Here is a 144,179-nt window from a genome sequence, read left to right as displayed (position 1 = left end):
CTTTACTACCCCAGGGTTTCCCCCCCCCCAGTTTCCTTCTCTGGGGAGTGAGTGGGCCATTGATCTAAATAGAGTGGGAGGTTTGTAAAAAAAAAAGCCCAGTGGTAGGGCGACGATGCAGGAATTTTTAATGTGGTCATTACCCAATTGCTCATGGAGAAAACCAACAACAAATTTGCTTTTGAAGTTTAAGACCACACAGTCACCCGATAAGTCTTTCCTTGATGGGCCCACCCACGGTACTCTTCTCGTCATAATCATCTGGCTTGCAATGTTCCTGCCTGAAGCCCCCCCCGTTCCAGGTTTTGGGTTACCCAGTAGAGCGCTTTGGACATTAGTTGGGATGTTGATTCAATCTGCTCCTTCTGCAACAGTAGCACGTTAAGACTAGGGGCGAAGCTCCTGGGGGTAAATGTAGGGCCTGTGCGTCATTCGGCTGACTACTCAAACCGAGACTCTTTTCTTTATGACTGCCCATGCCCCAGTCTATCTGTATGCTCGTCCCCCCCCTCGTCCTACGTTGGCATACCCCCGATCCTGGGTTCTATTATCAGCTGTCTTAATCGGTTTATTAGGCACTAAAAACCTAGTGTTACTACAAGCCTTAGGGGTAATTGTACCTTGTGCCATGTTTGGAATTGGGATTGAGCCCTCCTGATTTTCTCTTAGGTGTAAGTCCCTATTTGTCTATTCGGGGTAGAATTTTTTTGACATTATACTGAAATGGGATCCGGTCCTCTCCTGGGTTATTAGGGGCTATCTGTCCATGGATTGTCCAACCCTTATTACTACAGCCTCCAGAGCGCGACTATTTTCTGTGGCCTGATGTTCTAATGCGGTTATTTTTTCCTCAATCGGGTATAGTTTTGATAAGATGGGGTTTAACATGGTACCAACAAGTGTCTCAAGTCTTTCCCACATTATTTCGGACATCCCAGGAAATTCGGCAGTGTCTGCTATTTCCACTATTTCTAAGCCATCTGTGTTTTGCCTAATTATTTCTGGGACTACCTCCCCCACATGTTTATTTGTCCTTGGGGCTTTCGCTGCTTTTGGTCTCTGCAGCCCCCCACCCCTTTTTCTTTTTTGGGCCGCATCCGTAAGGGTCTTCGTTGATTTTTTTGAAGCTGCCACCCTTAAGGACGCTCTTTGTTGGGGAAATGCTGCCGTGTCAGGTTGTATGATTCTTGGGGTTTCGATATCTTCTATACCCCTATCTAGAAGCGGGGGTTCACATGAAGTGATGTTTGGCCCAGACCCTCCCCTTGATAATCTATTGCAATTAGGGGGTTCCATCGATAGGCGTCGTTCTATTACATGTGTCAGGACTGTTGTTGCCCGGGTCAGGAAAGAGTCCAGAGTTCCTACTATGCTTTTATCCCCTCGTTTACTCATCTCTGTTCACTCCTGCAATCGGATAGATAAATACTCTCAATATCCAGTGCCCACAGTCAAATAGCAAGAGGAGCGGGGCAGTATAGCAGGAAACTGCTGGTATTATTTAATAGTAATGTCTGGTGAGAAATATTTCTTAGCTCAAACGTGCACTTTACCTTGAGTGTTTTTCTGGATGATCGAGGGGGGACCCAGCCCAGCCTCTTCCGGGCTCCGACGGGCGTGGACGGGCCTGCCCTTGGCCCAGGCTTTGCCCGGGAGCCTCCCCGCACGCGTCCCGTGGGTCAGCGTCTCGCTTTTCAGCGCGAACCGCTTTCCCCAAATCGACCGCTCCTCAGAGGCAGTGACCCTTCAACCCTTGAAAGTGGGGCAAAAGAAGTGGTTCTCGGTGCTTCTCGCTCTATAACCGCGCCTCGGGTCAGCGTCTCGCTTTTCAGCACAACCCACGCGCTAGTGCTGCTGGAATGTGTGGTTCCTGGCACGTTGGCGGTCTCAGTGACTGCTTTCCCCAAAACGACCGCTCCTCAGAGGCAGTGTTCCCTTGAGGTTGCACGTGCACAACATTGGTTAGTCAATTAAGAAAAAACTGAAAACTGTGGATTCTAAACAGGAACATTTTCTGCACTGTACCAATTTATGGACGGGCTTTCACAAGTTGTTGTTAACAGGCAGAAAAATCTCAACACATTAATCACACTTGTCTATTTACAAAAATAACAACAAAAAGTTCGACGCGTTTCAAACCCCGTGGGTTGTTAGCTGGGGGTTCTGTTCAGGACCAAACTCTATTTAGCTAAATCAGCCGATTTCGCATTAGGACTCAATCAGATGCTTGCTTAAAAGTTTCTTTATTGAGACCCTTTGGGACTTCATGGCAGCTTGGAAACAACAGGGTCAAATCTTATGTCAAGTTCTTTATAATACAGGGTCGGTGCTGCCTCGTGGCGGAACCAAAGTCCTTTGTTTGGGAACAGTATCTCCAAGTCTCTTTTCAAGCGTCCGGGCTAAGTCACGGTGGAGCTCAATAACTCAATAATCTTAATTCGATCATACCAAAGTAGATCATAAAACATAAACACGTTACAAGATACACAAGTTAAAAAAGACAATACATATACACGATATTTAAAACATGTTAAAAAAGAAAACACCTGGGGCGTGGCCAAGTAAGATGGCTGAGCGGACGTGAGCCGCTTCAGCTCCGGACCCTGTCGATTGCCCCATGAGGTTTACCACAGCCTAGAGAGCAATTTTAATACCTGCTGATCGCTCGCAGCACCCCAGGAACGATTGGGACCCTGGGGGATGAGAGAAGGACGAGCGGCGGCGGGTGTGTCTCTCCGGGGCTGATCCACTGGAATCCCGAGGCCCCACTCAAAATGGCGTAGCGGGACGAGTCGGGACTCCTACGGGCTCCCGCGGCCGCCAGCCGTGGACATTGTAGGTGCTTCCCCAAACCACAGAAGGCAGAGTGGTCTCTCGACAAGGCGGACTCATGGAGACATGTCAGCTGATACCGTCCGAGACCCTGATAGTATGGTGAATGCGGGCAGAACTTCACCGGCGCCATTTCCACAACACGGAGTGGCTACAGCGCTGTACTGGGTGAGGCGATGCGGCGGAGGGACAGCTAGGCGCGCCTACATAAAGCGGGTCGGATTCCCCCACTTCTCACCGTACCGCTGTTGCAAGGCTGGAGGGGCCGGGGAGAACGCCTCACGAGTTTAGCGCCTGACCCTAAGATGGTGGTGAGGCAGGAATGTGCGTCGGAGAGGGTCCTGCACCCTGGGCCTTGAGGGGGAGATGGCCAGCAGTACGCAGTGAGCCCTCAGTTGCAGCCTACCCATTCTCTTGTGGGGGGAGTCCACTTTGAAGCTGCCAGCCGGACCAGGCCTTCCCTTGCATGACTTCAACATTGCGATCGGTTTCCCCCACCCAGCAGAGGCCTGATTTCAACATCGTGGGGTGAGCACACATTTAGGCTCTGGCCCCCAGCACCCTCACAGCCGAAAGTCTCTGGTACCCTTGACAGCACACCGTGCTGGGCAGTAACTCTATGCCACCCAAGAAATCTACAAACAAAGTTTCCTGGTACTTTAAGGCACTTGAAAAAGATATCCCTCCAGAGGAGACCATTCAACCGCAAACAATGGCGCTCACACGAGAGGACTTGGTGGCCACCCTCCGCGACTTCAATGCAGAGCTCTGCTTAAAAATTAAACAGGACCTACGGTCCTCTGTGGACCAACTGAAAGCCGATCTCACTGAGAAACTGACAACTCTTCGTCAAGATGTGGATGCAGTGGGTACCAGAGTACTGAAGGTTGAGGAACAGGCACAAGACCTGACGACGACTACTGCCAAAATGCAAGACTCCCAGCAAGCACTTCAAGCCCAGCTCCAGCAAGTGATGCTGAAAGCAGAAGACTTGGAAAACAGAACTCGGCGAGAGAACATACGAATCTGAGATCTGGAGGAGGGGGCTGAGGGACCCGATCTAGAGGCGTTTGTGTCAAGCCTTTTCGCAGAGCTCCTAGCCCCACAACAATTGAAACTCAAGCTGGACCGGGTCCATCTCGTGGGTAATCTACAGGCTGGGGGCCGCAAACGTCCGAGAGATGCTCTGGTCAAATTACATTCCTTTAAAACAAAGGAAGCTATCTTGTCTGCAGCAAGAAAGAAGTGTCCTTTCAAAACCACAAATGTACCCTCTACCAAGATCTGGCCCCTGCAACCTTGGCCCGACGTCAGTCGCTGAGACCGATCACCACCAAACTACAAGAGGAAAACATTCGCTACCGCTGGACATTTTCCTTCAGCCTTGCTTTTGAGTATCGTAACAAACCACACCACGTGACAGAACTCTCTGACGGCATCCGCATCCTAGGCCTCCCCCCACCAGAAGAGAAATCCACAACAAGTGCTTCGGCGGCGACGGATTTGCCCAGGAGAGGCTCCGGTTTTTGGCACAAAGTCACGAAATACCAATGAAACGTATCGGTCCCACTTGGGGGGTTCACCTCTATCTCAATGCCGCAGTCCCTGAGACTTCGGTTCTGGCTACTTTTTCAGGAGTCGACGATGCAACACTTGGACGAGATCCTGGTGCCGGTGGGGGCCGGAGTGGGAGTGCCTGAAGCGTAGACCGATTACTATGGACATTGAGGTTTTTATTTTTCTGTTTATTACCGTAATGCTCACTAGACACTCTGGATTGGCAATCGGGGGGTGCGGGCCTCACGTGTGCTACCCACAATTCTTACTTTTTTTTCTTGGAAAAAGCACGAGCCGAGGACCCATTGGTCCTCCGGCCTTCAGTTTTTGGGGAGGTTGGGGGGGGGGCTTGGGAGGGGGAGAGGTCCTGTTGGTGCCTTTAGGTCTCATTGCACTAAGTAGCGAAGTTGGGGTAGCAGCTGGGTGTGTCGCAAACTGGGGCGGAGAAGTCCACATCTCAATGGGAGTGGCCACAACTATGCGGTTAAGGGGGCGGTGGTCCACCTGGGGAAGGGGGCAAGGTCATTCTACTTGATGCTTAATGTAGCTTCATGGAACGTTAAGGGATTGAGTTCCCCCCAGAAACATCAGAAAATATGGAAATTCCTCACGGACCACAAATTTGAGTTGCACTGCTCTTCCATAGCACAACTAAGTTTCAACACGAAACCGTTAAAACAGACCGGGAAGGGAGATTACTACTGGTTAAGGGGCGGCTGAAAGGCACACTCTGCACATTCATTTCATTATACGCCCCCAACTCCGGTCAGTCCACATTCCTTTCCAACGCTCTTGACTTGGTAGGTGGATTTGCAGAAATGCCCGTAATACTACTGGGTGACTTTAACTGAACTTGGCATGGGACAGTGGACAGCTCACGCGCTAACAGGGCTTCTACCAACACCTTCTCCACAGGGGTTAAACAGAAAATACTCGCACTCAGCCTGTGCGATGCCTGGCGTTCCCTGCACCCCACCACTAAAGACTATACACATTATTCGCACGTTAATAAGTCGTACTCCAGGATTGATTATATATTCATTAGCCAGTCCCTGCTGGGGCCACTCCAGGCAGCACAGATAATGCCGATGTCAGTTTCAGATCATAGCCTGATTACCATCGGCTTGGCCTGGAACAGTTCTAAAACTGGACCACCCAGATGGTACTTTCCATCAGCGCTCACACGGGATATGGTCCTCAGGGAGGAGCTAAGGGCTTCCATCATTGAATTCTTTACACAGAACAGCCCCCATGACACTTCCCGACAGAACAATTGGGACGCCTTCAAGGCGGTGCGGGCGAGGGAAATGCATCCAACTTAACTCAACCCTAAACAAGCAGAGGACGAGAGAACGTTTAGCTCTCGAGAGCGAGTTGGAGATAGCTGAGCAGGCACACAAAGCCACGCCGACACGCGCGCTGCAGGGACAACTCACCGCACTCCGGGGCAAACTACGTTCCATCTATACTAATCGAGCAGAATACACTCTTTTAAAGCTTCACCAGACATCCTTTGCACAGGGCGATATAAAGGGGGTTCGCATTGGGCGTGCCAACTCAGAGAGAAGAGGGAACCGGAATTTATTGGGGGTGTCTTGAATCCACATAGCCAACTCACACACATAGACACCACAAAAGCGAATAATTTGGGGGATTTTTATGGGCAGCTTTATCAAGGCACTACTCCAGATACGACCCTACAACAACAATACTTAGACTCTGTGCTGCTTCCCCAACTTCCCCACACGACAGCTGACTCGCTGGACTCCCCTATTACCAAAGAAGAGGTACGGGACGCAATCTCCAGGCTCAAACTACATAAAGCCCCCAGACACGATGGCCTTACGGCGTAATTTTTTAAATGTTTCGCCTCTGAGCTAGTCCCTCTCATCACAACCCTATTTCAGGCAATAGCAAAGGACGCACAAGTTTCTGGTTCTATGGCTGAAGCAGTGATAACGGTAATCCCCAAACCTGGAAAGGATCCTCAACTCTGTGGCTCGTACAGACCCATAGCTCTCCTTAACCTTGACGCAAAGCTCTACTCCGAGATCTTAGCAGCAAGGCTCGAAAACCTGATGCCAGACTCAATACACCCTGTTCAATCAGGTTTTATAAAAGCCAGGCAAACATATGACAATATCAGGCGCACCATTAATTTGATTGAGAAGGTATCCAAATTTAAGATTCCTGCTGGACTGGTGGGCCTAGATGCGGAGAAGGCCTTCGACAGGTTAGACTGGTCTTTCCTCTTTTTAACAATGCGGAAATTTGCTTTTGGGGATCTATTCCTCAATATGATTAAGGCCAACTACCACCTTCCAAAACTCACGGGTCATGGTCAACGGATGTCCTTCCCTTCCCTTTGCCCTGAGTAGAGGTACACGACAGGGGTTTCCGCTTTCCCCCCCTTTTATTTGCCCTTAGTATTGAAACCCTAGCGGCTAAGCTTCGGTCTACTGACGAAATACGAGGCATTCTGTTTAGTGGAATAGAACACAAGGCATTTTTTTTTTGCCGATGACATACTGCTTACACTTACGGACCCTGCTTCTTCGCTGCGGGCAGTGCAAGGAGAACTACAACAGATCGAACAGGTGGCGGGCTTTAAGGTGAATCTGTCCAAATCCTCAATACTTAACCTTACCCTCTCTGCTACCGAGGCAAACAGATTGAGACACCAGACAGCTTTACAATGGGCCAAACACTCTGTACTTTATTTGGGAGTTCAGATAACAGCCAAGATAGGCGACCTATACAAAGCCAACTACCCACCTTTAGTGACGCAGCTACAGCAAGATCTTAAGAGATGGTCTCCCCTCTCATGGCTTGGACGGATCAACGCGGTTAAAATGTCAGTTCTGCCCCCATTTTTATACATGTTCCAAGCCTTACCCATCGAACTTGATTGGAATCTATTGCCACAGCTTCGCTCTTTGATCACTAATTTCATATGGCAGGGAGGGAGGGAATGCTTACCTTACTATGTGCTAAGACGCCCAAGGAACAAGGGGGAACTGGCTCTGCCTGATTTCGCAATATACTATCAGGCCTCACTACTAATAGTGGTGACGGAGTGGTCGGTGAGGGAATCTGACAAGCATTGGCTCCACATGGACCGCTCGGTCGTAGAAAGATCCATTTGGGATGTCTTCTGGAAACCCAAGGGAGACTGGCCCGCAAATGCTTACCTTGGCACCCCCACACGCACCACCTTGATCATCTGGGACCAACTCACACGGAGAGAAGGTTGGACTTCATTCTCATCCCCCCATACACCCATCCACTTCATTCCGGTGTTCCCCCAGCGCTACGCAAGAGGCCCTTCGATTGATTGACGGAGGGAGGGTGAGTGCCGCAAGCTCTTAGATCTGTTCCATAACTATGAGGTTTTACCATTTGATAGTTGTAAGAGAGAATTTACAGTCCCCCACAGTGAGTACTACCACTATCTCCAGCTTAAACACTGGGCTACACTTCCACACATTAGAGAAGCAGCCACTAGAGACCTTACACCCATGGAGCGGATGGTGATCGACAAGGCAGGTACCATGAAAGGCACCATCTCCTCACTCTATGATATGCTACTGACCACGTTGCATACACCTCGTGCGCGATACATGACCTTCTAGGAACGAGTCCTGGGCCGGGACGTAACTGAAGAAGAAGGAAAACACATCTGGGGTGACATCACTAAACACAATAAGTCTATGGTTCTAAGGGAAGTTCACTATAAGACGCTACACGACTGGTATCTGTATCTTACCAAGCTACGATGAATCTTCCCTGATACCGCTGATCTTTGCTGGTGGGGATGTGGGCTGCAGGGGGATTTCCGACACATTTGGTGGGACTGCCCGAGAGTTCGCCCTTTTTGGGATGAAATTCTCTCCCACATCAAAGACATGCTGGGGTATCCCATTCCTACCACCATAGAGTTTCCTCTTCTGGGTATTAGGGACCCGACATTACAGCACCAAACAAAAGCCGACAAGGCGATCATGTGGACAAGCTTGGGGGTGGCGAAACTCACCCTAGCAGCTGCATGGAAAAAGACAGAAACACCAGCAATTTCTTGGCAGACATCTTTAGAGATAACTATAAGGTCTTTGAACTTAGTTGGGGCCCACTGGTTGCCTATTTATCCCAAGGTTTGCCCTCTGCAGTCTGTCCATCCTCCATACGGGCTTTGCACATTTTTCAAGTCTGAGTGGACCTCGGTCCACTTCGTAACAATATGACCCCCAATATGTTATTGGAGGGGGCCCCACGCTGCTCACACTAACCCACGGCAGCACTTTAATACCTCATGACTCTACAGCATATTTCCATCACCACTGGGACCTGGGGGGGCGGGGGGGTTCTTTTAGGGGGGAGGGTGAGGGCTGTTCGGAGGGTAGGTTCTAGTTTGGAGAACCTCCTCAGGGGTTTGTTATTTCAAAACTTAGCATCAATTGCCTTGCTAGGGGGTTTTGGTATGGCCTAGGGTTTTATGAGTCTGAGACCCACGATAGAGGGATGTCTTGCAGCCTCCGGGCCTGCGCGCCCTACTGTAGTTTTGCTGTCATTTTGCCTTTTTCCTGATGCTTAATAAAAAGAATTTTGACAAAAAAAGAAAACACCACAATATAATGCCTTTTTAAAATTTCACTTACATTGAGCAGTTTGTACAAGGAACGGTAAAAGCCAAGGCATAAAGTGCAATTTTAAATGATGTACCATTAGTTAAAAAAACAGTCTTCCTCTGACGTAGGATACTTTTCCAGAAACAATCAACAGAGTGACAAGTGTCATAGTCATTAAGTTGCTGAAGAATAAGCAAAGTAGCTTTACACTTAGCAAACGTATACCCACGCCACAGGGGCAATAGGAATCTCTTGGTATAAGGAAGGTAGTAGTTACAGAAGAAAACAAAGTGCAATAGAGTCTGAGTTGATAGTTCGTCACATGGGCAAATTCATATATCTACAGGTGAGTATAGCTCTAGTGAAGAACATAACAATCAATGTATTGTTCCTAATCTAAATCAAGTCAATAGGGTAGGTTCATAAACATTCTGTACAATAAGTAGGTAGGAGCGATCACAGCTGCCATTTGAATCAGACAATGATCTCTCACAGCTGACTTCACCAGCTCCAATTCTGGACCCAGATTATATATTTTTTAGTAATTATATCAGGGTTCTCCAACAAGTATGCACAGCCCAAGGCCAAGGTAGTGTCTCATATACTTTAGCCACAGGATGGTTAACCCATTATTACATGAGAGACAATCTCTAATAACAACCAGATTGAGCTCTGCTTCCTTGTTCATCCAGTTCGAGCATCAGAGTGCCAAAGGGGCCACATTAACAAGATCTTGAATGTACTATAGGCCTAATTCTTGGTGCAGAGAGAAATGAGGAGTCGGGGGGGGGGGGGGGGGGGGCAGCAGCCTTCGACGAAATCAGTTTTCTTCCGCTTGAATAGCCCCAACATCTCTACTGCCCCAAATCATACGTCATATTCGAGTGGGATTTCCTTTTCTACATTTCTAAAATAAGGGCGACCGGTTTTCTGCCAATACAGGCAGCAAGGGAAAAAGTGGTCCCAGCAGCACAAGAAAAACGAGTCAATCTGCTTCTAAGGCAAAGCGACCAGGTACAAGAATCATCAAAATCTAGTCCAAGATATGGAAAAAAGTTCACCCTGTCCAGTTTTCTCTCTCCTCTACATGGAGTACAAGTTTTAGTGTTTCTAGGGCCACATACCATTGTAAAGTTTTTTTAAATGTTGGTCTCTAAATTAAGCCCCATCATAAACACCACAAAACTGGAAATCAAATACTTTAGGCCATTAGCCGTCCTGGTGAGAAGCACAGCGTCGTCCGCATATAATAAAATGGGCACAGCCTTTTTATCAACACGCAGGGAATCCGCCCTGGCAGACACCGTGTCCTATCCAGGCCATTAACATGAAGTTAAAAAAAGAATGAGGGCAAGTACACAACGTTGGCGTACTCCACGATTAACTTCAAAAGATGGAGTACACTTGCCGGCATTCTCAAATTTTACTGAGACTAAAAGATCCTGATGGAGGAGTTTTAAGACGGAGAGCAGACCCACCTCAAGGCCCATGGACACAAGGGTAGTTCATAATGTAGACAATTGAATGCACTCGATAAATCCATGAATGCAAGATGGATAGGTGTGCTCTTTGCATATTTGTATTTGGCCACAGTAAGATGTTAATCAAGGCACTGTTCGATTGTCCCAAGGCCCTTCCTGAAACTATAATGCACCTGAGAGAGGATATGACTCTCATTTAGCCAGGGGAGAAGTTGTTCCAATATAAATATGCCAATTGTTTTGGTCATAGATTTAAGCTGGGATATCGGACAGTACCACCTGGGGGACGGGCGTTACCCTTTTTAAAGATGGGCAGAACAACTGACACATGCCTAGAGGGTGGAGGCCCTGATGCAGATTAGGGTGTACAAAATCTCCCTGCTTCCATGAATAGAGTAATTTCACAGTTACACGCACATACACTCATCATACACTAGGGCCCATTTCACTAACATACGCTCAAATACTCTACCAGTACTGAACCTGTGGAAAGAAAACTCCTATACACCCTACATCTACACTGAGGTCGATAAGACCTAGTTATTGTAATTGTCCTGAGTCATAATCTAAACAATCTATACAACAATAATCAAAATAGAGTACTCAATAATTGACAAGAAATAATCACCAACACCGTATTTAAAATTATGGTACTTTATCTAAAATTAGTCAAAGAAAATCAATCAGAGTAAATCATTATTTTCATAATTACCTATTCTAGCTAAATGTCAGAATGGGTCATCAGGACAGGTCTCTCGATAAAAGTCTCCCGAGTCGCCGTCCTCACAGCATAGATCCTCACCAACGCAGATTTGGGAAGAAGTGGCAAAGTGGCAAAGACCCTCTCTAAGCTAACATATTTATAGAGAAACTTACAATATTAAAGAAACATAAAATGTTCTAAAAGTCCGCTGAACCGCTGAGCAGAACGAGCAGGAAAGGATGTAGCATCGCTACATTTGGAAAATCTCCGCTCAGAAAAATCACAAAAATAAAAAGACAGAGCAGGAACTAAAAATTAAAAAGTATCTCTTGACATCCACATTTCCTCGGAACTAACATGATGATCTCAGAGTTCATTCATTATGGCTCCTTTGTCCTCCAAGGCTATTCGGATGTTTCTTGGAGACTTGCCCAGCACTGCTGCGGTCCTCACGGAAAATTTTAACCAGGCGAAGACTGTGGTCAGATGACTTCGACCATATTCAGCAAGGCCCTCTCATCACAAATCTCTCACTCGAGGCCAGGCTGCGAACGGCGGCCATTTTATTCTAGGCCAAAATAGACCATCTTAATTAACCCCTTCAGTGCCCGCCCCTTTCCCCGCCCTGTGCCGGCCGTTTCATTAGCGGGCGGGGTTTGTGACGAGCTGGTCTCGTCATGGGCACAGCGCAACCGTGGCCCATGACGAGACCAGCTCGTCACGGGCATTGAAGAGGTTAAAAGAGACAAAAACAACGTTACCACAGCATAGTGATTAAACAGTGTTAACCCCACTAATACCCTTATGTGTATGTAATTATCTAGCTTTTGCAACACAGAAAAGCATTAATTCAAAAGCGTTTCGTGCTTTAAAATAAACAGCACTCAGCAACGTTTATTTAATAAAACATGCACATTATCAATAAGCAAACGAAAGCATTCCCACGTGTCGGTTTTCTTCTCATTAGTACGTGTTGGTAAGTTTAAAACATCTACACAAAACAAATAATTAGTAATTAATAATTAATAATTTTAATCATGACAAATAGACAAACCAGAGCTTAAAAACCCAATAGATTTTCATCAGAAAACTCTGCTCCAGCAATCCCCCCTTTGGTGATATAATCACCAAATAAACAACCAAAAAAAAAAAATTTTGTGAAATTTAGTCCCATTTTAGGAAAATTGGAAATGTCTTTTTCTCCTTACACAACACTACACACCAGACACTCTTTCATCATCCCTCTTTGTTTCTAAGTAGACACTCTCCCTTAATTCTTCTAATTCAATTTCTTGTGGTTCTCTTTTCAACCTTTTATTTCTCTTTTCATCGTTTCTTTTAATTAATTTCTTTTTTCCTCCCCTGTTTTTACAACACAAACACACCAATCTTAGTATCAATAGAACAACAATTATACAAGTTAAAGGAAACAATATCTTACCTATAATAGTACTACCTATTTTTGCAATAAAACTCTTAACAGCTATCACCTTATTAGCTAATTTAGTCCAGATACTTTCAGCTTCAAGTGGTACTAATTCTTCATGCAAATCAGTAATATTTTTGATATAGACCTTCAGGTCTTTGCTTTCGTCTGGAATGTAAGTGCAACAATGTTGAACTTTCAGCATTCCACAAACTCCACCCTCCTTAGCTAATAGAATATCAAGGGCAAGTCTATTTTGCATAGACATGGCACGTACGGCAATTAGTTCCGTATTCACCAAAAGAAACCCTCCAGCGGTATTTGTCGATAAGCGATCCACCACTGTTGACAGTTTCCGAATCCCATAAGCATTCAAAGAAATTCCCACTGCTGGAATTAAAGCTCCAAAAATGTCACCCACTATTTCAGACCAAGTTTCTCTCTTGAAGCGCATTAGTAAATTAATATGTTCTACATCTTCTATTCTATCTATATGAAAGATCTTTGGAAAGACCAGGCCCACATAACACGTGTCATACCAATGGTCAGGCAACCTGTAATAAGCCTTGTTCCCACAAACATAGTACACTCCTGGAAAAATTGTATCTTCTCCACCTCTGAAACCCCATCCTGTTGCAATGAAGTATGTATCATGACATTCACTAATCCCAACAAAATATGTATCATATTGGGATTTCCCTCTTGTAATGCACAGCTTACCCTTCTGTGGTGCATCTAGAGCTAAAGTTGGACTAGCCCCATTTCTCAATTCTTTTCCCATCTCAATGTCCCAAATTGTCTCACTCACTTTATATTTCCCTGCCTTTTCATGCATACTCAATCTCCTCTCCTCCACCATGTTTAGGAAAGCTTTCTCCTCTTCTTTCAAACTGCAAGTTAAATTATTCTTAAAAATGTAATCTAATGTTAATTCTTCTTTCTCAATAAAAATCTCACCAAAAATGTTAGCTTCTTTAGCTGGATTCAGCTCTTTGTTCATAGGCAATTGCCCAAAAATACTATCTTTGTTAGACATCTCATAATCTATTTTCCCTAACAAATAAAAAACACTACTTAATACACTACAGGAAATTCCATACGTAGCTGGTAAATGGTGATAAGTAACACCCTCTGAAACGGATGCAGGTAATTGCATACAAACGTAGCAATCCCTAACTTCCATTGTTTTCACATATTCGTATAACAACTTTGAAAAAACATTACTAGAAAAATCATTAATTGACCTATCTTTATTATTATTATGAAATCTGTTTATTAGCATTTGTTACTTTAGACATAGCATACATCATAAATGCAATAGCCCACAGGCAATGAGTCTGGTACTCAGAGGAGTATCCGTCAATCATGAATGCGATGAGCCACGGGATCCATCGCCACTACTAGGCGTGGAGTAAAGCAAGCCGATAAGTGTCAGGGCCACCGCCCGCATTTGAACAGATTCATGGAACAACCAAAATGGAGTAAGAGAGAACAGGTGAAACAACAGAAGCCCAACAGAACAGCAGCAGCAGGTTCGATCTTAGACCATACGACCCTCAGAATACCCCCCCCCCAGTCCATCCCCCCCCCCAGACCCAGCCCCCCCATCCCCCGTGACATATCGTTTTATGGAGGGCAAGTGTCATTATCCACACATCCGCCCGATTCGGCTAGGACCTCCCCGCCAATCCCCAGAGTGGGTCTCCCCGGCCCACCTCCATTCCCCTCCCCTCCAGGAAGTGGCTCCGCAGTATGTGTCCCACAGAGTCCCAGGGCATCCCCATCCAGCTGTATCAGGGCCTGCAAGTGTACGTCCCATTGAGTCGCTATGGATGTGCGTCTGAGGCCTAACGTTTCTTCTCGTAAGAGGGCCGTACCCTCCGCCCCCGCCCACACTTGTAGGGAGCTCCGCCACGCCTGCACCCGAGGGGGCTCAGCCGCCTTCCAGCGCTTAGTAAGTAACCGCTTCGCCACGATCAGGCCCAGGTCGAGGAAACGACAGGCAACCTTCGTGGGGGGGGTTCTACGAAACAAGTGCAACAGACAGGCCGGCCAGTCCCGTCGCGCCAGCGGACCGACACAAGTACGTAACGCTCCATGCACCGTCCGCCAGTATGAGTCGAGCGCTGGACAGCTCCATAACATGTGCACCAATCCAGCATCCAAGGCCCTGCAGCGTGGGCATTCAGCGTCCGCCCGGTGGAAATAGCGATTAATGGAGTCGGGAGTAAGATATGCTCTGTGCAGTATGAAGTACTGGATTTGGCGAAACCGCAGGTTCCTGGGGACCCGTGTGGGCCCCCGCAGTGTATCTCTCCATTCCTTGTCGGTCATGGGGCGGTCCAGGTCCTCCTCCCATTTACCCCGTAATGGAGACAGGTCCGCCGCCACCAGTGTCCGAAAGGAGGCCGCGAACCAGCGAATCATGTGACTGCCCCGTCCCATGACGTGGAGGTACTGCATCATGAGGTGCTGTGGCGGCTCCTCCTGAAGAGCACCCCACCGGCTCGTCAGCGTCGCGATTAGCGAGCGGTGACGGAGGAACTGACCGGCCGTTAACCCCGTCTCCTCCGCCAGTTGGGCGAACGGTATAAGCGCACCATCGTGGTAGAGGTCCCCCAGCGTGCAGATATCCAACGCATGCCAGTCGGCAAGCTCTGCCGGGCGCAATATTCCTCGGCCGCTAGGTGAACCCTCGATCGGCATGGCGGGGGCATATGGGATATGCGACCTAGTCAAGTAGAGGGCACGCCGATAGCACTTAGAGGCCACCGCCACTAGAAGGGGCCCCGGCTTGACCACTCTGGCCGTCGGGTGGAACAATGCGATAATATCCGTCAGGGGGAGCGGTGGCTCCATGGATGCCGTGTCATCCCTCTCCCGGTCGGCCATCCACCTGGCCACCCATTGCAGCTGCGCTGCTAGGTAATAGTGCGCAAAGCAGGGCATCGCAAGTCCCCCCTGACCCGTGGGGAGGTACAACTTAGAAAGCGCCACTCTGTGGCGCGCGGTGCCCCACACAAAATCCAGAAGGGAGCGCTCCAAGGCGGCGAAAAAGGATGCCGGGATGTAGGTCGGCAGGTTAGCAAAATAGTAGAGGAGTCTGGGCAGGGCCACCATTTTGACCAGTGCAATGCGACCCGTTACCGCAAGTGGGAGGGTGCCCCAGAAACGCATCTGGGCCCTGATCGCCGTCACCGCCCTGCCCAAGTTACCCTCCACCAGGTCAGCGGGCCGCCGGTACACCTGAATACCCAGATAACGGAATGTGTCCGATTGTCACCGGACAGGCACACCCCCAAGCTGGAACCGGGGATCCAGGGTATCATCACGGAACGGGTAGAGACACGACTTGGCTGCGTTCACCCGTAATCCGGAAAGCGTTGCAAACTCCATGAGAACCCGTTCGAGGTCTCCTGAAATGTTCGCCACGTCCCGCACGAAAATCAAGAGGTCATCTGCGTACAAGGAGACCTGATTGGAATGCCGTCTGTCAACACCCTCCGCAGGGTGGCCGCCAAGGGCTCAATGGCAAGTGCAAACAGGAGGGGTGAGAGGGGGCACCCCTGCCTGGTACCTCGGCCAACCGAGATGGCCTCGGAGATATACGGGCCAGTTCTCACCCGGACCACAGGGTTCTTATAGAGGAGCGCCGCCATTTGTAGAAACCCAAGGCCTAATCCGTAATGCGATAGTGTTGCCACCAGGTAGCCCCACTCCAGACTATCGAAGGCTTATTAATTGACCTATCTTTAGGTATGTAAGTATTACTAATTCTAGTTGGAACTACTTTTTGCGAACTCTTCTCTGCATTTGTCACATTCTCTGTATGCATCTCAAATGTACCTATTGTAACTCTAAATGTAACTAATAAAGCTAAAACACCCCATAGTAGCATTAATAATCCAGTACAGCAGCAGCACATTCTACACCATCTTCTTAAGAAGGCACATCTACTTTGGTTAGTCTCTATGTTAGCCATTTTACTACTTTGACCTTGTCTTTTGACTTAGCCTCTACTACTCCACTACTGAAATTTCTTGAACTTTGGATTACTTCAGACAGCTGAATTTCAGACTTTCTCCTTTTCACTTTTCTCCAAGTGATTTCTTCAGTTCACTCAATTTGGATATTCATCATTTTTCACTCCTTCTTCTTCAGCAACATCAAATTGTATCAGATCATCAACAACATCCTGTGCATCCGACTCTTCTCCAATGTCAGTCAGGATAACTTTCAAGATTCCAACAGATTTTTCCTTTTCCTCAACCACTTTTCTCAATATCCCCTCCGGATTGTCTCGATTCACTGTTTCTTCTTCTCCTCCTCCTTCAGACAGTGCCACATAAGACCATTCCGGTGATCTGTACTTTTGGTTGGGTTTTCTAATTCTCTTTATCTCCTCGGGTTCTCTTGACTCCTTTTGCTCCTTCCTTTTTACTTCGTTTTGACTCGACACCTCATTCACTTGTTCAGCTTTCGATGTATTTGCTCTTATCAGTCTGTATCTCAGCCTCTTTACTCTGTTGTTAGGCCAAAAATCTCCTCTTACAACCTTTTTCGGTCTCGTTTCTGTATTATTTCTTTCTCCAATCCAAGTTCTCTTTCTCAGAACTCGACCTTCTGATTTTTCATTCTCACTTTCATCCGATTCTGTTTCAAATGCCTCTTGTTCTTCAGCAGTTTTCTTTCGCTCCACAGTCTTTTTCACCACTATTTGAGACTTCCCTACTTCTGTCCCTCCTCGGGTCTCCGACACGCAATCTTCTTGCTGTCTACTTGTCCCTTCACCTAGCTTGTCAAGAATGTTCCCTACACCTCCTCGGGGGTCTTCCGCAATCTGTCCCTCACTATCTTCTTCTGACCCTACTTCTTCAGGTATAATCTCAAGTGGTTCTTCAATCTCCTCCTCTTCTGATTCAGGAGTAGTCTCTGTGGAATTGCTCTTTTCTCTTCTTTTCCCTCCACTGCTTTTTGGAACTTCAGGCTTTTCTGCTTCTTTTCCCGAACTTTGATTTTTTCTCACTGGTTCTGGGTCTTCCTCATCACTGGAATCTGATTCTTCAAAATACTCCTTGCCAGTCCCATCCTTTGGGTTTGGAACCCTCAGAGTATGACTCGCATGTACCCAGTTTTTCACACCAGCACACTTTACTGCAGTTGTCGTGGTTAGAATGACTTGTCTTGGTCTTCCCCACCTTGGAACCAAGCAATTTCTTCTTCTGTGTACTTTAATCCTCACCCAGTCCCCTGGACTCAGATCATGAGCTTGCTTCTTCTCAAGTGTGGTAGCTTCTTCTCCAATCTGGTGAAACACAGAATGAACTGCGTCAGCCAGGCCTTTACAGTAATCCAAAATCATGTCATCAGTTATTGTCATCAACTTATTGACAGGCACATATGCATGTCGCATTGCACGTCCCATTATTATTTCGTGCGGACTTAAACCAGTAGTTCTATCTGGAGTAGATCTAATAGTCATTAGCACTAGAGGCAAGACATCGGGCCATTTCATACCAGTGGCTAAACACATCTTACCAATCCTGTTCTTGATTGTGCCGTTTATCTGCTCAACAACACCAGAAGCCTCTGGTCTGTATGCACAATGTAGCTTCTGGTGTATGCTTAATGCTTCACAAATCAAACTCATGAGTTCATTATAGATGTGTCCACCTCTATCAGACTCAATTGTTACAGGAAACCCGTACCTAGGAATCAACTCTCTTAACAGTAACTTTGCCACTGTTACTCCATCATTTCTCCTAGTCGGATAGGCCTCCACCCATCTTGAGAACAAACAGACTACCACTAGTACATACCTCAATCTGTTCACTTGGGGCATTTCAATGAAATCAATCTGCATTCTTGTAAAAGGACCTCCTTCTCTGCCTATTGTTCCCAGACTCACCACTGTCTTTTTCCCAGTGTTAAATTGCTGGCAAATCAAACATCTTTGACAGATGCTTTCTGCAATTGTCCTGAACTTTGCATTGTACCAGGTTTGCTTAAAAGACCTGATAATCGCATCTCTTCCCAGATGTCCCTGGCCATGATACATCCTTGCCATTGCAGACAGCATGGAATTCGGCATTACTGGTCTGCCATCTCTATAGACCCAAACATGGTCTGTCTCTCTTGGGGCACAACCTGCCTTGATCCAGTCTTTCTTTTCTTCCTCTCCTGCCTCATCCTGCAACTGTTTCACTTCATCCCACATCTCTAAGACATTAGTAAACATCACAGAACAAAAAGACATTTCACCCTTTCGTTCCCGATTAATTGACTGGTTATTTTTAGCGCAATATTGAGTAATGTCATTTGCGTATCGATTGCCAACTGTCACAAAATCATCTCCTTGTCCATGAGCAGCACATTTCACAACTGCTAATTCTTTAGGCAGCTGTATCGCCTCAAGTAATTTTCCAATCACTTCAGCATTCTTTATTGGAGTCCCACTCGACGTCAAGAAACCTCTTTGCAGCCAAAGTTGGGCAAAATCATGCACAACTCCAAATCCATACTGACTATCAGTCATCACAGTCGTTCTCAAATCTTTCCCAATTTCACAAGCTTTCGTCAATGCCACTAATTTAGCAACTTGCGCAGATTTCACTCCTTTCAATGGTGATGCTTCAATAACCTCTGAAACCTTGCACACTGCATATGCTGCACATAGCACACCCTCATCATTCCTCAGGCATGATCCATCCACAAACAACACATGATCACTCTCATGCAAGGGAAGATCCCTTATGTCTGGTCTCGGTTTTGTACAGTAATCAAGCACATCCAAACAATTGTGATCATCTTCTGTCTTCACACCCACATTTTCAATATCCGGCAACAATGTCGCTGGATTCACATTCACACATCTCTCCAAAGTCACATTTGATGCTCCCAGAATGACTTTCTCATATTTAGTCAGCCGACTATGTGACATGTATTGAGTTCTGCTTCTTGTCAAAAGAATTGCCACATTATGAGGTACGAATACCCTTACAGGATATCCCATTATGATTCCCTCACTCTGTTCCAGGCTTCTACATGTTGCAGCCACAGATTTCAGACAACCTGGTAAACCCACAGCTACAGGGTCAAGTGTCGATGAGAAGTACGCAATAGGCCTTCTCAATAATCCATGTTTCTGGATTAACACTGAAAGTGCACATCCATTTCTCTCACTGCAGTACAATTCAAACTCCTTTTCATAGTCTGGCATACCCAAAGCAGGGGCTTCACACATTCTGCTTTTCAGCTCTTCAAATGCTGCCATTTGTTCTCCATCTAGTTCCACTGGGTCTGTCATCTCACTTTTTGTCAGCTTAATCAGTGGCTTTGCTATCAAAGAAAAATTAATTATCCACTGACGACAATAACCCACCATACCCAGGAACATTCTCACTTCCCTCTGGGTCTTTGGGGCTTTCATTTCTCTGATGATTTTGATCCTGTCATCAGTCACTTTTCTCAGACCTTTTTCAATATTGTGTCCAAGATAATGCACCTCTTTTTTGCAGAATTGCAATTTGGCTGGAGATACTTTTAACCCTCCATCTGCCAGATGATTCAGTAAAGCTATAGTATCTACTTCACAAGCTTCACGTGTCTTTGATGCCACAAGTAGGTCATCAATATACTGCACTAGTACTGAGTTTTCGGGCATAATCAAGCTCTCCAATGACTTTTTCAATAACTGATTGAAAATCGAAGGACTCTCTGTATACCCCTGTGGGATACGACACCATGCTAAAATACGCTGGCCAAACCTAAATTCAAAAATCGGCTGGCTGTCATGATGCAATGGAATTGAAAAGAAAGCATGACACAAATCAGTCACTGTGTACCACTCAGCATCATGTGGAATCTGATACAAAATCACTGATGGATTTGGCACAATAGGACAACATGCCACCACAATTTGATTAACTTTTCTCAAATCTTGTACAATCCTGAACTTCCCATTAGGCTTCTTTAGCCCCATTATCGGTGAATTACACGGGCTAATCAGTAGTTCTCTCAGAACTCCCTGCTGAATCATTTTCTCAATTATAGGAGTTATTCCTTCAATTATTTCTGGTGTCATTTTGTACTGAGGAATGTTAGGATAAGTAATCCCCTCTTTCACTGAAATTTTCACAGGATCTACATTATTCATCAATCCCACATCCTCTCCAGTAAAATCCCAAACTGTCCTTTTCACTGTGTCTCTCAGCTCTTGAGGCAAATCCTCCGGATCAAACACAGCATATGCACCAATTAACTCACTCTCTCTATTTTCTAGAGTCATTCGGTACAAAACATCCTCATCTGGTGTTTCAAAAGCTATTCCATCCGGTGTACAAAAAATTGTACAATTCATCTTACAAAGTAGATCCCTACCTAACAAGTTCACTGGACTAGTGTCACAGACAATAAATCTGTGCATGTCTGAAAATTTCCCTATTTGTACTCTTACTGGTTCAGTAAGACGTGTCCTGATTTGTGTATTGGCTACACCAACTACTTGGATTGCTTCATCCGAGAGAGGAAGATTTCTAATATCTGTTGACCTGACAGTTGATCTTGTCGCACCTGTGTCTACTAAAAAAGTAACACTTTCTTCATTTATTTTCCCATCCACAAATGGTCCTGCCTGGTCTATTTCTAGAGTTGCACCAAGTATGCACTCTTCTTCCTCTCTTCGGCACCGTCAATAATCACCCTCAGACTCACTCCCTTCATTCTTTAACAAGTACTGTTGTACCTGGTTAGAACGCCTTGGTTTGTTTACCTGCTCATCATTGTAGAATCCCGAATCCGGATTATACTTTTGTGATCCTCTATTCTGCGGCAAGGGCGGTTTTGGCTCTTGACTCTGCTGTCTCACAACTTTCTGTTGTTGCTGCTGTTGATTATTTCCTTCGTTCTGCACCTGTTGATTTAAGGATTTTCCCTCATTATTCAATAATGGTGGATTGGTACACTCAGATCTCCAATGTCCCAGTTGGCCACAGTTGTGACATGGGAACTTTTTCTTGGCTTCCTCAAGATTCCCCTTTCCTTTCCCTGCATACCTAGGTCTATTCCCTGCATTATTTCCTGCATTATTCGCCTGTTCCACTAACTGTGCTTCCTGTCTTTCCGCAACTTTCACTTGTGCCCACATTGCTTTTTCTTTCAGCTTTCTCTGTTTTGCTTCAATTTCATCACTGAAGTATTTTGCATGTCTCAGAATCTCATCTATTTTCTTACTCTGCCAGTCCACTGTATGTTCACGAATTCTCTCACTAATCTCAGGTCTCAGGCCATATACAAATCTGTATACAAAATGACTCAAATCTTTGTCACCTAGGTGTTCATCTCCACTGAATTGTTTAAATGCCAGTATCAGCCTCTCGTAAAAAGCATGAACTGATTCTTTTGCTTCCTGTTGTGTTCGATCTATTTTAACCCAGTCTGTCTCTTTTGCAGGTACTTTACTTTTCAGGTATACCATCACCTGATCATACTTTCTCATTACCTCTGGATCTGGTGCTCCTGTTCTCTGATCTCTTGGATATTCCTCAGTAGGCCAACTCACAACTATTTTACACTCAGTCCACAAGTCTGCTGGAACAATTATATCAAACAGACTATTCAGGTCAACCCACAGCACTTTTGACTTTTTCACAAACCTATCTACCTGCCTATACCACTCGACGGGCTTTTCTCTCAATCGAGGGAAATCATTCGTAAATGATAAAATATCCTGTCTGGTCCATGGAACATGTACATATCCTCCTCCAGGTATTTCTCTCATAGGATAAGCAACAGTGGATGATTTCTCTTTTTCTCTCACAGGAAATGCTGAATAAGTTCTATCTCCTGATTCTTCTCTTTTCTTGTACCACCTATCCTTCCACTTCTCAACATCACCCCATCTTCGCAATAAAGCGATCATCTCTTTAATCTGTCCTGTTCTACCAGTACCATTCAAATTTTCAATATCTTTGTCTGTGAAATCCATCCTGTAAGACTTTTGCAGAGCTTTCACCTTATCAATGTCAACTCCCTGTTCATTCGCTATTGCTCTTAACCTGTCATGTGTATTTCTCGCTCTCCAGGTGATATTTTTACACATAAACAACAATTCACCATCATGATGATTTTTAAGAATTTCTGTAGGAACTGTCCCTGCAACAAGCTCTTCTAATTCTACACGTAACCTAGCCACATCAATTGCTTGTGAATCTTTATCCCTCTTTTGAAGAACTTTCATCCAATCATTCAAATCTTCAGCTGTTATTTCAGTAGTTTTTCTCACTGGAACCACTTTCTTCTGCGGTTCTAAAATCGGCATCCCTGAACAACTAGCTTCACTAGCATCCAGTCTTGAATTTGACTGTACCTCTAATCCTTCACTACATGTGTCATGTCTGGATTGCCTCAAATCACTATTTTCTGTCCTTCTTCCTGAATCTCCTGAGGGACCAGCTAAACTTGTTATCTTATTCCCAACATATGGAATCACCAAACCATTTTCACCTGTCCTCTGCTTGTCAAACACAGGCATGACCGGACCTATGGTTACGGGCACCGTAACAGCTTCCAGATTCTTTGTTAGCTCTCTAATCTTTTCAGTCAGCTCTGTTGTAGTCCTGGCTAATTCTCTTGTATTCTCGTCACCACATCGATTCTCTCTCTCCCTGAAAGGATTACCACTTCTTAGCTCAGGTGTCACATTTTCTGTCTCAATGATACGCACTGTATCTCTTATTGGAGAAACAACTGGTGTACTCTCGTCTGGTTCTGGTCTATATGGAGGTGGTCTTTTGTAAATCATGTCATTCAAGACCTCATCCTCATATTCATTAACTCCATATCTCCTCACTTCTGCCTCAGGAACCCTTTCTGTTCCCTCTTCAACTGTTCTCATAGGATATAATCCCTCTGACATGCTAGCATCTCGCCATCTTTTCATTCGATCATGATGAGTTTCACGATCATGTCTCCTCCCAAATATGTACCTATACTGTCCTCCAGACCTCTGCTTTTCTCGCTCATGCACTTCCTCTTCCCATTCCACTAAAGCCTCAAACTGTGTCGGCCTTGGTCTTGGGTCAAGACATAACATCTTTTCCCGCAAATTTTTCAACACGGCCAGATTAAATGAACCATGTTCTGGAAATGCTAAAACACCATCTTCCTTGGTATACCTAACCCAATTCTCCAACCATATACAGGTATGATACCCATATCTCGCAGCCATGAAGGATGCAGGTGTTTTCGCTGGAGGTAACAATTCACCCTCTCTTGTTTTAACATCTTTATCCTTATCGAACCAATTTTTAATCTTTCTGAACAAAGATTTTTTCTTTTTCTCTTCTTGGTAATACATTTTAACTTTTACCAAACTTTCTAATCCCTTCCGTAATACAACTGCACAATATGATTTTTCAACCAATAACAGCGCGACTCACACTAACGCACCAATCCTGGAGCGTCTACGTCACTAGAATAGCTCTTCCAATCCTTGCGCGGCTCACACCAACGCACCAATCCCAGCGCGAACACTATTCTGATCCAATATCCAATCAGAGCGCGGTCTGTTTGACGTCAGCAGTCGCTGCAGTCGCTTCTGTCTCCTGTCTCTTGTCACTCGTCTACCCCTCCTTTACAAAATTTCTCAGTAGACTTCGTGTCAAATTTCTACAAAATCTATTAGTTACAACATATAAACATCTCCATTGTCTGCTTCGCTAACCACAGAATAGTAAAGAAAATCTATTTCATAAGAATCCCGTTGACACAGTAGCACATCCCTCTACTCTGCCCTTCTAACATACATTCATTAACTGTTTCCTCTAGGACTTGTCCAAAGAGTCTTACAATCAACTAAATATATGAGCATTCACGCACATTCATACAAGAAAATATAGTACATACACACAGAATCCTGCTTTTCCCGAGAACAGCGAACAATCTGTCCCACTACAGAATTATATCACACATTAACCAAGCAGCTTACCTCTGCCCAGTTTCTCAAACAAGCTCAGAGAATACCTATTACTTCTCCCGCGATAAGCTTTAACGGTGAACCTTACGGATCCCTGGGACTTAAGACCAGAGTTTCACAGATAACCTTCACTACCATACGCACTCCTTATATACCAGAAATATTTCTAATAGTAACATACGACAATGTCACTGATTCCGAACCCAGACAATGTGACGAGCAACTTCAATTGTCACGCATTTTCCTACAATCCCGTCTTTCCCGAGAGCAGCATATACTTCCCTCTGCCCTACTACGGAACTGCTACTAGCTCCTAAGTTCCAGAAGCACTACATATAACTCAACATGACGACTCCAACATATAGTATTAGTACATATACCAACATCAATCAATAATCAATAATCAATAAGCTAATGTACAAGCAATCTAATCAGATCAAGACAATCATCAATAACCATCCTAACTCTGCTACCAGGAAATTGATGCAGATTAGGCTGTACAAAATCTCCCTGCTTCCATGAATAGAGTAATTTCACAGTTACACGCACATACACTCATCATACACTAGGGCCCATTTCACTAACATACGCTCAAATACTCTACCAGCACTGAACCTGTGGAAAGAAAACTCCTAAACACCCTACATCTACACTGAGGTCGATAAGACCTAGTTATTGTAATTGTCCTGAGTCATAATCTAAACAATCTATACAACAATAATCAAAATAGAGTACTCAATAATTGACAAGAAATAATCACCAACACCGTATTTAAAATTATGGTACTTTATCTAAAATTAGTCAAAGAAAATCAATCAGAGTAAATCATTATTTTCATAATTACCTATTCTAGCTAAATGTCAGAATGGGTCATCAGGACAGGTCTCTCGATAAAAGTCTCCCGAGTCGCCGTCCTCACAGCGTAGATCCTCACCAACGCAGGTTTGGGAAGAAGTGGCAAAGACCCTCTCTAAGCTAACATATTTATAGAGAAACTTACAATATTAAAGAAACATAAAATGTTCTAAACGTCCGCTGAACCGCTGAGCAGAGCGAGCAGGAAAGGATGTAGCATCGCTACATTTGGAAAATCTCCGCTCAGAAAAATCACAAAAATAAAAAGACAGAACAGGAACTAAAAATTAAAAAGTATCTCTTGACATCCACATTTCCTCGGAACTAACATGATGATCTCAGAGTTCATTCATTATGGCTCCTTTGTCCTCCAAGGCTGTTCGGATGTTTCTTGGAGACTTGCCCAGCACTGCTGCGGTCCTCACGGAAAATTTTAACCAGGCGAAGACTGTGGTCAGATGACTTCGACCATATTCAGCAAGGCCCTCTCATCACAAATCTCTCACTCGAGGCCAGGCTGCGAACGGCGGCCATTTTATTCTAGGCCAAAATAGACCATCTTAATTTAAAGAGACAAAAACAACGTTACCACAGCATAGTGATTAAACAGTGTTAACCCCACTAATACCCTTATGTGTATGTAATTATCTAGCTTTTGCAACACAGAAAAGCATTAATTCAAAAGCGTTTCGTGCTTTAAAATAAACAGCACTCAGCAACGTTTATTTAATAAAACATGCACATTATCAATAAGCAAACGAAAGCATTCCCACGTGTCGGTTTTCTTCTCATTAGTACGTGTTGGTAAGTTTAAAACATCTACACAAAACAAATAATTAGTAATTAATAATTAATAATTTTAATCATGACAAATAGACAAACCAGAGCTTAAAAACCCAATAGATTTTCATCAGAAAACTCTGCTCCAGCAATCCCCCCTTTGGTGATATAATCACCAAATAAACAACCAAAAAAAATAAATTTAGTGAAATTTAGTCCCATTTTAGGAAAATTGGAAATGTCTTTTTCTCCTTACACAACACTACACACCAGACACTCTTTCATCATCCCTCTTTGTTTCTAAGTAGACACTCTCCCTTAATTCTTCTAATTCAATTTCTTGTGGTTCTCTTTTCAACCTTTTATTTCTCTTTTCATCGTTTCTTTTAATTAATTTCTTTTTTCCTCCCCTGTTTTTACAACACAAACACACCTTAAAAACCCAATAGATTTTCATCAGAAAACTCTGCTCCAGCAGCCCCACCTGACAACTGAGTTAAAAACACTATTAAGCACAGGAGACAAATACCCAGGATCCTCTCTATATAAATACAGAGGGACCCCATCTGGTCCCAAAGCCTTCTTGCACGGACTATCATGAATGGCTTTAAGAACTTCTTCATTAAAAAAAAGACTGTTGCATTAAGAGCAGTCATTCTGTCCCTCTTCTGGGATCACAATATTGGAGGAATTAACAGAAGAAAATGTTCTATCAAAGCCTCGGAGGTAATGTGAACTGTAACTTTATTTGGGGATGACACAGGGGATAAAATTGCCCGAACCGCCTTCCAGAACGCCTGGTAATGTTTGTTCTGACAAGCAACCGCAATGGCCTCCCACTTCTCATCCTTTGTTTGCTAACTTCCTGTTTCTCAATGCTAAAATTATACTCTGATCTCTAGGGATTTGCTATAGGGACCTACACAGGCTACCATTTGCTGCTCTGCAATCTTTGTAGAACCATGATTTATCACCCCCCCATAATTAATGGACACAGGCTCTGAGAGGTAAAAACATAATCAATCGTGGTCCGTTTCCTCTCCCAGTGAAACTAGGTATTGCTGATGTGGTAGAGTTGAAAACCACATTTTCTATATCAAAGGTCACCATAAATGAATATAGATGGAGCCCCGTGTCATCCATAGCATTAAGATCTGCTTCCATTATAAGAGAATAGAAAATTGATGATGATAAGGAAGGCAAAATGCCCAACTTGGCATTAAAATCGCCAGCCAATAGGAGATTAAATGGTCTGCAAGCCTGTGACTCCTTCTAGGCTAGAGATCCGATCAGAGAAAACAGTCCCTGAAAAATCAAATTGCTCTTGGTTGAAAAAACTTTATTATAAAAATTCACCATATGAATCCTGAATTGACTTCCCCAAAGAAGGTCAGAAGCCTGTTCCACTTCCCTTTCTGTTACAATGGGAAGGATTTTACATCCAATATCAACCTTAAACCAGATTAGAACGACCCACAGGGGAAGACAAGACAGGGAGATTGAAGTACATAAACCCATCAAAAACAACCTCATTCACAGCCCATGTTTCCTACATAAGCACAATATCATAATCTGTGATAAAATTGCCAGCCTTCAAGTTGAACTTTTGAGGCAAAGCCAGTGATATTCCAGCTGAGGAAATTAATGTCAGGATTACTCTTGTTTGTAAGGACACCAGATACCTCCACCTTTGATACATTACAGGTCAACAAAGGACTGCATACAATGAACCTGAAGTTACTATCAATGGGAGAGTGGTCAATGCCAGAAGAGCTGTGGATCACATGAGTGTTATACCCGGGAACCACAACAGCAACACAAACACTCTCTCTACCATGATGTCAAGCATTATCTTCCAAGCCTGCGAGAGCCACAAATCTATTTTGAAGGGGGGAAGAAAGTGATATTGCAGCCTGTTAGACAAATGAATAGGGGCTTGATTTAACCATGCCAGTTCTAGGGGGTTGTGAACGTTAAAGATTATTGTGCCTCCAAGAAATTGCTTCTCCAAACTTCCAATGCTCCCCACCCGTTGCACAAAGAGAATCTCATTATGGAAATCCCATTGTCTGCTCATGTTATTGTTCAAACAATAAACTACTTTGTTCTTAAGGGCCATTGTTAATTCGGGTGGGTCGACCAACACACTGAGAATGTTGGCTAATACAATTACATAAGGGAATGAGGCTGGGGGAAGATTAATTGTGTTTTTTCTCAACCTGCTTGGCAGTAGAAACCAAAGGGGCCCTAGGGCCTTTCCTCTGTGATGGCAAATTATATGCTGTTCATGTGTTATAGCCAAAGATTGAGTGTTAACATCACCTCTGCCTCTTATATTCTCATTACAAGCTAGTTGTTGCACAGCTTGTGCTGCAAGGATTTGACTGGATGTTAATACAAGCAGCTGGTAATCTCTATGGCTTCTGGAGGCAAACAGGGCCTACCTCCCCAATTTTAGTCAGATTGCTCAAATTGGCTTCGATAGCAGCAAGCCAGTTGTAGACCAAATGCAGTTTCACATCCAACAATTCACTTAAACGCTGAAGACACGTTCACCAGATCATCCAACCTTCATGTCATCGATTTAACCTTAGACTTTGACAGCTTTGATTTTGGGCTTTTTTCCTGCGTTTTGCTGACTGCCCCGGGTCAGGGGAGCAAACATTTATCACAGTTTCAGCATTTACCTAGACCCCATCTACTGAACCACCACAGGTGAATCTAGCAAAGTAACTAGAAGGACCATAGAGGTAGAAGGCTCATCACTACAAGAGGAAAGAGAACGAGTGGCCATGGTCACAAGTAATAATTCGGGATCCTCGGTCCTAAGTGAAAGTCAACTCACTGCCTATTTAATTTAATTAGAGAAAAGATTAACCGCTCAAATCAAGAAATTGTCAATTGTAGTATGCATATGAGGTTGAAGGCCCATAGAGGATCAAGGAGCAACGTTTCTCTTACCCATATTAGCCTCAGGCATTCCTCAAAAAGAGGGAGAATCAAAGAAAAATAATTTTAATCACACACTACCTGAGCAAAGGACAGGCAGATGAATGTTCCAGGCAACAGAGGGCGTGAAATCAAACAGCCATGACAATGGGCCCAGCCCAGTCTCTATCGGGTAATGGGGGCTAAGACAGGCCAGTCTTGGCCTATTCTTTCCCCAGGCTCGCTCCAGGACTGGTCCCACGCCGCAGGAAGTAATGGGTGCTTTTTAGCTTGTCTTGAGTAGCCGTTCCCTCCTCTGCCATAAGGTTTGCTGGGGGTGGGGGGAAGGTGCACCCCAGCAGAGCCTCAGGGAAAGTCTGTTGCATTGCGAGCAAATACCGACAATCTACCGGTTTAGATTGACGTTCCGCGCCGCAGGAAGTAACAGGCGCTTTTCAGCTCGTCTTGATAAGCCAACCCCTCCTCTGCCACAAGGTGTGCTGGGCAGCAAAGTCCCACCCCAGCAGGGCCTCAGGGAAAGTCTCTGGTAGAGTGAGCAAATACAGGCAAGCTTCTGGTATAGATTGTCGAAATAATGAAGGATCATAATATCGTGATCAGACTATCGTGGGACAAAATATCAAAAAGGTAAGTGCACATTTATATATATATATATATACATACATACTGAAAATACTAAATGTTGAAGATTAGTTATAGTTAGAAACGCTTTATTATTTCTTTACAAAACCAACTTCAGCTACTTTAGGTTATTATTTCTGTCCCAGACAAACTTTCTATAACTAGCGTTCCTTCGCATAGACTATTGTGAACTTGCTATGCAGACTAAATTAACTGTATCTCGGCCCTCAACATGAACAGTGTTCTCATAAATGATGTCATTTGAAATGGGATAAGTGTTCTTATACATGCTGCAATTAAACATGCTAATATTGATGTAATATGAAAAGGTTTAATTAAGCAGTTCATGGGGAAGGCGCACGTTATAGTTCATTTAGTCTGCCTAGCAAGTTCACAATATTCTGTATGAAGGTGTGCGAGTTATAGAAAGTTTTTTTGTTGAAATATTTTTATTAAATTTGCAAACACAAAAGAAAATAAACACCACTCATCGATCTCCAGGCGTAGCAGGAGGTTACTCCAAACGGAATTCCACAGTGCAGTATAGTTACAAGTGAGACATAAAGACATTACATACGTAGCATATCGTCGTTCCCATCTCAAACCCCTGCATTCGAAAGGCGCACTACTCTTGGTCACTGAGTTCCTCATCTGATGCGGCTGGTGGGGGCTCACATATATTCCCTCTGTATACATTCCACCCATTCCACACCTGGGACCATTTCCGGGGGCACCCTCTATGTATATATACAGATTTTTCAACCACCATTACTTGATCCATGTCACATATCCACTGCGCCAGGGTAGGCGCCTGCCCCGAACCCCATCGCTGGGCTATATTGCGTTTTGCCAGCATGAGCCCTAACGTCACCCAGAGCTGCGTCATTCTATTATGATCAGTTTGTTCCCACATGTTAAGGAGACATCGCCGAGGCTCCGGTGGTGTCAGGATTCTAGTCACTTGGGAGAGCGTATGCATCACCTCCTTCCAGTAGATCGTGATGGCTGGGCATTCCCATATGGTGTGAAAGAAAGATCCCTCGTGGCCACAGTTCCTGAGACATTGCGGGGACTCCGCCCGCTGTAGTTTAAATAGGAGTGTACGGGTGTAGTATGTGCGGTGCAAAATTTTAAGTTGGACTAGTCTGAACTTGGACGATATGCCCACCTCCCTGGGGGACGACAGCGCGGACTGCCACTCCGTCTCATCTAAGTCCCCAAGTTCTGCCTCCCATTTACTCTTGAGGATCAGGAAAGGATCAAGGCGAGTATTTATTATTTTCCGGTATGTGAGGGACGTCGCTCTTTGAATAAGGTGTTCTGTCAGGAGCCGATCTTCCAGGGGCGATGACTCCGGGAGCCGCGTCCCCGGTGGAATCGCCGCCCGGAGAGCGTGGTGGATTTGTAAGTAGCGGAAGCATTCAGTATCGGCCAAGTCGTACTCCGCCTGCAATTTGGGGAAAGGGACCACCTCTCCCCGTTTCCAGAGGTCCCCGACCCTGGAGATACCGATTAGATCCCATTGGTGGAATCCCTTGGTGGTGCGGAGTACCCCGAGCCGCTTCGCGTCCCAGAGAGGCGTAGCCTGGATAATCCTTCCTGCCCAGCCCATTGCGCGCTGTGCCGCGAACCATATCCGGAGGGTGTGTGCTGCGGGCCCCGCCGGAGGGTGACCTTTTTTGGGGTTGTATAGGGCTCCCAACACCCCCTCCCCCCCCAGCAGCTGCCTATCCATGCGGTAAGCAGGGTCATCTCCAGGCGCATGGAGCCATTGGTTTATAATCATAAGTTGCGACGCCCAGTAATAGGTTTTGATATCTGGGAGGGCTATACCGCCGTCGTACCAGCCACTGGTGAGCTTGTGTAGAGCTATCCGTGGTGCCTTGTCCTCCCATAGGAGGCTGGTGACCTCTGCGTTGATAGCCGTGAAATAGGAGGGTGCAACCGGGAAGGGGGTATTTTGTAGCATGTATAGGAATCTAGGGAGGGCCAGCATTTTGAAGAGTGAAGCCCTTCCCAGCAATGTCAGGGGCAAGGAGCGCCAGTGTTTGACGTCTGCACGGAGCCTTTGCAGGGGCTTCATTAGATTTTCAGCCATAAATTTGTCGCGATCCGCCGTCACATAAATGCCAAGATATTTGAAGCCATCAGCGGCCACTCGGATATTACAACTCCTCGGAAGGCGAGGTGGGGAGCCCTGGAGCATGTAAAGGATGGATTTCTCCCAGTTGATCTCATAGCCTGACCTCCTCCCGTACGATGCACATATGTCAAGGAGACAGGTAATGGAGCGTGCCGGCGAGGCAAGGTACAGGAGGACATCGTCAGCATATAGGGAGATACGATCCTCCCACCCCAACGTCCATTTGAGGCCCCGTATCACAGGGTCCTGTCGAACCCATGCCGCCAAAGGCTCTAGAGCCAGCGCAAAAAGGAGCGGAGAAAGGGGGCATCCCTGTCTCGTCCCCCGTCCCAAAGGGAAGGCGTCCGAGACGTGGCCGTTCACTACTACCTGTGCAAGTGGCTGGGTGTAAAGAAGCTGAATCCAAGCGCAAATCTTGGGGCCCAGTCCCATGTGACGAAGAACGGCAAACAGGAAAGGCCATTCTACCCTATCGAACGCCATCCGCGCATCTAACGACAGGATGGCCGCGTCCTCCTCTATCGAGGAGCGGCACGCAACAATTCCATGTAGACGTCGTATGTTTAGGGCAGTGTTTCGGTGGGGCATAAATCCCGACTGGTCCGGGTGTATTAGGGTAGAGAGGTATGGCTGTAGTCGTGTCGCCAGTACCTTGGCTAGGATCTTCGCCTCCGCGTTCAGTAATGAGATCGGGCGGTAAGATGAACATTCGTGCGTCGGTTTGTTAGGTTTCGGGATCGCCACTATCGTGGCCATCCTCTGATCGTGGGGAGGATCCCGGTCGATAGACCGTCCCTATACATGGCTAACAGGTGCGGGACCACTAGTGAGGAGTTTTGTTTATAGTATTCAATCGGGATTCCATTAGGCCCCATCGCCTTCCCGGTGCGGAGGGCCAGAATCGCCAGTGTAAGCTCCTCAGCCGTCAGGTCCGCCTCCAGGGCCGCTACGCCCGAAGGGGGCAGTCGCGGCATTATGATGTCTCGAAGGAAGAGCTCGTTATCAGCAACGGTAGAGGAGGCCTCCGGAGTGTATATCGTTTTGTAGTGGGCCGCGAAAGCCCCCGCTATTTGCCTAGGCTCCGAGGTAAATTCCCCGGTTCCGAGCTGAATCCGAGCCACCCACCGCGCCGCGCGTTCCCCTCTTTCCAGCCATGCCAGGAGTTTGCCTGCTTTGTCCCCTAGTTCGTAGATCGTATGTTGAGTTGCCACCTGTTTAGCGCGTGCTGCCTCCCAAAGATGGGACCTGTATTCCTGCTGTGCCATGCGTACTTTATGTGCCGAGTCCTCGTCAGCCTGCGTGGCATGAAGCACTTCCGCCGCACTCACCCCTTGCTCGAGCTCCAGCACAGCGAGTCGCTGGGTTTTCTTGTGCGCCGTAATGACGGAGACGGCCTGCCCCCGTAAGACTGTTTTAAAGGCCTCCCAGAGGGTTGCTGGGCTCCCGACAGAGTCAGTGTTTTCAGTGAAATAGTGTTTGGTCGCCGTTTTAAGGGTCTTACTGATTTTAGGGATTTCGAGATACCCGGGGTGAATCGGGAATACAGTGCGGTTACAGAGGTCTACGGTCGCAAACGAAATGACCACTGGTGAGTGGTCCGAAATGCCCCTAGGGAGGTGTGATACTTCGGTCATCCCTTTGAACCCAGCGGGTGATGTGAAGATATAGTCTATGCGGGAAAGAGTGTTGTGTGCCCCGGACAAAAAGGTGTACTGTCTCTCCTCTTGCCTATATGCCCTCCATGTGTCTATGAGGCCCAGCGCCCCAGTAAATTCTCGAAGAATGGAGGTGTCCACGCCATGCGCCCTGCATGATGACCTATCAAGCAAAGGGTCCATAGTCGCGTTAAAGTCCCCGCCCATGATAAGCTCGCCTTGTGGCAGCGCCAACAGGAATTCACCCAATGCCCTGAAGGAGGTCTGGTGCAGTGTCGGGGGGATGTAGACGGTCACCAAGTTGTACACTTTCCCCTCCCATTGGCAGGTCAGTGCCGCAAAGCGACCATGCTCCTCTCGACGAGAGTCAAGAAGAATCAGGGGGGAGCGTTTGTTGATCAGTATGCCCACCCCTCTGGACCCGGTCGTGAACTCCGAATGTATCACCATCTTGAACCCCCATCTATCCAGGGCTTTGGTGGTAGTGCCCACTAAATGTGTTTCTTGCAAGAGTGCCACCGCAGGCCCTCTGCGCTTGAGATACTGCAGCACTAACCCCCGTTTGATCTTGTCCCCAACCCATTAACGTTCCAGGACAGAATACTGAAAGAAGGACAGCGCTGCTGTGTATGGACGTCTAGTATTTTAGCATTAGACGCTGGAGTCATAATGGGTGTCGCCGCAGTCATGAATGGATGTGGGAAATGCGTACGAGCGTGTGTCGCCCTTGTGTGCCTGCACATGCCTAGCAAGCCTAATAGACCAATGAGTAGTTGATGAACCTAAAAGAAAACAGAAACCAACATTCCAAGAAATCCCCATTCCCCCCACCCCCCTCCCTGCCTCGCTGCCCAGCGGATTTAGAACTACCCGCCACCCCAACTCAGCAGAGTGCTTAGTTCCCATTAACTTGTTACTTGCGTGTGGGGGGAAGCCTCTCATAGTTCCGAGCCGTCGCAGTTCTCCCCAACCTCAAAGACCGTCTTGCAACCATGATCACTGTGCATCGTCTCGATTGGTCCTGCCACCCTTATCAATCGGGCGCCGAATCTGTGAGGTAGGGACGCCATGTCCATGGCTTCGCCGCTTAGTCAGGACATACCTTGTACTAGGCTCCCCACCTTCCATCATTGTCGGTCTTAATGTAGCTTCTCGCCCTATTTCTCCCCAGCATGCGCACTTGCAGGATGTGACTCCTTCCGCTCTTTTCCGGATAACTTGGGGTCTTCCTCCTCATCCTGATCCTGTCGTTGCCGCCTCCGTTGTCGCTCGTTACCCTCCACTCGTCGCCAACCCTCAAGCCAGTCATAGGCCTCCTCCGGCGTTTCGAAAAACCACGTCTTCCCATCTGCCACCACCCTCAGTCTCGCTGGGAACAGCATTGAGTACGGAAACCCCTTGCCGCGAAGTTCCTTCTTCACCTCCATGAAGCTTCTTCGACGCTGGGCAACCGCCGCCGTGTAATCCGGAAAGAAGGAGATCTGGGAATTTTGGATGCGTACCGGCGGCGCCACCCTTGCTGTTTGTAGGATGGTGTCTCGATCCCGAAAGTTGAAGATGCGGGCAATTATGGGTCGAGGGGGGGCCCCAGGTTTGGGTTTGCCCCCCGGTACTCTATGCGCCCTTTCCACTGAGAAGTGGGCGGAGAGCCCCCGAGGCTGGAGCTTTGACTGTATGAGCTCCTCTACGTAGAGGTCCATGGCGGGACTCCCTTCGCTCTCAGGGACCCCCGTAATGCGGACGTTATTTCGCCTGGAGCGCCCCTCCTGATCCTCCAACTTTGCCGCCATAAGTCTATTTTCAGTTTCCAACCGGCCAACTCTTTGCAGCAACGAGGCGGTATCTTTAGTGAGGGTTTTCGCCACCTGCTCCACTTCTGTCACTCTGGCGGTCATTTTTGAAAAATCAGCCCGGAGTAGGGATACTTCGGTGGAGATCGAACCCACCGTGGATTGTACATTGTTAAGAGCTGCCATGATGTCCTCCAGCGTAACCTTGGCTGTTCCCCCGGAGTCTGGGGTCCCCTCCGACAGTTCCTTACGCTCCGACGGGCCATGCGAGTCTTTGGCAAATGCATATTTGTCAAGTTTTGCCTGTGCAGTCGTGCGCTGGCCCCTGCCCCCCATCTTCTCCAGATCCGTTCAGATCTGCCAGGTAATCCTCGTCGCCTGCCGCTGGAGCCGATGCCCAGCGCGGCCTCTCGGTTTTCCCTGTTCGCTGTGCAATAACTGGTTGGTGGGTTTTGAGGCCTTCGCTGCCGCTCACCCGCCGCTAGAAGCAGATCTTTTCTTTCTTGGAGTTCGAGTCTCCCCTTGCCGGAGATCCTGAGTGTCACAGCACCGTCGGAGTTTCACGCCTGCCGAAGCTCGTCGTCTCTGCTCTCCCGGATCCTTCCCACGTTGGTCAGGCTGGTGGAGGCCCTTCACCGAATGTCGCTTTAATCTCAGCCCTGCCTGAGCGCCGCCGTGAACCCCTATTTACGGTTCTTAGTAGGTCCTAGGGGCTTTCCGGAAGGCCCTGACCTCCCTCTTTACTTTCGCAGTCCGGGCCAAGCTGTTTATGCGCCCTCTCTCTACCTCCTGGCGCAGGGCCCCTGGCGTCCTGGCCGGCCCTTCGGTTTTTGCTCCGGGGCACACTGCTCGCCTATGCCAGGGCGATCGTTCCGGTATCTTCACCACTCCACCGCTGAAGCGCCCCCTTTAGGCGTCCCTTGCCTTCCCCCGCCAGGCCTCACCTGCAATAACCGGATCTTGAACCAAGGACAGACCCCGGCTGCAGGTACTGGGCAGGGCCGCACTGTCTCGTGCTCCCTCCGCTGCTCCCCCGGTCCCGGTGGGACTCAGATCATAGGGGCCACAGAGGGGACCGAGTCTCGATCTCCCCTCGCCCCCTCAGGGCTCAGTTCTGTGTGCGCTCCCTCCTTGGGACCTGGCATTCGGCCGCGCGTAACTCAGCCGGCTCCTTGTGGCCGGGCACCCATGCACCGGTGCCGCTGTGGGCGTTTCTGGTGTGGGCCCCACCGGGGTGCAGGCTGTGGACACCCCCGGCGTTTCCCTCCTCCGCCGCCGCTCTTCCACGTTTTTCACCGGGCCGGCCGCCTCACGTCCCCCGCCGGTCCTCACCGCGAGGGTCCGGGTCTCCAGCAAAGCCAGGCCCCGGCTTCAGGCGCTGAACAGGGCCGCGTCTTCCCGCACACCCCTCGTCGCTTTCCGGGTCGTATTTCGGACCTACGGGTGGACCGGACGATGCCTCACGCCTTCCGCTGCCGATAGCTGTCTTTGGGGCCGGATTTGTGTACGGATGAAGTGCCGGATATTCAGGGGAAACTCCGACGCTCTCGGAGCTCCTCTAGTTCGCGGCCATCACTGCTGGCTGCAGGCCACGCCCCCTCGTTATAGAAAGTTTTGGCAGGGGAAGAAATTATAACAAAGTTATAACTATAACTTTTTAAATTCTGAGGTTTGTGTTGAAGTTGGTTTGGTTTAGAAATAATAAATTAAGTGTTCCTAACTATAACTAATTTTCAACCTTTATTATTTTTTTTTTTTTTAAGTAACATTTGTTTCTAATCATAAAATGTTGTTTATTATGCTATGAATTATTTTTAATGTTTGCTTAGTTTTGATACCGCTGTACTTTGGAGGTAGTTCAAAATGTATTATGAACGTTGGTGTTTGCATGATCGTTTTCCTTTTTAATTGCGGTTCCTCGAAAGTTTTGTGCTACATCCATAACATTTTAAAATGAAATTGACACCAATGATTTATTTTTTATTAAAAATATGGATCAATGACTTGGCGACTAGTTTGTTTTTAATTGTATATCTGTGAGCATTGAAACTCTAGGTTCTGTTTGTGAACCATATAGGTACCGCAATACTATTGAGATATGACTGCAGTAGTTTATATTTTGTAAAACAACATTTTGTTGCCTTATAACTCTGCCGATTGTAGGAAACAGGAAGCGTATACCCCTTATTCCCATTTATAATTGATATCTTCAAAGGTGAAGGTTGTGTTCATTGTAAGAGGGAAACTCTTTTTTTCAGAAGCTCCTTTTGAGGTTTAGAAGAACTATAATGGTTGAAAAACATATTCATGTGTTGTTGTAAGTGGAGGAAGAAGCGGTGGCATGGAGAAAGAAATTGAAGTACCCCATAATGTACAAATCATTTTTTTTGCCACCTGGAGAGGAAAATGTTAATTCAAAAGTTGTTACATGCAACCTATGTATAAACATGTAATAAAGTTATTTCCCTTCATAATTCATTTTAAGTTCAAAATAGAGTGCTACTATGTGATTTTATGTACTAAACATAGCAAAAAGTCAATCCATCAGTTTTTTTATTTGTTTTCAGACATAGCTACTATTTCTGTTACACTACTATGTCATCATCTGAAACGTTTACAGTTCAACAGGATTATATGGTAATAGTCCTCATGAAACACTGGGAAAAACAAATTAATTGGATGGTGAAAAAGCCCATAGATGCTGTGCATGTCCAACTGTTCATATATGCCACTAAGCAAAGTGATATGTGTGAAAGCATAGAAGACAGCAATACTTGGAGCAGATATTTACAAATGTCATCACGCATGCCAAGTCACATGACACCTCTCCTAAGTTATTAAGGTACAATTCATAAGTACCATTTTAGCGTTATAACAATGGTAACATCCTTTATTGGAATTTTTTATGTAAAATATGAAAATGTAACTGTCTTGTACATTTTTAGTAAGCCTGCACTTAAAAGTAAGACTAGTATCATTATTATGTTCGGTCCAACCTGTGTTATTCTTTAAGTAGACTGTATAGTGTCCTGATGCTGCAGGCTCTCCATGATGGAAAATTATGGCATTAGTAGTATAAGCGCGTCCTGAAATAAACATTTACGAAGCAGTAAAGTTAGAAATAAAAGTATTTATTTTTCTATCATTGACAGTACATCTTGGAATCATCAAAATTACAAATACAGTTACCAGTGCTAAATTAACTGCCAGGACAAGTTTCGGATTAGGGTGGGCGGAAACCGTGGAGTTTTAGCCTGCGGAGTTACCCAAAAACTCAGCAAGATTCTGCGGAGTTCAGTGAGCGGCGCAATTCTGGTCCGTCTTGCTGCTCGCACTGCTTTTTAGCACTGAGAGCTTGTCCTGCGCTATGAAGGGGCAAACAGCACCACGAAGTGCACCAGAGGGCACTGCTTCTTTCTGCCACTCGAGTACATTTTCTACTCGAGCAGCAGCTTATGCAATGCAAACAGCTACATTTTTCAACGTGAGTGGTAGTGACTTGCAGCAACCACCCTCCTTGAGGAATCTCGTCAGAAGGCGGTCTAGCGCTTGTTTTTTCTCGCTCTCCAACTTAACATAGGCGAGCCACACGGGAGAAAATCTCCATTACATGGCGGTTGGTGGAGATTTTGCTGAACTCCGCACTCTGAGTGGACAAAACTCCACATGCGGTGTGGAGTTTAACTCCCACCCCTAGTTCTGATTTACAGTTAGGACATAGGTTATTTTGCACAGTTTTGGATATTAAATTCTTAAATGGAATTGATTTGCCATCAGGTTTTGGTAGATATACAAATCTTTCAATGTTTGTAGGATTGGAGGTTCAATGTAGACAGTTAACGCATTCATGTTCTCAAGAGTAGCTTATACTGAACAGGTCAACACTCAGGTGAGTTTCGGTGGCTAATATTCCTACAACAGCTATACAAAAGTCTTGAGCACCATGTTGTTCATTGATAGAAAATTGAATCACACATCTACACATATCTCTTATGGCACTTGTAGAGTAGCATATGTGGTTCTGTGACAAAATCTGTTCATTAACAGGTATCAAGGTTTTGCAGAAGCGTCAATCTACATGCCCGTGGATTATTTCTTTGACAGATAGTATGCAAAAAGATTAATAGTTTCATTGCTGTAGCTATTTATACCATTCTGATTTTGAAACTGATGTCCTATCTTTTCTGTGTGTTTTTTTTTTTAGGTTCTTCCAATTCTTCTTTGTCATTGTAGTTTGTTTACATTTTTCTTTTAAAAGACACTTTAGGTTTTGACAAAGTGGGATATTGGCCAAGATATGGAGTGGATCTGTTTTGCAAATGATGATATTCTGTTACACAGCTACTGTCTGCATTAATTCTTGTCTCATTGAAATCGGTAATATATAGTCCTGTACATTTGTTAACTCGAGAAAGAGCTGTGTATGCCATACCCGTTTTGAATATTGTTGACCCAAAGTTAATGAGTGCACAATCTAAGCTTAGTCCTTGTGATTTGTGTATTGTTACTGCATAAGCCAAATAAAGAGTAAATTGTTCTCCACGAATATATAAATCTTTCTCAAGTAAGCATCTTGCTGCACACAGGAGATATGTTTTTGCTGTTTTAATGTGGTCAAATCTGACTACAATAACTTCAAAGTCTTGATTTTTTTCCTATCGTAACAAAAACCACAACAAATCTCATGGCTCCATTTATTAGTCCTTGTACTACATGTAAAGTTTGATGTGACATTGCATGGCAATTGTGTAAATCTTTTTCCAATCCCGCTGTACGTGAAACTGATTTTTACATATTTTGTAATTTATTAGCTAAGGTTTTACTTATAGGTATGCTCAGTCAATGACTGTCCCCTTTATCTTTAGTGGGAAGATGTTCCATTGTTTCCTTTTCTGGATTTATTATTTTGTAGTTTAATTGTGCACATTCTTCTACAGTTGGCATTAAACAAACAACAGGTTTTGATTTGGAGCCTATGTAATGCATAACATCAGCAGGTGAATAAAGATTAGGAAATAACTTTCTTGTATATTGTTTCTTTAACATAATCTTTGTTTCATTTGTTACAATGCAAAGGCAAAGGTCTTTAAATATCTTGGCATCTTCCTTCTTCCTCGTTAGCTTACCTCATATTTTGTATCAATTCTGTAGATGCAAAATACTGCCAAATGTTCACATTGCCTATACTTCCCAAACAATTCAGTTTGCAAATGTTTATTGAAAATCGATTGACCTTTTAAAGGTGTTAGTTGTAATAAGTCTCCAAACACAAGGACCTTTGCCTCCAAACAGCACAGCATAAGACATTTTGAGAATGTTCTGCATACGAAGATGAACAAACGTCAACATTAAATTAGAAATCATACTAACTTCATGTATAATCAAAACTTTACATTTTTAAGGACTTTACCAAGTTCTTGCCATGCATCAGTATTTTAATTTTAAGTATTCCAGTTTATTATTGTGCTCCAAAGACAGTAACAGTAGACTATGTAAGTGTAGGGGGTTATGGTCCCTAGTGGGGCTTTACGGTCAGAAAGAAGTCGGGTATACCACGAATGGGTTTAGGTTCTTGTTTATTTACAGATAAGCGGAGAACCAAGCACTGATAGGATAGTCTCCGAACTATAACAAGGCAGAACGAAACAACGTAGGTCTTCCCCGAGGTTCCTCCCTGTAGGGTGTTTCTTGCTCCTCCACGTGTCAGTGTTCTCAGTCTTCACAGGTGCTCGGGGTTGCAGGGAGAAAGAAAGAAAAAGAGAACAGGTCTGAGTCACTGCTATCAGGATCTCTTGTTGTGCTACCGTCACCAAGGGATGTGTAGGAGGGGAAGTGTGGGGTCGGGGATGTTCTACACCTCTCACGTGGGTCACAGCCCTTCACAATCTCCCCACCGCCCCCACCCAAAAGGTCCCCGCAGAGCCACTTGCCTCGAGCCACGGCCCGTTCTCCGGACCGCGGCGCTGGGACCCTGGGTGGTTTCTCCTTCCTGCTGCCCACCGGGTTTGATAGCAGTAAAGATGGTGCTGACGCGATCTGCTTCGTCGTCCTTCCCCGCTGCTGTTTCTCCTCTCGCTCGTCGTCCCCCTCCTCCGCTCACCACCGCTCCGCCGGTCACCGCTGCTCCTCCGGTCACCGCTGCTCCTCCGGTCACCGCTGCTCCTCCGCTCGCCGCCGTTCCGCTCGATACTCCTGCTCCGCTCAATACTCCTTGCATCCCACACACCTCCTCGTCTTTCCTTGCCGTTTTTAAGCGTCCCGCTTCCTCTTCCGTGGCTGGCCCCTCCTCCAAGGGCGGTCTCGAGACTAGACCGTCTCCTGTTTCCGGTGCTACATGCCGCGGCACAGTCCCGCTCCACTTCCGGCCTGACTCGTATTCCGGCTCACAGATCTCCCCCTCTAGGAATGGACGTTGGGGCCATTCTGTGGAGGGATTCCGGGACAGGTAGTAGGCACAGCCTTGCCGAGTGCCGGGGATATGGAATGTCTGGAAAGAGAAAGGTTGTAAGGACATGAACCATCTGAGTATACGCGGATTGGAATCCTTCTGTTTTGCAAGCCAGGTCAATGGGGCATGATCGGTGAGTATGGTGAAGCGACGCCCTAACAAGTAGTATTGCAGCGCTTCCACCGCCCACTTTATTGCTAAGCACTCTTTCTCTATTGTTGAGTAGTGACACTCCCTAGGAAACAATTTCCTACTGATATAGAGGGTCGGCTTGAGATCCCCCCGTGAGTCCGGCTGCTGTAGCACAGCCCCCAGACCAACACCTGATGCATCTGTTTGCAGGACGAAGTGTTTGCTAAAATCCGGACAGTGTAACACAGGGGCTGTGCATATGGCTTCTTTCAGAGCTTGATAGCTACATTCATGTGCCTCTGACCAGTTTTGTATTCGGGAGGGATGTGTCTTGGTTAGGAGATCCGTGAGGGGGCTTGCCAAGGTCGAGAAGTTAGGGACGAACCGGCTGTAGTACCCCAGGAACCCGAGGAAGGAGCGGACATCTCTTTTGGTTTTTGGTTGAGGCAGGGTTCTTATTGCTTCTGTTTTTGTGACCTGAGGTTTAATCAGTCCCCCTTTTATTGTATATCCGAGGTATTGGACTGTATCAGTTACCAGCAGTGATGTCTTTGGGTTTATTTTTAGCCCGGCGTCCTGAATGGCTGAAAACACTTCTGCTAGATGCCTTAGATGTTCTGTCCACGATGGGCTGAAGATGACTATATCGTCCAGATACGCTGCTGCGTAATCTATGTGTGGTCTCAGTATGCGATCCATGAGACGTTGAAATGTCGCAGGTGCCCCGTGGAGGCCGAAAGGTAGTACCCGGAACTGATAGAGCCCCGATGGTGTTGAGAAGGCTGTCTTCTCTTTGGCCTGTGGTGTTAGGGGTATCTGCCAATAACCTTTGGTCAGGTCAAGGGTTGTCAAATATTTGGCGTTCCCTACTTTCTCTATTAATTCGTCTATACGAGGCATTGGGTAAGAATCGAACTTAGTGACGTTGTTCACTTGACGGAAGTCCATACAGAACCGTAGACTCCCGTCAGGTTTTGGTACAAGTACTATCGGTGAACACCAGTTGCTTGTAGAGGGCTCTATGATGTGCGCCTGCAACATGTCGGTGACCTCTCGTTCCACCGCCTCTCTTCGTGCTTCGGGTATTCGATATGGTTTTAGCTTTACCACCCGGTTGTCCACGGACACTATGTCGTGCTGGGTCATTGAGGTCAGCCCCGGGGTTGTGGAGAAGAGACCTGGGAAACGTTCTAGTAGAGCATCTAACTGGGTTTTCTGGTCAGGTGTCATAATGTTGCCCTCAGGGGCCTTTGTACTCGTGGTCGGGGTTGTGTTGGCGGTGGTTATCTCTAGAGATCTCTCTGTGTTTACCGTGAGAACAGACGGCCCAGGCCCGTCTGGGTTTGTGGGCTCTTCCCATTTTTTTAACAGATTGACATGGTATATCTGCTTACCCCCTGTCCTGAGCGGTTGAAGGACACTGTATGTCACGGGAGTGATTTTCTTCTCGATCACATAGGGGCCTTGCCATTTGGACAAGAGTTTGTTGTCTGTGGAAGGGAGCAATGGGAGAACCTTATCACCGGGAAGGAATTCCCTTAGTCTGCTATTGCGGTCATACAGGAGTTTTTGGGAGGTTTGTGCTTTTTCCATGTTTTCATGGACGAGGCCCCATAGTTTCTCAACAGCAGATTTTAAGTCGGCTGCATATTTGGGTAGGGGTTGTCCCTCCTCCTCCTCTGTCTCCCATTGCTCGGCAGCCATGTCTAGCAGGGTTCTTGGCTTTCTACCAAATAGTAATTCAAACGGAGAGAACCCCGTTGATTTTTGTTCATGTGTTCGAATGGCGAACAGGACTAGTGGTAACTGCTGGTCCCAGTCCCTTCCTGTCTCGGATATGGCCTTGCGTAGCAGGCTTTTAATGGTTTTATTGTAACGTTCCACCAGACCGTCCGTCTGGGGATGATAGACTGATGTCCGGATCTGGTGGATGCCCAACACCTTGCATACTTCGGCCATTAATCGTGAAATAAAAGGAGTTCCTTGGTCCGTGAGGATTTCAGCTGGAAATCCCACCCGGGTGAAGAAACTAACCATGGCCCTAGCTACGACGGGTGAAGTCATTGATGTCAAGGGAAACGCCTCTGGATACTTGCTAGCGTAATCAACAATGACCAAGATGTATTTATGGCCTCTGGCAGAGGGCGGGAGTGGGCCTACCAAATCCATCCCGACACGTTGGAATGGTACGTCTATTATGGGCAAAGGACGAAGTGGGGCCTTTCTAACTCCTTCGGGGTTTGAGTATTGGCACCTAACACAGGACGCACAGTGCTTTGCAACATCCTTATAGACGCCTGGCCAGTAGAATTTGCCCAGAAGGTACTTCAGAGTGTTCTCTTTCCCGTAGTGCCCACCTCCTGTATGGTTATGTGCTAACTGCATGACATGAGGCCTGAAGACCGAAGGCACCAGGAGTTGCGTTCTGACCCCGTCCCCCTCCTTTCCTGAGCGGTATAGAAGACCCTTAGACACATAAAAATAAGGTCCTACCTTCTCCTCGTCCTGCTCCTGTGCTTGTTCCCAAGCGTGGATAAGGGTCTGATCTTCTCTCTGTGCTGAACGGAAGCTACTCGGGACCGTCTTCACAGGTTCTGTAATGGAGACAGGAAATGCGTGATATGGGTCATGCGCCTCTGCATACAGGTGTTTGGCTTTCCTTTTCTCAGTCTTGCTTTTTCTGTCTTTACCTGCGCTTATTTCTAGGCCGCATTCGCTAAAGGGAGCTTCCTGTAACCATGAAGTCCCCTCGTTTCGTATCTCACTTAGATACTGCTCAAACTTGGGGTGGTCTGTTCCTATTATGACTGCCTCGGGCAAGGACGGTATCACCCCTACTCGCCGTATTTGAGGGTCATGTGATATGTCCAGTAGCACCTCTGCGACCGGGTAGGTCTTTGTGTCTCCGTGTACACAGGTGACTTGTACTGTGTCTGTTTCTCGTAACTGAAGCTGGGGTACTAGTGACCTATCCACCACGGACACGTGACACCCAGTGTCTAATAGCGCCCGTTGCTTCCTTCCGTTTAAGAGGACCTCTTTTTTGTATCTAGGAGCCCCTTGTCCTCCCACACATATCCGCCCCCTTGTATATCCTACCTCCATGGGTTCTACGGTTGAGGTTTTGTGTGGACATTGTCGAGCGATGTGGCCCCACTCGGAGCAATGAAAACACTGTGGTCCCTCATTCCCTATGCTCGGGAGAGGCGGAAGCGCTCGAGTCTGGACACGGGGTTTGATCTCAGGCCTGGGGAGATTTCTAGGGGAAACAGAGGGGGTCCGGACTGTTCCTGCCTTAAACTCGGGTGATCTGTGGAAGGCACAGGCTAGGTCAACTGCCGTGGCCGTGTTGAGATTAGGGTGCTGTTTTATCCACGATCGAGTCGTTAGGGGCAGAGCGTCCAGGAATTGTTCCAAGAAGATCTTTTCAGTCACTTCCTCCATGGTAGACACATGGGGTGTCAGCCATCTGTTCCCCATATCCCTGATCCTATAGTACAGTGCACGGGGGTTATTCCCAGCGTTCCATTTCTCCCTCCTGAATTTGTTTCTATAGTATTCTTGGTCACAACCGAGTCTCTACAAGATGGCCTTTTTCACGTCTTCATAGGCTGTTGTCCCAGCAGGGTTGGCGGCTTGATAGGCGGCTTGTAGCTCTCCCGCTAACAGGGGGGCTATGTACTGACTCCAGCGTTCCGGGGCCATGCCGCTGTTGTGGCCACCCTTTCGAAGTTCACGAAAAAGTAATCGGGGTCGTCTCCTTCCTGGAACTTTTGGAGGACCGACCCAGGAACATTAGGGCGAACTCTAGCACTGACGATAGCGTCAGTCAATCTAAGAATCGCGGTGTCTTGGACTTGCTGGTTCGTTGTCAGAATCACTGCCTGATCCCTTAAGGCCCCCTGTAATGCCTCCCTATCTGTCCGGGCTGCCAGAGCTTGTTCCTCTAGAGCCAGCTGTAGATGTCTCTGTCCTTCCGCAAATTGGTTAATTATACTTTCTATCGTGTTAGGCACGGGTTGGGTCATTGTCGACACCCGGTGGATATCCCACTTCTGACACCAAGTTGTAGGGGGTTATGGTCCCTAGTGGGGCTTTACGGTCAGAAAGAAGTCGGGTATACCACAAATGGGTTTAGGTTCTTGTTTATTTACAGATAAGCGGAGAACCAAGCACTGATAGGATAGTCTCCGAACTATAACAAGGCAGAACGAAACAACGTAGGTCTTCCCCGAGGTTCCTCCCTGTAGGGTGTTTCTTGCTCCTCCACGTGTCAGTGTTCTCAGTCTTCACAGGTGCTCGGGGTTGCAGGGAGAAAGAAAGAAAAAGAGAACAGGTCTGAGTCACTGCTATCAGGATCTCTTGTTGGCTACCGTCACCAAGGGATGTGTAGGAGGGGAAGTGTGGGGTCGGGGATGTTCTACACCTCTCACGTGGGTCACAGCCCTTCACAATCTCCCCACCGCCCCCACCCAAAAGGTCCCCGCAGAGCCACTTGCCTCAAACCACGGCCCGTTCTCCGGACCGCGGCGCTGGGACCCGGGGTGGTTTCTCCTCCCTGCTGCCCACCGGGTTTGATAGCAGTAAAGATGGTGCTGACGCGATCTGCTTCGTCGTCCTTCCCCGCCGCTGTTTCTCCTCTCGCTCGTCGTCCCCCTCCTCCGCTCACCACCGCTCCGCCGGTCACCGCTGCTCCTCCGGTCACCGCTGCTCCTCCGGTCACCGCTGCTCCTCCGGTCACCGCTGCTCCTCCGGTCACCGCTGCTCCTCCGCTCGCCGCCGTTCCGCTCGATACTCCTGCTCCGCTCAATACTCCTTGCATCCCACACACCTCCTCGTCTTTCCTTGCCGTTTTTAAGCGTTCCGCTTCCTCTTCCGTGGCTGGCCCCTCCTCCAAGGGCGGTCTCGAGACTAGACCGTCTCCTGTTTCCGGTGCTACATGACGCGGCACAGTCCCGCTCCACTTCCGGCCTGACTCGTATTCCGGCTCACAGTAAGGTAATTCCTTTGACATTGAGTACTGTTGAGACAGTTGGAGCAGTAACTACAAAAGGTAAATTACAGCTAGTACTTGATGTACATGAGCAGTAAATACTTTAAATGAAAAGCTTTTCTCTGTTGCTGCCTGTCCACTCACATATTGTAATGTAGATTCATAAGTCCTACATTGACATATTGCATTTTCATGTTGAAGTCCATGATCTACCGATTCTTTTATGTTTTTGTAAATTTGTATTTGTTCACTACTTAATTGATATACTGAGTAATCAAAATTATGTACGTCCTTTTTGACGTGTACCTTGTCAATGGCAACCATAGCTTCAGTATCAATAATTGGTTGTCCAACTGAGTCAGTAGTCCTGGAAGTAGACGTATAATTAGATAGACTATTGTTTTAAATTTCTGCATTAATATTGTTTATTTCTTTGACTATTTTTTAACATTTGTAAGTATGTCTGAATACAGGCAATGCAATGTAATTTTTATAAACATCAAATACAACTTTCTAGTATTGAAAGGGACCTATAAGTTCGTCTTCATTGTGCCTGGTTTAAATGGTTGAAGAAGGGCTAAATTGTAAAAATAATTGTTTTCTCGTGTGTCACTATTTAATTTGTGATTATTAATAAGAGCAGGTTTACTCTGGCATTTTAAACAACCATTGGTCCCTTCAACTCAAAATTTGCCAGTGTTGATATGATCTGCCATACTGTTTCTATAAGTGTAGAACAGAGCAACTTCATAGAATGATAGGGTTTCTAACAATGGTCTTCTCTTTGGGTAGTATGTGTCCAACATATCGGTTTTCAAAATGTCTGTGGATTAAAAGAGGTGCATACCCCCTGTAGTTAGTCTGGACCAGGGCCAGGAACGCAGGGCACTTGTGCACTTTAAAGGCATGCCTAGAGAAGCTTCTCCCCACTTCAGTCGCACAACTGGGTATACATAATGGACCTCAGACATTAACTCTTCAGTACACTTCTCGACCTACTCCGCCACGAAGAAGGACTGCTGTGCTGCTGAAAGGACTGCCTCCCTGCTGGACTGCTGCTCTGAAGGACTGCTTCCCTGCTGCGCTAAGCTGCTGCCCTCTTGCGTGGGTGAGAAAGACTGAACCTTCTTCTCTCAAGCCCAGAACTCCAGAGTGACTCCAAGGGCTAGTCAGCGGGCTTTCTGATCTGATGCCTCAGGGACAGGCTTCCAACATCCTTGCTGCTGCACCTAGACTCTGCCATCTGTAAGTATGCCTTGTCAAGTAGGGCCACCCGAGTCCTGGGCCCTTAGAAGTAGGCTTAAGGTGTTTTGCTAGCCTCTGTGGATCTAGTGGAACCAACCCATCTCCTCTGATGTGCAGCGCAACCCCAAGCAGAACCGATGCATCACAGCTGCTGCATGGATTGGACTCATTGAAAAAAAAAACACATTGCCGCCGCAGCCCGCAACCTCCTTTTAAACCACTGCTGCGCGACACATCCTTGGCATAGGGCCATGCATCTCTTGTTGACAGCAGCCTCAACAGCAACGCTGGAAGCAACTTTAAAATTGAATATCTCATGTTCTACTGATTGGATATTTGTTGTTTCGGTCTTGTTTTATTTATTAAAAATAACTCTGTTATTCTAGCTTGTTGGGGAATCATTTTTGTGTGGTGTTATTCACTTTACTGCTGCTTTAAGTGTTGTATCAATACTTTACACATTGCCTTTCAGTTAAGCCTGACTGCCCTGTGCCATGCCACCAGAGGGTTGAGCACACGTTAATTTATGATTGGCTTGTGCATCACCCTGACAAGGTTTATGGTTGCTGCTTGACCAGGGTTCACACCCCAGTCAACCAACAACCCAATGTCTTGCACAAATGATAAGTATGTAGATGGGATGTAGCTTGCAACATCAAAATCTGTATTATATACATTGTTTTTGTTAAAGAAAAGTAGGGCTTTCTACACTTTTTTCTAAGCTAATTTATTCTTACCAATTTGTTTTGTCTTTTGTAGGTACTCCATTGACTAAAACCAGTAAATATTTCTCTAGTTTGCATTCAATTCCAAGAGTGGTTCTGTTTTTGCTGAAAACTAATGGGAGAAAAACAACGTTTCCTTTCAGTGCTCATACTCATTAATCTGGCTGAAGTTTTCCAGATTTTGGTTGCATTCTAGGTACGTTTGAAAAGGATGCACTGTTTGAAATAAATTTTTTTCATATAAATTTAGTTGCTGTAGTTCTAAAGGGATTGGATATATTTCCATATTGTTATGAAGTGCACATGAAGGCATGACATTTTCCAAGGCAGTAATTGCAGATTAGATAGTATTCGCAGAGATTGTGTCTTTCTTCTGCAAATATCTTCATTTTCATATTTTTTGAAGGAGATCAATTATTTTTACTTGTTGGTTATAACACAACAAATGAAAATCTGATTAGGTATTCCAGAAATTGTTTCTTGAAAATCTAGAATATCCGTTTTGTAGTTGGCTAAGTCCATTAATAGTTTTTATTAATTAATTCTGGATAAAGGTAATTTAGGGCAATTAGTGTTCTCAGAGAGTGCATCAAAGTATTTAGATTGGATATAGTCTGTAAAATTGTTCACTTGTGCGGGATTACAATGAAGTAGAGCATAATTTAGTTCTTCTAATTACAATGTCTGTCTTTTCACCAAGTATAATATTTTCACAAGTTTTCTTACTGTTGAATGATGTGTGGATAGCATAATTTATATGAAGGAATGTGGTGTCATACATGTGATTTCTCAAACAACCTAAAAATATGCTTTTGGAGGTTAATAATGGTGCGAAATGTACCCACCTCAAAGTTTTGGAGAAGTGTGATTTCTTCACGTAGTGATGACCTTTTAAATGTCATTGGAAAAGTCCTTAGCTGTTGAATGGATGTGTCTCTGATATTACAAATAGAAGTGCAACTCCATTATTAGACTGGGTTCTGTTTTTTTTCCCGTATAAATCTTTGTTAGAAGTTGGTTTTTCTTTTACTTTTTTTTTCTTTACCTACTACTTTCCATGTTAGACTTCATAACACCGGCCTTCATGTGTGACTGAAAGCACACAATTATTCTGTTAATGGTAACTCTCTTCATGAAATATGGTTAAGACCTTGACATAGGTCTTCAAGCTCCCTGACAAATGTTACAGAAGTTTAGTCTTGTTAGTTGTTTCTTTCATAGTTTATGTATTGTATATGCTGAAATTAAGGGGTCAAGACTTTTGATGACATTTATTGTGAAAATGAAAAGTTTTCTTTTCACATGAAATGCTTTTTCAACAATATGTTGAACATATTGTTTGTGTATGAGGTTCTCTGCCTTTCCTTATGAAAGGAAATGTTTGATCCAGATTTTTGAGGACACAAGTTTTATAATGCTTTGCAATTATATTCCATAACTCGTATCTTCTTGTGGGGGGCTTGGCTTAGCTAACCGCAATGGCGGACGTGGTGTGAGGAGGCTTCGAGCTAGAGCCTTGACAAGCGGCGATCCACGGTGCCGATGGGGCATAAAAGGACGCAAAAACAGATCCCCCTAAGCCCCCGATGTCCAGCGACTGCGGGGAGAACCACCCGACACCCGGAACGCAGCGGAGACAGACCCGCGCTGCCAAAGCCATACCGGTGCGCCTGACCTCAAAATGGCACCGGTACAGTGAACGGCAGCACTCCGACCAGCAGCAGCAGATCCCTGACCAGCAACAGGTCCCGCTGTGCCCCAAGTACGCATCGATTGCAGGGAAAATCACCCGATACCCAGTTTGCAGGGGGGATGGACCCACACTGCCTAAGCCGCACCGGCGCGCCTGACTCTAAAATGGCGCCGGCGCCGTGAACAGTGGAGCTCCGTCCAGTGCCCCCAAGGTGCGGTGAACACAGCGTGTCTGGCAGCAAGAGGCAGAGAGCGCCGAATGGCCCCAATGGCAGGGACCCCACAAACAGCATGAAGATGCCGCGCAGAGAGCCTGGGGAGGCCAGGCAACAATACTTCACCAGCGTGCCTCCTGAACTTGGCTGGTCGGGAAGACAACAGCGCACCGGAGACTGCCCGCCACAGCGAGAAGACCCCACAACACATGTAAGGCGAGGCGCCTGGGACGATTCCAGCTAGGTGGATATTGGGCCCCCCTCCCTCAGAACACGAGGTGACCTTCTGGAGTCCTGTGGGATACAAGTGGGCCAGGTGTGTTCGTCCCCCTCTGATACCAGAGTGACACACACCACGGTGACGATCACACGGGTGGGATCCAGCTTCCTGATCCGACGAGGGAGGGGCGACACAAAGCAGAAAGACAGCACCCCTGCTGCCTGGTGGCCCCCCCAAACCAGTACTCACCGAGACGGCCGAAGAGGACGGAGGGGAGAGACGAAGCAGCTCACCCAGTAGGGGAGGAGGTCGGAGCACGCGGAGTGACGACCCAGGGCCCCTCCAAACACACAGGGGATACACCGGGGGAGCTGGGGGCACCTCAACGGTCCGGCGAACCCCCACTCCCCCACTCCCCCACCCAGCGCACACCGGCCAGCCCCGCCAAGGGACCCCAGCAGCGCACCGGCGGGCGACGAGCACCCGGCGGCGTCCAGCGAGGACACCCCTGACGGAATACCCGGGGGGACCTGCGGGACCGGGGACCGGGGCTTGCCAACCCCCACGCATACCCTCAGGCACCGAACGACATGCACGCCCAGAGAGTCATATACGCCCGGAGAGCCATACACACACGAGAGTGGGCCACTGCGGCACTTGCGACAGTCAGTCTTGAGACCTCTCCCCCCGCGAAGACAAGAGACCAAGACCGGCACCTCGCCCAGTGAGGACTCAATGACGAGCAGACCAGGATCGGACCGGGGGAGCCAGGTAGTCTCCCCCCACAGGGAGGCCAGACCTAAAGGCCCTAAGCAGCGGGGATACGGTGACACAGCCATGCCGGATTCACGTGTAGGGCAGTGCACACAGGTGGACACCAGAAACCTGCGGATCGGAGCGGAGGGACGAACTGTGCCACTGGTGCGTCCTCTATGCCGTCTCTAATCATGGGATGCCTTATAGCAACAGGAGCTGCCCAAGCTGTCAATCAGCCCCAGCTGACGTCCCCAGCCCCAACAGGTTCCAAGACTGACTCAGACCCAACCACCAACATGTCGGACAAGCTGGACAGAGTCCTGGCCGCCATAGAGCATTCACGAATCACTATGGAGGAACGCTTTGGCACCCTGGCCATGGACCTCAGCCTGCTACGGGATGACCATCGCAAGTTGGTGGACAAAGTCTCAGAAGGAGAAATGGTGCTCACCGCACTACAGCCTCAAACCAAAACACACCAAGATGCTATTAAAGACCTACAGGTGCACGTGGCCACCCTGGAGGGCCGGGCAGATGACCTTGAGGGGCGCTCCAGGAGAAGCAACCTCCGAATACTGAACTTACCTGAGGGGATTGAGGGGAGAAACCCGATCGCATATATGGAACCCTGGCTTCAGACCTTCACACCTCGAGAGGAGCTCACTCCCTACTTATCCATTGAACGGGCGCACAGGGTACCGGCATGCCGCCCCCCTCCAGGCTCACCTCCCCGCCCCATGCTTGTCAAGCTACTTCACTTCCGGGACAGAGACGCTGTCCTGCGGGCCGCCAAAGAGCATTATCCCATCATGGTGGAGGACAAATGTATCATGCTCTTCCCGGACTACTCCAGATCGGTGCAGCTTAAACGGGTGTCATTCCTGGAGGCAAAGCGACTGCTTCGCAACCAGAATGTTCAATACTGGCTTTTATTTCCAGCCCGACTCAAGATAATCTACAAAGACACTACACAATTCTTCACCAATCCACAAGAGGTCATTCAATGGATGGAACTGCACCTGCGACATGGCCCGTCATCCGGGAATCCTGGAACGCCAAGACCCATTTCCCGGAAACCACCACGTCGCCGCACCCAGAAACGGAAGGGTCGCCCCACCACACAATCACTTTGCAAATCCCTGGCCTCTCCAGACCTAGAGCAGATTATAATAGACTGCCGGAGGGCGCTTCAAGCGGCAGCGCAGTTGGCCACAACCATCTCCACGTCGGACCATGAAGGCACCCCACATATCTTCACACCAGAAGAAGATCCGAATGATTCCAGTGGCTCTAATGAGAACTCTGACACCTTGCCAGCAGTCACGCCTCAGACAGCGGACACCCTCATTTGAAACTCCCGCAAGGCACTAACTTTGAGGATTGTAGAACCTACCCATACTTTGTGGCACTATGCCCTGCTCTGCACCACGGGTTACTCTGCCACCATGTCTGTCCCAGTGCACTACGCCCCACCGGCGCACCATTCACTATACACTAGGGGCCCCAAGGCAGCCCCCCCACCGTTCATTTAGTTCTTTGGTACCAGGCAATACCAGTTTGGATGTGCTGCCCGTTGCCGCAGATCCCCTGTATTGGGTTTCAAACCCCGCAGACTTCTTGTTTGCCCTCCCCCTGCACCATGACCTTCCAACACTCCCAACGCGATGGGCGGGGCCCCTCACTCACAGTTCAACAGCAGCTATCAGACAGCAGTTATTCGCTACAGAGGGGAGGCTCCGTAACCTCTAAGTCCCCTTATCCCAAGACCGTGACCCGCCAACCGCCATGACTACAACGTCAAATCTCACATTTCTCACTCTAAACGCCAGGGGCATACATACGGCTAGGAAACGCTATGCTATTTATGCATATATTAAGCGCCAGCACGCGCAGGTCGTTTTATTGCAAGAAACGCACTTTACCCAAGGGGAACTGAGCAGACTCTAGAAGAAATGGCGGGGCTCCATTTGTGCCATGACCTATTCTGCATACGCACGGGAGCTTTGATCTGGATCCGGCCGGGAGTCCCCTTTCTGGAAACTGACCGGAATGTAGATCCTGAGGGGAGATACACACTGCTAGAGGGGCTACTGGATGGCCAGCCTAAACTAATAGGCAGCATATACGCACCCAACACAGACCAGGCACCGTTCTGGGAGGCCCTGACTCGGAACCTGGAGCAATTCACGCCTTCCCCATGGATCCTAGGTGGGGACTACAACTGCTCTCTAGACCTCACACTAGACAGATCTCACCCCCCCGCCAAAGACTCCCAGGCCCACGTACACACAGCCCGACTCCGAGCTTGGGCCACACAATGGTCATTAACAGATGCTTGGCGTCATGCACATCCAACAACTAAGCTCTACTCCTTCCACTCTATCCCTCATAACCTGCGAGTCTGCTTGGACCACTTCATGTGCACACGGGTGATTCTACCCTTGCTTCAACACTCTGACTACTTAGGCAGGGTAATATCGGACCACGACGCCCATGTTATAACCCTCTGGTGGCACCCACCCATACCCCTGATCCCCACGTTGCGACTCCCCAGAGACTGCCTCACGGACCCAGTGTTCCAACACGAACAAACAAACACTATCCAACATTATTTTTTAGAAAACACGGGCACCACACAATCCAGAGAACTCGAATAGGACGCCTTCAAAGTGGTCTTAAGGGGTGCATGTATTCGGCAAATCACAGGGGTGCGGCAAACACTGGAAAGAGTGGTGCAGTCCGCCGAGCAGCAGGTAGCGCATCTGTCTAAAGCAGCGGACCAGCGAGAAGTCCCCCCCCTGTGCAAATAGCAGAAGCCAAAACAAAACTAAATATGCGGAAGCATGCTCAGACCTGCGGAGATATAACTTTCGCGCATACGCTACTAGAGCCCATCACGAAGGGAACCGTGCCGGCACCTTACTGGCCTGGCTCGCTAAACAAGACACACAGACATATTATCAGCCTTCCACGACTATTACACCACGCTATACAGGGAACCGACCCAGGATAGAGGGGAACATATTCGCATCATGTTAGACACCGATGCCATACCGCGGATAACAGATGAAGAAAGGGAGTCCCAAGATGAACCGCTTACGGCGGCACAGTTCAAACACGCCATTCACCACCTAGCCAAAAACAAGGCCCCCGGTCATGACGGCTTCCCCATTGAAATGTACGCCACTTTCTCCCGACAACTAGCCCCACAGCTCGATGCAGTCTTTCAAGAGGCGCTGGAGAGGGGGTTGCTTTCCCAGTCCATGAGGGAGTCCATATTGGTAACGTTCCTTAAACCAGACCGACACCCCATGCTGCAGACCTCGTACCGCCCCATCACTTTCCTGACCGCGGATTGTAAAATTCTAGGGAGGATCCTTGCGGACAGAATCACGGAAGTCCTCCCTCGTCTAATACACCCAACCAGAATGGTTTCGTGCCCGGGAGGAGTACTTCCCAAAACCTACGCCGGCTGTTCCAGATCCAGGATGAGGTGCGGGGCAGGTTCCCACGCACGGCGTGCCTTGTACTGGATCTCGAGAAAGCCTTCGATATGCTTGCATAGCAGTATTTATTTGAGGTTTTACAGCGGGTAGGGCTGGGCCCCCAATTTATAGCGTACACTCGACTACTGTACACCGGACTCACTACGCGGGTTAGAATACACATTTCATCCCCCATCTTGGTCATGTGTGGAACGCGCCAGGGTTGCCCCCTATCCCCTGTCATATTCGCTATAGCCATGGAACCACTGGCGATACGGCTACGGGAGGCGGGTGAACTTTGGGGTATACCGTTGCAGGGCCGCACGCATAGCGTGCCCCTGTACACGGATGACCTCCTCATCTATGTCAGGGACATAACTGCAGACCTCACCACTCTTTGGACCACTCTCACTAATTTCGAAAAAGCGGCAGGGTTGAAGGTGAATTGGGCCAAATCCTCTATTTACCCCCTACATCCGGACACAACTCACTGGGAGGTTGGAATAGGAGACGCTACGCTAACCTGGACAGGGGACGCCCCAAGATACCTAGGCATTAGACTTTATCACACACCACAAGACCCTCTGGAGAGCAACCACTACCGGACCCTCAGAGGGTTAAAAAGCCAAGTGAACTTCTGGCGAACACTACCCCTGGCCCCCATAGGAAGGGTATCCCTCTCCAAAATGATCATGGTACCCCGGCTCCTCTACTACTTCGCCAACTTTCTGGTTATTCCCCCGCGCTCCTTCTTTCAGGAACTAGACTCGTTGCTAACCTCGTTGATATGGGGGACAGGTCGCAATGGCCGTTGCGCTGGACAGCGGGCCGAAACCTATGGGAAGCGGAAACCCGGGCAGGACCCGTATCGGTTCCAGAACTTACGCGGATGCTCCTCCCGGGGACCAAACCCAACCCGACACATTCCATATTAGTCAAAGTGGCCAGATCCTGCGTCCTCCGCATCCACCGCCTGTCCGGGACGAAGCCCCTGTTCTCCCCATTATTGCCACTAGCAGGTGTCCCCAAGGGACATAGGCACTACACCGCGGGGGAACTGCAGTGTGGAAGGAGCACGCGCTCACCGAGATAGAAACCCTATTCACTGATGGGCAGCTAACGTCGTTCGCGGAATTGACGGAAGAGAGTGGGCTGCCGGCAGGCCAATTCCTACTTCACAGACAGCTGGTGGCTGACTGCAGAAAGAGGTGGAATCTCGCAGACGGAGAACCCGTGACGCACCCGGTATTACACACACTCCTACACATGGGGACAGGGAGACACCTCGTTACGTGGATATACAAATCCATCATGGAACTTATACGCACACCACTAATACGACTCCGACTCCACTGGGAAGAGGAGTTTGATTGAGCGCTCCATGACAAGGAATGACTCACCACCCTAGAACACCACAAAAAAGTGTCCCGCAACTAAAGGTTCAAAAACATTCAATTCAACATACTACACCGCGCTTACCTCACGCCAGCGCGGCTTAAGCGTTTTTTCCTGGAGACACAATTTGACTGCCCCCACTGCCACACACCTGACGCCCCATTTTTCCACATGTTCTGGACCTGTCCCACACTACAAGCCTTTTGGTCAACAGTACATTCCACACTACAGTCGGTCACGGGCCTGGTGGGACTCGACACATGGGAGGCAAGCGCCCTGGGCATTTTTAAGTGACACAAACAACGAAGAATAGAAACCAAATTTGCAGTGCTCGCCGTTCTCCTCGCAAAACAAAACAAAGCATAGCTATGCACTGGCGTTCACCAAGCGGTCCCCCAATCAACGCATGGTGGGGAGCGGTCAAGAAAGGGGTGCGGCTGAAGAAGACATCATCAGGCAGGAGGAGGCACCCGGCGTGCGACGAAACCCCATATCGATGGAGTGGTCAATGCTACTCCATGACTTTGTGCACACACAGGCTACCCCCGGGGAGATTCCCCGAGCCACCCAAACAGAGCCAGACCCTAGCGCACCCCTACCCTAACAGGCCCCCCTTGAAGTGAGCCACCCCTCTGACCACCCTCAGTAGACTGTCCGACTGGCGCTGACAAGAAGCTCCCGCCTATTGATAGTGGACCTAAGAGGAGCTATAGCCCCCTTGCCCCCCCTCCCCCAACCCCCTGAGTTATATATCCCCAGTTTGGTTTCACCCACGGATCACCCCTTTACATTGTCACACATAGACAACATAGGTCTAACACCTGCTATCGGGGAATGATAGGTTCTTTCCTTTCACCTTATGGACAACCCCATACAGGCTTACACCTCAACCTGCTATCCACCCGCAAGGCGGCACGCCCGCTATCCACCAATAGACATGCAGGTACTCATTATGAATCTCTCAATGATGAATGTAACGACATGATTAACATCACTGCTTGCTGTATAACCTGTATGATAACTGTAAAATCCAATAAAAAGGTTTACCAAACAAAAACTTGTATCTTCGTCTGAAAGTGTATATTTTTTAATAGGAAGGAATTTCTTTGTTAGAGTAACTAAATATTAATGTTGTTCTCTTGATCGATTGCTTCAGATTAACCATTTTACTACTAAGATTCAGGTGTGTAGAAACATTTAAAGAAATGATTGTACTTTTACTAGTACTATTGTTTTTCTGTAGGCATACTCTGTTTCTCTGTTCAATTATTTTATTCTCCTTTTCTCTGTAGTACAATTTCATTGTTTGCATCTCCAGGTAATGTTTTTTGGCATTATTTTCAATGTGGACAACCCTGTCTTAGAAAAGACATAAAGAAGTAATAGTTACTGTATTTATCGTCCTAATAGAAATGTTAATTTTCCTAATTTATTCTCCTGTACTATTTTAGTAACAGTATTCCATAAAGAAATGTAGAAAAATAGATGGTGGTGGTGTAGTATAATTGTGTCTTTGTAGATGAAATCAAGCCTTCTTCCTTTCCAACAGTCAGCAGAGTGTCTATGATAGTTGGCGTTATCTAGTAGTATTTTGGTATGTTTATAGCCCACCTTCGATTATTAACCTATTACGCAATACTTTACTTCTTAATTGTATTCCTTATCTACTTTTTAATTCATTTTCATTGTCAGATGCACAGAAATGTGTGTGTGACATGTATTTGTAATAGCTTTTAAACTTCATTGGTACAGACTACCTTATTTTCTTACTTCATTTTGGTTTTTGGTTGTATTGTGCTACATTAGTAGCCCACATTTTGTCACAGCCAATAATTGTCCTACTTTCAAAATGAATGTCGTTTCCTAATGGTCAATCATGTAGCTGATGGTGGAAATGTATCAATCCATACAAATATGTTTAGTTAAAAAAGGCTCTTTTAGGATCCACCCTATATTATTTTATATATTTTTTCAATATGTACTGCAGTACTTTCAAGGTATTGGGCGAAAGTATTACGGTACTCCATAAACATTTTAAAAAATACTAAAATCAATAAAAACATGTTTTCCCTACCTTTACAGAGTTTGCTAACCTACCTCATGCCTTCCTATACATTTTAAAAACACTAATAAGCCTGATTTCCCATTAAAACCTAGAACTAACAGAAAGTGTGGTCTAAACTATATGGCTGCCTTTTTATTGCAAGGGGTTTCATTAACCAAGTATTGTGTTTTGTCATCGCCATGAACATTGATATAATGTGGCCCAATATATCACTAAGATTTTTCCCTTATAACTTACAAACTAATGAACTAATTCATATCAAATTTCAAAAAGGACCCTTTCCACACCATAGTCTACATTCCTGCAAAATTTCTTGTAATTCCATTCAGCCATTTTGCTTCCGTTTCCGGAAAGCAAATAAATGCTGGCTCTTTAAATAGCTTAGCCCTGGAGGGGCTTGGTCTGCTCAGTTGGGATGCTGCCTCTTATTCAGCACTAGAATGCCTTCGGGTTGCCATGCACTCTATAAATAATGTAAATAGAAATAGACCCTCTTAACTAAAGCAAAAGCCCTGCAAAGTTGTGTGGAGAGTTGACAAACGGTGGCAAAGTTAGTACCAATAAAAACTCAGAGGATATATATATATATATATGTAGTTATTGTTAGGAGCATGTTTCCATAGGAAAATCGATTTTTGTTTTGCCAATAACTTTTGCTCAGCTTTACAAATCTTCTTGAAATTTCCCAAAATGTTTTGGCTCAGTTGCTGTGTTGAAAGTTTCAGGGTGATCCGTCAAGCGGGGCAGAGAAAAAGGGGGGTCCCAAAATGCGTTTTCCCCATACATTTTCCCATTGGGATTTTGAACACGACTACAGCCCCATCCACTGAACGGAATTACATCAAATGTGGCAGAAAAGTAGATGTTGGTCCAGAAAGTGTGCTTTTGTGATTTGGTGTAAATCCATTCAGTAGTTTTAGAGATATATTTAAGTTTAAAAAATATAGATACCTGGGGACACAGATCCTTGCAGTGGACTTGCGGATCCACAGTCCCTGTGCTGAAATTTGATTTGCTGCAAACACTTCAACCAGGATTGTTGGCAGCCATCTTGGGATTTGGCTTGAAGCAGAGTCCCACAAAAAAAAAAAAGAGAAGGAGAAGGAGACCGGGTAGGAACTCCCTGACCCCCCAGATATGGTGGGGTGGTACCACAGGGACCCCACTAGGGTTAAAAGCATTTTTTAATTCGATTTTGCTGCAAAATTTGTGGGTGGACCACTGCCAAAATTGAAAGATAGAAAAAAGACACATGTCTTTTATAGGAAGACACCGGGTGGACCAAATCCTGGGGCTAGTGTATTTTAATTATGCAGTTGGTGCTCACGTGGCACCCTCGTGCCCTGGGCCTGCCACCTCCCTGGGACAAACAATACTAAAATGATGTGAGAGACCTGCCCGGCACCCCCGCCGCACCGGGTACCGCCACCTCCCTGGGCCAGTGAACTATAGAGTATGGGGGGCACACAGCCCCCCAACAGACCCGGGGACCACCACCTCCCCGGGGCTATGAATTACATATGTGAAAGAGGGCCCATACGGCCCCCCCATAGCCCCAGGGACTGCCACCTCCCATGGGCAATAAACATAGAAATAATGGGGGCTCACATGGCCTCCCACGCCCCAGGGTCTGGCACATCCCCATGGCTCAAATAATATAATGGAGGGGGTCCACTGCGGGCCCCGGAGACCACCACCTCCTCAGGGATAAAGTAAAGATTGGAGTGGGTAACCCATCCTGGAGTCATAGTTGGCCCTGGGAATCACCACCCCCAGAGCCTGCCCCTGCTATGTCCCCGGGTGCCCACCCCTGGGACATAGCTGTTTGCTATGGCTTGGCAGGAGCAAATAGTGTGTTTACCATCCATGAGTGCCTCGCCTGAAATATTATCTAACAATTCAGATTTTATGAACCCCAGCTTCTGACAAAATACACTACAAGAACACCAAATAGAAACTATTTCATCACAAACACTGTTTTACTTCTACATAGTAACTAAGGTAGTCTGGAATCCAGTGCCAGCCCAAGGATTGGATGTAATGCCTCCTCTTTACGGGGCATGAGAGTTCTACTCACAGCCATATTTTTGGGCCATGACAAATATCACATTTCTTGAGTTCTGAGAATGTTCTTCTTGTAGAGGCTGGTGGGAAAAAGTATGACTTGCTTTTGGGGTCTAGCTGTGCTGCATTCCGATGCCCACCAATCCTTTCCGTTGGGTTGCTTTGTCCTCTTCAGAAAGGTCTTGATGAAGGAGTGTACAGAGGTATATTCTTTAATAGATATTCATCTTTAGATGTTCCTTGTAAGAGGGAACTTCTGAAAACGGCATTCATAGAAGGGAGCTTTTATGAAAGTAACCAATAGAAAAGGACTCTAGTTGAAGGGATCTGCTGAGGATGGGTTTTGTTAATGGGGTCTACTGAATGAGGTTTTTGTTTAAGAGGTTTTCTAGAAAGAGCTCTTTTGGAGGGGGCTTCCAGAAGAATGCAGGTGTAGCAGAAGGTTTCTGAAGTGAGTTACTTTGGTAGATTTCTCTGCCTCTGTGGAAGAGGATTTGTTTGCATTTTTATATAGCTCGAACTTGACCCGAAGGTATCAGAGCTCTTTACATGAGCACCAGTTGCATTACAGATGGACACATTCATTTTTAGGTACAGGGACATTAAGTAATTTGCCCAGAATCACAGAATGTTTGAGCCTCCAGCCATACTCGAACCTAGTTCCCCAGCTTCGAAGTCGACTGCCCTAGCCATTAAGCCACACCCTCTCCCTTAGCAGAGGAACTCTCCAGTTGAGGTGAAAAGGCTCTTGGAAATTGCGGGAGGAGTACTTCTGAAAAGGGCTTTAGGTATAGGATCTTTTAAGAGCTTTCATGTGGGAAATATCATCTGCTATAGGCACTTGGGCATGAGGTGTATTAGAGGGATTTTTATGGAAGGAATAATTGGTCTTATGAATTGAAGGGAACTATTTTGACAGTGTGTTCTGAGTATTCTTGAGAACCCTAATTGAGTCTTTCCAAAAGAAGAAGACACGTGTAAGGACCTTGCAGAGAACGATTCAGGTAAACAGATCAAATGAAATTAGATTCAATGGAAGGATTTGCAGAAGATGTGTTTTCCAGCAGAATCTTCTGAAGAGGAATGATGTAATGAGGCCCTTATTATGATGCTGCATTTGAAGTGGGCCTTTTGAAGAGGTTACCTATGGAAAGGGGCCTTGGAGAGAGGGAATTTGTGGAAGGATTGTTGGGAGATAATTCTTCCGGAATATATCTTATAAAGAGGTGGTTTTGCATGTCGTCTTTTGTTTTGTGTAGAACTGATCAACGGAAGAGGCTTCTTTTGGAAGGGTTTTTTGGAAGATAGTTCTTATGAAAAGGTTTTTTTTGCAAAGAGATCTCATGGGAAGTCTTTACTGAAGCTCGTTCTTATAGAAGGTGTCTTTAGAGGGCGTTTCCATTGAAATGTTTTCTTATACATATTATTCTTTGAGTAGCAGTTTCAAAATAGCTGCCAGCCTGCCACAGAAAATGCCTTTAAACGATGTTTTCAATGAAAGGAGTCATCTGGGAAGTGTATTTATAGAAACACTCTGTAAAAGAGGCTCTTATGAAAGAGGTCTTCAGAATGGCAACTAGAGACAATTTGATGGAGATAATCAGGAAATATCACTAAAAACGAATTATCCACAGGAATAATACCACGTGTTTATGCCCGACCTAGCACCGCACTGCTGTTTCCAATATATGCCCTCCCAGTCAGTCCCTGAGTGCTGCTTTACAGCTTCTCTGTATGTGCAGCACCCAGCCATCCTTTGACTTTTCCCACCACCCATCCAAACTTTAAGTCCAGGCCCAACTCAGAGCAACACATTCTGTGCCCACAGCCCACTTCTCTGCACCACATGCATTGTCTTACACTTAGGCTGGTACATTTCTGCAGAAAAATAACAGAGAAATGTTGCTGTCCACATCTTTTTTAAAATAAATTATTGCCATGGAGGTGAGACACAGCAGGAGAGGCTAAATGGCAAATGAGGGAAGCCAAGCCATCCATTAAAGGGGGAAGCACACAAAAAAGAAAGGGGTAGAATTGGCACAGAACAAACATTAAAGTGCAAAGATATTAAATATACAGAAGAAATATTTTCAACAAACAATACAGTGTAGATAAATGTGAAATAATTTCTGTCGGGAAGAAAACAGAGTAAATCTTGTGGGAGAGGTCTTCTGACGAGAGCTGACAGCCTGTCATCTTACTCCTCTGAAGCCTGCAACACCATCTGTGCAGTGCCTGAAGGTTCATAGCTCAACCCCACTCTCCAAGTCATTCATAAACCCTCTGCCCAGTGTCATCAGCACAAACATCAGCATCCTCTCCCACGCGCAATACATGCAACTCATATTCTCCCTCACGGACAAGACCCACAACACATGAAACAAGTTCACTGGCTGCATGACCAAAGTCGGTAACTGAATGAAAGCTGACTCTCTAACTCAACTCCCTCAAGACAGAAGTAGTGATTTTTGGCAAAAATACCTCACCATGGGACTCCAACTGGTGGCCTGCCAAACTCAGACCCACACCCACACCCAGAACCCACTATAGGAATCTCAGAATAATCATCAACAGCAAACTGGACATGACCACACAAATCAATGCCGTAACTGCATCCTGCTTCCACACCCAGAAGATGCTGAGGACAATCTTGAAATGGCATCCAAGCAACACTAGAAAAGCTGTCACCCAAGCTCCAGTCGCCAGCAAGTTGGACTATAGGAACACTCTCTATGCCAGGATAACCAAACAGCTCAGTAGAAGACTACAAACCTTCAAGAACTTGGCATCCAGGGTCATCCTTAACCTCCCATACAGAATTCACATCACAACCACACCTCAGAGAACTACACTGGCTCCTGATACACAAACATGCTCAATTCAGGCTCCTCTCACACACATTCAAGGCACTACACAATGCAGGCTCCACATACCTGAACAGTCGCATCTCCTTCCATCAATCACCCAGACACCTCCTCTCCGCGGGACTCCCATTTGCACAGAACTAGATCATTAGGATGGGTATTCTCGGACATCACTTTCAATTAACCAGCTTACCATAGGCAGGGCTAGGCACACACACCTGTTCAGTGCCAGAATACCCTCGTAGGTGATAGTGCGCTTTACAAATACACATAACCTAACAGATTTTGGAAGAGGGATATATCCAGTATGGCACTTGTGGTAGTTTTTTCTGCACATGTCTTTTCCAGAAGGATGCAGTTATATAATTAATTAGTAGGAATTCAGTCTTGTTGTTGTGGTCTTAGTCTTGATGGTTTCCCTTTAATCCATCCAATTTAAACAGTTGAACATTAACGAATGCCTTGCTCTTCCAAGTCGGGTATTTGTTTGTAAGGCGTGTGGTACCAAAAGAATGACTCTACTGTCAATTGTTCAGCCTGTGACATCTGTGTAACCTGATGGACAGCTATTGTGTGTGAACGTTTTGTGCAACCTGAGATAGATCTGATCTCTAATGCCAGCACTTTTAAAATCCATGAAACCTGAGGGATAGCTGTGCTGTGAAGTCTGCATGTCTTTGAGATGCATGTACTTGATGGATACCCTACATTCTGGGTTTTGAAGATCTATCCTATTTACAGGATATATATGGCATGCGCTTTAGAAGCTATAACCCAAGAAAACAAGGGCAACCCTGCTGCGTAATGCCCAAGTTCGTAGTATGTAAGCAGCCTTAGGATACCCTCCAGTGTGGGGGCTGACCTGTGAGGTCTAGCTGGTTTCAAAGATACCCAGCTAAGTCCTGGCCCTGTAATATCTAAAACCTACAGAACAAAGTAATTATCTGTGATATGAAACAGTAGGTTCTAGCTACTGGCAGGAAAGCCCTTTTTCTATTGTACCTTTATTAAGTGATACGCATGTTCAAGCTCTATAATATAATATGTATTTAATACACTTGCATATCTTAAGCAAATATTCTGCTGTCTGTGGAATTCCACCAAAATAAAAGCAACCTGAGTGATAGAGCAGTTTACAGCGCTTTCAGGTTTAAAGGAATCACCTGTGCTGTCTACAGTGCCTTTCTTTTAGGTTGGTACAAAGATAGCTGAGCTAGCTATGGTGTCTGCCTGTGGGAACGCTGCATGGATATCAATAGCTTGATTTTGTGTCCTAAGCTCTGCTTTAGATGTTGGTGGAGATTGGGCTCTGTCTGAACAGCATCGGAGTACCCCTTCCTCAAAAGCAAAGTCCCGCCTCCTCAAACCTGGCAGTACCGGACAGTGAAAACTCTTACGCCATAGGACAAATCTCCAATGTCGAGGGTGTCATTGCATTATTTATTATTTTCAAAAAGCAAAGCCAACTTTGGGATTTTCTGTTTGAAAATAAACCTTGAAAGGTTGATGTACTGCTCCATAATGTTGACAGAGCCATCTGTCAAACTTTCAAAGCATTTACAGCGAGGATGTCCGCTGGGCCGGCGGGCATCTCATAATTTGGGCGGCAGGTACTCTCTCAGTGCAACCGAGTACTGTCCTGACGGAGTAAATTTCCATCTGCCAAACTCTAAATCAAGCCTTCACTTACTACATGGATGCTTTGCATTGTGTAAACTGTTAAGAATATAAACGCAATTGCATACATGATTTCTAGATAGCTTAGTTTGAATGACAAGTAGTGCCTTGCAGTGTGTGTGATGTGGTTGTGAAATGTTTTCAGTGAGCGTACTCGGCAGTATAGCTAGGCTACATGGTCTCTTGTTAATAGCCTTCTTAACCCGATGCTTTAGCAACTGTGTGAAGCTCAGTCTGGTAAATTCCTCAGTCGGGGTATATTTGATTTGAACATGCCTAGTTCTTCATTTTTGTTTGGTGACATTTGCTGAAATCGTTCTCAATTCGTTTCCTTTAATTTTCATGGATTGGCATCATTGCTGCTTTCGTTTCCTGTTGGTCAGGGTTTGGTTTGTGTAACAATCGGGATCTGCCTCGTTTTATTTGCTTTCGCTGTCAGTGCCTGGTATTGGTCCATTGGATTGGTTAAATGTGTCTTAGTTTGAGATTGATATGGTTCTGATTTGTGTGTTTGAGACGTGTCTAGTTTAGTTTCATTCTACTGTCTGTTAGTGCTCTGGTTTTGTCTAAAGATTGTGTTAGACACTCGTATTGCTTTGTTTGATTTGGCTGCCTTCAACTTGTTTCCTCTGCTTTGGTATCGTTGTCTGTGATTGTTTGGGGTTCTATACCATTGTGCCATTGTTGTGGATTCTTCAGATTTTTTTTCATTTCACTATTTGTGATTCAACTTGCTTTGATGCATAGTAATATATTGACATAATTTGACAATGGCGAAAGACATAGTGTGCTTTCTTTGTTTTTAATAAAATGGGATTAGGGCGGATTTTAGTAGGGTTTTTAGCCTGTTTGAACATATGGATCTCCGTTGTAATTTAGATCTACTTTCAGACTGGGGTTTTGTCTAGTTTCATGGCACTGTTAAATCCGATCTCCTTCATTTGTATAATTGTGACAAACGATGAGCTACTTTCTTAGGCAGAATCCCACTAGAGGTCAAGTTCACTGGCGAGTTTCAGATAATGGGTAGTGCTATTACACCTAATTTACACTATGACACGAAGCCTCATTGCTAGACAGGTGTTCTCAGTCTGCCCAACCCCCAGACCTCCAGCAGTGAGTCCTTCACATTAGAGCCAGGAAGATACAGCCCACAGCCTCTGTTTATCGAAACATTTACGGTCTCACCATGGCTTTTAGTCTTCTATTCCTCTTAGGCGAGAGTGAAAGAATGCCATCAATATTCTCTTATACTCTTTCCTGAAGTTGTGGTTCAGCATGCCATAAATCACAGCGTTCAGGCAGCTGTTGAAGTAGGCCATGAAGTAACTGGCTGTAAAGAGCCACCCTGGGATAGATGTGCCAAGAGCTGGATCTACTGCCACTGACAACCCGATGAAGTTCAGTGGAGCCCAACACACTGCAAAGAGCACAAAGACTACGAACATAGTCAGGAAATTCCGCAGGTCGTGAGGCTTGATCCTCAGACGAGCATCGGGCTTGACCCTCCGTCGCACTCTGATGACCAGCACCCAAATCCTGAGGTAGCAATAGGTAACAATGGAGATTGGAAGGAAGAAGTGGACCACCACCACGGCAATGGTGTAAAGGGAGCTTGCTGACTGGGCGAAAGTACAAGAGTACACACGGCGGTCATACTGCAGGGAATCCACAAAAAAGTTGGGCACAAGAGCCAAGAAGGTGAGCACCCATACCAGTGCCACGTAGAAGAGGGTGTTTGTACTGGTGAAGACCTTGTCATACTTCAGATTGTGGCAGATGTAGCAGTAGCGGTTGACGGCAATCGCAGTAATGTTAAATATGGAGCTAATGACGCTCACCCCCATTAGGAAGCCACTGATTTGGCAGTGAAGGTTACCCATGACCCACCCATCGTGGAAAATTGCAATCAAGACCAGCGGGTAGGTGTAGAAGGCGACGACAAGGTCCGCAATGGCGAGGCTCACCACAAATGCATTACCTGCAGAGGAAGGCACACAAAGAACAGCGTGAATGATAGACCACTTTCTATTCAATGTAAGTGTAAATTGCAAGGGTAACATTTATCAGCAATGCAATGAAAAGAACAACGTAATATTGTTCTGTATCCCCTCATTATCCCAACCCTATAATCTCATCCATCTAAATGAGAATAATAAAGAGAACAAGAGTGCCATTGTTTCTTCCTCCAATCAGCCATCTTCATGCTCTTGATGTCTGAGGACTCCAACCTTGTATTTAGCATTATGCTCATTTAATACAATGTAGTTGATTACTATCAGCATAGGAGGCACTGCAGGATACAGACTGCATGATATATTGCATAGCATAGCATACCCACACTTATAAGAAGGCACTGCAGGATACACACTGCAGGATAGATAACGCAGCATAGCGCACCCACACTTATAACTGTGTACTGGACACATTCAGCAGCATGAGGGATAAATACCAATATAAGGTAAGCCCATGCTATTAAACTTTATTGTAACAATAATCTCTCATATATATATATGAGAGATTATTATATATATATATAGTAAAATTTTAACTGGAGTCCTAAAAGCCTCCCATTTTGTAGTAGATATTTCCTATTTTACCAACACTCCACCTGGTCCCTCCCACTCTAACTACTAAGTAGTAATTTTAGAGGTACTTAAGTTAAATCTCCACATAGCAAAAACTGGAACTGTGGAGTAGCCTGTCCCACCCTCTCCCTTCCTTACTTTTTTACTTAAATGCCAACCATTTTGTAGTAGATATTCCCCATTTTACCACCATTATATCAGATCATATGGAGATCTCCGGGTGACTTTAGCAGTGCTATACCTCAGTCTATAACCACAGCACAAATAATATCAAGCTCATTTATGCTGTCGATGGTGTCCTGGGGTCTGTTCTGCTAGAGTTCCCTAGGTGTTTACATGTACCACTTAGTGCTTCAATGCTTCTAATAGTGTCCTTTGAACTCATACTTTTAAAATAGGTCTGAGGCCTCTTATGCTGTTAGCAGTGTCCTGAACTCTAGGCAGTCTAATTGTACACTGATCAGGATGTTATCCAAATGTTCCCACCATTCTCTTTCTGTCTTTTGCTAAATCTCTGGCCCACAAGTTACCATCTTTACCATCCCTCCCTCCCTGATTGCCTGTTGATACCACTTCTGCCTCCCTCTACTCTTTCCCTGAAAGTGTAATCCATTAAGCTTGTTGTCTAATCTCCGACAGCTCCACAGCCTTTCTGATTTGCAGTAGCTAACTTCCACAGACAACTTTCATGTTGTCCACAGCAGCCAGCCAACGCGTTTCGTTCAAAATCAATTGAAGTGCGTCAGGGCTTAATTTTCTACTCCATGTACTAGTGTCAATAGTATCCATGTTTGGCATCCCATCATTCAATCAATTGCAGTGTCCTACACCAAATCTGGCAGGCTCTTAAAACACATTTCATTAGAAGAGGTGGTACTGGAACCCCCAATTCGATACCAGAGTCAGTATCGAAACACACCATCCACGTCCCACTTGAGATGATATTGCCAGGTATCGAATGGGGGAAGTTCAATTGATTTTTAACTAAACGCGTTGGCTGGATACTTTGGTTGCTGGACCTTATATTTTAAAGTAATAAATAGACTTGAAGATTCATAGATTTTTTTCTTAGAGTTCACCATTCTATTTGTTTTGAACTTTCAGAAAGTTACAAACGTTTTTAACAGTAGCTCTGAAAAACTAAACTGTCTCAGATTTCCTGGAGTACTAAGAGAAAGCTTCTGTTTTCTATAATTCAGAGGCATTTCTGCATGCACATGTGTTTGTGCTGAATATGGGAAATTTACATTTTGTCTGTGCAATGACACTTTTTTAATTCTGTAAGTGGAAGAATTTTTAGGATGCAGAACCCCTTCACTTTTACTCAGCCAATTTTGAGGGTGTTCTCTTCCCACTCTAGAAATGGATTAACTCCCAGCTTTGTCATTAGTACATTTCCCACTTTTTCTTGGATGGGAGGAGGTCGCAGAGAGGTTTGGAAATAGTCTCAAACGATTAAGACTATAGTTGTGACCTGGAACAGCCACTCCCAGCACACTCCCCATTTCTAGAGGTAGATTTACTTAGAAGATAAACTTTGTGTGAGTACATCATCGTGCGCATGCAACGTTTGGAATTTTATCTTTATGGTGCTTACTTCTCATTATGAGGTGTGCTTACAAAATGTAATTTTCTGCTTGTGAAAAAAGCTATTTGCATTTGTTAGTCAAACATACATGCAAGTAGCTTTGGGAATCGGGTCTATTGCAATTTCCTTGTCATCCTAAATGTCCCCTTTCTCAAAGGAGGTTTTCCTCTGAATGAACTTCTTTTTAATTATTGACTAATCAATAGAGTAGCCCAGGTATTGTGACTTTATCAAACCGAGTTATTGTGGCCAACATCTACTTTTCCCTAGAAGTCAATTGCAGTTCCACTTGGCAGTCGGCCCCGACTGGCACGCAGCTCCATGTTGGGAGACATTCAGTAGTTTCGCCCTGGTAGATATTTCTATCCCAGAGTACTGTGTCTGTATGAAATACCCCGTCTCCCAGGGGTAAATTCACACTTCCTGATACAGTGAGAGCATTTTGCTCCACTAGTTAGTGTCATGATCCCATGTGAGTTTTTACTTCTAAAAGAGGAGTATGACAGAGGATAACATCTTTGAAAGATGAGATAGGCTCCTGTGGGAGAGTACTGGTCCCTCCACTTATAAAGATATGGAAGTGAAGTTTCTGAGCCCATTGCCACTCCTTGGGAGCTCCCTTCAGCTTTCCTCTCTCGCATACTCCTCAGAAGTTCATATAAGCACTGCTCCCTCAAGTCTTTCTTTCTTATTCACTCAAAGTCCCAGCACATTGCAACTTCACCCAGTTCTGCAAGCTCCCAGGCGTAGCTTAGCTCTAGTAGAAAATCTATAAAGCAATCTGAATGAATGTGTTCTTTTACTAGAAAGGGCGCTGTGCAAGAGTACTACTACCACTGACACCTACAATGAAGACCTAGCCTGTAATCCCAGAGATGATACTCAGTGCCATGAATCATTCAGTATCCACACTACTGCTAGCTCATTGGCTATGCTGCCCTTGGAATACTTAGAAATGAGCCTTCGACTGGAAAAGGGAAGGATGACAGTACTTTGAAAGAGCAAACCAGCTACAGTAGAGGATCTACTCATGATACACCATTCAGAACTTTGCAGAGTTGAATGGAAGGCCATCCTTACTTTTCTTCATGTGTTGGGCATAATTGTGTGGACTATGTTATTGTTTGATTGTGAATGCAGGTCTTTGCTGTGTTTTGTCTCTCAGGTCTCATTGTAGGCCATATGCTTTCACTGTGGCATTATATTGTTATAAATATTATGATTTTCCACATTTGGTATCCCATTTCTTGAATTTTGATATGTTAGTTGTTTAGGTATAATTGTTTAAATATACAATAGACATTTATTTGTGTCATCATTCATTGTAACATGATAATTAAGTCTGTCTGAATATATTAATGTTATTTTCTATGAATCTAATTCTCCCTTTTTGTGATTATTTAAATAATTAGCAAAGTTTCATAGAAGCTAATAACTTTACTTATTTGTTTATTTTAAACAAAAGGCATGGTTCTGTATAATGTAAGTAAGTGAAAGCGTGTTAAGGTCTTTCCTGCTAATTGTTTATTCAGAAAAGTTCAACAATAATCAGATATGTTATAAAAGCTAAGAACTGGGTATGAGAGATAGAGAGGCACTTCATACCAGAGACTCTGTGAAGAGGCTGTACAGAAACGTATCACCTTTCTTTACTGAAGGGTACTGGGAGACACATTCCCTTGGTGGTCTCAGTCTGTCTGCGAATGTAGATGAGAATAGCAGACACTGCAATTCTACTGAAGACTGCTTCATTGTTCAGACGAGGTATGTGGGCGTGAATGATGTTTGAAACTCGAACTATGCCCTTTTGTTTAATTCAAAGGATGAGGGTGGGATTGTATTGACATAAAGAAAGCTTTATGATTTTACCAAAATGGCACAATACTATTTGCTGTTCACACTTCTGTAAATTTGACTGCTACTATAGTGTTTATATTAATAATAGTTGATAGCAATACATAATATATTAGTAATGGATATTGCATGCACTAGGATAGGTGTTTTAGTATAAAAATACATCTTTAAAATGTATCTATAGTTCCCTAGTGTTCTTGAGTGTGCCTTTCCATACTGAACAAATGGGTTGGATCCCACTAATTATCCCTGTGATATTTCATAGGATTGATTGTTACCTGAATCACATGTTACTAAGATATTGCTGAGTGGGTTCAGGGTGGTTTCAGTCCAGTCTCAGGTTGGCACATTGATGACGTTTTTAGTGCCATGGGAGAACTAGAAAACCTTTTCCCCGTCTGTGTGCCGGAGGTAAAATGCAGAAATGGTATCAATATCTGCAGGGTAGGAATCAGAAAGAGACAAAATGTTTTGCAGCCTGCACTCTGAGGGTCAGTGAATCCCAAGGAACCCAATTCATCCATCAAGGCATGTGAGCAGGAAAAAGTCCCATTTTATTCCCTGTGGCTCGCACATAGAATAGAGGTGCAAGTGTTTTCCTCAAATGCAGACTAATTGACTGAGTATGCTATTTAGGGCTGGATTTAGATTTCGGTGGATGGGTTACTACATCACAACAGTGATGGATTTTTCATCCGCTGAAATAAAAATCCCATAATATCCAACGGGTTTTATATTTCAGTGGATCATATATTTGTCACAGTTGTGATGGCGTACCCTACCCGCTGAAATCTTAATCAGGCCCTTAGTCTAAATCATTGATGGATAAGCCCAGTGAGACACTAATCCAACAAGCCAGTACTACAGGAAAAAGCCTTGCAGTGGTATAAGTAGATGACAAAAGAAAGCAGTTTCAGGACTGTCAAGAAGGAAGTTTCTGTGGAGGAATAAAAGTGGTGCTCACTGGGGCTGAAAATCTACATGAGTTAAGTGTTAAGAGCCAACAAAGAACGTGAGGGTCAAAAACAAAAGTAAAGTTGGTGAATATATCATATGTGAAAAGTGGAGAGACCTCTTTGCTGTGACAGAGAATGGGCTATGGAAACAGAAAAAAAGGATGCATAAAATATTTTAAACATTCAGGGATGGAGCTATGTGACGATGGCAGCAGGAATGGAGGGATTTCCCTAATGAAATGAAAAACAAATAGAGTAATCCAGTAAATGTTCAATGGCATAAATACTGGATGTTGATGACTAAACAACTGAAGAGATGGACTTATTGAGTTAATTCAATAATTGTGCTCATCACAATGCAATAAATCATTAATAACTGCACATCCCAAAAATTGGTCTCTGTCATTTAGATCTGTTCCATATTGGAGAACTGGGTGCATGACAGTATTGGGAAAACAAAGAGGATGATTTAAATGCAAAGTTTGAGTTATGCAGTTTGCACCAGTTTCTACCAATTAGAAAGAGATTTTGCGACTGATTCAAAACTGATTTTTTGAGTACTTGAAGTGGTACGACAGAAGTACTTATACTACAAAAATGTAATTCACAAACCTACGAGTGGAACCTCCACCTCTCCTATATTTTCTATGGGGAGATCTCCATATATGTAAATGTACCATTTAGTAGTAAATGTGGGTAGGACCAAGTGGAATGGTGGTAAAATGGGGAATATCTACTACAAAATGGGAGGTATTTAAGTAAAAAAAGTAAGGAAGGGAGAGGGAGGGACAGGCTACTCCACAGTTCCAGTTTTTTCTATGTGGAGATTTAACTTAAGTACCTCTAAAATTACTACTGAGTAGTTAGTGTGGGAGGGTCCCCCATTTGAGGAGACTATAGGACACCCTGGTGAAGAAGTGGCGTTCTTATGAATTTTCGGCAAGAAATATATACACGGCATTCGCAGACTCTCAGTTCTCAGTAATTTATATTCATCAGTATCCAACAACCCTTGATGATACCAGTTCGTCAGGCGACCATGATAATCCTGTATTGTTCGTTGGCATGTTTCCCAATCGATCAATTCATAACAGGTTTCTTCCGATAGCTGTCTCATAGCCTCCGCTTTATAACTGGTTAGGTCCATAATGACAACATTGCCCCCCTTGTCGGAGGGCTTGATCACGATACTTAGATCTTTTTCCAAACCATTTATTGCTAATCTTTGGCTTCTCGATAAGTTGTCACGTCCAGGTTTAGCAGCATTTTTGCACATCTTCTTCAAGTCAGTTATGACTGCTGAGCTGTATGCCTCGATGTTATCATATGGTACATTGGGGTTATATCTTGATTTTGGTTTTAACCCACTGTAACTGGATTGATAACCACTGAAATTCATTGGTTATAGTTTACTGAACTAACTACAACTTGCCCCCCACTTTGGACTGCTTACGACCGCACATATTATATTACTTATGACATGCTAAATGACATCATTGATGTCATCATGCAATCATTATGACATCGCTCTATAGGGTTTGTAACCTTGAAGTAACTCAACATGTTTCAGGTTTGGACAATTTTCTTTTTACCCTATTGGGATTACGTACTAAATACTTCACATTATCAGCAATTTTAAGTCAAGAGGCTGGCAGATGGGCATTTGATACTGTAAAGGCCCTTTCATCCGGACCCAATGGACTACACTTCATAGTTTAGAAAGATACACTACATACGTTCCTGAAATGGGCACATTGGCATACGATCTTACACCCATGCTCACAATACAAGTGAGAGATAAAGCACGTCTAAGTGGGAAACCCCACATCCTACATTATTCTACAATTTCCAATGCCTCAAAATTAGAAACAAAGTTTTGTAAATAAATATCCACAATTTATAAACATCCTTATTACATAGAATTTGTTTATAGCACTGTATTACAACTATTTAATGTGTATATGCCCAGATACCCACAGGTGGAGAATCTATTATGAACAGATGGTTTGGCCAGTCCCACAGGAAACAATAACTGGCAAATTTCAGTATTTGTTTTTTTTTAATGATAGTTTTGTACTATTACGAGGCCTAACTAAAAGGTTACCTTAACACTTAGTTTTGAACTATTACGAGGCCTAACTAAAATGTTACCTTAACCTTTGTTTTCTTCAGTGAATTTCTAAGTTTTTTTAGTGTAAGCTAAAATCTGAGTGCTGTACCCAACTTTAATGTCACATAACCGTTTTTTTAAAATCACATTTACACTATTCCATCACAGGGCAAAACTTTTGACCCTGCGCAAGGACAGATTAGACACAGGCCTTGCCAGCATCCAGGACCTGCACCTAGCCACCCCCACCCCCCAAGGCATGGTCATGGCCATCAGCCGTGCACAACATAAGGTTAAATAAAATGCCTGGCCTGCGTCCTGGCCCTGCACCCAACACCCCGTGAGTGATCAACCCTCAGTCATGCCTAGCCTTCCCCCATTCACGGCATGCAGTCCAGCTCTGCACTCCAAACCCTGAGGGTGTCCAAAACCATGCTTCTCTCCAACCTTCATTTGTTGCGCAACATCCCCATGGACATCCACCTAAATTTTTCTTTTATTTATATATTTTTTCCACAGTACAGTTGCAAAAGTGTCAGCCTGAGGTACAACGGGACAGTGCAAGCTTCACTATTTAATGCTTGTCCTTCTGTGGGACCACATTGATGGGCCCATGTGGGGTGCTGCGAGATTCTTGTGGTACGAAAAGGGGGCTCTCAGAGCCCCACTTTGTGTCAGGGGTGTCCCTCTGGAACCCTCCGCAAGGGTCAGGGGGTCATGGTACTCCTACCCTGCCCCCATTATACCTTATTTTTTTAACAAAAGTCAGAACAAGAGGACCGCAGCCCAATCCCTAAAATGGGGTTGCAACATTTCTGTTGATGTTGAGACAAGCTAATAAGATTGTTCAGTACTGTGGGACCGGTACCGGCTCTAAAGTTCTGAGGTGACTGATAGGGGGCAAAAGCACCCTAGGCCTATCAGATTGCTCTATCTTTTTTTTATTTTATATGCGGTACCCTAGGAGTAGCAACCGTTCAAATACTACTTTAGTTTGAAGCTTAATTTCTCAAAAACTCACAACTAGCACACTTTGAGGAAAGATCGAGCTTTCTGCCAATTTTGGTGTAATTCTGTTCATCCTTTAACTCGGTATTACCTCTTAAAATTCTTATGGGAATTTGAATGCGGAAAGCGTGTTTTGGAACCTCCCGGTTTTCTTGGCCCCTGGTCTACAGATCACCTAGAAACTTTTCAGGAAGGAGCAGAGGTGTGTGGACGTTTTTGTGGCAATGTTCCTGGATATTCATCAAACTACACCAAAGTTATTGGCAAATCAAAAAACGCCTTCCCTATGAAACTATGGCCTAACTATAACTACACAGTAGTAACTGTACATATATTGAACTATTAATATATTCTTTTCAAAATAGTAAACTTAATTTGAAAATTATATTGACATTTTAAGCTTCTGTTAAAAAAAATTAAATTATTTCAATTAGTTCAATACATAACTTTCAAAAACAGAACTAATTCTATGTATTGTGCATTCCTGCTTCTTTAACTCTTCCCAAAGTCAACATCCGCCAGCACCTCCATGATCAAATCAAACCAAACCCTTTTGTGGTACACATTTTTTTTTTTAATCTTTTTGGCGGGACTGGCTCCTTCTGATCAGTAAGATCACTGCCCTTTAGAGGAGTAAGGAGACAGACAGGTCACTTGATGAATAGCTGTCACAACAGTAGGGAACTGACAGGCAAGAAGACCTTTGTTTAGGCAGCACTTTGATCAGAGTCAAATTTCCTTTGACTGTTAGGTGCCAAACAAGAGGAAGCTCTAAAGCAGGATGGGAAAGCTTTTGTCCAGGGGAACGTTTGATGCGCGGATGTGAAGTGGTGTGAACAAAAACTATTAATTTGTGAACCAATGAAGTCTCAGTGGCAGGAAGGAGATTAAAACCAAATCTGAAAAATCTAATTTCTGAAATAAAAGATATATGACAACCTTCTATAACTCACCCTTGTATCATATAAAATAAAAATCCATATTCAGTAATGATTTTTAACTTCAATTAGTTAAATGCTTCCATAATGTCTTTTCCAGCTTTCATCTAACCTGAGTTAGAAAGAAAAAGGTTCGTGAACATTGCATGCGTTTAACAGTGTTCAAGCTGACTATTGCCTAACGTGTAACATAGAACTTAGCTTGTTATACCTTATAAAATTAAGGATGAGCCACAACTCAAATTTAGGTTTAATCCCCATGCAGCTTGGCCCAACTTTCACAAGGCACAGTTATAGCTAACATATTTGTATAGCTTTAAAGTCAGCATTCCAACTGCAGATCAGATACAGTTGTTTTCATGTCAGCCCTCAGGCCTTGCCTGCAGTGTTACATGACTGCTTCTTAGCTCATGCTATAAGTTTGCTCCAGATGTGAGTGTGTACAGCTTATGCTGCCTGCTCACATTTGGGGCTTTACAGTTAAATGGCTTATGGAGTTTATACACACTATATTGATTAATAGAAGTATCAAATACGTCATTTAAATTGCCAAAATGGTTCTCAGGCTTTAGGAATAGGCATGTGTAGTTATGACCTGTTTTGCAGGTTCAAACTGTCTAGAGTTCAGAAATACTGTCTGTCCTGATCCACAAAATGAAAAAATAATACAAGGTAAGACCTAGCATGCAGATAGATCTCCTTACATGAAGCACTTCTTATAATAATGCAGATTCACATTATTTTCGTGGTCATTCTGCGGTTTTCTAAAGGTGCGATATAGGAACATTAAATGTTGAGAGCTGTGGGTGGCATTTATTATTTCACAGGGGGTTAAATGGAATAGATGTAGTCTTTACATTAGATAGTTCTGAACTAGCCGCTAGGCTTAAAATCCAGCTTCTCCTCTTTATAAAATTGTTTGATCCCTCTCAGTCGACTTTGTCCCTGTACCCAATACCTTAAGACAATTCTCTCTGCTGTATGCAGTGTGTGCTATAAAATCAAATGCATGCTGTGATACTTGGCTAATGCAAAGCTCCTGACTCCCGATGATGTCAGGGCATCTCCTTGATTTATCATGGGCCCATATGAAATATCTTCTGCAGCAAGAGTTTTTCATTGACTGTACAATGAACTGTTTCTTGGCAGTTAAACATACTTAATTTAACTCCAGTGGTCCTGCTTCTTACTGGCAAGTCCTCAATCCTGTAAAATAATCTTGCTGTGGGATGATTTGAAATGAAGAGCCCCCCGCTAAATAATATCTTCGGGGCAACTATAAATACGCCACTGGCTCTGGAAACACATCTGCTGTTAAGTGAGTTTCTGTTATGTTTTTGGTCACTCCGTTTTAATGACAATAAGGCTCTCAACTTCTATCAAGGCTGTGACCCTCTCTGTGAGTGACAATGGGGTTTTATGCTCTGCTGCCTGTGTCTGGGCCATCAGTTTTAATATTAATAGTGGTCTCTTCTGCTGTCAAAGTCTGCGTCCTCAGATTAAATTGTTATCCCCTACAAATGACTTTTCCTCCTCAATTGACCAGCATAGATCCTTTATCAGCTTCCTTGTTTCAGAATAAGCTGTAAGTCTGTGGTTATAGGCAGTTTGAATTGCATATTCATGTTACTTTTAGATTGACCTTCTAATTTACTGTCTTAAGTGGGTGGCTCCGGCACTCACGCCCCACCCGACCCTGATACCCGAAGTCCTATTGAGTGGGCGGGACGCATTGCAGGATTCCAACGGAAGTCAGGGGGGACACACCGGCAGGGCATGCCTGCACGTCCCTTATGGCAACCAACCTGCCAGTGTTGCCGTGCAGCTTATTTCTTGGCGGCTCCACCTGTGGGATGCAATTGGCGTCTCAAGTTCTCCAATCTTTCCTTTTCCCTGAGTTCCCTGGTGAGGAACTCTGGGCTTATCCTATGCACAATCCAAAGTGGCCGACACTGAATAGGCACCCATAGCTCCTTTTCTCAAATCAAAATGGATTCCTATGAATTTCCTGTTTTTAGGCCTACAAAAGGAAGACAGTCCAGTTCATTTCTTGTGTCACAGTGCTTTGAGCTACTAGCCCTGGTGTTCATTGTGGCCCCTCCTGATTGTTTCCACTGCTAGTTAGTCAGTCTTTCCTGAATTCTTGGATTAATGTCATTCCAGTGTTTTCTTCCACACAATTTCTCCTGAATCCCAGCCTTGAATTCTCCTTCTGAAATTTCATTGCCACTTTGGAGGGGTTTTTTCCCCTCTGGCTCTTTACTGCATTGGGATTCCTTCTGGAGGGGAAGTTCCTACTTAGATGTACTTGCATTAGCAGCAACATGGATACTCGAAAGGAGTCTCCCTTATCTAGGGAAAACCTGGAATTCAAGTCAAGACCTGGAATTGTCCATCAGTCCGTGGCCAGAGATTCTCGACTAGACATCTGTATCCTGACACTGGGGACATAATGTCAGATGATATTGTTCTTTTTAAATGTTTTTCTTTGAGTGAGAGAGTCCAGAACCAACTGTCAGGTCTTCCGTTTTAATGATAATGGGTTATTGCCTAGTATCAGAAAGAGTTTAGGTTCTTTTGATTACAGTTAAATTTGGCTACTACCAGCAGGACAGAAGTTCAGTCTTGCTGCACTTTATAAGACCTTTAATGCTAAAGACTGAGTTCTGTCCTGCTGCCAGTATTTGAACTGCAATGGCTATGGGAGTGAGTTACACTAGAAGATAAAAAGAACAAAATCAATTAATGCTTAGGAGGGTAACTATTTTTTCCAATATATTAACTTAATTAGGACTCTTGCTGATCTTACTGTCTAAAATAAAAGGATTATCTTCATAGATGATTTTCAATACATTCCAATTTGTATGTAGAGCGTAAACCCACCTGCCTTGCTCTTCTGCTCCTCCTCACCCTGGGATTTGCCCTATAGGATGCCATAAACATCGCCCAGTCCAGACATACTACGCAACAACCTAATCAGTAAACAAACCACATGTACCCTACACCATTCTGACATGCCACAACTCATCCAACTCCACAACGTGATTAAAATTGCACTCAAAATTGGTCTTTCTCAAACAGAAAACCCTTCACCGGCTACCGGATACTCTCTCAGGCACAACATCCAACCAGGTAGTTCGGAAAGCAGACCAAACTGAACAGCACTGCCTCCCCATTCCACCACCCACCACCCACCAAAACAAATCTTAGAATCGTCGAGATAAAGGCAGCTTAAAAGCTACTGCACCTTCAGGGTCACAACATTACATCATGGCTGACAACGCTCTCGAGAAAACGATCTGCGTATGCTGGGAGGTGAAGAAATGATTTTCCAACTCAACAAAAAACATCAAAGTCCTTTAGCAAACCCAAGACTAAGTTCTTTGGCAGGAACCTACTCATGTGCCATTCCCTTTAACGAACGTGTGTTATAGCTAAATTAAACATTTTACAGGTCTTTATTATCCATTGCCCTTATTTTAAAATGACTTGCATATTCGCAATGCTTTTAGTTGCAGGCTGGGTTCTCATAGCACTACACATAGGTCACATTCCCCACTGCACCATGATTAAATTCTGTTTCTCTGTGATTACACACACACGCACATTTACATACGCACACACCCTGATGCTTGGTAATTGGCAAGGCTGTCTGTTGTATCTGGCCGACTTGCTGTACTTTCTAGAAAGCGCATCATAGACAAGAAACTAAAAAGAAAGTAATGAAGCATGTGCAATCCATGTTGGCTAATCTAGGTGTTTTACATAAATGCCAATGTTCGGGTTCAGGTTCACTCATCCTGGTGGGTGGAGCCAGTGGGTGGAGCTGGTGAAGTGGGTGTGGCCTCCTACAAAAATGTAAGCACCTGGACTTAATATTTTACAAATTAAGCACTGTCCACACAGCTAAACACGAGATTGTATTAGGCTGGAGGGTGCAGCAAGGGTGATAACAGGATTGGCCCTGGCTGCACAAAAACGTGTACCAGTCCTAGCATCTCTCGACCTCTACCACATCTAAAGGGCGGGGATGGATTTCAACGATTATCTGGGGTAGCAAGGGGCACCAGCCGCCGCCTCACATGGAAAATAGGTATTGCCTGCTGCAGATGGAGAGGATGAGTGTGGTTCACTGTGAGCCTTGTTGGATAGGGGGTGTAAATTTCTGTATGAGGGAGAATAAACTTCTACAAGCATTATTAGCATTTACAAGTTTTCTTTTCTTTACAAAAAGCCATTTGTTACCGGAATAAATTATTTCATGTGACGCTAAAGCCGAAAGATGTTGTCAAGTTTATTTCATGCATTTTGCAGAAGCAGCGACCTTGAGCTGTCCCCTGAAACGCGCGCGCCAGCTCTCCGCGCTTGTCTCCAACATTATAGAAACCTCGGAGGGGCGGCAGTGCCTCCTTGTTCCTCGAAAGAGGGAGCAGTTCCTGGGGGGTATATGGAAGCAGGCGCCATGCAAGCGCATTAAACCGGCTGCATTATTAAAAGCCTGCAGCACTGAAGGATCTTGTCGAGCGTCGCGTGGGCGCGCTCCCGGCTCCTGCCTTCCAAGCCAGCCGTGGCTAATTCCACGCGCTCCGAGGTCACTTGCAGAGTCAGACACGGTTTTGGTGTGTGGCGGGAACAGCCTGCGAAACTGGAAATCTCAAAATGACCCTCTGTCTGCATCTCTTTGTCGCCAGGGTCTGACTAGAACAGAAAGTAGACCCCGAAATAAAAGTGTCCCGCCCCATGTGTGAGTCAGATAGCTAAATACGCCGCCCCCGTTTGGAACTCAGGGCAATTTTGAACTTGTAAAGATATGTTGTGTAGGTGTTTTGCTAAGCATGAGAGACCGCATGCATTTTTGCTTATCCCTGTGGTAATATCAGGGAACTTAACATTAGGAAACTGCCCACCAGACAATAAAACAGGCCCAAAAAGAGCCAGACAATCGTCCCATTCACTGACCTGCCAGACCAGCCCAACTTGCACTGTAAGATTACCCTTTACGCCAGTCCTGCATTATTTCTCAACCCCTTTGATCTGGCGCTCCTTTTCTGCCTTTCCATAGCAATGGCGCGTTGGCCGCGGTTACAATTTGCATTCAATAGACCTTTGTGGTTGACTGGGAGGTGAAGGGAGTTAGCGTTCAACAAATCGCAATCATAACAGTGTAACCAATTTGATCACACAGAAAAACCTCAAAAGGGACAAGTGTTTAGCATGTAACAATATATTCGTAGGCAGCGGGGCAGGCAGAGAGGTCTGTACCTTTCCTAGTCCGAAAAGATCTGGCCTACAGTCTAATTGCATATATACTAATTAAAGCATTCCGATACAGGCTCAAGATATAATCGTCACACTACCTTCCCTTGGACCAATGGTGGTGAACCTTTCATTATTTAACAACATTGGAGTTTTCTCCCATCTCACAAAACCTAGGCGCTCTCACGGCCTTGAGCACCTCAATTGTTGCAGATGCACAATGAATAAACAGCTTCTTAAAAATGTTGGCTTCTCCACACTTTCTGCCAAGATTTTCTTCTCAGGCCTCTCTGTCTCCAATACATAATACTCCTTGCTCTAACCAACAAAGCCCCTGGACTGTACCTGCAGAGGAGAGAACATGCAATGCAAGCAAAACAATACATTTGGAAGTTCAGGCCTACTACAGTCAAGTTAAACAATTCTCAGAGTGCACTTCAGTTACATGAGCATAGATGCGCATCCTATTTCAAAATAAATGTTAGATGAATGCTAAAATCACTGTTGCCCGAGTGATGCACTTTTTCATTTGTGTGCAGTATAACTTGAAACATAAGTGTAAAAATGTATAAAAACTAAATTTCTTCATGATTAGGCTAAACATTAGTATGCACACGTTTATGAATCTCTAGTTTCTACAGTGTATGAACTTCAGTTTTACATTCAAGCACATTACTTTACACTAATAACATTCGAACACAAAATATATGGTGCTAGGAGCACGTATATATTTGTAGTTGTGACGTGTAAGGATGGAGCTAAAATTACACTGCTCCAATAGCAAACACTACAACCCAACATTATTTCCAGCTTTACTCCTGTTTATGCTGATCAGTGTTTACTTCAGACTCTTTGTTAACATGCTGTTGTTATTACCTTTTTTTAAGCATGCAGTGCACCCTTGGCATGGCTGCAATTACAGTACAACAGGCTTGACTTTAAAAGTACTTAAAAGATTTCCAACGTGACCAGAGTCCACATTAATTGAAGAATGTGTTATTAGCAATTGTGAATGAGTATGTTTCTATGTTAGAGTCAATTTGTCAACTTCAATGAGTTATTATGTGAATGTTCTTGATGTTTGAACGGCACAAGGAATATTTTGCAGGGTACAACTCAGAATGATAATTTTTGATGAGCAAGAATTTAAAATTGCGGTCAGACTTTCCAAATCAGACCCACTTGAGAGCTCTGCAGTTGCATCTTTTCTGTCTGGACAATGTAGTGGTGTGAAGGTAGTGCTTCCTCCAAGCACTTTGTTTATCTTCCAGAGTTAAGAGACAAAGTTGTAAGTACAAAGCATTGATAAAGGCAACAGTTTTGGCTTTCGTATAATGACAAGTTTTTATGTTACTCAACAGACCTAAACACCACAGTACTAATCAACACAATCTGTTACCTACAATTTCCCCCTTACAACATCTTACTATGGTGACTTTCAGTAGTGTAGTCTATTCTTACCTTTTATGTTCATTCTAAAGTTTTAGTTTTTCAAGCAACATTCCACCTAATTTTATTTCCACCCTATGAGATTCAGCTTGCAAACCAATGAGTCCAACTTACTGGGTCCCCTTGGAATTCTTTCATGCTGCCTCAGAGTAACTCATGACTTATTGACAATTACTTCGTACCCAGTTGTTTCAGTCTCTCTTTTCGCTGGACTTCCCCACTAGGCTAGGAAGAAGGGCTGTCGATTTTCAATATATTGCCTTGAGTTTTTCATTTCTTTGATTACATTGCTGCATTTCAATTATTAACTGCATTTACTCGTCACACAATTTACCATACTCTTCTACTACCTGAATCCCTAAGTGCTGATACTACAACTTGCCAAGTGGTGTTTCCTTCTCTGCATCCATATTCATATCGTTTCCACAAAAAGCGAAGCGTATATTCTGACTACAATTAGAAAAAGAAAAAAAGTTTTGCAGAAAATACAGAATACCTAGTGGCACATTCAGGGTGTGTGGGTGCAATCTACATGCCCCCCTTTAAGTGCCTCACAAACTACAGTGTGCCTCTAGAGTGAACAACTGTTCCTGCACTGCTGCTGGCACTGAGGGACGTCAATTCTCACAACTTAAGCCTTGTATGAGCTGTAACAGAAGTGGGTGCCCGTGGCTGGGTGGGATGAGGCGGGAGGGCAGAGCTGCAGCACGGGAGGAATCCTGCACAATGCAACTTTAGGAGCCAATCCACTGTTGGGATGCAAATGGAGCCACCTGCTGTTTAACAGCTGTGCATGTGCTAATTAAATTACATCCACACTGGGGATCTTAATGGGATGGGCCCAACCAGGAGCGTACTAAACTCTAATCATCATTGAAATCCCAAACATGTACGCCCAGTTAATCAGTGAATCAGGACAGGCGGATCTCATATATCCAAGTAGTGTCCTATATACTAATCAATCAATCATGGGTTTGTACAGTGCAGCTACTCACCCGTGAGGGTCTCAAGACGCTAGGGAGAGAGTGGGGGGGGACTGCTGCTCCGTCTGGGTTCAGTCGAAGAGCCAGGTCTTGACATCCTTTTTGAATGGGATCATCAACAGGGATTGCCTGAGGTGGAGGGGTAGGGTGTTCCAGGTCTTGGTGGCCAGGTAGGGTAAGGATCTTCCTCTGGTTCTTGTCTTGTGGATCCAAGGGATGGAGGCAAGGGCCAGTTGGGTGGAGCAGAGGTGTCTGGCGGGCACGTGGCATGTGAGGCAGTGGTTCCGGCACACTGGTCCAATGTCGTGGAGGCTTTGTAGGCATTTGTGAGGAGCTTGAAGGTGATTCTTTTGTTGACTGAGAGCCAGTGCAGTTTGCGAATGTGTTTTGTAATGTGGCTTCTGCGGGGGATGTTGAGGACCAGTCTTGCTGTGGCGTTTCAAATGTTCTGTGGTTTCCTGAGGAGTTTCTGGGCGATGCCTGCGTAGAGCGCGTTGCCGTAGTCGAGCCTGCTCCTGATGAGTACGTGGATGACCATCTTTCTTGTTTCTGTGGCGATCCATCTGAAGGTTTTCAGAAGCAGGCATAGAGTGTGGAAGCATGAGGAGGATACGGCGTTGATCTTGCGGATCATTGTGAGCGAGGAGTCCAGTATGATACTGAGGTTGCATGGGTGTTCCGTGGGGGTGAATTGGGTTCCCAGTGCTGCAGGCCACCAGGAGTCATCCCAGGCAGATGGGGTGGATCCCAGGATGAGTACTTCCTCCTTGTCCGAGTAGAGTTTGAGGCAGCTGTCCTTCATCCAGTAGGCAACAGCCTTCATCCAGCTGTGGAAGTTGATTCTGGCAGCTGAGGGTTCGTTGGTGAGGGAGAGGATCAGCTGGGTGAATTCGGCATAGGAGAGAATAGTAAGTCAGTGGTTTCTTATGATGGCGGCAAGGATGGGCATGTAGACATTGAAGAGTGTGGGGCCCAGGGAGGAGCCCTGGGGAACTCTGCAGCTGATCTGTGTTGGTTTGGGGCAGAACGTTGACTTGTTGAGTTTGGTTGGAGAGGAAGGAGGGATCCAGTCCAGGGCCTTGCCGCGGATGCCAGCGTCGTGGAGTCTCGTGATTAGAGTGCAGTGTGAGACTGTATCAAAGGTGAACCGAGAGGTCTAGCAGGATCAGGGCTGCCATTTTACCCAGTCTAGGAGGGTGTAGATGTCGTCAGTGACGGAGAGTAGTGCGCTCTCGGTACTGTGATTGCTTTGGAATCCAGATTGAGAGATGTGCAGGATGTGGTTCACTTCGATGAATTTAGAAAGTTGGGCGTTGATGGTCTTCTCGGAGACCATTGCTGCGAAGGGGGGCAGGGAGATGGGATGGAGGTTTTTGAGGTCTGTCGGAGGGCATTTTTAGCAGGGGGTTGATTTCCGGGATGTCTGCTTCAGAGCTGCCCCTATGAAGAAGTTGGGCGCTGCAAGACATACTCAGTGGTTTGAGGGTGGACATCACTTTTTCTTATCATAGAAAGAGGGTGAACCCTGAACATTAATGGGTCATCGCTAACCTGGCCGCGTTGACCTATTGTTGGCCAGTATATTTTCTATTTATCGCACTTCACACAGAGTGACTATTACTCTTGGTCCTGACTAATGCCCGGAACCTCTTCTGGGGACCATAAATGGGCAGAAACATGTTGACCAATCGAGAGGCTGTTGTTGCATAATTATATATTTGCAGCCTTTGCCACATAATGCATCATCTGCCACATAAACCACAGATTTTAACAAAAACATTTTTTCTAGCTCCAACAGTTCAAAAGTTAATAAAAACGTAGCAATCTGTGTTGCCGTTACAGTGGAATGCCATTTGCAAAGGTTGGTTGGTCACCTTTCTGTTGCTTACTACTATATTTAGGTGTTCAACTGGTACTAATGAGGTGCAATCCTTGCCCAGACAGTATTAACAAGTTGAAAAATAACACAATAAGGAAGAAATACTATCACAAAATGTGCCACATTAATCAGCATAATTTGACCTTTTTTTTTTTTTGAAACCGTTTATTACAACATTCAAGAAATATACACAGATGGGCCTACAACCTTCAGGCCGGCCGCTAGCAGACAGAAGGAGCATATGGTACAAACAATAGCGCGCATGCTGCGGCAAAGGGAAATGCACAGGAGTTAGCAGCGTTGATAGCCACACCATCCGGACCCCATATAACGGTTTCTTTTTGATATAAATAACAACAAAAAACAAATCCACAAGGCAACCCACAATCGGAAACAGCAACATGTGCTCCCCTAGAAGGGGGACCCTACTAATCCATAGGAGTATCAAGGGTTGACCTTTTTTGATGCATAATTACTCAACCCTGCAGCATAATTTGGCCCTCCCCTCCCGAATGTTTCTGCCCTCTCTTGCCACATAATCTCTGTGGCCCTATATTTAGTTTTTAAATAAACTATCCAATCAATCTCCAACCTAACAATCCAAATTTTTTTTTGCAAAATGTAAAAAATTAATTAAACATTTAAGCACATAAGAAACAATTATATAATATTATTAATAATGTAACATTAGTTAGTTATAAATCAAAACGCCACCAACCCAAACCATTAATAAACTGAACTAAAAACAAAAATATGTTAAAAGATGACATAATAGTAAAACTGTTTAAAAACAATATACTTAACTTTAATATTTTGGTTCACAATGTTTTTGAAGTCAAGATATTTTGACCGTGAAATTGCGGTTAGATTATATTTTGGGGTTGATACTTTGCTGGAATACCTGGTGTTGTGCTGTGTTGCACCCTCTGAGTAACACTTGCAGGGATTTCAGGGAAGCTGACAGCATCGCTTGTAGTTTGTTTTCAGGATCCCAAAGTTCCTGGGGAAAGATGTGATGAGGTGGCTAAGTGTCTAAACTTGAAACCAAGAAACCTTGTTCTAAACCCAGCATGAGCACTGAACCAATACTAGGTTGAGAACTAGTGAACTCAATACCTTTTAATGCCTGAAATTGCAAACGGCAAAGAACTGAGACAAGGGGCGACCGGGTATTCATGAGAATAATGGTAATATAATAGGAGAGTGGTTCCCTCGGACTCAGATATTTAGAACTACTCAATAATGTGCGAGGCTAGAAATTGACAGATTTAGGACTAAATCAAAAGACTGTCAAGTTTTAATATGTTTATACAAGTTTCATCTGATTTTAATGTATTTTCAATAGTAAAACTAACAAGTAGGTGCTCCATATGGAGGTGCAGTGCTTGCGATTCATGGCACAAGTGTAAGGGTGCACATCGATAGAGTAAAAATAAAGAGCAAAGTCAGATGTTTATACAATATATTTTAAAACAGCAACTACATTGGAAGTACATGCTTATCAATTATGTAATCATTTATATAGCCCACAAAAAAATGATGCTGACGTTTGTACCCTCAATAGAGTTAGAGGTGGAGTCTTCATCAGGACATCCGTAAGGTAGGATCCTGATTTAAAAGATGCCTCAGACACACCTGCAATGACACAAACTCAATGTGTATGAATTAACTTCATCCCTTATGGATGCTTATGTTTTTGCGCCACAGCTTTGCTTTTTTTAAATTGTAGTTATATACTTAGATCCTGGCTGTCTGTGACACTGGGGAGAGTTGTATTGTACGAGGCGTGCAGTTATAAGCCCCCCCTGTTTGTGACACACCTTGGCTGTTTGTATCTTTTTGTCTATTCTCTTTTTTAGTGAGGCCTGCACCCAATTGATATTGGAAGACCTCAGGTGCCTGTAAGCAGTGAATGCCTGTAGACTGTTCTGTAATGTTTTTCGTTAATCTCTATAGCGCATTCACTACTTTCTCCACGGTGTATGCTGGGACGTTACATTCCCTACCGACTCCTTAGATGCGTAAGATGTCTGAAAGTTTCCAGCACAGACTTGGGCTGCTCGTCTGTCAATCCTGAGTGGACCATATAGACAATTTAGCCTCTGCACCTCTGTCACTCAAGAAGGGATACAACAGAGCATATATCTAGGCTTCCTGTAAATAGGGTATGCTATGTGCTGTTCCCGTAGCACTCCTAGGTAGACCAAATAGACCATGTATACCGGATGTCCATGACCAAATACACTTCCTTTGTCACGATCAGGTGTTTTCTAAGGAGACTTTCCTATAACTGGACTTCTCTTGTGCATACCTGTGGGTTTATCCACAATGGTGATAAGCGGTTCACACTGACATGTAGCTCTCATCACACCAGGGGATTCCATAAAGCATCTCTCTTTACTGCCTGTATCAAGTGCATGACATGAACTGCTGCTTCTGTGCCGGAGGATTCATTAGAGACCCGCTCAATCAAGTGCAGCAATGCATGCACTGTCTTTCACTCCTCTTTCTACTATTAATGACTAGGAGTAGTGTCCCAGGATAAACTACCACTCACTTACACACACCACCAAAAGGCTTACCTCATAGGCCACTCTGCAATTCAACCCTCTTCCAACCATGCATTCCCATGTAGTGTAATGTTGAACCCATCTCCTAATGCACTTCTGCACCTTGTTGGATATGAAGTGGTATATGAAGGCAATTACTGTTACATGCTTGGCGCTGGCCTGCCACCAAAGGACGAGCACAAGATAGTGGAAGATACACTTTCCATATTTGATGGTTAGGACACAATTGGTGATTTCTGAACTCATGGCAGCTCTCACTTGCTCAAGGCTCACAAACTCTTTGGAAGTCAAAGAATACAACTCTTGAACAGGTGCCCCCCCCCCCCGTGCCTATGGGTGGGGCACCCTTAGTCATGCCATGGGCCAGAGCCCCGCCTGGAACAGGAAGAGCAAGTATGTGTGACTGGCATTGAATGAATTTTGGACATGAAAAGCATGGATGTGAGGTAAGCCTGGGAGCGGGTGAGTCTCCCGGGCCGTCTGTTGCATGCAGTGTGCTCTGCGAAGTCCCCCAGGGGTAGGTGAGATGACCGGGAGAGTTCTCTGTGTGGAGGTGTTCAGCAACGTCGGTTGCTCAAGGGGCGGGTGAGTGGCATGGGCACGTTGGGGAGGAGGTAGAGTGCCCCGGGGAGGGTAAGTCCCCCGGGAATCCCGGAGCACTGGTAGTATTCCTGATCACGGCACCAGTGACGATGTTAGGGTGATAAAGGATCTCACTTCCCATCCCAAACCTCAGGAGTTCGACAATATTCTACCCTGAGGGAGGTGGGGCCGTGTGGCCCTCGCGCCCCACCCTCTTTAGCATGGGAGCGACTCAAAGGGCCCAGCAGTGGGGGAAAGGTTATCACAGAATCCCATACCTTAAATTATTCTGTTTCTCAATATTTTAAAGGCCTACCGTGGAAAACCACGGTGCACGTCACGTAGGCGGGGCCGCATGCTAGCTATGACGTGGGAGGGAGAGAGAGCGAGAGCCCACCACCATCAGCGCCCCATTTGTGCGCTGGCGTCAATGCAGGAAGGTGTGGCCCATACAGTTGACTAATCTCCATCGTTTTAGGGCATGTACAAGTACGTTTGAAGGGGGGCCCTCACTGGACAAAGGCATAACAAGCTACAACTCTTACTTAGCCCAACCTGCTTGGCATCCAGGTGTAGCTGGGTAAGCCTGGGCAGAGTTCACAGAGTTTCACTCCACGAAGTGCCAGAAACCCTCCGCTGTGTTCCACGGAGTTCCGCCTGTAGCGGAGTCTCCTAAGTCGCACTGCTCGCACTGATTTTTAGTGCCAGGAATTTGCCCCGCACTTTAAAATCAGTGCAAACGGCACTACATGTCACACCAGAGGATGCTGCTGCTTTCTGCTGCTCGAGTAGACGTCCTACTCGAGCGGCAGTTTCCTCAACGCGAATGGCAAATTTCTCAACATGAGTGGTTGTCACTTGCCACGACCGCCCGCAATGAGAAATCTCACCGGAAGGAGATCTAGAGCGTGATTATTTTCTCATGAGCGCTCACCAATTTATGAATGGCGAGCTGCTTGAGAGAAAAAAGTCCGCTCTGTATTACTTTGTAGAGTTTTTCGGAACTCCACACGGAGCGCGTAGTTGGCAGAACTCTACGAACTTTGCTGGCGGAGCACAATTCTTCGCCTAGCCTCATAGCTGGGGTGATGTGGGGATGTCTGTGTTGCTGGTAGTTTCTCTGGTGCTTGGGAGAGGGACTCAAGGTGGTAAACAGGGGATTTCTTCCTTCTTGGTCAATTTTACAGAAGTTGTGCAAGCTAGATTTGCTCCTTCCGCTTCAGTACAGAAAAGTATTACCATGATTTACTTTACTACGTGCAACATTAGTACTTAGGGAACATCTTATGCATGGTTGTCATCGCAGCTGCAAAAACACATGTGCAAAATAATGATTTTACACCGCACTATTTATGTACAGTATGCATCCCTAACAATGTAGGGCCTACCAGTAAAAGGTTTAAAATCATAAACAAAAGGATTTTAAACATACACCTCTGTTGGTGGTAATATGTGTTTTTCCTCTGTTTCAGTGAGCACCCACAGGGCCGTGTACCTATATCACAGGATCGTCAATAGTAGGTAGTGACAGTATGGTGCCAAAGAGCACATGCTCAGCCACCAGGAAGTCAGTGATGAGGATGATTTCCATGCCCTCAGCAAGTTGTGGAAAGCGTCAAAGCATCACGGCATGGATGTGGTGCTTCAGAAGTTGGCAGGTTGGCTAGAGCAAGAGCAATAGCTAGATGAACCGATGCATAAGTGGCAGAGAAAGGTTCTGGCGTGCTATAGGGATGGGCAGCAGGACAAGCCCAGTGCGCAGGTGGAAACAGCATCGGCAGTGGTGGGTGAGTCAACTGCACAAGTTACTGCAGCTCAGACCAGGCAACGGGGGGCACGGTACTCAACACAAGTGTGGGTACGGTGGGGCAGAGTATAGTGGTGATTGCCCCGACGGCAGCAAGTGTGGGTTCGCCAGAGGTAGGAGTAGAGCACAACTGGTGGGGAGAACCATGGTCACACTTGACCCAGCAGTGGTGCGGGGGCACCGGTGGCCTCCACGGGGTGGCAGATCCCCACAGTTGGGGGCTGGGTGTTCCTCACAATCAGCGGGACCAGCTGTTGCGAAAGGGGCGAGACCCAGGGTGGCAGCGCAAGTTTGGGCAAAGACGGGGTGACACCATTATCCGTACAGTCTCCACCCACCATTACCCCCTTAACCTTTGGGTCCACCTCTTTGGTTCTGTCTCCTCCTTCAGCAAGTGCATGGCACATACCTAAAGAGACAGGAGAAAAGATGAACAAAGGGGAATTTGTGAACGTCTTTGACTTAAATCAATGCAGGGGTGGTCCTAAATAGGGCCAGGTCAGGGAAGGAGAGTGAGCAGAAGACAAAAACGGTGTGGGTGGAGTGGTCCCTCAGGAACTGGGTGACAGGATTCTCCATGTATGCAGAAATTCTGACTGAGAAATCCCCAGCATTAGCCCCACCATTATTTGGTTACATGTACCTGATACATGCGGCGGCCTCTGAGGTCCAAGGGTCAGTCTGACTGCAATACGACGTCAAGTTTAGGCAGAGGAAAGCTATTAGGCCAGAGATAGTGTGGGACCAGAGGGAGATCAATATTTGGCATGCAGAGTTCAATATGTCTCCGTCATCTGCGAAATCAGTTCAGTCCTTTCGGTTTGATAAAAACGCGGGGGACAAAAAATTAGCGTGCTGGCAGTACAACAAAAAGGAATGCGCCAAGGGGGCAGCATGTAGGTTTAAGCACATTTGTTCCTTCTGCGGGATTCAAGGGCACCCAGAGAAGTGCTTCAAACAACATGGGAAGCAGTGAGAGCAAATAACCCTCAAAGGGCGACAGTCCAACTAATCCTAGCAAGCCCCCATCCCCCATCGGCCTCCACATACTCACCCATCTCCTCAGCAAGTGTAAAAATGGAAAGGATGCACGCAGGCTATACTATGGGTTCAGGGATGGGTTCCGCATTCCTTTCCACGCCTCTACTACCTCAGATCCACCCAAGAATGAGTTGTCAGTACTGCAACACCATGAGGTGGTGCGGGAAAAGGTTATGAAGGAGGTGTGTGGGCGTGTGGGACCGTTCAGCTCTCCTCCATGAATGTCCCTGGTTTGTTCACCCCTGGGTCTGGTCCCAAAGAATGAGCCAAGCAAATTCCGCTTGATACACAACCTCTCCTATCCCGCGGGATCGTCTGTGAACGATGGGCTGGACCAAAAGCTATGCACTGTATGGTATACCACCTTTGATGAGGCCATTGCAAAACTGCAGAGGCTTGGCCGGTGGGCCCTGATGGCTAAATAAGACAGAAGAGGCGGCCTTCTGCCCTTGCATCTGGATGATACTCGTTTACTAGGTTTCACTTTTGAGGGCCTGTAGTCTCGACTTGTGCATGCCCATGGGATGCTCCATAGCATGCTCAGTATTTGAGACAATCAGTAGATTCCTGGAGTGGGCGGTGAGGGACTTGGTGTCATCTGAGGATATTGTGCATTACTTTCTATGATTTTCTGTTCATGGCTCCCTGGGGCGACCTGGCATGCGGGAGGGCCCTGCAGGGCTTCCGGCAGCTGGCGCAGGCTTTTGGGCTAGTCCTAGCCGAGGACAAGACTGAAGACCACACGACATGCTTGTCTTTCCTGGGCATTGAGATAGACTCTGTAGCACGGAAGTGTAGGTTGCCTCAGGAAAAGGAGATGGCATTTAAGGACTCTGCACCTGTTTAAGGCAGGTCACATTGCACCAGCTGCAAGTTTTAGTAGGGTAATCAAACTCTTGCCTTGAGGGTGATACCCATAGGAAGGGTCTTTTCAAAGAACATCCCCCGGGCAATGGACGGCCTACAGGCAAAGTACCACCACACTAGATTGCCAATGGAGGTCAGAGAGGATTTGGAGGCATGGAGGGGGCTTTTAGATAATTTCAATTTAACCCTACTGTGGAAGCAACAAGCAAGTAGGTAGCCCTCAACACAAATGTGGCAGGCAGTATTGGGTTTGGGGCCTTGTCCGTGGTGCTACGGTTGCTTAAGATACTGATTCTCTTATGTTGGTTGCATAACATGCATTTTTCTGCCAAATATGTACCAGGGGTCGATAATGCAGTTGCTGATGCTTTGTCTCTGTCTAAGTTGGCAGAGTTCAGGGCACGGTGGCCACAGGCAGACAAAGTGATGGCAGAGTTCCCAGAGGAGTTGTGGAGACTTGGTGCCCCATTGCCACAGACTTAATTGCAGCATCCTTGGCACCCAGGTCAAAACGTATGTATGAAAAGGCCTGGTGGGTGTATGACTCATCCTTCAGGTTATATGATGAAGCAGAGAGGTTTACTCCAGAAGAGTTGCTGGGTTTTCTCGTTAGACAGATGGATGGGGGGGAAATCATTGTCACTAGTGCGGAGGCAGGAGTCCTCAATTGCCTTCTATGCAGGGTTAAAGGGGGTCAGGGATCCCACCAAGGACTTTAGGGTGTGGAAGGCCATGAGAGGATGGGAACGCATGGTCCCCTTGTGGAAGAGGGCAGGTGACCTACCACATGGAGATGTTACAGAGAATATTAAGGATTTTGTAGCAGGTTTGTAGGTCCCAGTACGAAGTAAAACTAGTCAGCCTTGCCTACGTATTGGCTTTTTTGGGAGCTTTCACATTTCAGAATTGGTGGCTTCCTCGAAGAAAGGATAGGGGGGTTAGAGGTGGCAGACATGCCCATGTAGGTAGGTGCTCTCCAGCTGAGCGACAGGAGGTCAAAACCAGACCCGCTACGAAAAGGCACATGGGTGAAACTTCATGCGGCCCGGACACCTCTTATTGCCTAATGGCTTTGGCAAGGGATTTCCTGATAGGGCGACCAGTTGGGGGCTCAACCAGGCTGTTAGTACACATGGATGGGATGCCAGTGACTCGATATCAGTTCACCTGCTGTGTAGGCACTCGTTGGCTCACCTGGGTGAGTACTCTGCCCAGTTTAGCTCCCATTCCATTTGCATTGGTGCTGCCACCACAGTGGCAGGGATGGGTCTGCCAGCAGAGGCGATAAAAAGGGTGGGTCAATGGCGCTCAGCATGTTTTGAGCGGTACATGCATCCACATCTGGCTTAGATAGGGTAATGGTGATGAAGGGTCCACTAGCTATGGTTATAACAGCAATTCTCTCTCTTTTACAGTTGATGAGCACAGGCCAGTGCACATATGTTGGTGTGGGAATTTCTTTATTCACAGAGCAGCACAAAAATTTCAAGGTTCCAGTCTTGAGAAGGCCCAGCAGGATATGGGGTTTATGCACCACTGGGTGGGTATGTGGGGGCTTAGATTGAAGAACCTTTTTGGGCATCTCAGTCAGGCGTTGGAAAGAGATGAAGTGCCCACGCCAGTCATTTTGGTCATTCATGCAGGACGGAATGATATGATACTGCTGGGTAGGCCAGTAGTGAGGGAAGTCTTGTTTGCAGCAATGTCTAGGATAAGAAAGTACTTACATACAACTTCAATACTGTGGTTGGTGGTCATTCTGTACGCAATCTGGTAGGGGGCTTACCTGTTAGAGCCATAATTGTGTTGGTAAAAAAGCTGAGCCATTCGGCCCAAAGGATCTTGGCAGGTTCCACCACAGGCACAATTTGGCACAATTTGCTCCAGCTAAAGAAAGGGGAGCTGTTTCATCAACATGGTGTGCAGCTGTCAGTAAAGGGGCACAAACTTTTCATCCAGACTAAATTGGGGGCAATCGAGGAGCGCAGTCAGCAGGGGAGGGCGAGTGCGCCAGTGAGCTTCTTACACTGTGGCGGGCCCTGACAGATAACAATAAATGGAGATGCACAAAAATGGAGGTTCGGTGAGTGGACCGACCCCAGGAGGGGTTAGGATTTGTGTGTACACCAGGCAAGCGAGACGGGTGGACAGACCTGCAGAAGGTCCTGGACTCTCCTGCCGTAACCCGCGACGTATGGACTGACTAGAAACTTGGGAGGCTGTCTTTGTTCAGGTACCACAGTGGGCTGGTGCATTGTGCGATGCCGTGGTTTTTAAGTAGTGCAACCATCTTCCTGGCAAGGCCTCATTGAAGGGTGCAGCATGGTTCTGCCTGGGTGTCCTGGAGGGAACCGGGAGAGGGCTGTTGCGCGTTGGAGCCTTCTGGCGCAGTGGATGAGACACAAGAGGGGGGCTGGATGTGACAAGAAGGGTAAGGTCAAGTTCATGATCGAGTTTAATGACGTGCCTATTTGCCTCACTGCCTTTTACCTGTTGATGCCACTGAATGTGTGTTTTTGTAAATATAACATGTATGCAAGTATAAGAATACTTCTCTTTTAGTCCTGGTTTGGTTTGAATAACCTTGTTTGATGAGCATAAAAAAGGCTACGCCTTGGACAACATAATATGAATCTAATCTTTCTTGAGTTCTTGAGGAACTGCCCTGGACTGGATCCGCTCGTTCCTCACCGGAAGAAGCCAAAGGATCGGACTATCGGCATTCCTCTCCGCCCCCACTGAAATCCCCTGTGCAGTCACACAGGGGTCATCTCTGATACCGACCCTCTTCAACATCTACATGGACCCCCTCACAGACATTGTCCGACAACACGGCCTCAACATTGTATCCTACGCCGACGACACCCAACTCATCCTCTCCCTGACCAAAGAACCCACCACCGCAAAACTCAACTTCCAAAGAGGAATGCAAGAAGTCGCAGTATGGATGACCAACAGCTGCCTAAAACTCCTCCAAACACTACATGCTACAAAAGGACCCTTTGAGGCCAGGGTACACACGCAATGCAACATAAATTGCTCCCAACGTAAACACTTTGAGTGAATCAGAGATACAAGTCAACTTATCCTGTGAAGCACATAATGAAGCATATCATTAGCAGTCCACATGTATGGAAAAATGTATATTTGCGTGCATTGTTTTAAGAAACATATTTAGTAGTTTGCATAAAAATATTGTTTCAATACTAAAAGAAAGGCCACGTTTCAGCATGCACAGTGTATGTCTAGCAATATTCTTATTCAGGCAGCAAACTGCTAGGGCACATATCTGGTCTCCTCCGCTACACAGAAAATGGTGTTCATATTTTCCTACAAGTGGCCGGCCACAAACTAAGAGTGCAGTTAAAAACAATAGAAATAATTGACAGAAATGGTCCAGACTACAGTGCAATAAGCAGCGGCGGCACCTCCGCTAAGGCGGAGGAGCGTCACCCCACTGCTCTGTGAGTAGTGTAAAAAGGAAAACTAAAACGTAATAAGTATAGTGTTATTATGATTTTAGTTTTCCTTCCTGCTCGGGTACGGGCGGGTGGACCAGGCTGGCCAGTGCAGGGGGAGGAGTGTAAAGAGAGGATTTGGTCAGACGGCTAGAGCTGCCGACCTTGGTGCTGGAAACCAAGGTTCGAGCCTCGGGGTTGCGTCAGCATCCTGTGATTCTGGGCAAATCACTTAATCTCCCCGTGCCTACAACATTTTTTTTTTAAATTAGTAATGTGTCCTTGTGTAACGTAACCGGTGCTCATGGAAAGTGCTCCAATACCTTCGGGTCGAGTTCGCGCTATATAAATCTGCAAACACAAAAAAAAAGCACACTCTAAAGTGGGCATGATGGTTTGGCCGACCCAAGAGGGCCGTTCCAACCATCATGCACACTTTGCATCTTCTCCACCAGGCTGTATTACACAGCCTGGTGAGGAACATGCAAAGCCACCATGCCCCTGTCTGAGCGCCTAACCACAGTACTCGGACCAATCACAACGCTGCTTAAGGCACCGTTATGATTGGACAGGGGATTGTGGGAGGCTGGGAGCTTCCTGATGCCGCACGGAAGGAGACAGAGCAGAGGCGGCAGCACCAGGTGGCACACAGGTAAGTCTGTTTAATTATATTTTTGTATTCCCCTGATCCCCTGATCCCCCTTTCCCCCCGCACCACCGCCCGTGCTTAGTAGCGGTCGCTACTGGCAAAAAACACTGGGGAACATATGTGCCAAGAATCAATCACAAACAGGCCACAGTGTGCCTGGGGAGAGCTTCCCAGCGCATTTCACACACAGCTACTGTGTGCAGGAGGCCGGTGAGCTCTGCCTGAGCGGTGTGGCTGGTTTGTGATCAATCCCTAACATATTCTATTATTTCTAACTGCAGTTGTACTGTGGTTTGGCTCTTTTGCTATATGCATATCAGTCTTCCAAACGGTCTCATGTATCTGGTACAACAGCCAATAAAATGCCGACGCAAACTCAGCATCTGTCCTGAATACATAGTCATCTATTCAACATCTGAAAAGAACTTATAGACAGCATACATATATGTGGCATATCTGTTTGGTGCATTACTGAATATATTGCTGGACATATATGGGTTCATGTTGAAGTTGGATAATAGTAAATACTACTACTAATAATAATAATAATAATAATCATTACTAGTACTAGAAGTAGCACTGCTAACAGTAGTATTTGTATTATTAATACAGCAATAAAAATAATCAGAATTGTGAGAAGGCTGGCATTATTTACAATTATAATAATAGAAGTCTAAAGGTTGCTATAACAAGCAGAGTATGTTAACAACAATAATATTGCTGATTCATAATATAATTTACTATTGTATGTTATGGGTATTTTTATAGCGCACATCTTGCCATTGGTAAGGTGTTGTTTCCACCGTTGCAGCCCAGTGAAATAGCTGGAGTAATAAAAAGAATAGGAATAAAATAATACCAATAACAAAAATAATTACACTCAACTATTACTATTAATAATATTATTTTATTTGAGTTTTTCAGTAGTTTTAATTTGTAATCATAGAAAGAGGATACAAGAATATATAAAGTAATTAAAAATATCAGTGATCTCACTTGCTCATGGTTTGGGGCAACCCTGCAGCTTTAAACTGACTTGGTTTATTCATATTCACTCTGCTAACTAGCAATCCACCTGTGAGTAACGTAACTCAATATATTGAGCACCTTCTCTAGAGGTTGGTCTGTAGCCTGCCATTCACGGGTTCAAGGGCAGGCTGTGCTGATGTCAAGGATTGCTGAAGAAAGGAAGCTGGTGCTCGTTTTCCTTATTTAAAATATTTACTCCGTTGCAACGAGATATTGCAAGAACAAGGAAGCTTCGGACATCTTAAGGGCAAGCTGTTGAATTTGGAGACTCACGAGAAAGGCCATTTCAAAGTCAGGCGGCACCCATTGTAAAATCAGGCAGTTAAATACAACTCATACAATTTGTGGAAATGGCTATTTTAAAGTCAGTCACTTGGGCATTTCTTTAAGAATTAATGAAATAATTCATTTTATAATTAAACAGAACAAAGTAATGAAGAAGAAAATTACTTGAATTTAAAAATAAATAAATTAACAAATAAGAAGGAAAAAAAATGTCACAAGTAAGTGGACATACGCCACAAAGAAGTGAAACTTCATCAGAAAGTAGATAAGAAATTGACCTGATTCAGAAGTTGAAGGGGAAATATACAATATTTTGTAGACCAATACTCTTTGACATGATGGAACAACAAACTACTGAACCAAGTTTGGGAAGATGAAGGAGATTAAAAAGAAATTAACGCCACATTTCAAAAAAACTCTGTTGAACAAGCAAGAGCTTTGCTGCTCAATTTAATAGTAGTTGATGTAGTGAAAGATCTAACGGTGGCATTTTCTGAAAAAGAGACACACACTCATAAAGGACTCAGAGTGCCTCAATGAAATGTTCAATTCACAGAGAAACATGAATTATGAAAGGAATACTTTTAATGTGAGATGTCAAAATGAGGAAGAATCTATAGAGAATTTTGTCACAAGATTAAGGAAGCTTGGATAATTTTGCTAATTTGAAAAATTTAATTATGAGGAAGCAATAAGAAACCAAATAATTGAAGGCTGTAATTACGCAGAATTCTGAAAAAGTAAATTGTAGACAAATCATATGATTTGTCAGCCAGAGTAAAATGAATCTAACAGAAGTGAGAGCAGATACACATCCAGTTAATGTGGAGCAAGGATGAATAAAAACAAAAGAGCAAGCAAGTCAAATGTGAAAGAACCATGAAAGTAAGATAAAAACAAATGAAAGTCTGAAGAAATGAAAGAGAATGTTATAGATGTGAACTGCAATTTCCTCATGTGAGAATCTGCCCAGCTACAGGACAACAGTGTCGCAAATTGGGACAATGTAATAATTTTGTGGCTGTATGTACAGCAAAACAAGAAAACCTGGAAAAAAGGAAATTATCAAGAATAGGTGAAGCAAGGGAAAAAAAACAGTTGATACAAAAGATAAATGGAAGATCATGAACATCATTTTTGACAGGAAATGATAGCAGAATAACATTTGATGAAACGCCTATATCTGATGCAGCAAATGTATAGAAACATAGAAACTAGACAATATATATGAATCAAACAGATCATATAAAGAAAAGGTCTGCAGGACACTGAAGCACACTATATAGTTCCATTTCCTCTGGATAGTGGTGCAGCTTGTATTGTTCTTGGTGCTTCAGATTAAGAAAAAATGCCTCAAAACAACACTAAGACCATCAAGCGTAATTGTTTTCCTTTGAGGAGCCACCAACACTGTAGCCAACATGAGAACATTCAAGGAAACCTTTACGTATGGAAACGTAACTAGTGAAGCGGTTTATGTTCTATAAGGAGAAGTGCCAAGACCTATTTTATTAAGTAATGTTACAGCATAATTTGTGTGTTTATTTGCAATGGATTTCAATGTTATGATACAACATCCTTTTTAAGTGAAGTACCAAAAATGGTTTCAAATACTTGGAAAATTAAAAGGAAATGTGATTACTCTTCACAAAAATGAATCCTATAAACCAATGGCTCTGATGCATTGAAGAGTACCTGTACATTCCCAAAACACAGTGGAAGACAAAATAAATTCCCTGTTGAAATCAAATCTCATAGAACCAGCAACTGACCCAAAAATATGTATTTCTCTAATAGCTGTTGTTCCAAAAAGGAAGACACATATTATCTGTATATGTGTATATATGAGAATGCCCAACAGCAAATGAAAGGGACAGACATCCAGCACCACACTTAAATTACATGTTAAGCAGGCTTGCCCCTCCCCTTTAATTGTATTTCGGTCCCAAGGGATAGGGTCGGGGGCCTGAAGGAGGATTCGGAGAGGGGGTCTGAATGCCTCTCTTCCCTACAAAATATATTGTGCCACCTCTCCTGAGCCCTGCCATGTGCTTTTCAGGTTGAAGCCGCTGTCTGATTTTGCTAACGACATCTTGGGACATTTGTCCAGCTTATCTGGGAACATATTCCACCCATTGCTTACCATTGGATTTGTGATTTGTAACACGTGTGCTTGCTTTCTATTTGCTGACTTTATTTGTTTTACACTGTCCAGCTTGAGTTCGTCCCTTCCGTTGCCCATGCCCTATTTACCACATCCTTCCACCAGTACTCGATTTCCTAAAACAGGTCTTTAAATCGTGTTCTTATCTTGTCACATTTCCAGTGCATTCAGTGACAGAGATCAAATGTCAGGCTCTGTCTTATTTATTTATTTAGGAGTTTTATATAGCGCTAGCCAGACCCGAAGGTATCAAAGCGCTTTACAACATAGGTGGAAGGGATATCACACTATAAATAACAGTAGTATACATGTTGACTCGTTGCGAGTCGAAATTCTCGGATCAGCATAAACATTGCATAGCAGAAGAACATCGCTAAAAGAAAAAAGTAGTATACATGTAGACTTGTTGCGAGTCAAACGACTCAGATCGAAATACACATTCAATAAAAGGGGATCACGGAGTCTTAGGGTGATATATACCTAGACTCAAGGGGAGACCATTCCGGGAGGGGGGCATATGAAAGGGTTAGAAGGGGGGGAGGTAGAAGTCAAAATATTAAGGTGGCTGAGTGCTTCAATAAACAAGAGTCTGCATTCAGGCGGTAGCGATCCATTTGGAAGGGCACGGTTGAAGAAGAAGTCTTTGAGCTGCCTTTTGAATTTTGCAACGGAGGGGTTAGTCCTGATATGGACTGGGATGGAGTTCCAGATTTTCGGTGCATTTCCAGAGAAGGATAAGGTTGAGGTTTTTTGTTTGCGAGTTTTCGGGGAGATGAGGAGTAGAGTGTTGGTGCTCCTGAGGTTCCTTGTCTGGCCGGCTTTCTTGAGTTTGGCGGCCAGGTAGGTGGTTTCCCAGTGTGTAGAGCTTTGTGTGTGAGACAGGCAGTTCTGAAATTGACCCGCATTTCGATTGGGAGCCATTTCAGTTCTCTGAGTGCCGGCAAAATGTGTTCAAATTTCTTCACTCCGGTGACCTTTCTGGCTGCTGCATTAAGAGTTGATCTAAGGGAAGCTAATCGGGATTTTGCTGTTCCTGTGAGTTGCATTCCCATAGTCCAGTCTGGACAAAACCAGGGATTGGGTGGCTTGTTTGAGATCACTGGAAGGGATGAAGGGTTTTATTTTGTTGAGCACTTTAAGGTTGAGGAAGGCGCTCTTAGCGGAGTTCTTGATGTGTTTGGCCATGTCTAATTTTGGGTCCAGAGTGATCCCTGGTGATTTTACGGAGCCAGTCAGGGTGAGCTTGCAGTTGAGTGCATCTATGGCTTTTAGCCATTCTGTGACTTGGGGGTGCTGCTCCTTGTTGGAGATGAGCAGAAATTCCGTCTTGTCTTGGTTGAGTTTCAGGTGGTTGAGTGTTAGCCAGTGTTGGACTTCTCTTAGAGTGTCGTTTAGTCTGTGAATGTCATCAATGGAGGAGGTTTCAAGATAGATCTGGGTGTCATCCGCATAAAGGTAGAAGGGGATGTTGGTTTTTTTGAGAATGTAAGTGAGGGGTTACATGTAGATGCTGAAAAGTTGCGGGGAGAGAACTGATCCTTGGGATACCCCCCTGCTGACGGGGTATAGGTCCGACAGGAAGTTATTGATTTGTATTCTTTGTGTGCGGTTCTGTAGAAAGGAGGTGAACCATTGTAGGACCACCTCATCCGCTCCTACCCTTTCTTGCAGTACCTTAATGAGCAATTTGTGGTCAACCGTGTTGAAGGCTGCCGATAGGTCCAAGAGAATGAGCAGACAGCATTGGTCCTTGTCTAGAGACTTGTGGATCTCGTCTATGACATACAGGATCGCTGTCTCTGTGCTGCAACCTTTTCTGAAGCCCGATTGGTGAGGGTCTAGAAGGTTGTTGGAGTCCATGTGTTGTGTGAGTTGGAGGAGAACACATTTTTCCAAGATTTTAGCTAGGAGAGGGAGATTGGAGACAGGTCTGAAGTTATTGAGCTCGTTTGTGTCAGAGCACGTTTTTTTTAGTAGTGGTGTGACTTGGCCGATTTTGAGACAGTCCGACATGACTCCGGTTTTCAGGGAGCTATTTATAATCTTGGTCCAAATCGGAGCCAGGGTGAGCTTGAGCTTTTTTACCAGTTGGGGAGGAATGGGGTCCGAGACGTGAGGTGTGGGAGTAGAGTTGGAAATCATTTTTGCGATTTCGGCTACAGAGATGGGATTGAAGGATTTCCTGTTGTTTGGGTGGGGCATGGTTGTGATAGCTTCTTATTAGTCAGCGAGCAAGCTATTGCGGGGGGGGGGGTAGCAGTGAATGTCCAGGGAGAGCTCAATATTTGTGATTTTGTCATTGAAGAAATTGGCAAAGTTTTCACACAGGTCTTTGGGGGGTTGAGCAGAGGATGTGGGGGGTTTGGAGGTTTGTTGTCTGATAAGATTGAAGAGTTCTTTCGGCCTGTTCTTAGCGTTGTTCAGAGCACTACAAAAGAAGGACTTTTTTTCATTCTTAATGTGGTTTTTGTATTTCCTGCGTATTGATTTGAGTCTATTCCGGAGAATTGTGGACAGGTTATTCCACCAGAGTCTTTCTGCAGCACTTAGTTGCCGTCTTTCGGAGTTTATGTCCATGTTGAACCATGATCTGGATGGGGTGTTTCTGACTCTTTTTTGTTTCCTGGGGGCTAATTAGTCCATGATGTAAGTCATAGTAGTACTGTAGTGGGAGGTGACTTCTGTTGTGGAGAGGCTGTCGGTGGCGGTGGTGAGGAGTGAGTGTACCCTTTTTTCCAGGTCACTAAGATGGATTTGATTTAGATTCCTCGCCCAGTGGGTAATTACCTGCTTGCGGGGCATGCATTGAGTCTTAAGGTTTATGTGGAATAAAATGAAGTGATGGTCGGACCAGTCAACAGGTAGGATGTGTTCAATAGTGACTATGTCTGCTTGGGCAATAATGACATCTAGGATTGATCCTCTGTTGTGGGTTTGTTCTGTGCAGTGTTGTGTGAGGTTATTGTTGTGTAGAAGTTCGTTCAGAATTTGGATCAACGAGTTGTTTTCCTCATTCCAGTGTAAGTTGAGGTCTCCTAGAATTATGTTGTTGGAGTCAAGGAGTGCAGAGTGAGTTATCAGGTTGGAAAGGTGTTCACCGAATGCGGTGGTGTTGCCAGGGGTATGGTAGAGGAGATGGCATGTTAGTGTTTTATTGACACTCGACTTAATGTTGGCAGTTAGGCATTCAAAGGAGTTATATGTGAATGAGTCAATTTCTGATACGGAGATGTTGTTTTTGTGAATGATTGCAATACCCCCTCCTCGGTTTTTTCTGTCTTTAATAATGAGAAGGAAGCCCGGGGGCACAAGCATGGCAAAGATTGGGGCAGAGAAATTGTTCAGCCATGTTTCGGTGATGAACGTGATGTCTATGTCCTGAACAAGGATAGTTTCTGCCAGTTCGGTTGTATGTTTCGTGGCTGATCTGCAGTTTATAAGCATGCACTTGGTGGCGTTCCCCTCGTTGTTGAGATTCTTCGTTAGGGCGGCCCTGGGAATAGTAGAGAGGAAGGCGGGGGGTCTCGTCGTTCTGGGTGGTGATCAGTCTCTACAGACTCCAGTGATAACCTGGATCTTGGAGTTCAGGGTGACAGTAGGGCGTGTGTCATGGGGGTGGCAAGTGGTGGTGATCGGTCTCTACCGACTCTAGTGATAACCTGGATCTTGGAGTTCGGGGTAACAGTAGGGTATGTGTCATAGGCAGTGGCAAGTTCCATCGCCTCACTCATGGACATTGCGGCTTTTGTTCTTTTGGTTCTCTGTGTTTGATTCGAGGGTGAGGTTGTGTTCTGGCTGTGCCATTGAGTCATGAGAGGTCTTGCCTGTTTGGAGTTGTTGATTAGGGAGTGGGGAGTGGGTGGAGGTGAGATTTCCGGCATGAGGTGAGGTTGAGTAGGATTTTGTTGAGGGCCACTATTACAATTTCTGGTTGGCTTTCTAAAATAGCGAGTCTCGGAGTCAACTCCCAGGAGGAGGGGGTGGGGGTGCTAGGATTTCGTTTGTCTTGGGTGAGGTTGTTAAGGGAAGGGTAGAGCTTGGAATAGAGGGATTGGCTAATGTTGAAGGTGCTGCCTATGTTATCCCGGTGGGTGTTCATGACCATGGGGTGAGGAGAGTGAAGACTCTGGTGCACAGGTAGAGGGCGAGAGTTAGGAGAGTTAGGAGTCATTGACTGAGTATTCCGTTCGCTGGGTGTTTGTAGGGAATAATCGTTTGGGGAGGGAGCTTGGTGTTTACTTTTCTTTCTTTGACTTCTGGATATGTGACAATCATGTTGGCTACAAGGATGTGCTGGACTGTGCAGTGTTATTTTTTCTAGCACATAAAAAATGTAAATGTCTGTAAATTAACTGTGCAGATAATCCAGAATTAGGGACGCACAAATGCAGTACATTTTTGGGAATTCTGAAGTGGTAGAAACAAACATTTTAATACGATATAAAAAAAAACAGGTACAAACAGTTCCAGACATTATTGTTTGTGCTCTGTATAGTTTTATCAGTAAAACTGTATGTCTGTGCAAATATTGGTCATTTCCATTGAGTGGTGTTGTGTGAAACGGCAGACTATTATCGCACCATGCATACTCTACTTTACACCACCCCACTCCACTCTGCACCACTCCATGCCACTGCACTCTACTTCTGCATCACTCCACACTATGCCACTCCAAATTGCATTACTGCACTCAACTCTGTGCTACTCCAATCTACCACTACTATCTACGCCCCTCCACTCAGTAGTACTCTACACCACTGTACTCTATAACACTCTGCACCACTGCATTCTACACCACTCCACTGCACTCTATGCCAATGTAGTCTACGCCATTACACTCTATGCCACTCTACTCTGCACCACTCTACACCTCTGTACTCTATGCCAATGCACTCTACACAACTGCACTCTGACACTCTACTCTGGATGACTGCAGTCTCCACCACTGAACTCTACCCCACTATATTCTGCACCACTGCACTCTGCCACTGCACTGTACTCTGCACCACTCATCTCTACACCACTCTACTGCACTCCATGTTAGTACTCTATGCCACTCTACATCACTCCACTCTGAACCACTGCACTCTACCCTACACCACTCCACTCTACACCACCTCACTCTACTCTGAAACAATCTACTCTATGCACTGCACTCTCAACTCCACCTTGTGCAACTCCACTACACTGCACTCTGCGCTACTGCACTCTATGCTGTGGCATTCCACTCTACGTCCTGCACTCTTGGTCAATTCTCTCTACACCACTTAACTCAAAACTACCACACTCTATGCCACTGCACTCTACGCCAGTCTACTCTGTAGTTTACGTCACTTCACTCTAAACCACTCTACGACACTCCACTCTGATGCTCTACTCCGTTAAATTCTACGCCACTCTATGACACTCAACAACACTCTACTTCACTCCATGCCCCCCTACAACACTACTCGATTCTACGCCTCACTTTTCAAGTCCCTCTTCGCCACTCTGTGCCACTTTACTCCACTCGACAACACACTAATCTACTCCACCCTACACCACTCCACAACAGTGTATCTCCACTCTACTCCACCCTAGTCTACAACACTTCTCCATGCCACTCCACAACAATCTACTTCACTCTACGTAACACCCTCTACTCCACTCTGATCTACTCCATGACACTATGCCAATCCACAACACTCTACTCCACTCCCTTCCACTCTGACACTACTCCCTCCACTCTACAACACTACGCCACTCCATTCAACTCTACACTAATCTATGTACCACACCATAACCAAAGACTCTACTCCACTTACGACACTCTACTCCACGCCACTCTTGTTTATGCCACTAACATTTAGCCATGCTGCAAGGCAGTCACTCAAAGCAAATAGCTCTTGCATAAGCAAGAGCTATTAGCTTTGCCAATGCTTGCTTTTTATTTTTATCACAGATCCTCCGCAATTTTCACAAAACTTTCCAAAACATGGTCCACCCACCTCAGGTGCTTTCTGGGGAGTTTTGGGAGTGATCCGTCATGCGAGGGGGGTGAGCCAAAAACCATTCTCCCCATTCATTTTTCCATAGTAAAATTAGACACAGCTACAGCCCAAACAGCTGTACAGAATTGCACAGTTAGGTAGAAAGCTAGATCTTGGTCCAGAATGCATGCTTTTATTGATTTGGTGAAAATGAATTGAGTAGTTTTTGAGAAATCGGAGCTAATACAAATATAAATATTTCATGCCTCAGAGGATCCTCAGAGCCAACAGATCTTGAGATTTGATCTGATTGGCTGCCACCACATCAACAAAGATGTGGCGGCAATCATTTTGGGACTGGAGGACTCCGTTTCCCATCCTAAAAAAAAGTTTAAAAGACATTAGGGAGCAAGGTAGTGATACCCTGCCTGCCTAGGCCCAGTTGGGAGGGTGGGTGTGGGGGGGACAGAAAAGAATGTTTTTAGGTCTCGCCTGACCCAGTGCATGCGCTGGTCTGGCAAGACTTATTGAGAGGGCTCCAAAAAAGTGCTACCAGGCCAGCCTAGAGCTACAGTGCATGTGCGCGGGCGCGCGCGCCGCGTTTTATCGCAATTACTTTCACTTTCGGCCACACGGCCGCTTTGATGTTTGATCGTGATGGATCAGTGTATGTGCGCGGGCGCGCGCGCCGCGTTTTACCGCAATTACTTTCACTTTCGGCCACAGGCCGCTTTGATGTTTGATCGTGATCGGATCGAGATCACTTTCACGACCGTGATCACTTTCACTTTCGCAGCCGCATGGTCGCTTTGTATAGCCAATAGGTCTAGATTTTGGGACCTTATAAGTATTTAGTTACGCAACTGTTGCATGGCTAAACACTTATAAGGTCCTAAAGGCGAGACCTATTGGCTATGCCAATGATTGTTTTTAATTGTATTCATTTTTTATTTTACAGTGTATTTGCAGAGGATCCGTGGTAAAAATAAAACAAGCATTGGCAAGGTCACTAGGTCTCACCTTCTCTAAAGCTATTTGCTTTGCATGGCTGCTGTTAAGCACGGCTAAAAGTTAGAGATGTAAAATAGATTGGAGTGGATTGTCGTAAAGTGGAAGAAAGCTACGATGTTGGTCGAGAAAGTGTGTTGGAGTAAATCCATTCAGCAGTTTTGGAAAAATTAAGGTTTCAATTTTTTATTTAATATATCACGCCTTGGAGGATCGTCAGAGCCGACAGATCTCCTCCTGATATCCATGATATCCAATTGACTGCCATCACTTCAACCAGAAAGAGGTGGCAGCCATCTTAGGACTTTGTCCCGAGTCCTAAAAAAACGACAAAAAAGACATATCGTAGGGATACCTTGACCTCTGGGCCTGGTAGTGGGATCCCAAAGGGATCCAGCCTGGGGCCAAGGGTGAGGGTGCATGGTGTATATTTTAGGGGAGGGGTGTACAGGCCCCCTCTCCAAGCCTCCTCAAGGCCCTGGGGGCCCCATCCCCCAGAGCCAGTATTTAAAGGGGAGGGGGGAGCACAGCCCCCCTCCCCAAGCCTCCATGAGCTTCTATGGACCCCTTCCCCGGGGCTGATAATTTCATAAAGGTGAGGGGGGCCACGAGATCACCCTTCCCAAGCCTCTAAGAGTCCCTGGGATCCACATCCCCAGTCTGACATTTCATTGAGCGGGAGGGGCCATGTGCTCCTAAGCCAGATAAGGCCCCAGGTACCCCACCCCACGGGCCGTCTTTCAAATAAAGGAGTCATAATATTACACCCATGAGCCATACTATGGCCCTGGAGACCCATCCCCAGGGCCGGCTCAGGGACTGTGTCCTGGGGTCCCCAACTCACAGGACACCGTCTATTTCCTTGCCTGTAAATTTCTCCCACTGTGCAGGAGTACAAAGCTGCTCTCGCCTGGTGGGAGAACAAAGCATTTCCTTGCTCGCGCTTTTGGACTGGTAACTGCTTTGCATCCTCCCACCCGAGAAGAGCAAAAGAAAACTGCCACCGCTGGGTTAGAGCAATGCCGGCTCTTGCTGCTGTAGATGCAAGCAGGGGACCAGTAGGGCTGCAGGGGTCCTGGGCCTCCCCTTGCAGTCCCCAATTAATGACTAGCCGTGGGGTGCCCAGGATGAGCACCCCACTTAAAGCAAATAATAAATGGACCAGTTGGGGCATACCCCAGGACACATCTTTCCCCAAAAAAATATTACAACTGGACTGGTTGTGGCATGCCATGGGTGGGCACAACATTTTAGAATGATATTAAAAAATAGGAATGTTGGTGAGGCCCCTGGGCAACATGGGGCTCAGCCCCGCGCCGCCCCCCCAAATAATAACAATGATAAATAATAGCCAAAAGTGAACAATAACCGAGTGGCCACAGCTGCTCATTTATAATTCACTGCTCCTTCTAGGATTGCCCAATATTGCTAGGGCTACTTACATATATTTTGTTTATGGTAACGTCCCTACAAGGAGCAGGGATAGCACCCAAAGAATGTGTTAATGTTAAGGGAGGAGGGGCTGCAGGTAGATTTGCATCCCCCAGCAACATTAGAAACAGGCGGAGGTTTGACTGCCTGTGGGTGTTGGCCAAGCCCCTGCCATGCACGGCCGAAGACCGTGCGCTGTGTGGAGCTGGCTACCTGGAAAGGGTAGGACGCTGGGGCCTGGCCACAGGCCAGGCCCTGCGCTCAACCCCCCCTGGTTTCCTTTATGTAGGGTAAAATATTACTTTACATTTTTTTAGAAATAGTTACTTAAGTTAACTACAACTGGTGAATTTCTGGGGTTTTTAGAGTTTCAAACATTGTTATTACTGAACATTTCACCTAACTATAACATTACCTTAGCATTTGGTTTTGCAATATAGATATAAAGAGAAACATATGCATGATAAAGGCATGCATGGAAAAGACTGCATGGTAAAGGATGTCCCCCACAGTGCTCATTTTTACAATACTTTGTTGGGTACAACACCACTTCAAAATGTTAAAAACTGCTTCTAGTTCACATATATACAACACTGCTTTCAGATTCTTTTTTTATAAACAAATTTTATTGCTATTTTCCAAGATTGTACATTTATTCAGTATACAACAATGTTGCCTTCAACTTTCAAGTTTTTCTTAGTGTTCATTTATTCGTTTTGGTGGATCTATAACAAACCTTTCTTTAACAACATTTGTATGAATAGTGTTTCTACAAATTGGTCAATTCAGTTTTTTCCATTATTAATATGAATTCATAACATTCTTCCTCCCCTCCCGCAAACGAATCTTTCTGTGGAAATTTGCACTGTTGTTTGGTTAGTGTGTTTCCACGTCAGACGCGGTGACGTCATGCATCAGCTATATACCCCCATCTGGTATCGTTTCTAGTCTGGTATTTAGTGAGTTTTTACTGCTAGTGTGGAGCCACAGACATTGTCCCATGGGGCATATTTCTGGTTCCTTCTCTAATGCTCCCTGCACTGGATAGCACTGGGGAGACTTTGCTGTTTCTTATGGTGATCTGTGGTCATTGGCCAGGTTTTCCTTATGTGGTGCAAATATTTCATCCCAGTGCCCTGCTATAGGTTTCTTACGCAGCTCTTTTCGGAGTGCTCTACTTTCTGCTTCTGTCTAATACAACATTTCCCGTCTCCATATCTCTGGCACATGAGGTTTAGTGGACTTCCATTGCATTGTGAAGGTTCCTTCAGCTAAGTCTGCAAACTTCATGGCTACTTTTCACTTCTTTTGCAGTGAATACTTCCGAACAGGCTACTCTCTATGCTCACCGTGTCCTTTCTTCTCATTACTCTTTCTATAATTTAGAGCATAGTACTCCAGAATCACTGCACAGCTGACCGCTCCATATCATGTGGCGAAAATTGACCACTTCATTACAGCTGCGGGTACAGACAGGATGGGACTCTGGGTTTATCTGGCCTAACTTACAAGGGGTGAGGTAACCTCTGTGTAACACATTCAATTGGATGTACCCGAAATGTGCGTTGCGGGATATCTTCTGCACACATGGAATGGGCACCACAGTAAGCTGTCCCATTTATTTTAAAGTTTCTGTAACGACACACCTGTATGTATGGATGGATATATCTAAGCTACTCTCATGCAGCCTTTTCCCAGAATGTGTGTTGTTTAAATCACTGCATGCACTGGCGCTTTGTCCACAGTGGTATGCCATTGCGGTCTGATAGTGTGCACTATCCTATTGTATATTAGGAACTGGCCGCGGAGTATTTCTGATTCGTCGACTAGCATTTGGGAGTCTCTAGGAGGACCATTCTGAATTAAATACCTGATATTCTTGAGGCCAGCCCTTTCGCAGTGGCCTAGGTCCCTGAGGTTTAACTGTCCCTCCAGAACTGGGAATCCTCTTAATGGGTTGATGGTGCCAATGGTTTTGCCAGTTTCATGAAGCACTACCAGGCCATCGCCATTTTGACCAGCATTGGGTGGTCCTTGTTATGCTTAATGAGCCTGAGCAGTAGTGGCTGAAGTGCACCTCCTTACATTTGGGTATTTGTGTACCCGGTCTCAGTTACATGGCGTTGTGCTAGCCACAGTGCTACCCGCTGCAATTGCGCTGCCTTGTAATATCCTCAGAGGCCTGGTGCTCCCATACCCCCCTTGTTCACAGGCAGCTTAAGTTTTCCCAGGCCACTCGTCATCATCCTGTCTCATAACTTAATGTTCAGAGGAGCGCATCCAGCTCGGAATATTCTGTTAAACATATATGTTAACAACGTAGTAGAGAAGCCGTGGCAGCATACTCATGCTGCGACCAACAGAAGCGTGGGCCAAAAGGCCACCTGTGATCTTAGGGATGTTATCACTTGCCAAACGTTTCCCTCCACTAAGTCTAATTCCTTATGGTAGACATTTATGCTCACGTATTAAAAGGGACCGGGATCCCATCTTAAGACAACGGCCCCCCCCCTCCCCCCCTCAGAGTATGAGGCAGAGACTGTCTTAAAGTAAGCACATGTTTCACTAAGATTAATCTGTAGGGGGGACAACATACCAACCCGCCTCCTGGGTGTGGCTACTGGAGTCAGGTCCATTCCTGCATCTCTTGTGTATAGCAGCTTGTCATCAGCGTATAATGATGATAGGACATGGGATCACTAAAAGGCACTGTGGCTGGCGCAAATGGTACAGGGAATAGTGGACACCCCTGCCTTGCCTCCTTGGATATTGTGCAGGTGTCTGATATATTCTGTCCTGTTTGCACTCTCGCTGTGTGCGCCGCATAGAAGAGGATGAGCCATGATATGATGATCTAACGCCTGTTTGGCATCTGCTGCCAGGCATGCCGTGTTGGGACAATTATGTTATGCTTTTTCTTGATTTGATTAAATATTTGTATGTTTAGGGAGGTGTTTTTATGTGGGGCAAACCCATTCTGTGTCTATGAGTTTGGGCATCAGTGGTTAGCAGCCTCTTCGACAGCACGTTGCTCAAAATATTGCTTCAGATATACTGACACTGCAAGGATCTAGAATACGGCATCAGATGCACGTGGCATTTATGTACAATATTGCTTCAGATATACTCACCCTGCACGGATATAGAATACTGCATCGGAGGCATGGCCCAAGATGGCATTTATGTACAATATTGCTTCAGATATACTCACCCTGCACGGATATAGAATACTGCATCAAATGCACGGCCGCACGTGGTATTTATATACAATATTGCTTCAGATATAATGACCCTGCACGGATATAGAATACTGCATCAGATACACGTCATTTATGTACAATATTGCTTCAGATATACTCACCCTGCACGGATCTAGAATACTGCATTGAATGCACGGCCGCACGTGGCATTTATGTACAATATTGCTTCAGATATACTCACCCTGCACGGATCTAGAATACTGCATTGAATGCATGGCCGCACGTGGCATTTATATACAATATTGCTTCAGATATACCGACCCTGCACGGATATAGAATACTGCATCGAATGCACGGCCCCACGTGGCATTTATGTACAATATTGATTCAGATATACTCACCCTGCACGGATATAGAATACTGCATTGAATGCACTGCCGCACGTGGCATTTATATACAATATTGCTTCAGATATACTGACACTGCCAGGATATGGAATACTGCATCAGACGCACAGCCGCACGTGGCATTTATATACAATATTGCTTCAGATATACTGACCCCGCACGGATCTAGAATGCTGCATCAGACGCACGGCCCCACGTGGCATTTATATACAATATTGCTTCAGATATACCGACCCTGCACGGATGTAGAATACTGCATCATACGCACGGCCCCACATGGCACATGGCCCCACATGGCATTTATATACAATATTGCTTCAGATATACTGACACTGCCAGGATATAGAATACTCCATCAGACGCACGGCCCCACGTGGCATTTATGTACAATATTGCTTCAGATATAATGACCCTGCATGGATCTAGAATACTGCATCGGATGCACGTCATTTATGTACAATATTGCTTCAGATATAATGACCCTGCACGGATCTAGAATACTGCATCGGATGCACGGGCCCACGTGGCATTTATGTACAATATTGCTTCAGATATACTGATACTGCAAGGATCTAGAATACTGCATCAGATACACGTCATTTATGTACAATAATGCTTCAGATATAATGACCCTGCACGGATCTAGAATACTGCATCGGATGCACGGGCCCACGTGGCATTTATGTACAATATTGCTTCAGATATACTGACACTGCAAGGATCTAGAATACTGCATTGGATACATGGCCCCACGTGACATTTATGTACAATATTGCTTCAGATATAATGACCCTGCACGGATCTAGAATACTGCATCAGATGCACGACCCCACGTGGCATTTATGTACAATATTGCTTCAGATATAATGACACTGCACGGATCTAGAATACTGCATCGAATGCACGTCCCCAAGTGGCATTTATGTACAATATTGCTGCAGATAGACCGACTCTGCACGGATCTAGAATACTGTCTAGGATGCACGGCCCCACGTGGCATTTATGTACAATATTGCTTCAAACAGACCGACCCTGCACGGATATAGAATACTGCATCAGATACACGTCATTTATGTACAATAATGCTTCAGATATAATGACCCTGCACGGATCTAGAATACTGCATCGGATGCACGGGCCCACGTGGCATGTATGTACAATATTGCTTCAGATAGACCGACCCTGCACGGATCTAGAATACTGCATCAGATGCACGGCCCCACGTGGCATTTATGTACAATATTGCTTCAAATAGACCGACCCTGCACGGATCTAGAATACTGCATCAGATACACGTCTTTTATGTACAATAATGCTTCAGATATAATGGCCCTGTACGGATGTAGAATACTGCATCAGATGCACGGCCCCACATGGCATTTATTTACAATATTGCTGCAGATAGACCGACTCTGCACGGATCTAGAATACTGCCTCGGATGCACGGCCCCACGTGGCATTTATGTACAATATTGCTTCAGATAGACCGACCCTGCACGGATCTAGAATACTGCATCAGATACATGTCATTTATGTACAATAATGCTTCAGATATAATGACCCTGCACGGATCTAGAATACTGCATCAAATGCACGCTCGCACGTGGCATGTATGTACAATATTGCTTCAGATAGACCGACCCTGCACGGATCTAGAATACTGCATCAGATGCAAGGCCGCACGTGGCATTTATGTACAATATTGCTTCAGATATACTGACCCCGTACGGATCTAGAATACTGCATCGGATGCAAGGCTGCACGTGGCATTTATGTACAATATTGCTTCAGATATACTGACCCCGCACGGATCTAGAATACTGCATCAGATACACATCATTTATGTACAATAATGCTTCAGATATACTGACACTGCCAGGATATAGAATACTCCATCAGACGCACGGCCCCACGTGGCATTTATGTACAATATTGCTTCAGATATAATGACCCTGCATGGATCTAGAATACTGCATCGGATGCACGTCATTTATGTACAATATTGCTTCAGATATAATGACCCTGCACGGATCTAGAATACTGCATCGGATGCACGGGCCCACGTCGCATTTATGTACAATATTGCTTCAGATATACTGATACTGCAAGGATCTAGAATAGTGCATCAGATACACGTCATTTATGTACAATAATGCTTCAGATATAATGACCCTGCACGGATCTAGAATACTGCATCGGATGCACGGGCCCACGTGGCATTTATGTACAATATTGCTTCAGATATACTGACACTGCAAGGATCTAGAATACTGCATTGGATGCGTGGCCCCACGTGACATTTATGTACAATATTGCTTCAGATATAATGACCCTGCATGGATTTAGAATACTGCATCGGATGCACGGGGCCCACGTGGCATGTGTGTACAATATTGCTTCAGATAGACCGACCCTGCACGGATCTAGAATACTGCATCAGATGCACGACCCCACGTGGCATTTATGTACAATATTGCTTCAGATATAATGACCCTGCACGGATCTAGAATACTGCATCGGATGCACGGCCCCAAGTGGCATTTATGTACAATATTGCTGCAGATAGACCGACTCTGCACGGATCTAGAATACTGTCTCGGATGCACGGCCCCATGTGGCATTTATGTACAATATTGCTTCAAACAGACCGACCCTGCACGGATCTAGAATACTGCATCAGATACACGTCATTTATGTACAATAATGCTTCAGATATAATGACCCTGCACGGATCTAGAATACTGCATCGGATGCACGGGCCCACGTGGCATGTATGTACAATATTGCTTCAAATAGACCGACCCTGCACGGATCTAGAATACTGCATCAGATGCACGGCCCCACGTGGCATTTATGTACAATATTGCTTCAGATATAATGACCCTGCACGGATCTAGAATACTACATCGGATACACGGCCCCACGTGGCATTTATGTACAATATTGCTTCAAATAGACCGACCCTGCATGGATCTAGAATACTGCATCGATACACGTCATTTGTGTACAATAATGCTTCAGATCTAATGGCCCTGTACGGATCTAGAATACTGCCTCGGATGCACGGCCCCACGTGGCATTTATGTACAATATTGCTTCAGATAGACCGACCCTGCACGGATCTAGAATACTGCATCAGATACACGTCATTTATGTACAATAATGCTTCAGATATAATGACCCTGCACGGATCTAGAATACTGCATCAAATGCACGGGCCCACGTCGCATTTATGTACAATATTGCTTCAGATAGACCGACCCTGCACGGATCTAGAATACTGCATCAGATGCAAGGCCGCACATGGCATTTATGTACAATATTGCTTCAGATATACTGACCCCGCACGGATCTAGAATAGTGCATCAGATGCAAGGCTGCACGTGGCATTTATGTACAATATTGCTTCAGATATACTGACCCCGCACGGATCTAGAATACTGTATCGGATGCACGGCCACACGTGGCATTTATAAACAATATTGCTTCAGATAGACCGACCCTGCACAGATCTAGAATACTGCATCAGATACACATCATTTATGTACAATAATGCTTCAGATAGACCGACCCTCCACGGATCTAGAATACTGCATCAGATGCACGTCAGTTATGTACAATATTACTTCAGATATACTGACCCCGCACGGATCTAGAATACTGCATCGGATGCAAGGCCGCACGTGGCATTTATGTACAATATTGCTTCAGATATACTGACCCCGCACGGATCTAGAATACTGCATCGGATGCACGGCCACACGTGGCATTTATAAACAATATTGCTTCAGATAGACCAACCCTGTACGGATCTAGAATACCGCATCAGATACACATCATTTATGTACAATATTGCTTCAGATATACCGACCCTGCACGGATCTAGAATACTGCATCAGATACATGTCATTTATGTACAATATTGCTTCAGATATACCAACCCTGCACAGATCTAGAATACTGCATCAAATGCACGGCCGCACGTGGCATTTATGTACAATATAACTTCAGATATACTGACCCCGCACGGATCTAGAATACTGCATCGGATGCAAGGCCGCACGTGGCATTTATATACAATATTGCTTCAGATAGACCGACCCTGCACGGATCTAGAATACTGCATCAGATACACATCATTTATGTACAATAATGCTTCAGATAGACCGACCCTGCACGGATCTAGAATACTGCATCAGATACACGTCATTTATGTACAATATTGCTTCAGATATACTGACCCCGCACAGATCTAGAATACTGCATTGGATGCACGGCCGCACGTGGCATTTATATACAATATTGCTTCCGATAGACTGACCCTGCACGGATCTAGAATACTGCATCGGATGCACGGCCGCACATGGCATTTATATACAATATTGCTTCAGATAAACCGACCCTGCACGGATCTAGAATACTGCATCAGATACACATCATTTATGTACAATAATGCTTCAGATAGACCGACCCTGCACGGATCTAGAATACTGCATCAGATACACGTCATTTATGTACAATATTGCTTCAGATAGACCGACCCTGCACGGATCTAGAATACTGCATCAGATGCAAGGCCGCAAGTGGCATTTATGTACAATATTGCTTCAGATATACTGACCCCGCACGGATCTAGAATACTGCATCGGATGCACGGCCACACGTGGCATTTATAAACAATATTGCTTCAGATAGACCAACCCTGCACGGATCTAGAATACTGCATCAGATACACATCATTTATGTACAATATTGCTTCAGATAGACCGACCCTGCACAGATCTAGAATACTGCATCAAATGCACGGCCGCACGTGGCATTTATGTACAATATTACTTCAGATATACTGACCCCGCACGGATCTAGAATACTGCATCACATGCAAGGCCGCACGTGGCATTTATATACAATATTGCTTCAGATAGACCGACCCTGCACGGATCTAGAATACTGCATCGGATGCACGGCCCCACGTGGCATATATATACAATATTGCTTCAGATATACCGACCCTGCACGGATATAGAATACTGCCTCGGATGCACTGCCCTACGTGGCATTTATGTACAATAATGCTTCACATAGACCGACCCTGCACGGATCTAGAATGCTGCATCGGACGCATAGCCCAAGGTGGCATTTATGTACAATATTGATTCAGATATACCGACCCTGCAAGGCTATATAATACTCCATCGGACGCACTGCCCCACGTGGCATTTATGTACAATATTGCTTCAGATATACTGACCCTGCACAGATATAGAATACTGCATCGGATGCACGGCCTATGCACTCCCTCCTCGTGGCACAAATGTGCAATGCTGCTTTAGACATACAGACCCTGTTTAGATATTCACTTCTCTTTCTGGCACACTGCCCCAAACTGCACATATGTTGATAAAGCAGCTTCAGATACAATGTCCCTCACTGCATATATGCAGAATACTGCTTCAAATACAATGCGCCGCGCGGCACATATGTTCAATATTGCTTCATATGTGTGCGGGCAGTACAAACACAGATATACAGCATTGCACTAGATATAGTGACATTACAGCGGTATTCAGCTCTGCTTGAGACACACTTCCACAAAATGTCTCAAATGTAAAATACCTCTTTAGATGTACTGACACTATACAGAGATCCGGTAAATCCTCATGCACACTGCCCCAAACTGCACCTTTGTGCAATCCTGCTTCAGAGACAGGGAGACTCCACAAATACTCGATACTGTTTCGGATGCACTGCCCTGTATAGTGTTTTTAGGTCTCGCCTGACCCAGCGCATTCGCTGGTCTGGCGAGACTTATTGAGAGGGCTCCAAAAAGTGCTACCAGGCCAGCCTAGAGCTACAGTGCATGTGCGCGGGGGCGCGCGCGCTGCGCTTTACCGCGATTACTTTCACTTTCGCGGCTGCAACGGCCGCTTTGATGTTTGATCGCGATTGCGATCACTTTCGCTGCCTCACGGACGCTTGGCATAGCCAATAGGTCTCGCTTTTGGGACCTTATAAGTGTTTAGTTATGTAACTGTTGCATGGCTAAACACTTATAAGGTCCCAAAGGCGAGACCTATCGGCTATGCCAATGCTTGTTCTCATTCTCTCTTGTGACACATCACATTTTACCAATATATTTTAGTATAGCATCGAGGCTGCATTAATGCACAAACAGGTAATGCCACTCTAGATGCACGGTATCAGCTCTGCACAGTGGTTTACAAAACCCGCATCCATTTGTAGGGACAGACTCCTACTCCGGAGACTGCCTCCCGACACAAAGATGCAGGTTATCATTTCTGAGACACTGAACCGCGCTGCTCAGTCACTTCCGTTCTGCTGCACCTCTCTCCAATATCCCTTCTTTGTGTATTCTGTGTCCCTCTGCACGGTTTCAGAATATTGCAGATTGATACAGTGTACAAAACAGCTCATATTTCAGATTAACGCACTAGGCACCTTCTTGACGGGTGAGACATTTGTATGTTGGTGGTAACGAGAGTTTTCGCGCCTTTGGTAGCGCGACCCTGGGGTGGTTTCAAATGTCTAGCTTTAGGAACTGCAGAGTATATACCGACTGAGCACCTCCAGCACACATGCACACGCTTCCAAGCACGCGCACGCATTCCAAATGAGTCTGTGTGGACTGCGAACGTGGGTCCTCGGCGCCGCGGTCCTCACAGCGACGTCTGCTTGGCTCAGTCAACGGTTACTAACTCTATTAGTTAGTACCGGTTCGGCACCATGGTGAGCCTTATACATACACACATCAGGCAATAGTGAAGTTTGAAGTTCACACAAAGTTATATTCTGTGAAATTAATGGTGCAATCACATTTATCCTTGAACTTTGTGGAAAATATATTTAATGTGCATTCGCGCGCACACACACACACCTCTCTCACTTTATCCAGTTTCGTCTTTCCGGTCGCTTTTTTCTTTTTCGCCTCTTCCTTTCTCCCCGTTTCTTTTCGTCGTCTCCCTCGTTCTTCCTTTCTTTTCAAAGTTTTATATAGCACGAACTTGACCCGGAGGTATCAGAGCACTTTACATGAGCACCAGTTGCGTTACAGCCATTCATTTTGTTAAGCACAGGGAGATTAAGTACTTTGCCCAGAATCACAGGGTGTTGAGAGTCCCTTCTGGGACTCGAACCCAGTTTAAAGGTCGACCGCCCTAGCCATTAGGCCACATCCTTCCTGTTCTTTTTGCCTTTCCTTTCCCCACCCCTCCTCTTCTTTTCCTTTCACTCTTGTCCCTGTTTCTCTCACTTATTCCTTTTTTCACTTCCCCTCATCTTTCACTTTTTCTCGCAATAACATTCTCTTCCACGTTCTCTCTTGCTCTGTCCTTCTCACCAGTTGCTCTCCCTCTCTTGACCACCATTCTCTTTATTCTCTCTCTTTTTCTCTTTCCTTTTGTTTCATGTTCTATTTTTCTCTCCTTATGGATCCCTCGTTCCATCTTTTTTTCTCTCTGTCTCGCTTCTCTCTTTATAGCTCCACTTTTTCTCTCTTACTCTTCCCTCACCACCTGCCATTTTTTGGTCTTTCTTACTCATGTCTTTCTCTCACATTCCATATTATTAGCTTCTCTCTTTCCATCACCCCTCACTATTTTGCTCTCTATTCCAGTTCCTTTCACCTATCTTCTCTATTCACTCTCTTTCACTCTCACCTGCCTTATTCTCTTTCTCTTGCCCACCTCTATCTCTCTTGTTTTCTCTCTTTCGATCCCTCTGGGACCCATTACCTGCTTTCCGCAGTCTCTTGTTCCTGAAGATGGACACAATGACCAGCAGGTTTCCCAAAATGTCCACTACGATGGTGATGATAAGGACGGCAGCCAGTGTGGTACCCACCCAGGGTGAGTCGTGGTCAGCGTCTTCCTCCTGGCCAGTGGAGATATTCTCCCAGCTGGAAAAGCCCCTGTCCATGCTGGTGTCATTTACTTGCAGAGAGAGAAGGCAGAAGGCAGCCCTAGTTACACAGTGAGAGATTCAAGATTTCCAGTGGTTGCTGAGAAGTTTGTCGTCCAAGACAGGGCAGTCACTGGCCCTGTTGATTTGTTAGGTATGAAGTAGGCATCCAGACCTTCCTGAGCTCAAGTGCAGTCCAAAAATATCACCTCAGACATGAACATCCTGTATCTTCTCTGGTACCCAAACAGTTGGAGAGCTGGTAGGATGAGTGAAGGGGGCGGTCTATTGCTTGAGCAGAGACATGGCCTAGCTGATGAGATGTGGAGTGTGATGGGTTTTTGTGGTTCAGTCCACAAGTGACCAAGTGGGAATGCTGAGACGGGCTCTTGGGGCTAAGGTGTGATGGAGTTGAGAATACACAATTAAGCATGGGACCGTATAACCAGGCCAGACGATTTCTATCCCAACTTCCGATCTGAGCAGATTTTGTGGTCCTGGACAAACCACTTAAATCTTCGGCCAGCTTCCGAACTGATGCCAATGATCACCTAAAGTAAACTCGACCAGCTGTCTCCCGAAACGCTGCTCCGCAGAGAATATTCAGCAATGATTAACTTCTCTTCTACAACATCTCTGCAGTTGAGACTGTTCTCGGTCCTGTATTTATTTGCGCCAGCCTGAAGGATGTGGATCTCCTGCCAGGGGTTCCTTGTTTCGAGAGCTGGTGATCCCAGAGACGAGCGGAGCAACAGCACCCCGTCTCCCTGGCATCCCTTCGCAGCATCTGCTTCCGTCCGCGCGCACCTTCTCAGCTGCCTGTGCATCAGCCGCGCAGCCCCCTACCGGGGAGAGGCCCGCACCTGTGAGAGCAGTGTGCATGAGGATTAGTGAGCAGGGAGGGGGAGGGGCCTCCGCCGCGGATCCCGCGGGGCCAGCTCTCCGCCTTTCATCGTTCCCAGTCAGATATCAACAGGGCTAATTGAATTTGGGCAGAGATATGAGGAATGCCCAGGGAAATGTAAAGATGAGAGCGCTCTGCGTACCTCTTGTCTGAGGTATAGAAGAAGGGACGGGAAAAGAGAGCATTAGGCAACTCTTTTGCATTTTTGTAATTCCTGGCTCTTTTTTCTGTTTTTTTGTTATTTTTTACAAATGTAACTAGGTTGGCAGTAAAGCAGCACTTGATAAAATGAAATATTGGTATGCTTTGTCTCTCAGTATCAAGCAGGTACTCTGGGAAAGGGAGCAGCCGCAGATGTATGTTTCCATTTCAAGCACCGACTCCAAGGTTTCTATCTGCCTTCAAAGTTAATGGGGTGAAGAGCAGCGCTTTCTAAATAAATGAATGATTGACAGTAACTCCCACTCCTTATTAATCGAGAAAGCTTGAAATATGATGTGTTCTGGAGACTAATTGATTTTGTTCCCAAATATGTAAACGCAGTGTCTTAAATGCACAGGTACTACCCAGCACTGAGTACCTGCACTACTTTAATTTTGGAGGGAAAGTACCTGCACTTCCCAGCACTCCTGTAATACATTTAATGGGAGAGTATCGGCACTTGTCAGGAGGAAACAGGTACTCTAAATAGTGGGTACCTGCACTTCTATAAACCCATTTAAAGTACTGTGTAAAAGGTTATATGATGGTCGGACTAAGCACTTAGAGCGACACTGTAGCGCGCTGGTAAATGGTGGCAGTGTGGTTGCATGATAGTCAACGTGTTGAGTGTCAATGTGGTGAGTGTGTGGCTATTGATGGTGTCTATGAGTGTGTACTATGATGGGTGTTTTGATGTAGGAAGGTAGGTATTTTGGTGAATGATGGTGCCTGTGTGGGTGCATGTTGGTGGCTGTGTGGGTATTTGGTGGTGGGTGAATGCAGTGGTGTAACAAAGACCCCCGAGCTCCAGGAGCCCCCTCCAGCACTTGCGAGGCCCCTGGCCAGAGAGCTTCATACTGGATCCGGAGTGTGGGGGTGCCCCGCATGCACTTTGCAGGGGGGCCCCTTCAAGTTCGTTACGCCGCTGGGTGAATGCGCCTGTGTTGGTGGGTGTATGAACATGACTTTAGCGATTGACCGATAGTTGAGTGGACAGGTAAAGAGGACTGTCCGGCCATATATGAAGGTGTGTGGATGACAGTATTATGGATGAGTTTTCATCTAATGGTGAGTGAATGCACGTATTAATGGGGTGCTGGCACATTATGGTGGGTTTGTTGACATATGGCGATTCTATAGATGCCCATATGAGAGTGAGTGTTGGTATACGTTGTAGTTGATTTACATTCTGTAGCAAATTTTTGTTTGAAAATGTGTGAGCTGTTGTAAAGACTGTGGGGCATATTTATGAGAATTGTTACACGGTGCAGCAAGCCACCTTGCTGCGCTGCGTGACAGGGAAAGGTCAGGAACGTGCTGCATTTAAACGACTATGGCGCATTCCCGCCTTTTCCTCTGCGCTGGCACCTTTTTGGCTGCCTAGCACAAACGCAGACACCCTTGCACTATGGTGCAAGGCTACCTCCGTTGCATGCAGGATTGCTTTTGTGCAGGAAGGAGCACCTTCCTGCACAAAAACAATCATGAGAGGCAAATTTCTCTATCTATGTGTGCTGAATGCAGCACTCATAGAAAGAGGAAGTAGCAAGGAGAAATACAAATATTTCTCCTCGTTACACCTCTCCTGGGAAGGTGCATCTTTTTTGCACATTCCCAGGTTTACTAGTTCTGGTAATACTGGAAATGTGTAAAAAAAACACGGGAGTTGCATGGAACACCCACGCAATGCCCATGGAACACATCCCCACCACAGAGTAAGGCAATGCAGCAATTTGCCCTGCTGTGCTTTACTTGAGATTTATCAAGCCACTCAGGGCCATGCATGGTGGCCTTGCATGGGTTCAGAAATGTAATTTCTGAGTTTTCACTTTTGCACCACGTTGCATGGTTCAAGAGTGATAATATGCCCCTTTTTGCTTTGGGGGTTCAGGGGCGGGAATTAAGTTGGACTAACAATGGCGAGGAAGGGACAAGAATTGAAGGGAGCACCTTAACACATGCATTTTTTTTCCTTTTCCTTTTATTTGACATTAATAAACTTTAACTTCCTTTCAACGTAGGTTTTTTAAGAAATGTTATTAGATGTTTTTTAATGTGAGTTGCGTAGAAGGGCCAATGTTTTTGGTGCAGGATACTGGTTCTGTGGCTGTATGGTGGTGGGTGTGTTGGCACATGATATGATGTTCATTGTGTGAATGTATGATGGTATAATGGTGCAGGTGTAGGTGTATGATGTTGCTTGTGTGCTCTTAACCCCTTCGATGCTGCGCAGATTCCGCCGCTGTGCTGACGGAATCTTGCGCGGGCGTGGTCATGACGGAATGGTTCCGTCATGAGCACAGCTCAACCGTGGGTCATGACGGAACCATTCCGTCATGAGCACCGAAGGGGTTAAAAAGGGAGGGTGTTGTATTATGTTGGATGTGTCGGCATATGCCCTCTATCTGCCCTTCCCACTCTACAGCCCCAGTTTACACCCACACCCTGCCTCTCCAGTCCTCCTTTTCTGTGCCCCTATGCCCCCTGCAGATCCACTGTGCCTCTCTGCTTCATCTGAATCCCTTCTTTGTGACTTCACACCGTGCAGCTCCTCTCTGTAGCATCTTGTGGCCTGCGTCCCTCTTGCAGCTCCTCTAGTGCTCCTACCCTCTCCTGCAGCCTCTCTGTGTGCTCCCACATACATTATATCTGCCCCTGACTCTCTACAGCTCCTATGTCTGCCTCTGCATCCCCTTTACCCTGTGGGCCTATCTGCCGTGCCTCTGCAGCCCTTCTGTACTACATGGCAGGTGACAGCCCGCAGAGAGGCTTAAGTGGGGTACACGTGCACACAGAGACACCAAGGGGGGGGGCAGGTGGCATATAGGAGATGTAGGGGGATGGGCACGCGGATAGGGGCTGTACTGGGGCTTGCTCACAAAGAATGGAGGCAGGAGAGACAGAGAATGGCCAAACAATGGCGATGCAGGGGCTGGGCAGCGAGGGACGAAGGGAGGCATACACTGGGACTGTAGGGGGAATCAGGGGAACACAGTGAGACTACAAGGGACCAGAACAGTTTGATCACTCAAGAATGTACTCCCAATGAGATTGTTTTTCTGATTTATTAGAACCACAAGACGTTGATGTGTTCTGGGATCCGCCTTGATCATGATAGAGGGCAGTGTTCATCACATGACATTCAGTAGCTTTTATTCCATGTGATCGTCACAAGTGAAGAAATATCCATAAACATAAATAATGTTAGGCTAATGATTATTAGCCTGTTGAAGGTTCAGGCAGGTAAAAGGTAACTTTAGAAAAGTTACTTTTCTTCAAAATTTATAACAAATTTGAGATTCAAGTTTATAAAAATTTTAAAATAACAATTAATCAATTAACATGCATAAATGAAATATGTAATGAACAAAAACTTTAAATAAAAAAACTGTAAATTATTATTTAATAACGTCCCATCCTATTCACCCATAAACCCAACAAACCACTACTAAATTATACATTAATAATTAAATGTAAAAAAAAAACTTTACTGAACATTAAAATATTGATTAATAATATCTAATATTAATATAATAACTAATATATTAAATGAAATAAAAAGCAATATTTAATACACCTATATTGAAGTAAACAATATTATATTTGTGCCTAAAGGCTGCTATGTGCAGCTGGTTGTGGTAGGACAGGGGCTGATACTGGCATTTTGACACGCCTTGTGCAGAGAGGTTGCTGCTCCCAGCCAAAGACTTGTTTCTGTTGGTATAGACTGGCAGGATCTTTCTGCACAGGCCAAGTCCATGTGCTGCTGGTTCTTGAGACTAGGGATGGACTCTGTTGTGCATGGCTTAAGATTGTGCACAGCTACAGTGTATAGGATGAAGGCTGAGGCAGGGCCTGACCACAGGTTGGTTAGGATTTTGCGAAACACAGGCCAGTTCTGAGAATCTTCTGAACAGTTGGTATAGGTGGAATGTAGATAGGAGTCAGAATCTACTGCAAAGATTGCTGCTTCCAGCCAAATGCTGTACACAGCTGGTTTTGGGGAGATGGGCCTGGCGCATGGCTGCTATTGCCCTAGGCACTGCATGATGAGGCGTTATGCACAGGAAAAAGACCATGCGTAGCTTGTTAGGACAAGATGGAATTTGGTGCAGGGCCTGGTCTTAGGCCTGACCATGTGCCAAGAGGGGGTTGTATGATACAACCAAGCATGCTTAAACAACATGCTCTGAACTACAACCGTGTCTTTACCACGCATGCCTTTAGAACGAATTTTGTTGTAAAGGCATGATTGCTAAAGGGATATGCATGGTAAATTGCATATTCCAGCCCACCTACCCAGCGCCCTAACACTAGATACCCCAGCCCTGTAATTTACCCCGCCCCAGCACTTAAAACTACCCTGACCCCTAACCCTAAGCCCGAACACTCGGTCCCTGCCCCAAAAACTACCCCACCCCCCTGCCCTCAGCCCTAATCCCAACCCCGTCCTGCCCTTAAAACTACCCCATGCCCTCCCCCACACTGAGCCCTGAAACCCTGCCAAAAACTACCCTGACCCCAGCCCCCCATCCTGAACCCTAAAACGGACCCCTCCCCTAAAAACTGACCGTTCTCCCTCTGCCCTGAGCCCTAAAGTCCAGCCCCCTTCTGAAAAACTACACAGACACCCCTGCCCGAGTCCTAAAAATTGCCCAACCCTAAAAACTATCCCACCCCCCCAAACCAGGCCCCTGCTCCACTTACCTGTCTGTGTCCGGAGCTTCCTGTCCCAATGATTCCTGTTCCTCTCCCTGCCCATCCAGACATCTAGACCACTGACCACCTTAACCACGCATATAGCCGGTGTAAAAAAAAGAGAAACCCCACAGGAGTTGAAGCATTAGTTCTTTGTAAATACAAGTAGACCCCCTAGGGTCAAGGATCTGGAAGGAAAGAAACATACTCTATGGAGCCCCAACAGGGTGACCCCTGGTTTCATTTAGATCAGGCATCAGTAAGCCTATGGTATCTGCTTAGTAGGCGCTGTGGTCAATGGTTCGTAGTCCCCTGCCTATTAAGAACCGCATGGTGAGTAGTATCATGGAGCCCCATACTGGAGGTGGGTCCTGGGTCCCTACACTCCCTTAGCCTCTGTAAACACCTCCTCCACCCCCATCTACAGGAGTCCAGGGCATTGCAATGTGTGGAATTGCTGAGACATGACAATGTATGACAAAACAGGGTACACATGCCCCAGGTCATTCACCCCAGAATATGAGTGCACCAATTGGGGTTAAGCAAAGGATGATCTTCTATTTACCCTCTGGTGCCCTGAGTAAAAAGAAGAGTGGGTTTGAAAGGCAGACATGTGGCTTTCCTTTGTGCAACACTGCAGGGTGATAGACACCACTAGTGGTCTGTAAATAAAGCTTAAATTACGAGAATCCATATGGAACAGTGAGCACCCACAGAATGAGTGGAGTTTGTTTCTTACTAGGTACAGGTCACTATGATTATCTTGGGAACGGGGATGGGGGGTGGTGGGGTGGGATGACCACCTGGGACATCTGAAGGTGACAGAAGGTTCCTTAGTGTTAATGAGAGAGTAAACCAGAAATGTGACCTGGTTGGAGCCAGATGTGGAATATAGAAACATAATACATGGGATTCTGAAATCCCTTTATAAACACCATTGTGTCTAATTTCTTTATGATCGGTGACTTGAGTCGCCAATTATAAAGAAAAGATGGTAGAACTCGACTATAATGAGTTATTACAGGTGAGTTAGAATATATGACGTTTCAACGCATGCAATTAAAACGCATGCTTTTACAACTCAGTCTTTACATCGCAACTACATTACATTGCATGATTTTACAACACATGCCATTACAACGCATTTTTTAAAACTACCATTACAATGCATTCCATTACAACGCCTACCATTACAATGCATACCATTACAACGCATAATACTTTTAGAGCAACAGTAGGTGTTGGATAGTGTAGGGGTAAAAATTACTATTCTCACTCCAGTGAGTGCAACAGTAGGGTAAGTGTTGGATAGTGTAGGGGTAAAAATGACTGAGTGCTGGATAGTGTAGGGGTAAGCATTACTATTCCCACTACAGTGAGTGCAACAGTAGGGAAAGTGTTGGATAGTGTAGGGGTGAACATTATTATTCCCATGTACTCCAAAACCCATACCCACCCTAATACTGAAAAAAAATCTCCATTACTTACCTGATAAATGCATTGTAGTGACATGAGTTGTAGTGACATGTGTTGTAGTGACATGCATTTTAATGGCATGCGATGTAAAGGCAGTTGCAATGTAACAGTTGCGGTGTAAAGGTAGGTTGTTGTAATGACTGCGTTGTAATGGATGTTTCCCTGTGAGTTCTGATGTCACAAATGCCTGCTGCCAGAGCCAGCAGCCAAGGGGAAAGGTGAGTCAGGTGTGGAGCATAATTGAAGGAGCTGTTTAAAGCAACGAAGAGAAGCCTTGTTTTCTTTCTGCTTTTTTTGCACTCCTTAGAACATCATAGAAAAGTTAGAAACTTTCTATGTGTTTCTACACATTCTGAGCTACTGTAGTTTCTGTTTTTTTAACTGACTTGTATTGAACTGTTTCGAATATCTTTTTTGCAATAAATATCTGACTGGTTTAATTTTGCACCAGAGGTTCTATTTTTATTCTTAGTGTTTGCAAACATGTTCTCTCTTTCAAATGAAAGAGGTATGCACCAAGGTTTTAAGTGGTTTGTGGGAATAGTGATGGTGTGACCATGTATTATATGGGATAAGGTAACCCTGGTCATACATGATGAGGATATTGCTAGTCACCTCGGAGTTCCATAATCATATAAAGGAACTCAGCCTTCCACCTCGTTCCTATATATGGTTAAGGAACTCCACGATGACTTGCAATATCCTGATAATATATAGCAGAGAGTACTTTATTCACAATTTCATGGGTAAAGGACGATAATCAGTTTCACAGCCACTTTAACAGTTTGGAGCAGGGAGGAAATCAGTTGGCTAATCCCCCACATTCTTGGGGAAGTGATAACACCTCTAGTGGTTACTTGAAGCAGAATGGTGGGCAGTGTACTTTATTTTATTTTTATTTATTTGAAAGGTTTCATATAGGGCTGGCTCGTCCCGGGGGTATCAGAGCGCTGTACAAGTGTACAAAGGAATATAAGACAAGGAACAGTTCTTCAGTAGCAGAGCATTCATATAAAACAAATTTATTAAAAGAAAATGGGAAAGAGCAATATACATGGAGGGCTAATTTAAACAGTAATCAGAGGCACAGGCTATAGCAGAGCATTCGGAGAGGTAATATTAAAAAGAGTTAGTTAAACAGAATGGGCAGGGAGCAATATATATGCGAAGGCTCTTACGGAGGGCTATTTTGAACTGTAACAAGAAGCAAGGTAAGGTTACATAAAAAGTGAAAGGTGGGAGAAAAAATATTGTGGAGTGGGCTAAGGGTGAGGAATACATTAGATAAGAATAGGTGGGTAAAAACCAAAATTGGGGAAGAGGGGGTAAAGTAGATAGTGAGAGATTTTTGGAGGAGAGAGGGAGGGTAGTAGACGGAGGAGAGGGGAGGGACGGGGGGAGGTAGAGAGTGAGCAGGTGAAAAATAAGAAAAAGGGGAGGTGAGAGATAGGGATGAGGTAAAGGAGAGTCAGGAGAATAGGGATGAGGTAAAGGAGAATCAGGATGGGGAGGCTGAGTGATAGGGATGGGGTAAGGGAGAATCAAGGGAAAAGGGATGAGGTAAAGAAGAATCAAGGCGGGGGGCTGAGTGTAGGGTCGAAGGTGCGGTTATGGACCCCAATATTTGCTGAGAAGGTGAAGTTTGAGGTCTTTTTAGGTCTCGCCTGACCCAGCGCATGCGCTGGTCTGGCGAGACTTATTGAGAAGGCTCCAAAAAGTGCTACCAGGCCAGCCTAGAGCTACAGTGCATGTGCACGGGCGCGCGCGCGCTTTACCGCGATTACTTTCACTTTCGCGGCCGTAGGGCCGCTTTGATGTTTGATCACGATCACTTTCACTTTCGCGGCCGCATGGCCGCTTGGCATAGCCAATAGGTCTCTCTTTTGGGACCTTATAAGCATTCAGTTATGCAACTGTTGCATGGCTAAACACTTATAAAGTCCCAAAGGAGAGACCTATTGGCTATACCAGTGCTTGTTTAAAGCTGTGGTAGGAGGGGTTACATCTCAGGTCCTTGGAGAGAGCATTCCAGATGATCGGTGCATTTCCGGAGAAGGAGTGTGATTGTGTGGTTCTCTTTTTAGACAAGGGGGGGATGAGGAGGAGAGCGTTAGTGCTTCTCATCGGTCTGGAGTCACCCGCTTTTTTGAGTTTGTTTGAGAGGTATAACGGGGTATCTTGGTGGAGAGCTTTATGCGTAATGCATGCTGTCTTGTAGGAGGATCTACCTTCAATGGGCAGCCAATTAAGGGGCCTTAAGTACTGGAGAGATTTGGTCAAAATGCCTATAGTCAGTGATTAGCCTGGCCACTAAGTGGAGCACAGTTCCGAGGGGGGCTAGGTGTACTTTAGGGGTTCCTGTGAGGATAGCGTTACCATAGTCAATTTTTGAGAGTACTACAGATTGGATGATCCCTTTGAAATCTTCAGGTAGAATGAAGGGTTTTTGCCAGAGCCAAGTGACCAGTTGCAGCAAGGAACCTGGAAGAAATGGGTCAATAAGATAGAGGACATAAGGTCTTGGCTATATTAAGAACTGTTACAGAGAATAAGGGGAAAAAACACACACACAGCACTTTATATACCGTTGTGAAGGACGAAGGAGAGAAGAATCCGAACCGCACTTTATTAAGCCAGTTGGTTCAGTAGTGAACCCTCTCACAGTTTGCCGGATATTAAAAGGAGCCAAGAATCAGGCAATTTATTTGGAGACAAAATATGCAAAACAAGATGCTCCTTGAACTTACACCTGGCACGTCACTTATACTTTCTACACACGGCGTTGCCACATACTGCAGCGATACCCAAAAGATACCCTGTCAAATCTAGAAGTTGGCCCGACCCTCATTTTAGGCCTTTTTCATTTGACACGTCATCCGTATGGAAGGTAATCAAGATTCCCAGATGTTTCCTGTTCTGTTTTATCTCGACGGCCGCCTGTTGTCATTCCCAGTTGTAATCTCAATTGTGCCTTCATCGAACTATGACCAGAGATCTCTCTGCTGCTGGTAGCATTGCCATGCAATCCAATCAAAACTGCGTTTATCTTGAGCACCAAGACGACCATGGCATGTTGTCGTCAAAGAGTATAATCTTCTTTGCGCTCTGAAATGCCCTTTGAATCGTTTATTGCTACATAAAAGTCCTAAATAAATAATAATAAAAAACATACTGGATTGCCCTTTTGCCTGAGCTGGGCAGTTGATGTAAATTCCTGAGTATAAACGAACTTGAGGCGCGCAGGTGTCATCATGGCTCCCAGACCACTTTGTCAGTGTGCACTCAATTTCTCATTAAATCAGGAAACTTACTCAGCAACACAGTCCTCGCCCCACCAAGAGTCATTTCCAAATGTAGGTTCTGCTTCCATGACAGTTTCTGAGAGATTAAAGCATTGATCTATCAGCGATTCGATCACATTACAAGCCCTGTCAGGCAGATGAAGTTGGGGGGTGCAATCTCCTTTGCCCAGCAGAAATCCAATTTGAACTTTCTAAGAGTGAATTTTATTTGATTAAATGCACCTTCTCCTACTGGGACCTGAAGGCACCCATTATAAAGGGAGTTCATGACTGGTGGAAAAATATAACTGTGCTGAAGTACTTTAAGTATCTATCAAAACACAGGCGCTGTGCAGTCCTAAAGATATTAGAAGAGGAAAGTAAACATAAGGTGCACTAGCCTAGAGGCCATAAAAATGGAGTATTTGAATCCCAAGATATAAACACAGAGCTGTGGTAAATCTTTTAGAGACCAGAAAAGGACAAACAAGAGAGCCGTGTCATACAGAGGCAGCTGCAGTAGTGGTGTCACGCAGCTCCAGTCCCTCCTTTTTTTTAGCTTCTGGAGCAGATTCGGCCTCCCTGGCTTGGAGTGTGCACCAGGAAAAAAGGCTCCGGAGACTGTAGACCGAACTATGGTCTTTCCACCAGCAACACTCCGTGGACCTACCACCATAGATTTGTACACTGCATCAGCGGCAAGGGAGAGGGAGCAAAATGTTTTAGGCTTGATTGCCCAGGTAACCTAGGTTTTGTCCCAAGTATGTTACTGTGAGAAAATGCCCATTTTTGTGTATTCACCTCCAAATTCTTTGGATTATTTTATTGCTGGATTTGAGACTTTGCATTGTTTATTTATTCTGCCCCTAAAATATGCAGAAATTAGCCAATCTATGATTGGCATATTTTAACTCATCTAGAAGGCCATCATATATGGGGCAGAAACTACACCAATGACATGGAAAATTAAATGTCACTCATGGGCCGCAGCAAATATTGTGTTCATCCACTAATGTGACAAGAGATACATGGTTTAAGGCCTACCAATGTACCCAGACTGCTGCAGATTAAACCTGCTCTCTGGCCTGTTGATCTAACTCTTACCAGGGTAAATTAAATCTCCCTTTTAAATTTTAATAAGTCACCCCTAAGTAGGCCTTGTATCCCACAAGGAGGGAGCATAGTATTTAAAAGTTAGACATGGAGAAATGTAATGTTGGTATGTCCTGTCAGTGACAAGACCCTAAAAGCTATTTTCACTTCAGAAACCTCTGGCTGTCCTATGAGGAAAACTACAGTGCAAAATAAAATATTAATTCTGCCATCTTTGGTTTGGGACAAGCTAGAGAAATAATGTAACCAATTTTGTTCTTATTTATTAAATATCCAGTTCTATGGTGAATTAGATTTTTAATAAATTCTTAATAAAGTCACTTTTAGAAAGTTACCTTTTACCTACCTGAAGCTTCTGGCGGATAATTGGCATTAGCAAGAACGTAGCTACCCTGACAGTGCTTAGCATTAATAAGGTGTGAAAACCTGCTCCCAGAGCAGAGACAATGGTTTAGATCTGATGAGAGAATGGGCTGGGTTTTGTGAGTCTGATGCATATCAGCTCATTAAGGGCAGCCTGGGAGGTCCCATGAGCTTCATTAACTTGAAAGTTGACAAAGGAGAAGTGTTGGAAAGTGGGTTATTGGTAGGGGCAAATGTAGGTCTGCCACTGGCAATAAGGCCACTAACACATGATAGGACTCAGCATAGGTCTTGGAAAATTATTCCAATGCTCAACCCTTGGTAACGTGGCTACGAGCAGACAGGCTTAACTTCAAAGACAGGTATTTAAAGCATTTAAAAACACAATTTCAGTAAATAATTAAGACACAACACATAATAAAAATCTTTTTATCTTTAAAATGACACCAAAACAACAAAAATCCAATGTCGGGAACCGGTGATTTGAATTTTCAAAGATTTAATAAAATATAGCACTTAGAAGATTCTAGCACCATATTGTGATACTTGCTCGCGATAGACTGGGGCAAAGTGAAAGTTTTAGCCCGGGCGTGATGGAGCCCTGAGCGGCTACAGCTCCCGGCAGGTCCCGGTCTCAGTTTCTACCTTCACACTTAGAAACCTTTCTGGAGCTTCTCCTCCCGAGGGTCCTCAAAGCTCCCAGCCAGTCCGGATCCGGTGAGGGTTCGCCGACTTGAATTGTGATGAGGTCCCAGTCAACTTCCCTGGAGCGGTCATAGAAAATATTTTAAGTTTGCTTTATCGGGACAACCCAGGAATCCAGGCCGACACGCGATGGAAGGCAGGCGGCTTGGTTCTCGCGGTTGCTCCCGGTCACCTTTTCTATGAGCGGACTTAAAAACTTTTCTGGAGCTTTTTCTCGAGGTGTCTCTCGATGCTCCTCATGTAGCCGAATCCGGTAAGGGTTCGCCGGCTTCAGATTTTCTCTAGTCCCGGGCAATCGCTGGCAGTTGATGTGATGGAGCTTTTAGCGGGACGATCCTGGATGTCTTGGCCGGCTCGTGATTGAAGGCAGGCGGCCTGGCTGGCCAGGTTGAGTTGGTCCCTCCATTGAGCATTTTTTCGAAGTTGCTCCAAAGTTCTCCAAACTTCTTGACCTTCTTCCTGAAGTTCCTCAAGGGGTTTCAAAGTGTCTCAAACTTACTCCAAGGGTCTGGAAGCTCCAAGAGGGTTCTTGAAAGTTGAGGACGTCAGTTCACACAAGCCACTGGTACAAAACCCTTACAAATCCACTGATGGGTCTCCAAGGTGTAGATTTAGTTGATGATGTTCCAGTTGAGCTCTTTTAACCTGTAGGTTTGAGGGAGTCCACTCTTTAGTTCTTTTTCAGCAAAATAATCCACAGGGCTGTAGTTTCAGATGGTGCAGTTTTCAGTGGTCAGGCCTTAGACATCTTTGCACAGCAAAACTTCTCAGCAGGGTACTTCTTGTTTTGCTTCAGTAAGTTTCAAGCAGCAGATCTGGAGGGCTCTGACCCTCTCAGATACTTATTCCAAGTTCTCTGGCTCATGCAGGAATCACTTCTGACCAATGGGAGCAGGGTAACTCCTCAAAGTTATGACCACATCCTGTAGAGTGTGGCATTATTTTGTCCCAGAGTGCATCAAATCTTCCAAATCCATAATGGCTGATTTTCCAGCAAGGAGGTAAGAGCTGGCTAAACACACCCCCTAGGATGGCTTATTTCCATAGACTCCCCCCTACCATCTGCACATACCTTCCCTAACCCTGGGTCAGGTGGGGGTCAAAAGTGTAAAGTGGAAACTGACACTGTGACCATCCCTCTGCCTTTGAAGACCATGGTTTATGACTCCTCCCCCTGGTCTGGCATTCCTATTGAACAGCACACTGCCCCGCCAGCAGAGCTGGTTAACCCCAGGGGTTCTTTATCGCCTTTTCAAGGCAGCCTGGCTAATCCACTTAACTCTGACCAATCAGGGCAGACCACTGGAAGGCTGAATTTGGACTTACAAACAAGAAAGTCTTATAACTTCTTGTAAGTACACTTTAGGAGAAATTCAACAATATGATATTGTTGGATTTATTAATGCCATTCTGGGAAGTCTTTGAATGGCATGTCTAGTCCTCTCCTATCAATAGTTATTAATCAATAATTTCCTACCATGTTAACCTATGTAACAAGGGATTTGCCATGGGAAAAAGGACTTGGGACATTTTTCTAGCACCAGGACTTACGAAAACATATTTTATAAGTACTTGCCTTATATCTACAGGAAACCCACCCCATGTGCAACTAGGGGAGACTTTAGGGGTTCTGAATTTGTAGAAAGATTGCAGATTTTCCCTTTACAGTGCTCCTAGCATCAAAGTCGAATTTGAGTAGCACTGTACCACAATGTGGGGAGTGAAATGTGAAATGTCACTTTACCCAGGCATATAAAAACTCATTTTATAAGGGTGTACCTTATAAATACCTGGCCCCCACCCCTGGGATACCTAGGGTAGACCCTGGGGGTCCCTAATATGCCAAAACATTGTAGGTTATCCATTTTTAAGTGCCCCAAACACCAAAGTCGAGCTTGGGCACAATTTACTTTTTAAAAGCAGTCCTGGCACCCAGGGCTGATTTTAAACTGACCTCAGTCGTTAGCAGTGCACACATGCAAGTGCAGAAAAAAGGCTGCTGGCTTCTAAGCTGCCATGCCCCAGGCTACTGGGGGCTTCTAGGTCGTTTCAATACCCTACCCTATTATATACTAGGGGCTTATAGGGTAGGTCATGCCAATCACAGGGGTACCCCACCATACCATTGTGTACCCTAGTATATGTAGATGTTTTAACTGTATTCTAATGTGTTTCTTTCAGCATAGCACTGGCCCTGGGCCTGGTTAGGCAGAGCCCAGGGTCAGTCAAAATCAGTTACCACCAGTATCCGTCAGCAAAAAGTTGGGGCGTGCCCAGGGCACAGGATGACTTTGCAACATAGTCAGGGGCCAGCAGTACTAGTGCTGAACACATAGCAGCTTTCAGAGTGTCAAAAGCCTTCTGACACTCTGGGGTCCAAATCACTTTCTTGGGCCTCTTCTTAGAAGTGAGCAGTGGCATAGCTAGGGTGGGGCGGTGGGGGCGGTCCGCCCCAGGCGGCACTATTTTGGGGGAGGACAAAGGCATTCAGATAAGGCTCGGCTTGCTTTCGTGGACGTTCGGGGACAGGCAGAGAAGGAATAGGACTCGGGCAATGTCCTCTTCTTCTTTGTGCTGGCAGCTGTCCCCCCTCTCTTCCTATTATTCCCTCTCTTTCTGTCTTGCTTCTCACTTACTGAAAACCGTGACTTGAAGAAACGGTTCACAACCTCTCTTTCCTTCTTTCATTTAGTTGCTTCCCTGTGAAATGGATCCAAAAAAAAGAAAAACACTCTTGCGAGAAATGCCCCTTTTCTGACATTTTTCTATTCCAAAGTGCAGCCGGATGGAGAGAAATAGAAGGTTTTAAATATGAAAAATAAATACATAACTAAATAAAGCAAGACAGAGTGGTTGCAAAGTGGCCAGATTGGTTCTATTTACATCCAAATACATCAGCATCACTTTACAGAGTTTGCCAGTGACGTGCTACTTTTGTTTTCTCGTCTTTCTTTGAACAGCATTGTTGTCCCCAGGTGGGAAAGTGTACCATTCCTGGGGGTACTGCAATACCTGGTTGATGGGTGGATTGGAAAACAAAATTTGTACCATGGCTCTGTGTTTATGGATGTGGTCTTTTTAAACCATACTGCTTACGTTTTGTAAGGATATAAGCAATGGACATTGAAACGGTTCCCTTCAGGCTAGTCATGTCCTTAACTTTTCAGGTAAAACCACTTGCTGATTTCTGAATAGTGAGTGAGAGATCGTTAAGGTAACCATGTTGTTTCTGCTTACATTTCACATGCTTTACAATCTTGCATTCCCTATGAGTGGGCGCTTTTACTTTTTTTTTTAGGCAGCATATTACTCTTATCAAGTGCATCATTTGAATTGAGCCACATCCAAGTGTTTATAGCGGGCACAATTAGGTTATAGCTGAAGGCAGTGTGAGTTTCTCTCAGTGGGGAAGCATGGTGTTCAGTGGGGGAGAGGATGTGGCACTATGGCCAGAGCTGTCAAATTTGGAACTGGGGAACCGGGTTCAGCCTTTATGACCAGTTTCCCAGACCATTCTCCTGAGGGAGCACATTCCCATGCTAGACCTCAGAAGGCCCCACTAGACCTTAGAAGGCTTGATGTCTTAGCACAAGCAGGTGTACCCTAGTGGTGTCAATTGTGGGTTAACCTTGAAGGCCTGTCCACCACAATCCATACTGAAGTTCATCTCCAGTCTTGTGGGCAGGCCAACGAAGCAGCACACCCTAGAGCAACAGTGATCCAGTCTCTGTGACTCTGTCACTGAGGTCACATGAACCTTAAGCAGGTTAGGGCGATGCGAACGGTGTGACCGCACTGGCTACCTATTTCGGGTGGGTGCGTAGTGTTTGCAAGTATATTATGGTTTAAAAATAACTTGCTGCCTCCTTCCTGGCCTCCAGCAATTTTCAGAAACAATAAAAATGTCATGATAACTTCGGTGATTAATGTTCTTCCTAGAGAGAGATCTGAGTTTTGTCTAGTGGAAGGGTTGACTCCTGGAAAGGTAGCACAGAGGGTTAATGTGCCTGCTGCAAAGAACATGTACAATGCAGTTCACAAAGTGCACTGCTTTAATGGGGGGACCATGACAAATGGTCATTTAATGTCAGCTGTAGATGATGGATCCCTGAACAGTGTCATGCATGTGCATGTTTGCATTGTGCTGAGGGGATTACCAGGTAATTATTCACGCAGCTCTCTGATGGATGTCACATGCAGTTTTTCTGAGTCCCCAGATAGATCATGCAGTCTGTGTGTTCTCTTTTGTACTTCCAGTCACTGCCAGTCACCGGTGTATCCAACTGTGTAGCCTTGGACCGTGTCATGTATGTGCATGTAACTTGCATGATCGAGGTAACTATTAGCGGCGATACTACGTGTCTCTCGGACCTCTTTCAAGTGCTCGCCGTCCTTTTTCCCCAGCAACCCCCCCTCCCCAGGGCGGCAATCTGAGGGATAGCCCCGGGCGCCACAAGCTCTAGCTACGCCTCTGGAAGTGAGTTATGTTAGGAGCCCCACAATGGTCCTATAATTTTGAACAAACCTTCTATAGTACCCTGTCAGTCCAAGGAATGCCCTGACCTGAGTCTGGGTGACAGGAGCTGTCCAATCTAAAATAGTTTGGATTTTTGCTTAGAGAGGCTGTACATGGCCCCCACCTACCAGGTGGCCCAGGTACACCACAGAACTCTGCCCTATTTGGCACTTGCTTGCCGTAATAGTCAGGCCTGCCTGCTGCATGGCCTGAAGCACTTCCTTTAGGTGGCTTAAGTGATACCCCCAGGCAGAACTGTATACAGCTATATCATTGAGGTAAGCTGCACTGAACTGTTCCAACCCAGACAAGACCCTGTTCACCAACCTTTGGAAGATGGCAGGTGCATTCTTTAAGCCAAAGGGCATTACCATGAACTGATAATGTCCCTCCGGCGTGGAGAATGCTGACCTCTCCTTTGCTTCATCAGTGAGGGCAATCTTCCAGTAACCTGAAGTCAAATCAAAAGTACTCAGGTACTTAGCAGCCCCTAGCCTATCAATGAGCTCATCAGCTCTAGGTATAGGGTGAGCGTCAGTCTTTGTGACTGCATTCAAACCGCTGTAGTCCACACAGAACCTTAACTCCTTGAGTCCCCCCTGAGGATTAGGTTTGTGTACCAGCACCACTGGACTGGCCCATGGACTCTCAGGTGGTTCAATTACCCCCAGTTCCAGCATTTTAGCAACCTCAGCTTTAATGCTGGCTCTGACATGGTCAGACAACCTGCACAGTTTATTTTTGACAGGTAGGCAATCACCAGTGTCAATGTGGTGCACACACCGCTCAGTGATGCCTGGGGTCAAAGAGAACAGGCCAGCAAACTGCTCCAGCACTTGCTTACAGTCTCTGTGCTGCTGGTCTGTCAACTTGGGAGAGAGCACAACTCCCTCCACTGACCCATCTTGCACATTAGTGGAGAGGAGGTCGGGCACAGGCTCAGTTTCCTCCTCCACACTCTCATCAGTTACCAGTAACATGGTCATGTCTGCCCTGTCATGGTGGGATTTCAATCTATTCACATGCAGGACCCTATGAGGGTTCCTAGGGGTGCCAAGGTCAACCAAATAGGTAACCTCGCCCTTCTTTTCTAAGATTGGATACGGCCCACTCCACTTGTCATGGAGGGCCCTGGGAGCCACAGGCTCCAACACCCACACCAATTGTCTTGGAGTATACTCAGGCACAGTAGCCTTTTGATCATACCAGTGCTTAATGAGCTCCTGGCTGGCCTCCAGTTTCCTGTTTGCCTTGTACATGTACTCTGCCATTCTAGATCTCAGGCCTAGCACATAGGCAGGCACATTGTCCTTAGCTTCTTTAAGAGGCTTCTCTAAAGACTCTCTGAGCAGGCTCAATGCCCCCCTCACAGGGTGTCCACACAACAACTCAAAGGGACTGAAACCAACTCCTTTCTGTGGCACCTCCCTGTAGGCAAACAGTAAGCATGTGAGGAGAACATCCCATCTCCTCCTTAGTTTCTCTGACAACCCATTTATCATGCCCTTCAGGGTTTTGTTGAATCTCTCAACAAGACCATTTGCTTGTGGGTGATAGGGTGTGGTGAACTTGTAGTTGACACCACACTCATCCCAGATAACAGTCAGATAGCTGGACAGGAAGTCCGTACCCCTATCTGACACCACCTCTTTTGGAAAACCCACTCTGGTGAACACACCAAGTAGTGCTCTAGCCACTACAGGAGCATCAATGGTTCTAAGAGGTATGGCTTCAGGGTGCCTAGTAACATGGTCAACTACCACTAAGATATGCCTATTCCCTGATGCAGTAGGTGGGTCCAGGGGACCAACAATGTCCATCTCCACCCTTTCAAAAGGAACCCCAATCACTGGCAGTGGTATGAGGGGGGCCTTTGTCTTGCCCCCTGCCTTGCCACTGGCCTGACAGGTGACACAGGAGCTACAAAACTCCTTTACCTTTTCAGACATATGGGGCCAGTAGAAATGGTTCACCAACCGGTTCCATGTCTTTGTCTGTCCCAAATGTCCTGCCAAGGCGATATCATGACCCAAAGTCAGGAAGACCTCTCTGTACTTCTGGGGCACCACCAACCTCCTGATGGCCCCCTCCTTGAGGTTTTTGGCCTCAGTATAAAGCAGTCCATCTTCCTAGTAGAGTTTGTGAAACCCACTGTCATCCCCCTTCTCTTCCTTAGAAGCAATCCGCCTCAAGCTCTCAAGGGTGGGACAGTCACGCTGTCCCTGACTGAACTCCTCCCTGGAGGGTCAGTCTGCTCCTGTCAGTTCTGCCAAATCTGATAGCTCTGGCAGGGATGGAGTCCCTCCCTCAGAGGCCAGATCCTCCCTATCAGGGATAGATTCTTCCTGCAACTCTGAAGTTCTCTGGGCTGGCTCACCAAGCCCAGTACCCTTGACCTTGGATGCTTGGCCCTTTGTTCCAGTGTCCAAGTGTCCAGCCCCACCCTTCTGGCTATTCTGTGACCTAGTCACAGCACATACCCACTCAGGGAGCTCCAATATTTTCATATGGAGTCCTCTCTCCACCTCTGACCACTGAAAGGCTTCAAGATCATTGCCCAGTAAACACTGGACTGGGAGCACCTTTGCCACAACTACCTTCATAGGGCCTGTCACACCTCCCCATTCCAAATCCACCACAGCCATAGGATGGAGTTTGGTAGTGCTGTCTGCAAATGTCACCTGGTGAAACTCGCCGGGTAATAACCTCTCTGGAGGCACCAGTTCATCTAGGACCATAGTTACACTAGCCCCTGTGTCTCTGATAGCCTCAAACTCAGTCCCATTCACTTTGGGCCTCTGCCTGTACTTGTCCATGTTTGGAAGTAAGGCAGCAAGGGTTGCAATATTCACCCCACCCAGGGACACTAAGGTTGCTTCCACCACCTGACTACCCCTCTCTGGGGCACCACTCTCCACCCCTACACTGACACTGGCAATCCCTGTGGATGGCCCCTTAGGGAGGAGCTTCTTGGTGCAGACAGCATCTCCCTGCTTGTGCCCAGGCTGGTTACCGTCAAAGCACTTACCCACCTTTGAAGGATCAAAGAACCTACCAGGCTTTCCCTGAAACCCCCTCCCTTTGAATTTGGGTTGGCTCGGGCCCCCCTCCTTGTGCAGGTTTTTGTGGGTCTTTGGAGGACTCTTTAGGTTTTTGACCTTCATTTCTTTTGGGAAGGGACCTGTCCTCCTTTCTTCTGGTCACCCCCCCTGGTGCTGAATGGAAACCCGGGTTCTCACCCACTCATCAGCTGATTCCCCCAACTCTCTGGGGTCTGTCAGCTTAGAGTCCACTAGATACTAGCGTAACTTCTCTTTGGCACAATGAGTCAAAATATGTTCCTTCAATAACAAATTATACAATCCCTCATATGTGTCAACTTTGTTACCAACAATCCAGCCTTCCAGTGCCTTCACTGAAATGTCCACAAAGTCTACCCAAGACTTTGAACTCAATTTCTGGGTGCCTCTAAACTTTACCCTGTACTGTTCTGGAGTCAGACTAAATCGGGGAACAGCCATTACAACGCGGTTTTTACCACGCAGTGCAGTTACATCGCATGTGTTACAACGCATGCGATGTTACAACGCTATGCCATTACAACGCAAGTCTTTACATCGACTTGCGCTAGATGGCGTGCTAACATTACAAATAGTGTAGTTTACTATCCCAACACCTTCGATACTGTTAAGTGGACTGGAGTTGGAATAGTAAATTACCCTTTTTAATGTTAGCACGCCATCTAGCGCAAGTCGATGTAAAGACTTGCGTTGTAATGGCATAGCGTTGTAACATCGCATGCGTTGTAACGCATGCGATGTAACTGCACGCGTTGTAAAAACCCACGTTGTAATGTCATACATCCGACCAAATCTCTTGACTAAGCATGCCTTTATCTGCTGGTATGATTCTGCATCCTCTCCCTTCAGGGTCAGGAGCCTATCCCTCGCAGCTACTGGAATCAACTCCCACAGGAGTGCACCCCAATACCTAGAATGGACCCTACGCATTTTAAGGGCCCTCTCAAAAGCTGCTAGCCATCTGTCAATGTCATCCCCCTCAGTGTACTTGGGCACTATGCCCTTGGGAAGTTTAGGCTCAAATCTACCACCCCTGGACACCTCAGCATCTTCTTCACTTTCGCTGCCACCATTCCTCTTCTCCTCCTCCCTCTCCAATTTTCTCCTAGCCAATTCCAATTTCTCCTTCTCCAAGGCAATCAACTCTAATTGAGCCTGGAGATGTCTCTCTGCAAGAGACGGTAGTGGTACCTGCGTAAGGGACCCTTCCCCACTCCCACCACCACCTTGTTACACCTGGCTAACACTAGTCACAATGGAAAATGTCTCCTCCTCACCCCTCTCTTGGGTGAGGTTGGGGGAACATCCTCCCACTCCCCTGGGTTCTCCTCAGCTGCCCTGGCCCATGCCTTTAGGGACTCAAGCAACCCTGCCTTCCTCATCTTCTTGGCAGCATGCAGCCCCCTAAGCCTACACTGTTCCCTAAATTCAGCCATCTTAAACTGGGACAGTTTAGCAGGTCCAGCTGTAAATGTAAAGCATTTAAAAACACCATTTCAGTAAATAATTAAGACACAACACATAATAAAAATCCATCACCAATTTATAGAAATAGGAAATGTTTTTATCTTTAAAATGACACCAAAACAACAAAAATCCAATGTAGGGAACCGGAGATATGAACTTTCAAAGATTTAATAAAATATAGCACTTAGAAGATTATAGCACCATATTGTTATACCTGCTCGCGATAGACCGGTGCAAAGTCAAAGTTTCAGGTCTGGCGCGATGGAGCCCTGAGCGGCTACAGCTCTCAACAGCTCCCGGTCTCAGTTTCTACCTTCACACTTAGAAACTTTTCTGGAGCTTTTCTTCCCGAGGGTCCTCAAAGCTCCCAGCCAGTCCAGATCCAGTGAGGGTTCGCCGGCTTGACTTGTGATGAGGTCCCGGTCAACTTCCCTGGAGCGGACTTAGAAAATATTTCAAGTTTACTTCAGCGGGACAACCCAGGAATCCAGGCCGACACACGATGGAAGGAAGGCGGCTTGGCTCTCGCGGTTGTTCCAGGTCACCTTTTCTACGAGCGGACTTAGAAACTTTTCTGGAGCTTTTTCCCGCGGAGTCTCTCAATGCTCCTCATGTAATCAGATCCGGTGAGGGTTCGCCGGCTTCAGATTTTCTCTAGTCCCGGTCAATCTCTGGAAGTTGATGTGATGGAGCTCTTAGCGGGACAAACCTGGATGGCTTGGCCGGCTCGCGGTTGAAGGCAGGCGGCCTGGCTGGCAAGGTTGAGTTGGTCCCTGTATGGAGCTTTTTTTCAAAGTTGCTCCAAAATTCTCCAAGCTTCTTGAACTTCTTCCTGAAGTTCCTCAAGGGGTCCCAAAGTGTCTCAATCTTACTCCAAGTGTCTGGAAGCTCCAAGATGGTCCTTGAAAGTTGAGGATGTCAGTTCCCACAATCCACTGGTACGAAACTCTTACAAATCCACTGATGGGTCTCCAAGGTGTAGATTTAGTTGGTGATGTTACAGTTGAGCTCTTTAGTTCTTTTTCAGCAAAATAATCCACAGGGCTGTAGTTTCAGATGGTGCAGTTTTCAGAGGTCAGGCCCTAGAAATCTCAGCAGGGCACTTCCTGCTTCAGTAAGTTTCAAGCAGCAGATCTGGAGGGCTCTGCCCCTCTCAGATACTTATTCCAAGTTCTCTGGGTCATGCAGGAGGTTACTTTTGACCAATGGGAGCAGGGTCACTCCTCAAAGTTATGACCACATCCTGTATAGTGTGGCATTATTTTGTCCCAGAGTGCATCAAGTCTTCCAAATCCATAATGACTGATTTTCCAGCAAGGAGGTAAGAGCTGGCTAAACACACCCCCTAGGATGGCTTATTTCCACAGACTCTCCCCCTACCATCTGCACATACCTTCCCTAATCCTAGGTCTGGTGGGGGTCAAAAGTGTAAAGTGTAAACTTACAATGTGGCCATCCCTCTGCCTTTGAAGACCATGTTTATGACTCATCCTCCTGGCCTGGCATTCCTATTAAACAGCACACTGCCCTGCCAGCAGATCTGGTTAACTCCATGGTCTCTTTATCACCTCTTCAAGGCAGCCTGGCTAATCCACTTAACTCTGACCAATCAGGGCGGACCACTGGAAGGCTGCATTTGGACTTACAAACAAGAAAGTCTTATAACTTCTTGTATGTACACTTTAGGAGAAATTCAACAATATGATATTGTTGGATTTATTAATACCATTCTGGGAAGTCTTTGAATGGCATGTCTAGTTCTCTCCTATCAATAGTTATTAATCAATAACTTCCTACCATGTTAACCTATGTAACAGGGGATTTGCAATGGGAAAATGACTTGGGCCATTTTTCCAGCACCAGGACTTACAAAAACATATTTTATAAGTACTTGCTTTATATCTACAGGAACCACACCCCATGTGCAACTAGGGGAGGCTTTAGAGGTTCTGAATCTGTAGAAAGAGTGCAGATTTTCCCTTTACAGTGCTCCTAGCATCAAAGTCGAATTTGAA

At 45.6% G+C, this 144,179-nt stretch overlaps 1 protein-coding gene across 1 annotated transcript; it reads right to left on the bottom strand.

Moving 5' to 3' along the window:
* Window positions 1-62,836: 62,836 nt before the first annotated feature.
* LOC146810619 (melatonin receptor type 1A-like) lies at window positions 62,837-120,949 on the bottom strand. The gene is made up of 2 exons (XM_085614434.1): window positions 120,195-120,949; window positions 62,837-67,348 (listed from the first exon to the last, which is right to left on the bottom strand). The coding sequence occupies exons 1-2, from the start codon at window positions 120,376-120,378 to the stop codon at window positions 66,564-66,566; spliced, it is 969 nt and encodes a 322-aa protein (XP_085470560.1). The 5' UTR covers window positions 120,379-120,949; the 3' UTR covers window positions 62,837-66,563.
* Window positions 120,950-144,179: the final 23,230 nt, after the last annotated feature.

The sequence above is a fragment of the Triturus cristatus genome, chromosome 7, assembly GCF_964204655.1.
Source record: "Triturus cristatus chromosome 7, aTriCri1.1, whole genome shotgun sequence".
Classification (NCBI taxonomy): Eukaryota; Metazoa; Chordata; class Amphibia; order Caudata; family Salamandridae; genus Triturus; species Triturus cristatus.
Note: the sequence above shows the minus strand (reverse complement) of the source record. Positions and strands in the feature narration are given on the sequence as shown.

Bases quoted from the DNA above. Each gene is read 5' to 3' on its own strand.
- LOC146810619 (XM_085614434.1), bottom strand. From the start codon at position 120,378: ATGGACAGGGGCTTTTCCAGCTGGGAGAATATCTCCACTGGCCAGGAG. The intron at 67,349-120,194 runs GTAATGGGTCCC...CTTCCTCTGCAG, and splicing joins CAAGAGACTGCGGAAAGCAG to GTAATGCATTTGTGGTGAGC.